This window comes from Channa argus, chromosome 6 (genome assembly GCF_033026475.1).
Source record: "Channa argus isolate prfri chromosome 6, Channa argus male v1.0, whole genome shotgun sequence".
NCBI lineage: Eukaryota > Metazoa > Chordata > Actinopteri > Anabantiformes > Channidae > Channa > Channa argus.
In genome coordinates, this window is record NC_090202.1 from 11,565,783 (window position 1) to 11,679,038 (window position 113,256).

The 113,256-nt window shown below is 38.3% G+C and overlaps 2 protein-coding genes across 14 annotated transcripts; both read left to right on the top strand.

Annotated features, from left to right (window-relative positions):
• The first annotated feature begins 2,990 nt into the window (after positions 1-2,990).
• Positions 2,991-51,207, top strand: elna (elastin a). 10 transcript variants are annotated; one of them, XM_067506486.1, is made up of 45 exons: positions 2,991-3,297; positions 14,043-14,096; positions 15,045-15,092; positions 16,273-16,350; positions 16,670-16,696; positions 29,633-29,665; positions 29,831-29,902; positions 31,749-31,790; positions 32,209-32,283; positions 32,619-32,666; positions 32,762-32,824; positions 32,967-33,002; positions 33,103-33,174; positions 35,345-35,386; positions 35,486-35,572; positions 35,666-35,710; positions 35,826-35,879; positions 36,264-36,296; positions 36,441-36,557; positions 36,704-36,841; positions 36,969-37,103; positions 37,534-37,641; positions 37,727-37,798; positions 37,890-37,922; positions 38,124-38,219; positions 38,320-38,346; positions 38,570-38,662; positions 38,886-38,957; positions 39,069-39,101; positions 39,583-39,672; positions 39,743-39,772; positions 41,081-41,107; positions 41,200-41,214; positions 41,314-41,343; positions 41,493-41,510; positions 42,036-42,062; positions 42,201-42,248; positions 43,371-43,418; positions 43,526-43,582; positions 44,131-44,196; positions 44,667-44,702; positions 45,196-45,252; positions 46,473-46,508; positions 49,380-49,442; positions 49,591-51,207. In XM_067506486.1, the coding sequence occupies exons 1-45, from the start codon at positions 3,222-3,224 to the stop codon at positions 49,635-49,637; spliced, it is 2,604 nt and encodes an 867-aa protein (XP_067362587.1). In that variant the 5' UTR covers positions 2,991-3,221; the 3' UTR covers positions 49,638-51,207. The 10 variants fall into 10 exon arrangements, with proteins under 10 accessions (XP_067362587.1, XP_067362590.1, XP_067362586.1 ...); XM_067506489.1 differs by having other exon boundaries at positions 39,583-39,645; XM_067506485.1 differs by having other exon boundaries at positions 31,749-31,784; positions 41,493-41,519.
• Positions 51,208-52,063: 856 nt separating this feature from the next.
• Positions 52,064-97,935, top strand: limk1a (LIM domain kinase 1a). Of its 4 annotated transcripts, XM_067506493.1 has the most exons (16): positions 52,068-52,738; positions 55,658-55,757; positions 75,064-75,202; positions 87,193-87,302; positions 88,314-88,529; positions 88,918-89,023; positions 89,320-89,531; positions 89,798-89,984; positions 90,273-90,359; positions 92,078-92,209; positions 92,343-92,402; positions 92,781-92,846; positions 93,245-93,413; positions 93,527-93,582; positions 94,222-94,379; positions 94,765-97,935. In XM_067506493.1, the coding sequence occupies exons 1-16, from the start codon at positions 52,681-52,683 to the stop codon at positions 94,931-94,933; spliced, it is 2,025 nt and encodes a 674-aa protein (XP_067362594.1). In that variant the 5' UTR covers positions 52,068-52,680; the 3' UTR covers positions 94,934-97,935. The 4 variants fall into 4 exon arrangements, with proteins under 4 accessions (XP_067362597.1, XP_067362594.1, XP_067362596.1 ...); XM_067506496.1 differs by lacking the exon at positions 92,078-92,209 and having other exon boundaries at positions 52,064-52,738; XM_067506495.1 differs by lacking the exons at positions 52,068-52,738; positions 55,658-55,757 and adding an exon at positions 63,364-63,555.
• Positions 97,936-113,256: the final 15,321 nt, after the last annotated feature.

The following is a 113,256-nucleotide window of genomic DNA, read 5'->3' on the forward strand; positions in this document are numbered from 1 at the left end:
TTCGCTGCTTTGAAATTTAGTGCACTTCCACCTCAGTGACTCAATATGGTTTCTAATAGTGACCTGGAAAACCGTTGTTGCAGATTTAATTTCCCTTCTACCAAAGCCAAAAGTACTTGGAAGGTTGAAGTGAATTAAACTGTGATGTTCTGCCAACTTTGCCTGCAGATCCAAAGCCATTAGAGCAAGGGGCTTTTGTAATCCTTGGTTGTCTACAAGAGAGTTGCTTCCAGTGTGAAAGACTGCATGTAGCAACATGTTGGGCAATGACAAGACAAAGAAGGTCCAGACTCTTACAGAGATTCACGTGTTTGAAAAAAAAAACATCCTCTTGGGCTCACGGTTATCAGGCTTATAATCAGTAGATATAACTGGCCAGCAACCTGTAGAAAGAGTCACCTTGATTTCATAAATGCTTCTTTAGCAGCCTCTGTCCACACATGTGCACAGCTGCAGGAAGGATCCGTAGTACAAGATACTAAACACATCCACCACCACTGCCATAAAATGTGATTTTTTTCTTAATTTTTAAACAAAAGATTCACTCACTGAAGATTCATTTGCTGTGTATATGTAAACTGATTGGATTTGTTAACTGAACAAATGCAACCGTTGACTCCGACAAACAATACGTTTCAAATCAAATTTTAATATCGAAAAAGTAAAAAAAAAAAAAAGTGTCAAACTAGCAAAATAAATGTTTAAAGAACTTACAGTTCAAGGTTTAACTAAAAACAATTCTGTGTGACCTCTCCTCAGCCTCCAATAAAGGCTATGCTCAATCTCAGCTTTGTTGGCAAAAAGACCAGCCCCAAGGAGTACCAGACATGAGCTAAAATAGACGTTTAGACTTGCAAATAAATGTAGAAAAACAGTGCTCCCATCCAGAATACACTTTTGCTTCCCAAACTAGACTAGTCAGCTGGGGTTTTTGGTCATAAATCAAACACTAAAAGAATAGTACCATGCAGGAGACAGCATTAGCCCAGTGTCCTCCTGGTGTTTAGATTGTAACTAATGATTTACTGTAATCAGAGAGCAGTTCAAATGTTTCCTCATTATTGACTATAATAGATTTTTTGGACTTGTTCACATGTTTTTTTCATGCTGATGACTTCACTGAGAAAAACAGATGTTTCACCTACTATTAAAATGATCATTACTACATGTATGGCACAGGAACATTGTCAACAGTAAAAGTTACCATTTGCTATGAGTGTTCCGTCATGTTGGTGCAACGGTATCTAAGGTGTGCCCTCAGAAATGCAAAGCAAAATGAAACTGTTTAAATTTAAACAATTTAGTGAGATTATAAACAAACCTTTTCCACATAGATAATAACCATCTCTGGCAGCTCAATGTATTTCCTGAATCTCATTTCATTTGTTTACATGCAGTTATGTGCAGTCTCACCTGTGTACGATACCTGATTACACTATAATTAATAATGCATGCTGGTATTTGTCACCTACACCACATACCGTAGTTTAGTTAGTTAGACGCTGTGTTCTTTATGCAACTTTTACCATGTGGTTTAAACTTGTTTGGGTAATAATGGTTGTATGTAACTAATACGCTTTACCTCCAGTCTGAACAAACTGGATGTTGTTATAGTTAGTGACCTAACGTTGAGGAAACCAGCATGAGGGAATAAGAACACTAATAGTAGATGTCACTACTATGAAGGATCCTGTGTGTCTTGGAAAGCAGAACCCATTAGCATGCGTGCAACAGCCCAGTCTGTCAGGTTTGTGTCTGAAAGAGTAATGAGTTTGGCTGCAGCCCTTGCCAGTAAAAAGTACCTCTGCTTAACCTCTTCTACTTGAAATCCCAAAAATGTATTCAAAGGCAGAACAAAAAGACGGATGACAGCCTTGTCAGGTGTGAGGTGTTTCCTAAGTAATGGCTTGACATGTTGAGCCAAGATGAATCAGTAAACAGGTGTCTGGAGAGGATGTGTCCTGTTAGCTCCAATGCAAATCTTTTATTTTTTTTTAAATCGACACAACATCTGAGTTTACTGGGTTGTAATACGGTGATTTTTTTATTAATATAACTGGTCAGTGAAGAAGGTTTACTTTCATTGAGACTTTTCGTACCATTTTTTTTCCTCACCAGTCTCAAACACTTCAGAAAGCACATTATAACACCAGGTTCTTGGCAAATATGCCAATTAAGATTAAATGCACAATAGGAAATTATTAAGTAAGTAATAGTTCATAATGAAGGTTGGTCCAGAGGTGAAGTCCACCAGCACCTTTTTACTCAACTCCAGTCACTAAATCCCTCTAAAACTGAGATTAGACTGAGGTTGCTTCTTGCTATATCTCTGATCTCTGTTACATGACCGACAATCCCAATTATGTTGATGAGAGGCTTTTCAGACTAGCAGGCTGCTGTTTCTTGTGTTCTCTGCTCAATGTTACCATGATGCCAACAGTTATCTCATTTCTTTACACTGTGACTGCTTTCCTCACATGGATTGTCGGGCACGGTGCCCTGCTATTTCAAGTGAAAGAAGTTCAGTAACTCCCATGGGGGAATTACAGGTGTTATTCCAGCTTATTCCTGCAGCAAGTTCCTTCTACATGTTTTTATTCTGATGTTTTGGGGACCCATGTCTGAGTTCTTTTCCTTTTACCTCAGTCTTTCTGGATCACTTGTCTACGAGAAACAGTGAAAAACTAATGTTTAAGCTTGTTTTAAAAAGCAACCTGAACATTAGAGCCAGAGAGAACAGGTAATTATCTGGGTTTATGATTTGCTATTCCTCAGTCTCTTGACTCTTACAGATAACTACGTTCTCATGCAAATGCTTGGCAGACAGTTCAATTCCCTCTGGATTGTGTGTGTATGTATGTGTGTGTGTGTGTATGTGTGTGTGTGTGTGTGTGTGTGTGTGTGTGTGTTGTGGGTTGTGTCTCACTCTCTTTCTGTCTCTGTATGTCTCTTTCCCCCTCTCTCCCTTTTTCCTTGCTGGCAGTAGCGCCTGTACTATTGGCAGAAGTGACCAGAATAAAAACAGCAACACCAGACACAGAGCAGGAAAACGCAAAGTGATCCATTGAACCAGGGTCTCTGCCCTATCGTAATTACCCAGTCTCATATCTTTTGCTTTTTTTACCTTTCCCCCCACCCTTTAAGGCTTTGGGTTAGTGGTAATTAGCTAGAAGAGAATAAAACCAGCTGATCCAGAGAGGGGTGGTGCATTTTGGAGCGAGATGGCTAACAGAAACATTCTGTTGCTCTTCTGTGGACTCTTCCTCTTAGCACTGATTCAGCCCTCTCTTCAAGGAGGTAAGTGTGTGCTACAGGGAAACTCAGCCATGATCATTGCTGCAGCAATCTCAGATTTAGAACAGGTGCAGTTTTTTGATCTGTGCTTCTTTGACCCTTTGAAGCATAAACTAATCATCTTAAGAAATTAAACATTTTGCTGATACTTAGCAGAGAGACATCAATATTAATTAAAATTTGTTCAATGGAAATATTTTGTCTAAATAACATATAAGCTATATATTATTCATGTGTTTCAGAGTAAATTTATAGGAAATAAAACTGTTATTTATATATATATATATATATATATATATATATATATATATATATATATATATATATATATATATATATATATATATATATATATATATATATATATATATATATATAATGTTTTTAGTCCATCCTTTTTTAATCCAAGCATTTGTCGCTTCTTTTTTCTTGATCACAGCTAAAACTTGAACACATATTTTGGTTTTGGTGAAGTAAATGAACTGATAATATAAAGACCTTATGCTGCAGATATGAAAATTAAACATTACTTAGTCTGAGCTTCTAAACACTGAATTCCTGAATCATCATGCTGCTGTTGATGAAAACATTAAAATAAACAGAAATGTAGTTGACTTTGCGTGACATTTGCTTTTTTACCACTGTTTACATTTATGTGTCCCACTGCTTTAAACCATAAGAGATTACCCAGGAACACAGCTTTATAATAATGTTACTTGATATACAGTACATTTCATTAATACTATCACATCATCTCAGTGTACAATCCGGGGAAAAAAACATAAATTATTGTGTTTCTCTGTACTAGGGTCTCATGGATATGTAATTTAAATAGGTGCTGGACACGCAGCTAAGTATATAGTGTATGTGTGAATGCTTGTTCTTTAACATGTCAAGAAGATAAGATTCTAGCCAGTCCCGCTTTCCCACTTAGCAAAATGCCATAGTTTAAATTCATTCCTGATGGACTTCCAGCTGGACAGACTGTATCTGAGTCTCTTCTTGACAGCTTTGACCGATTCTTCTCATGAAGCCTTAAAGTCTTAAACTTTTCTGCCCAGAATCTATTGAAGCAGAAACATGTAGTTTCAGTGGGTCTGTTTAAAGTGCACTTTAAAGTTGGAGCTTATCTGTTTCAGACAGTTGGAGAGAGGGAGTTTGTGAGCATGTCTTTCCTCCCACTCTCATTCAGCCTGTGAGTTTACTTTTTCTCCCTTTTCTCACTGCTTTGATTTAATTCTTTGTCTGTGTTTTGGCTGATTTTCTCTGAATTATTGAGCCCCCAACTGGAAAACATATTTAGCATCTGGGGCTGGGTATACTGGAGTCCAGTCCATTTATTTGATTATTTGCATAAAGTCACAGATGTTTACGCATGTCCCCCATCTTCATTTATGCACGTGTCTTGTCAGTTTTACTATGGTTACGTTGTGACATTCATATAAAAATATTTTGTCCATGTAAAGCTGGACATGTTTTGTTGGCTTCTACTCATTCGATCATGTTGACAAAGCCTATTAAGTCAGACCAAGTCATAGATTGAATCGCTCAAAAATGTCTTTGCCCTTTTGTAGTCTATTGATCCTTTTCTTCTCTGTGCCAGCCATATTCCAGTTGAGATTTCAAGATGCATTCAAGCAAAATATATAGCAGGTAAAGGAGCCAGCAAACATCAAGACTGGCTTAGCAGCATTACTTTGATCTCAAGTGAGTGTTGAATTCATCAGTATCAAACTATTCTGTGGCAGTCAAACTAGTTCCATCTGTGCACTGTAACATGAAAAAAGCACCTTTAACTTGGTCGGATGGTCTGTAACATAAACTTATTAACACCCAGTGCACAAATTTAATGCCTTTGCTAGAACACATCTTGAATGCTTGTAGAAGTCACTCTTGTACTATAAGTTCCATGCCTGTATGAATGTTTTCCATTGACACGTTCAAATGAATTATGGTCCTAGAGGAAACATCTGGGAAGGAATTTGTTAATAAATATGCTCCATCATGTTACCCCATGACCATGTGAAAGTATTGTATGTTTGTTGTTTCTCCCTCATAGGTTGAAGGAAGCAGACTTGCTTTACATCCTACAAACAAACAACATCTGTTACATGGATACAGAGGGTTGAATGTTATTCTTATACAAAAAAATTTGTGTTGAGGCAGCTTGGGCCCAGTGGCCTCTATTTTCTATAGCTGCATTTTATAACTGAATCAAACCCAGGCCTGGATTCGTTGATAAGATTCTTTGAAGTAACCCCTCAACTTGGGAATTTAAACAGGCTCATTCTTCATTGACCTAATTAAAATAAGTGAAAAGCTCATATAGTCTGTGCACATTTCTTCGACTCTACAGAGTATCCCATCTATCAGTTGACATTTGTTGTATTCTTTTATAAACTTTTAACAACCAACTAAAGCACTACGGCCAAAGTCATTAGCTTTTTATGATAGACACTGCAAAGGGTGTGTTTCTGATGTTCAGAGTTTAGTTGCTTTGTTCCCTCAGATGATAAAAACGTAAAGAGGTCGTGTGATGTTTTCTTTAATATTGCTGGAAGTTGGTTTGCCTGATTTGGCATTTGCCATGTTCAGCTAGAAGACTGCAGAGGAACTTAATACTAAGTGACACTCATTTGGCTGAAGATGAAGTGAAACGAAAGCCATGCAGTCTGGATGCAGCCATGCAGCCTTGACTGTCGTAACACAACAGTGATTAATTGCAGCACTATCCAGCATTGTCGGTAGACACCAGAACTGATTGTCTCGTCTCCCCGAGAAAGTGGTGCTTCAGGCTTAATTTGTAGTGCTTGTCGTAGACACTTCTTGTGGCAAGGGTGATTGGAAACCACAGCATAACGTGATTCAGTCATTTCATTGCTCACTAAACACTTTGCAATCAAACAACTAGATTATTTCAAGAACTGTCTGAGCAAGAAACAGTTTTTCTTCAGAAAGGTTTTTCTTTAGTTTCAGCAGCTACTTCAACACTGGAACCACAGAGGCATTTCGATTTGTTGATGTTGAATGGCTTGGTATAATTTGGAGTGAGGTGACCTCACTCTGTACTCGTTTGGGTAGGAGCCTTTTGGTTACAAGCACCAAAGTTTGCTATTGTGAAAGGATTGTTATTCCATTTATTCATCTCTTGCTCTGGCACACATCATGGGAAAGTGTTAGAAGATTGGACAATGCCAGCAATTCACAGTTTTACATCATAACTTTGCTGTAAAGTCAGTCTTTGTTGTGAGAATGCGATAACCAATAATATTGGCCAACAGGTCTACCTATCACCATCTACATAGTAATTAATGTGAAGAGTGCTGTTTCCCTCAGCATTGTGTGTATCATTCTTGTCTAAAAATCTTACCCTTGTAACTTACTCTTTGGTTGTAGATACAGTAAACAGCCGTTAGATCCTTGGTCTGCACTCAACCACTGTTAAGTGTTCAACAAAGAAGCACATTAACTCATATGATTCATTCCAGCCTCTCTGCACGCAGCCTTCCCCAGGCTGTGATCTGCCAGGAGCAGCAATCTGAAATGGCTCCTGTTAGGAATGTTTTCATCTCGACCTGTCACTAATGCAGTGGTGGAGCCAGGCAATTTTTATAGGGGTGGCCAGTCTGAGTACTGACTTTGGGGTGGTCAGAGTACCACATGGCCCCCTTCCAATGTACTTGATAAGTATGAGCACACACTATCTGCTGTAAACTGTACCACTCCGGTAAGGAAAAACACTACATTTATCCAAAAGCCCCTGTAGCTAAGAAATGAAATGGCAAGTCAACTCTAAAGTTGCTTTACAATCTCATGGCAATCCTAAAGATTTAATATTAAATGCAACACTATGTAAAATAGCTTTTAGTTAATTCATTTTCCACATTTTTCTTGCTAAAGTAATTAACTTGTAGCAGGGATCAAGAATTAGTAAATGTAAATGTAAAAGTAAATGTAATGGAGTGTTTCCATTACAACACACTGATTACCAGCTCAAAAAATATTTGACTGCATTATTAAAAGTTTTATCAGATACACTGAGCTTTTCACTAATGGAAAAACAACAAATCAAAACTACCAACTTACAGACACATCTGTCCACAATTGCTGCTGCGCCATGTATCAGACTTATTCATGATTGACAACTACAGTACCCAGCACCACAGTGACAACATCCGTTACAGGACCTGATATTTTTTTAACAAGTCAACAGAAATTTTCTGACAACCACAACAGCAACACAGCTGTAAACATAAAGACTGGGCTTTCATACCTTATACCAGGCAATCTCACCTTCCCATTCTACAGTAATACATTCAATGCTGAGCTTCCACTGTGGGTGTACAAACAACATGAGCAGATCAGTAGGAAAAATATGTTTTAAATAAATCTTATAGTTGATGAAGCAAGATGTAATACAATTAAATTGTGATCAAACACATTGTCAATTTAATCAAAAACGTCTGGCAGGAAAACATTGTGTCCTGTGTTCTATTAGTTTCAGTGCCCCTTTTTAAGCATTGCACCTTTAGGCCTTTTGCATCAATAAGCTTATCCAAACCAAACTGCATTTTTGTAAGTGTTTTGTTAGATTTAGCAACACAACTAATTGAGAACATGTCCAGTTCCCACATAAAATTTATAAAATTCCTGCAGCCTAGGCTGGACTCATGAAGATTTTGTTCTCCTTCCAAGTATTTAAACTACTTTTGGCCTTGCAAGGATTACAGTAAAGTGAAAATTCATAAATAGCATAATGTCAATAGAGAGCCAAAGCAAAAAAACTACATTTATGTCCTATACTAAATATGTCAGATGTCATTTTGCTGCCACTTTCAGATGTCATATCAGTTAATTTCAGTTATACTTTAGTGAAATAGAACCAATAGTATATTGCATTTGGCATGATTTTCACATGCAATGCAAATTAAATTGCAGTGACATGCACACTGCAGTTCAATTCCTTTTTGTTCCTTTTTGACATTGTACTCATAACTGTCAACTCTGCTATGTGATATTATCACATACTTAGCTTTTTTGAATAGAGTCATTGTATGAAGTATTTGTTCCACTACCTAGTTGTGGTTTCTCTTAGTTGATGGTTATCTTTAACCCCTGTTTATAATTTTGTCATGTTTAGCCAAATATACTGTACTGGGTCCACAGATGTTCCAAGCCCCTTTTTTCTTTCCAAGTTGTCTTTTCACTTCCCTTTGAGTTTCCATTGATAAAATTGCACCCAAGGTAGAAAAACACACAAAGTTTAGAATCAGGTCTTCTTCACTGTTAAGACATTGGCGTCTGTGGGCTATAGTGCACAGTTTACACAGCTTCAAAGAAGGGTCACTGAGACGTGTAGAAAGAGATGGTAAAGTGTAGTTGAGGTGGGTGCAAGACTGAGATGGATGTTTCTCGTTTAAATTTTTATTTTCTTCCCTTACCCTCCAACATGCTGAGGAAAATAGGTGACGGATAGCCGGCCAGCTGTCACATGTCTGATAATGGGAGATGTAAGGGCGCCAGGAACCACAGTGTTTGCTTCACTGCACTGCTACTCTGAGTTGCAGTATGGGAGCGTTCCTTAAAGACCAGACCAACCCTCCTCTTCTGTGACATTGGTTTTGGATATATGTTAATACAGCAAACTGATTTTATTTTAATAGATACTGTGGTGCAGAAGACTGTAAATGTCAACTGTTGATAGAGAGAGTTTCTCTTAGGATTTCCTGATGTATTTGCTGTGCTGCACTCAGATCCAGAATGTTCACGGTCTGTGAACATACCAAGCCGACGGTTGGCTGTCTTGCCGTAGGTGTCTGTCTGTTGGCCTTCTTTTTGCAGCGTGTCCCGTACCATGTGCACTAGTCGGGCTCCCGGCTGGTGATATCTGGCATGCGATTAACATGTATCGTAAACTGTTAGATGAAATCCTATGCATTTAATTATTTAGTCAAAGACCAGTTATTAAACAACCACAGAGCAAATTGTAGAAATGTCACATTACTCACCGGCTCGTTGTAAATGAAGTAAAAACATGAACTGTTTCAAATCACAAAAAGTATTGTAACAAATGTCATTAACATGGGAGGCACTAGGGAAAAATCTGTCACTGCTTTGATTTGATCCAATAACAAAACAAGTTCTCACTCAAACTTTCCTAACATCCCTGCTATTCAGCCATTATTTGTGAGCCCAGTAACCCAGATACACTATAAAATTAACAGTTTCAAGCCAGTTTACATTTTCCACTGTAGACTGTAATTTGTAGATAAATGCATGAATGACATTTTTTTTCTATATTGCAGGTATTGCTAGTATTAACCCTCAGGCAAAGTATCAAATAAATGATCTCCAGCTAAACTGTTGATAAACATTTCCACTTCCTCTTTCCACACAACATGATGCTAAAGTAAACAAGCAAGGAGCACAGTCCTTTCCACCTGTGTCTTGTGTCAGCTTGTGTCTGGTGAAATACGTCATTTAATCAAAATTAAAAACACGGGAATCTGGGAAACCATAACACTCCCATACACATATGTTGTGTTGAAAATGATTTTTAATCTAAACGTCTGAGCTTTTCACACATTGTTCTTCATTTTTGTTGCATAAACACAAATTTGAAAACTCTGGAACCTGAATTGTCATTATGAAATTTCTCAATAATTGAGTTGCTTTGGATGATTTGGGAGTTATTAGGGATGTCGATGTGCCAAGTAAAACAGTAAGAAATCGGGCTTGTAAAAACCATTTTGTTGATATACTGTAATTAGTATTCTTCAAATTCAGATATGCACTTTTTGAAACGTAGACGATGTGATATTCTCCATATACTGTAGATGACTTCCCGAACTTTAAAAGACGACACTGGATTGCAGCCATGAGGGAGGGGGAATTGTAAGGAAGTGGTGTGACTTGAAGTAAAACTGTCTTACCGAGCAAGAGTTATTACTGTTGCTATTTATCTATAACCCTCAATTATTACCCTGCCTCCTTCCAACTGAAGGAAAGGAAAGTTATCTAGTCTTTGTACAGTAATTACTGTACCTCAGTAAGTTGGTATGTGTGGCAGATAGAAGCGGCCACATGCCAACGTATTTGTAACACAAACGGGACCCAAATTTCCGCCCATCAATAACCCATGTGAGACCTATAGATTTTGGCAGGGAAATAATTTATATCATAATCTCAACGATTCTAGATTCCAGGTACAAGTTGCGACTGACAGGAGGTGTCAGCATATCACTCCTGGACCAAGTACCTCACATATCCGTATTTCCGTTCTGCTAATGACTGGCTGCATTCCTGGCTTACTGTGAGTGAGTCTTACAGTTGAACCGCACTCAAGTCGAAAGTGAAGTGGTGATAAATTCAGATCACTGTCAGGATTCCTGTGAGTGCATGTACGTTATCACCCTGTTAATGTACTCAGAGCCATTTTGCTGAAACCACAGCTGCAGAAAATTCAGCACACTGTATTTATCTGGAGTCAAGCTTATTATTTGCTTGAGTGAGTAGCAGACAGTGGTTTATTGATGCTTTATTTTCACTTCTTCAACACATTGAAAGCGTCTTTCACTTTTCTTTCTTTGTACCAGTTGTTCTGGACAACATGACCAAAATTTTGTATCATAGTAATACATAAGGTTCTATTTGTTTCAAAGTATATTGCAGTATTACAGTAAGCTTGTGATTTGTTCTTCGGTGAGGAGTACCTAAAATATAGAAGTATAGAATTATTAAGAAATGTATTCTTTTCCCAACTCTAATACTTTGTACTTACAATATGTACTGCACAATATGTTATCCTTTAAGCCAAATAGCTGTTAATGTATCACAGTTCTCTTGGTTCTCAATTTAACAATATAACGGTCCAAATTTTAATGTGCATTAATGTTTCCCTTCAAGATACAGAAAAGTTTGGCCAAAGTGTTTTCTTTCCTTCAGGACATACTGTATATGTAATCCAGTGTTGCAAGCATTGACCTGAACCGATCTTTCTCAACTGTTTGTAGCAAGACCGTGTCCTTGGATAGATTAACCGTACTCTATCTGTAATGTTGCTCCATCGCTTGTCATTTCATTTACTTTTTTGACACACGGGGCCTCAAGAATATACCTCTTAAAGTGATGTCTGAATCACTTGTTTTCACTGTTTCACTGACGCTTGCATCCACTGTCCAGCAGCATAATTTTGCACACAAACAGTTATTGGTGTCACAAATTGTTGTGTGCTATGGCTTTTCTTTTTCCCTTTTAAAGAGAAGAAGTTGTGGATAATTATCTGTTGTGTTATAAAATTAGAATCAAAGTAAAAAATGTAGCCACAATAGAAGGAGTTCTCTACTGTATCTCTACAGCTCTTGACTGAGTTGTATATTGGTAAGGTATGTAAACAATTGCTAATTCATACAATGCCATAAATTACAACCACTATACTGCCCAGCAACAGAGGAATCTACCCTACACTGGATATTACAGTTTAAACTTGTCATCCTCTAGTTTGCTAGGTTTGCACACATAAGGCTGTATTTAACATTCTTACTTTCTTATCTTTTGAAAGATCATAGAATCATTGTTTTGGCAAGATCAGGTCCCTAATAAAAGTCAGTACTTGGAAATAAATGTACAAAATCTTCTTTCCCGAGGTTTTCATCCCACAATATTAATCATATCACAAACAGTCAGGTCAAACTCTTGACTGTAGTCAACTGTGAAATAAATTTTGCCTCATTTAATCCCGTGTGCTCTACAAGTCAATCCTGTCATTCACACACATTCCAGCACATTCTAATGCCTGGCTGAGTTCCCAAGGAATGCAGCGCAGGACGATGATGAAGTTAATTAAGACAATCATGAACAAATCTTCAAATTTGTTGAGGTAGGTGAGGTCACTTGGCAGAGGTCGCTCTGTTACCTATTTGCATGCATGAACTTAATGCACTCTGTAAGAATGGCACAGTAGCATGTTGGGATTCTAGGAAAAAGGGAAACTGGGGCAGACACATTTTGCTTGGCTCAGTTGCAATACCGAGACAGGAAATCCTTCTTTTGATTGTGAAATGAAGGAGCACAGTTGAGAACATGCACTCCACCCCTGTTGTGTGGTGCCTTAACCTAAGCCTGCCATGAAGCCGATGGCATGGGCAAACTACCAGACACAGACACATGCATTGGCTAATCAAATACAGTACCTTCAACAATAATATTGATTCTTCATTTTTCTGCAGGGTTTTGGGTTTTCCTGAGTCAGTTCTCAGTATTACAAGGCTGAATCCACTTTACACCTTCGTCATGAAGCTCCCCATCCTTCTAGTCAGGGCGAGTTGAAAGGCATTACATAGGTGTCACACAGAACCTTAAATGTTCTCATTTCCACTTCTCCGTAATAAAAAACAAATTTAAAATCTCAGCAAATTCTTCTACACTGCTGTCAACCACTGTCTGCGCTCTACTTACTGCTCTAGAAAGGGAATATTCCTTAACAAAAAAACCAAAAAAACTGTCCTTGCTAGCCTTGACATAAACCATTCACTTTTGTATTGGAGACTTTCTAATTGTCTTCAATTTAAGTCAGAAGTTCCGAATGATTTAGTTTACAAACCGGTCATTGCACACTTGCAACAACTTATTTCAACAGTGGATCATCACAGTATGTGCCTGTATTGTCCACTTCACATATTTTTGCCATTGATTGGGTCTGACTGCTCATTTTCCTCTGTTTGGTAGTACAATAGAAATAATGCTGATAACACTGTGGCAAAAACCTATTATACATGTCACAACTTATTAGTGAAAAGGTCAGATAATTCTTCAGTGCAAAGTTGTACTTTTTGGAATTGTTCAGTGGTATGTGTCATGAATTTTCATTCAACTAGATCGGACAGTAATACCTTGTAATGTTCTTCCCCTAATGGACACACTCAGTGGACTGAGCTCAAAGCAATGATCACATAGAATTTGCTAATAAACACATGAACGCCTTTGACATGTGGTTTAAATTAATTGGCCTCCCAGCATATGTAAGAACCATTAAACATAATCACTGTGGTCCTGAAGCCCATTCTCTCCATTGCAATGTGTTTTTAGTGATATAAACCAGGTTTTCCCCTCAAAAATATAACGATGTAATTTTGGCCTTGGCTCACCAGTCCCGTTGGATTTAGATGTTAGTTGTCCCAGAACAACTGGAGTCATTTTTTCATCCTCCCTTTCTTTTATTTCTGTCGTCGTTTTCGCACACATGAGGCCGCCATGTCTGGGATCCAGAACGAGCATCTCAGGAATTACTCTGAGTTGCAGCCAAAAATCAGGCAAGAAATGAGGCTGGGGGTGTAGGTGGGGGTTGAGGGTGTCCACAGTGCTGCAGCACCTTTCTGAATGGTTTCCAAGTGCAATACCTCATCAAAATGAAAACAATTGGAATTTTCTCCTCATCAAGCCTATAAAGGTTTTTTCTTTCTTTTCGTTTCCTTCTGGATCTGGCTGGAGCCACCGTGTTCATACTTGATTGGGTGCCCCATCATCACCATGACTTGGGGGCAAGGACAGATTTCAGTTTTGCTGTCTGGGTCACAGATGATAAATGTATTGAGAATGTTTGTCTGACAAATAGACTCATTGTTTTGAGATGCCGTTAAAACCATTGCAGTAAAAAAAATATATGGATGTCTGAAAACTCTTTGGCTGCATTTTTAGAGTGTCACATGGATGATAGAGGATAACCTTTTGAATTTTCTGTTGTCTTCCAGGTGTGTATGTACCACCTGGTGCTGCAGTTGGACAAGGAACTGGATTATTTCCAGGTACTAAACTGATCTACACTTATTGTATCTATCTTTTATTTTGACACAGCACTTGATTAAGTTTCAAGGAAAATTGCAGTCTGAATTAAGTCGCAAAAAGACTTTGGAGAAAAAGCCAAACCAAAACTATTTATATTTCCGTTATCTTACCCAAAGTAATTTTGTTGTCCTAATAAGACACTTGGCCTCATTCACAAGCAGAACACACAAACAAATCTGTGCTAAAGTGTGTTTAATTTATGCACAAAATATTTGAAAATTTTGTTACCTTGATTATTTGTTACTCTGGAAACAAATTTGAAAAGGCCTTTTACCATGCATAAGCACACACAATAAAGGCCTGGCCAAGTTGTTAACACACAACTTCTAACTAAGAGCACTGCACATAAAAACCATATTCATTTAAAATATTTAAAACCATGACGTTCTGGATTCATTGGCCAAATGCATTAAATTACCATGAAACACCCTTTCATTCTCAACACTTGTTTTCGTAGTTAAAATGTGTCCCTAATATAAACATTTGATAAATTGTACTTATACCGAGAGGTAATTTACCTTCACCTTGCTGTGTGTCATCACTTTCAGCCTCATTTCTTGTTACTGTAACCCACTTATGGATGTTTGTCGAATAACTGCATTGAGTTTTTCATAGTCTGACAGATCAGGCTTGTCTGCCACCTGCATATGTACATAGAATACCAAATGCTATTTACAGTATGGTCACATTTAAAAAACAGAACCACATATTTTAAACCACTCGAATGTTTGTATGAACCGTTGTGTGTCACAATATAAATACAACTATAAAAAGTGCTACAAAGAGAGTAGTGTAAGATAAAACTCATCTGGTGTAATGATTAATTGCCAGGCCAAAAAACTGTCCATTACATTGCTTACATGCAGCATACTATAACTCAATGCGTTGTATGATTGTTATTTTACCAGGGTCTGCTGGAGGAGTCCCTGTGGGCTATAAGCCAGCTAAGGCTGCAGGTGAGTAGCAGAAACATTAGATTTATGATTTTTCCTTCATACATCTTGTAAAATATGTTTTGATCACATCTGGCTTATCATGGTGCGAGCACTACTGTTTCAGTAATTTGGGATATAGGAAACACAAACTAGTTTATAGCCTCCTCATTACCTGATAAATTAATTGTGGTTGGACCCAGAAAGGTTTCTTAAGATGAATCCAGTGTCTGGTTTAATTCATTGATTTATTGTTAAGCATTAATCCATTAATATCACACATGAACCTGAAAACTTTCATTTCACATATTAAACATGCACAGGGGATAATTTACAATGTGTCAACACATTGTAAAATGTATCTCTTCCATAAAGTAATGTCTCACTCATGACAGCAGTGTTGCTTTTTTAAGGGGTTCTGATTGTTTATCCAAGTGCCCATGGCCTCCATTGGATTTAATACAGATATTCGGTCTGCCATTCGTCATTTCACACATCCCTACCAGATACACCCAGCTCTGCATGCACATTTCACTACTTTAACAAAGGTTTGCCAAGTGTAGGCAGTGTGTTGGCCCATCTGCAGCACCCACCTCCTGAACGCTTTGAACTGTGTGCACTTTTTTTTTTCATGAAATGCTTAAAAGTCATGACAGCATAAAGAATTAATGTGATGAGACTTGAATTATGATATTTTTATACAGGGAGCTGAAAGTTGTTGGATGTTTGTAAGCTGTATTTGAGTTCTACAGTACATGCAAACTAAAGCAACACCAAACCACGTATTTGAATAAAAATTAGAAGAAACAGATTAGTGTTCTGAAGACAAACTTGTCTGTTAACACTCAGCTTTAGTTTGGCCAGATCTAGAGGAAACACATGGTGAGACTTCCTTGTCACACCACCGCAAGCTAAGAATAATTAAATCCTAGGGATATTGCTTTGGCAATAAACAGTGTGCATGGGGCCACCCACTTTTGTTAGGCCAGTTTATTGGAAGACATTACAAGATCTGGAAATTTGAGGTTGATTACGCAGTTCTCTCATACAAGCTTAGTGGTCAGTAATAATGAATATTGTGTGCTAAACAATGAACCCAACATAATGATGATAAGGACATGACAACTTGCTCTAAACATTGTTAGCAAAAATTTATGACAACATTCTGATCGCAATCATACTTGTCTCTGTTTAACTCTGACAGCAGGAGGTTATGGAGGGGGTGTGGGTCCAGGGGGTTTGGTGCCAGGGGCTGCTGGTCCTGGAGGCTTGGGCATTGCAGGTATGAAGTTAATAATAAGTTTGAAAAAACTTTTTGTTCAGGTAAATTTAGTCTCAGTTACCTTGAGGACCTGTTGTTTTATTTTCAGCATTTTACTTCTCATACTCACTGTGTCTCCTTAATTGGTTTCTTAGCTTCACTACCAACTGTCCGATAAAGGGGGACATCCTTTCAATTTTTAGCCATTTCACAATGATTGAATGAAATGAAACTATGTTAGGTAGAGTCAGTAACATATCTACAGTATATTTTGATTTCACAAGGTAAATGTTTAGCCTCACTTATATTTTATTTAATTTTACTTGTTTTTATTCAACAGGACAAGGTGGAAAACCCCCTAAACCTGGTAAGCTGATACATTTACACTGTTGTGTTCTGTCAAAATAGAAAGTAGATCATAGACCATAATATACATAATACATAATATAGCATACAGCATAGTATAGGCACTATTTGAAGTCCATTCCAAGAAAGGAAATAGAATATGTTGTTACTGTATGGGGTGATTAAAGGTGGTTTTTGTGATTGCTGCTGCCTAAAATGCCTGATCTCAGTAGAGCTTTTCTAAAATAAATGCAATGCACAGATGCATGTTGCAATTAGATTATGGTGTTATAAATTTAAGGTCGCCAGAATTTACAGGTATTGTTCAAAATAATAATTGTTGCAGTCACAACATTGCAAATTCCTGCAGGGACGGACTTTATCAAGTTCACACACTAACAGAACAGGGCCCTGCACAGGACACAGGGCAATGTCTACAGAAAAACAGGCTTTTGAATGGTCGTCACCAAGTTTTGCTTATTGTTCGGGCGTTTTTGTCAGAGTTGGTTTACACTGGCTTGGCAGCTGCTTGGAACATCATGTCTGGGTGGGAATATACATTGATTCTACAGCTGTATTAAAGAATGATGATTGGCAGAGAGCAAACAGCCACCACCTGCTGCCAAACAAAGGTGCCAAAGCACTGATTAATGTTATTGTAATGTTAGACCTTTACAATATATGGAAACCTCTGTGTTGAAATCTACCACAGCCCGTCTCTCTGATACTGTACACTAAATATTTACTTTGCTGTGTTTCAGTTTGCACTGCATTGGTGCTTTAGCAACGTTTAGCCATCATTTAATTTCCGTAAGCGCTGCTGATACAATCTCAGTCTAACTCTATGTGTTTAGAAAGATAAGGGACCAAGAAATCGTCTTACATTCCTGATAACACATGGAGTGGGTTACAGAAGGGTCCCTCAGGACTGCCACGCCCCCAACCTCTAACAAGAGTTGCGGCAGAGCCATATTGTGTAAATGATGTAATATCCAGTATTTGGTGGAAGTTTATTTTGGCTGGTGATAGCAAAGCATTGCTTGGGAAAAATTACTCTGGCTTTTGTATCGATTGGATTTCTACTTCCATCTCACCGGGTGTACATGGCAGAAGGGAAGCAAACCATGATAGAACCTGCTCCATATGTTTTTTTTTAATTAAGGCAATTTGTTTCTGTGTTCCCCCTCCCACTCTCTGTACTAATCAAATAAAAACTTTGAATACAGAGAGAACAGCTGGAGTTCAGCTAAGGTTTTGCATATTTTTTAAATGAAAGCAGAAACCTAAATTCACTAAAGGTTTGTAATATGTTTTTGGGATATGTTTTTTTTATGTGTGTGATTGTAATCAGTAATCCATGAATGTTGGTTTCCATTAGTTGTGTCTTTTCATATCAGCAATTTCATTTCCATGAAATGAAAATGAGAACTTTTTCCATACCTTTCATTCCTGTTTTCAAAACCAACTACACTGCTGATTACCCGGATCAGGTGCGTTCAGTCAACCAGAAGCTAAAAGAGAGCAGGACAGCAGCTCTTGAGTATTCCCCTTCTTTTAAGTACAAGGTGTCCATTTCTGTACAAATGTACATTTACATTGTACCAGACGGTTAGCATCATACAATGGCAGGTTAGAACAATCTGCATCGGTTAGTCAGTATTTGGCTTGTGCCACAGAAAGCGTGCCAGAAGAATTGATATGCTACCAGCATATGAAAATTCTTTGACCTTTTTAAATGAACTTTTAGTATATAAAGCAGGATTCTGTTGTTGAAGAGACACACATGTGTCACGTGAGCTGCCGTTCAAAGCCAAGTACTGATATTGCATTCCACAGATATGCACTTTGCTTGGGCTGTGATGGAGAACAGCAGCTGGTTATGTGAGTAGCGTGACTGCAGTGAATTGCAGCGTAGCTCATGCAAGACCTTGTAAATGTTACACTAATTGTGAAGGCTATCAGCATCCAGCTTTGACAATACACTGAAAGCTGGAAAGAGGAACTTTCTCTTTATGAGCAGCTGTTGGACACTGTCTGCTTTCCTGTGGTCCCTCAAACAAAGGTGGATTCAATCCTCATGATGTGATTGCTAAAACTTGGCTTTCGTAGACTAGCCTCATGTCGTTTTCAGGCTTTGTGAAGAGAGTCGAAAGAAACACAGAGGTTACTGTTTTTGCTGTTAGTCTAATTTTATTGTATTATTACAACAGTTTGCTTTAGGTTGAGGAGGCCTATGTCTGGCTGAGATAACTACAGTGTGTGTAGATGCTTACAGTAGCAAGCCTGTTGACTCTCAATGTGGTACAAATGGAAGATGATAGAAAGACACCATGCTCACCTTTTCCTCCCTGGCTGACATATGATAGCTATGTCAAACATAATTTTAATGTTACTGCAGTGAAATGATATGAACAGTCAAAATCTGTAAGCAATTTTATATATTTGCTCAGATATCACACAGTATAACGATGAAATAGTAAAATCACAAAAATGTTTCTAATATTTTGTGCAATCCAATTATGAGTGAGTCCACACAACAACCTGATAGAAACATCTATTCACATGCCAGTGAATGGCAGTGTTCAGGAGGAGCATGTGAAAAGAATTAATGACTGGTGGGAGGCTGACTGGCTGAGGGAGGTTCAGAGCATCCCTCAGGTTGGCATCAGTGACTCACTCAAGCAGAGGCTTACAGTACTAGTTTTGTAATGTTGGTTGCTCCAAAAGGGAACAAATCTGAAGGTAGATGATAAAACAGTTTTAAGCAAAAGAAGCTGGCAAACAGGAGTGGGCTTTCATCAGCAATAATCTAGGTTGACTCAACATTGCATGATCCCCTAATGTGCTTGGTCGGTTAAGCAGCAAAGAATGTAAATGAATTATGTCCACCTGATAATATAACTCTACTACAGCATCTATTATTATAATGTCATACAACTCTAAAAGACAATTGGAGGTATTACAGGTTTTTTTAGGGCTATCGTACAGTATTACATTACATTACATTGGACTGAATTAGTTTTAGATCAGTACACCAATTGTAGACTATACAGCCCTCATTTCTTACCTCACTTTTATTTTTTGTATCTTTTGTGTCATATTATTAATATCTTTCCAGAAATTCTTAAACAACAAATTTTTAATCTTTTTAAATATTAGGTGTATCTTTCATTGATTTAAAAGACACAGTCCATCAACACTCCAGATTTTTTTTTGGTTTATCTTCAAACCCTCTGGTTCAAATAAGGGTCATTGTTTAAAGAAGCTCTAAGTGTACTTCACAACAGGAAGATTGGAGGAAAAGCAGAGAAGTGGAAAGATAGATATGGGGAGGACGAAGTAAAGACAGGATGACGGAAGGACGGAAAGAACCAATAACTCTTGTGAACATACCGTATATATGTCACTCACATACACCTCTGCTCACAAACACATATTGTACAAGATGCACATTGATTCACACAGCACACATGCTTAGAGAGCTTGCTGAAGAAAAGGAGACTGATAAATTCAGGTGTGGATGAAAGTGTTTAGCCAAAAGAAGATGAGTTTGGAAGAAGTTTAGTCTCCTGGAGCACATGTGTTTTTCATTACTGGAGCTTAGACTTGTCATCTGAACTGTCAGAGACTTGAAGTGTCAGCATTTGCGTGACCATGGGTGTCTGTGAATGAGTTTATGGCCTTCAGAGTGTATGTGTGTAATTACCTATTCAAAGGATATAAAAAGAGAGACACATAAATATAGAACATGTATCCTGACATTGGTTTGAGGACATGCAGCATTCCTCCCAGCACACAGGCACTGTCTTATAAGGAAAAGCTTCTATATTAAATCCCTGTCACCCACACCCAAAACAGCTCACATAGTTTGTCTGTTCACATTGGAAAAGCCGATTAACAGTTTTTCTTGGATGATTTCACTGTATGTTGTTGTTATCCCCTTCAATAATCCCACTTGTTCATCTCAAGAATTAAAGTCCTATCAGAGTAAAGCAACATAAGATAAGGTTTTTATTAGTTTTTACTAATCAGTCACACATGCCACACTTTACACTTTTCCCCCACATTGAACCATTACAATCACTATGACTCAGTAACAGCAACCCGGCCTTTCCAACCGGCTGTGACTAATTTCACACTTGTTCTCTAGTTTGGTGCGTGCTGCACATGCTACCACCAATGCCATTCTTTTCCTATTGTTTGTTTGTTTAGGGTGTTAGTTGGTGAGCCATCCCTTAGCATGCTCTCAATAACCTTTCCCTTCCGCAGATTGCCAGCAGGTCTGGAGCAAAGACCACCATCCTTGTCCATCTGGCAGGACAGCGTCAGTGTTGTTTATAAAGTCATGGAGAAATTTGCTCTTATTTCCCTGAGATGACCTTGAGGACATTGTTAGATGTAGACTAACGTCTGATAGATTTGAAGGCCAGTTCTATGTGTTTGGGATTCCAAATTACAATGCTGTTTTGTGAATTAGGATAAGAGATCAGAGTTCTGTGCAGTAGATGATTAGTTTTGCAGGTTGAGTGTGTTCCAAGTTTGGTGAAGATACTGCAAAGAGCGTCTTAATAAGCAATGCATTCATTTTTAAAAGTTAATCTTGTTTTACCAGTGTTGTTTTCCTCGTGTTTAAAATGCTTATATTTTGAAATGATGTCAGTCACATCAATGACTTCATCAGCATGAAATGTCCAGGATTTCTAAGTAATTACCAAGACACAGTGCTGGACTAAATGACATGAAGATTTTAATGACTTCAGCATGACCCTTTAGGCCCTATAGTTATGTTGATTTATTAGCCAATGTAGCTGTGTCTCTACATACATGTAATGTACAAATAACTAAACAGCTTTTCCTCTGTCAGTGACACAATTTGCCTCTTGTAGATCACAGCTTTTATAATGAGAGATGAACTTGGAAGATGTCTATAAGGCCGACTGTATGAATCTAACATCACTGTTTTAATTTGCATGTTTTGAGCAGAGCCAACCTGTCGAACATTAGGCTCTTTCCTCAACCCTGGGTTGTCAGAAAAATATTTAGTGGAACTTCAGGCAGTTGCACATGTGGACCATCTGGGAGAGGAAACAAAGTAGGCCAACTTTACATACCATGGCCACAAGCTGCGTATGTCAAGTGGTTTTCTCGCCTTGTGCACAATTTGCACAATTGAACTTCTCTAGATATGAAACATATTGATCAGAAATGAACAGTTTTCCAATACTGAACTCTCAAAGTGCACATGTGCTCAGTGTACTACAGTATATGGTCTGTCTTGTCTACATACCTTTATAATACATGCTCTCAGTGTGCTTAAAGGGCGATGGTATGAGCTCTAGGTTTAGGGTCCTCTTCTGACATATTCACAGGCTCTCTGTTGGGTCAATGTGACATCCTTTCACAAGTGAGTAAAAAAGTAGCTTAGCTGGCATTCTTTGCGCTCACAGAAATGAGCTAAAGTAGGAATTGTTTGGTCAACTTGAAAGCTTATACAGTAGGATAGTGTTCTGCTGTGTATGACTTGTAGCATAAATAATGACATCACAAAGTCGCTGCATATGGTGTAATGCATGGTGCACAAATGAGCACAGTTTGAATTGAAAGGCAGTATTAATGCTTGTCACACAGATTTGTTTGAAATAAGGCATGAGTTTTAGGAGATGAGAGACTCACCAGAACTCAGGAGAGGTCAAACAGCCACAGACGTCACTGGGAAAAGCAGCCTGGTTTGGCATGGTGGCAGAGCTTGTAACCCACACACCATGTAATGTTGACATTTATTGTTGCTTTCATTTCAGAGCCATTTGTAAGAATTGCGAAATGGCTTAGAGATGAGGTGTGTGTTCTGATGTCCAAGTGCATTTGTCATCGAGACCAAGCTTGCCAAAATTGCTACGTGTTTACCACTGATTGATATAGAGCACATGATCTTGTTTAGCCTGATGCAAATGTCACCTATAAAAACAGTGACTGACTGCACTAACATACAGCGAGTGAAAACGTTTGCATCCCCTTAAGTTGTTATAATAAAATAACAAAAATTATACTAGTGGAAAAGCTTGCATCACCCCTGACAAACCCTCTAAGTAATTAATTTAATGTGTAAATTCAGATCTTAAAAAAAAAAAAAATACTGTAATTCGTGATGGGTGGCACCAGGAGTTTTAAACTAGGCTGGCACTTTCAATTTGTACTGTAAGTGTGGAGATTTCCTGGGGCAGTTTCAAGCAGTTTGCTCAGGGCAACAAAAACAACGGAATGAGGAAAACAGCTTTCAGAGGACCTCAAAAGGAAATTAGTAAATCTTCATAAAGCTGGAGAGAGATATAAAATATTTCAAAGCGTTTATGAAGACCATAGTCCAGAAATGGAATAAACATGGAGACACTACAACTCTTTTAAGAAGTGGAAAACCAAGAAAAACAACTGGAAAAGACAGTAGGAAATAAGAGCGATATAAGGATCCAAAACAAACAGCCGGGGACCTGACAACGTCTTTAGAAGTAATTGGAATGCAAGTCATCTCCACAGTTAAGCGTAGTCTGCACAAGTCTGGATTGTCTGGGAGAAAAGCACACAGGAAGTCATTGTTTACATCTAGACATAAGGCAGCAGGCTTGGAGTAAACTAAGGAGCATGTGAACAAAGCAAATAACTTTAGGAACAAGATTATGTGGTCTGATGAGTCCAAAGTTGAATCATTTGCTCATTTTTTGTAGGGAGTTGGAGATAAAAACTGTCTATATAGAGAAAAACATCATTCTCACAATCAAACAAGGTGGAGGCTCCCTGATGTTTTCAGTGATGCCTGTACCAAGAAGTGGAGCTCTGTGTAAAGTTGAGTCCTATGAAGGCCAAAATTTTAACAAAAGGCCTCCTGTCAGTCAACAATCAGTGGATCCTTCAACAAGACGATGATTCAAATAAAGGCCTTCCCAGTCTCCAGACCTAATATCATTAAAAACCTATGGGTTATATACGCTATGTGGCAATCTGGTAGAAATGGAACAATTATGACAAAATTACACCTAAAAGTACAAACACTGCTCAGAGGGTTTTAAAAAAGCTGGGAGGAGGCAATAAAGGCAAAGGGGGAGAAACAATGTATTAGAAAACCCTAAAGGGGAACAGAAACATTTGCAATGATACAATTTACATTATTTTACTAAAACTGTTTTGCGTGGAAAGAGTTGTGTTTTACTCTTTCTGCTATTTCAAAATAAGGGAATGTAAAGTTTTGCAATCAGCTGTAGTGCTTCAAATTTATGACACTGATGTTTCCTTTTCCACAAACATTGCAGAATGTAGCAACCTTAGACCCTTCCCCTGTTTGTCTGTAGGAGCTCTGACACTTGTGCTATTGGGGTTATCTGGCAAAGAGGGAGGCTGCGGCTTTGGGACCGCTCATTGATAGTGTCAATGACTCTATGGAAAAGGAAATGAAAACAATAAGAGGCTTGCCGCCAGAGTCGACTGGCTCGCACCAGCCGACAAGGGAGAGGGTTTCTGTGTAGTGGTGTGACTTTGTGAAAACTTAATCACTCCAATATGTGGCTAGTCCTCCTCCTCACAACTTAGTGCCCTTGAGTGACAGCACAGTGGACCTGGAAGTGACAACGAAGAGTGGGGGTCGAAGGAGAGGGAGGGCGAGCTTCAGTGTGTCCACTTGTCTCACGCGATCTGGAATCACTGCATCAGCTCTCATCCTCCTGGTTGCATCCAGCTTGTCATGCATCACCTCATAAGAATGCAGTCTATCCACCAGCTTGGAAGAGGAACAGTGTGATAATTTGATACTGATAAAAATCTGGTTTCATGACAGTGGAGGACATAATGACGGGCTTAGCTTTCAAAGTGAAAATTTTATACGGGACCACAGCCGAAGCACAAAATCTGTCTGTCAAATTTTGTAAAATGCTGTATCTCTAGGGTCTTCTACAGAGCCTTTGAAGATTAGGTTATTATTAAGATTTTCCATCTCATTAAAGACAATTGTGGCATATGTTTTGCCATAGCCCAATCCTGCTCTTCTTGCAATTCAGTACTCTTCACCCTCTGTACAGTACAGTGTGTGTGTGTGGTTTGATGGTTTGTGTAGTAGACCCAGTGTTTAGCTGAACAATCACAATTTGTCATCTCTCTGTGACCCTCCTGTTATGTTTGCAGCTGGCTTTCCAGAAAACAAACATTTGTTTTTAGACCGGTTGCCTAATCAAATATGACCTAAAACAAAGAATACAATGAGAACAAGTCCCCAAAATTTCCTGGACATTCCAGAGCTCCAGCTTCGAAGACAGCTTTTACGCGCGTCTGCCGTCAGTTAAAATGGATCCCTGCCATGGAATTCTTTGCTCTCTTAAATTAAACCCTTCACCAGCCCCAGCTGGTTCACAAAGCAGAGAGAAGGGAAGATGAGGAGGAAAAAGAAGGAGATGGAAAGGAGCGAGCAAATCCCTCTTTGACCTCTTATGTTGGCGTCCTTTGCTTGCTGCTATTAACACTTTAAGTCTGATCGACACAATGCCTTAGACATCATTTGGAGAGGAAAGAGCGAGAGAAAAGAGAAAAGGATGGAGAAATAGGGAGAACAAGAGTGAAAGAAAGAGGCAGAGAGCTGCAGACAATGTTTTGATTAATGCCTCTTGTATTACCTTGCCTAACCCCAGTGGAGAATGAGCAAGATGTTTCAGTGGTGAGATTGAAACCAGATCTTTCTCTTCACACTGGCTCATATCCATCACTTGTACTGGACCTGAGTTTTAGAACATGACTGGTAACTGAAAGAACTAGCCATGCTGTCTGGCCAGCTTTATTCCAGTGTCAATCTTCATTTTAAATTCCAGTGAGCACGACACGGTGCAGTAAGAGGCAACAAATATGGCAGCATGTCCTTCATCATATTTGATTTCCTCTGAAAATAAGACTCACTCGTTGTCCGCGAAGGTGTAGAGTTGTATTTGCTGTGCTTGTGTATTTTCACTGACATCATCGTAAAACAAGCCATCACAAATGACTCATGTGTGATGCTCATGGTTGCCTGCTACACCATCCCACATTTCACCTCAACAACCTGCTCGTGCACTTGTCACTGCATAGCTGTGAAAGCCAGTGAAAGCCTGAATGGAAACTGGCCCGTAAACCATGTTTCACATTTTTTTAAAGAAATTTAAGTAGAGGAAACTGTGATGTATTGCAGTACTGCATCACTTACTTCCAATTGCATTGGCTCCCAGTCGTCCCTCCTGTGTACTATTGAGTTTCTGACCCCTCCATCTTGAATTCAGAATATGGACTTTTTTAGAGTTCTTTTGTCCAAGGTCTAAAGGTAGTTGCAGTATCAAGTAGTCTCTCATGTTTCCCACATGCCTTCAGGGTCACAGAGACAATTAGCCACTACATTACTTTACAGATATCTGTTAGCTTGTCAGCAATCTCCTAAACACTGGGATCAGCACCAAAAAAAAGCGATGATTTGATATCAAGATCATGGTCCAGAATTTCTTTGTGTGTGGCTCATGACAACAAACAACACTGGTGTAGACATCCCGTAATGTATGAGCTAAGACAGGTCTATTTGTGTGAACTGACGTGCTGTAGTGGTGTTAGTCCAACAAAAGCAGGCTTGTTTGAGCTGACAAGATGGTTTAAATATGGCTAAACAGAGTACTTTTGTACAAAACCTCTATCCTCCATCTCCCAAAAATACAATTAGTGGATGGATGTCAAACCATTAAATCTCCACAATTTGTTAGCATGTCTTCAATACATTTTATCGTCTCACTGACTGGTGATGTTAAAATTACAGAAAGTTGCTTTTCCTCTCTTCCCTGTCTTAACCCAATGCCATCACTCACGGTCACACACCCAAATGCGCACCCCTTTTCATACTGACTTCTGCTCAACTGCATCTTGTCTACAGAGGGCTAATAGGTCTGGTTCTGTTCTGGGGGAGAAGCTGGACCCTCTGCATGTTGTGGCTAAGAGGAGAATGTTGTTCAAACTCCTCTCGACCCTGCACAATCCCTCCCACCCTCTCCACTGTGTGCTGGCTGCACAGAGGAGCAATTTCAGCCAGTGAATGATCACAGTCAAGTGCTCCACAGAACACCACAGGAGATCCTTTCTCCCAGTGGCCATTAAACTGTCCAACTCATCCCTCTTCTGTGAAAAAAGAGGGGGACTAAATGGTCAAAATTGATAAATAGTATTGTTTTTATTTCACTTATGTTTCTCCTCAAGCTGGATTTTTTTCTTACTTATTGATCAGTAGTTTGTACTTGTACTTATTATCTTAGTTTGGTGGAAGTTTTTTCTTTTCTTTTCTACTCTTCACATGGAGAGCAGCTGTAACAAGGTAACACAATTTCCCTATGAGCTCAATAAAGTGGTTTGAATCTTAATCTTGAATTTTCTGATCTCAAAGAGGTGGAGCTCAGCTTCACATTGCAGGTGCTTCTCGACCTGAGCTTGACTGCCAGAGCCAGGTTGGGTCAGCCACATGTGAGCACAGGTGGGCCAGATGATGGATGAAAAAGCTCAAAGTCTCCACAGCCTTATCTGTCTTCATTCTGCCTTCATCTTTCTCTTCCACTGCCATGCATGAACTCTCTGTCGTGCCGACTGTGCTGTAAATTTCCACCAGTCACATTGACAAACACATATAACCCTCACACTGACCAACGAGACATTCTGCAATCTGGAGGCTAAACTAGACAGTATGATTGAAAGAAAGACTTTAGGCCGGACTTAGTTATTTTAAAGGTATTATGCATTAGCAATGATCCACTTACTATATCTCGTAAGTGTCTAGTTCCGTGTCAGTTTCCCATAGATTCCTTAACATTTTTATGGTATGTTGAGCTCACTGAGAAAAATTAGACAAACAATAAAGATTCCTTGTGTCAGCCCAAGAGACACTGGAAGAGGGAAAGCCCCAGATAATTCAGATTTATATAAGAATTGATTACTGTTGTTATTACTTCGAGGTGTGTCTCTGGGATGGTTGAACAATCGTAGAGAATCAAGCTGACAGCTATGAAGGAGATGGATTATCACAAGGACGCTTAGCTTAGTGTCTGGGATCGCATTGCATGCTCAGTTTCTTTGCCAAGCTCTTGGCGAGGTCAGTGCCCACATTTGTTTTGACTAGCTCATGAAACTCCACACTTCCATCTTTCTTACTCTCTCCCCCAGCACATTTCTACTCCTCATCAGGATCATTACCTGCACCCAGCAGATTGCTGGACAGACTCCAAGCTCTCACCCTCCAGTCTGATTGCTCTCTTCCCCCAATGTGCAGCTTGTTTCCCATGCTTAGTTGTTCTCACCCCAGATTTTTTGGCTCACAAGTATTGATGAAAACAAGGTCCTTGGTGGACTAGCTTGTTGGCAGCATTAAAATTTCTTATTTCAAATACAGTCATTACTCCAACAGATTGGGGAACCTTTTCAAGTCACAGCCTACTTTAATACAAGGCTAGAAAATTCAAATCTGAGAATCACGTGTCTGACATATTATATAAAAAGGTTTGTCATATGTTGGCTCTAGAGATGTATATACTCTGTCTCTTGGGTAGTTCCTGGAGATCTTTCATACTTGAATATTTGAATAAGATCCTACTTTTACTTACTTTTTTCTGCATTTGAACATTTTTGCCAGCTCATTTCTAAAGAATGATGGCATTACTTTTTCGGTGCTTATTTGCTTTTCTAGTTAAAATTCTCTAAACTACAGCAATACAAGACTCAAAGACACAGTCTGTTGAACTTACAGGTTCTTATTAGCAGAAATGGAATATAGTTTTCATAATTATGTTTTCATTGGTGTGTAATCACCTGAAAATACAAACCAATGTATTTTCTTAAGCTTGCAATAAGCCTTTTACAGTATATCAACATGAGGTTGGGTCCCCCACTGACCAAGGATACCTTGTTGAACTGCCATGTTTCTACAGTAACCCAGAGGAACAAACTAAACACTGACTCTAGAGGGAATTTAGCATTTTCACATTATAGCATTAATAGCTCTGATTTAAAATTTAAAACACACAGGTCATGTTTTAGTGAGAGTCTGTGTTAAAAACGCCAGCATAATGTACAACTATTTAGACAAAACAATGACAATGACCTCAAACAAGTTTGAACATCAAATGACATCAAATTTAGCATAAAGAAAAGGGAACAGCAATGTGGAAAAGAGCACAAATAAGGCATTCCCTTTACATAGTGAGTCCACCATGAACGAGGCTTGTATTTTGGTCCTTTTTTGCCTGCTCTACATGTTTTCTTTTAAATGCTAAAATTGTGTGTAGGAAAAATTAGGCTTAATATAGCTCATATTTAAAATAAACCACACACGTGCCACACTGCAATGCTAATGTTTCTTCTTAATGCATATGGTTTGGTCTTGTCACCAAGCAAAGACTGAAGCTGAGATATGATTTTATTCATCAAGACAATCTAGCCAAAAGCTTTTTACCCCGATTAATTAGTTTAGAATTTTTAGGTCCCAGAAACAATAGTGCAGTGTTTAAAATACAGCTTAACCAGATGGACAAGCATTGTTCATGTTTTTGCTATCATATTTCTTAGTCAGTAGGGATCTGCTTTTTCTCCTGTGCCTCAGGTGCAGCGCATGTTGTCTCCAGAAACATAAATGGGTTTTTAATCACCACAATCAATGTTTTAAAACTTAATTAAACACACACAATATTGTCATATTTAATTTAATACATTTTTTTTCAATGTACACTATGCCGTTGCCGGTCGTACAAAACATTTTGATGAAAGATTATTATTACAGAAGAATAATCACTGCTGAATAAATCACTGGTAACTTACAGTAGTATAGCGGCAGAAAACTGGTTTTCTTTTCTGCTTCATTACTTTTGTTTCTGGTTTGTAGCATAGCAATTTTCATTATATTTCTTCCCCTGTCTATGTTTTATTTCTCATCCAGGATATGGCAATCTAGGAGTCGGTGCTCTTGGAGGTAAGTACTCAAACTAAAACTGGAATTGGTGGCAGCAAAAACTTAATATTATCCTAATATTAATAATATTAATATTAACTAAAACCTAATATTCTCTGTTTAAAGTTTTACATCAGAGGCTTAAATGGGTTTTGAAAGTTTACACACTCTCTTTTTTTCATTTAGGTGGTTATGGTGGATATGGTGGAGGCACTGGGGGCTTTTTCCCTGGAGCTGGACAGAAAGCTGCAAAAATAGGTAGAGCAGATAATGTCAGTATAGAAATGTCATACTGGTTTCCTGTAAAGGATTTGCATATTATATTATATATTTTATTAATTTGTTGTTATTCTATATTTAAATATTATATGTCACCTCTTTCTTTAAACAGAGAACAATAAATAAATGTTTGAAAAGAACAAAGAGAAAATATGAACAGACCAGAGTGAGAAACCCCAGATCCAAGCCCACCTGACAGCTCCACAGCTTCTTTCCCATGCAGACAATTACCTACTTCAACAAAGTCACAGATAACTAGCTCTGACCAGCTTCTATTAACACTGTCCATGCACACCAATATTTATCTACATGCTGCTTTTTGCACACATACACTCTCATGATTTCACTCTACTCACAGCCCAGTCCCAACGATACAGAATCGAATTAATGCAATACTTATTGCTTACTGTTTTGCTTATATTTTCATTGTTATTATTCTTAAATATGTTACTGTATGTTGCTAATGTTCATATGGCAAATCTGATTTTGATGCTGATAGTTTCACCCTTTCAGTAAAATGTCTTAAAATCAGTAGGAACCCCAAGTTTGGTTCTCAAGTTTTTAACAAAGGCTTGTGGTGAATTATCTCTGTATACATAGGTGGAATAGCTGTGTTGTGCCTTCTAGTTTTGGAAACAGAAAGATTATTTATGTTACATGAGCTGTTGTGCAATTTATTGAAAATTTCAGATCTAAAATAGATTAGTTCAAATTTGAAGCTTAAGTTCTCAGTACAGGTGCTTTGTTATACAATACTGCGCTGCCATAACCCCCTATGGTCGCCTGACGCCAGACTACCGTACAGACCTGACCTCTGCTGAGCACTGACACAAAGCATTTTGGAACTTTAAAAGATCTGCATACTTGCCTTTTATGAGAAAGCCAAATTGAATGTTTCTCATTAATGGTAACTCAGCATGAAAAACACTGTTTGGCAAACACATATAATTTTTTTATCATGTACCTGCAGTACAGTTTGAAGTTCAGCAGGGACCAGCATGGCCTTAAAGCCTGTGCATGTGCACATGATTTGCTTTAAATTAGGCAGGCTGATTAAGCACAGACTCAGGAGGATCCAATCATGGCCAGGACTATACTGCACTATGGCATAGAGCCTACTCTCAAGTGTTGGTTGGCAATGGCAAAACTTCAGTCCCTTGACTCAGTCTGTACTCTTTTCATGACACACAAAATAACATCTCATTTCGCTGAAAAAGGACAGATAAAACAAAACATTGCGTTGCCAAACTTTTGCTCACCGAATCTTCCAGGCCACATTCTTACGGGCAGTGCGCAACGTCTGTCCGTCTAAGTATGGGGAATTTAAGATTAAAAATGAAAAAAGTTTTAATAAATAAACAAATGTGTTTTATTCTGGGGCCAAGTTCCCTTGCAAGTGAAGCTGACAGCTCATTTCCTCCACGAGGAGATAGTCAAATAAATTAGGCATTTTATGAGGCAAGGCAAATGCCATGCATTCTGGCTGCCTCTGCTGATTAGATTGAATGTCAGCCATGTTGCTTTTGATCATGGGGTGATGACAGACAAGTAGGGCCAGATTAGCTACTCTCAGTACCAATGATATATTAAGGATCCAGCTTTCTGCTGACGAGGTCTAGTCTGCCACAAGCCATTGACCTTTCCAGTCTCACAGAGACCTCTAGTGGTCTAGGAATGTACAACTATTGAATCACCTTAGTGATTTTTTTTTTCCATTGCATGTTAATGACTCCAGTTAGCTCATTGTGAGTTTAAGAGTGAAACACCACCTTGTATATTTTTATTATTTAATGTTTATGTCTGGGCACTATTTTTATTTTAACAGGGGCTGGGGGAACTGTGCCTGGGACAGGTGCTGGAGGTACAGGTACTAGGAAGGCATTGCCTACTGGAGGCAAAGCACACACACACAAACATACACACACACAGCACATATCATTTTTCAAATTTTCTCATTTTTTATTTTATCTTGGACTTGTGTTTGTCATACTGGGATTTACTACCTCCCAAGTACAACATTTCGAAGCCACACTGGCTCTTTGTCAGGTATATTAGAATTGATTTATTTGACAAAGAGCCTATCTGGGCTCCAAACACAACACTTTTCCTAATGTGAAATAGTAAGAGTAACAGTTTTAAATACAAAATATTAGCATTATCCTTAGGAGGCAGGAATTACTGGTATAGTTGTTTTGATGTGAAGATGTGCACAAGGTTTTCAAACTATACTATATATTTTTCAAACTTTTTCTATGAGTCAAGTAACATTTCACTTGTGTTTTCAGTGCCTGTTATTCCTCAGTTAGGCCTTCCAGGAGGAGCTGGTGTTGGTGCAGGAAAGAAGGCTGCCAAAGTGCCAGGTTTTGTAGACTCAACAAAATATTCATAAAGCTGAAGGTGGAAGCGATGCAGTTCACTTCACATCCGAATCACATTAAATACATTTTTTACATAATTTTCTAAAACTTTTATAATGAATCTAAATGCATGTGATGCATCAGGTGGCAAAAGCACAGTTTTGTGATTGTGTTTTGTCATAATGATTGACGTGCATGGAACTTCTCTGGTCAGTGTTGCTAGGATGAATTCAAATATAAAACACATTTTTGCTGCATGCTACAGTAGATGCCTTTCACATACGCTATTTGAATGTGGATACAGAAATGCACAACTGTCTTCTCATTGGATGTGGCAGGTGTGGGTGTGCCTGGATTATACCAAGGTGGACTGGTGCCTGGAGCGGGTTAGTCTCACTCATAGATTAACCTCAGGAATTGTTTGTGGAGTGTTGTATCATATACAGTCAGTTTAATGTTGGGTTTCTTTTGGCCTATTCAGGGTTTGGTGGACGTGGGGTTTTGCCTGGAGTTGCCACAGGCACTGACTTAAATCAAAAATCAAGTAGGGTTTAGTGTTTCTCCTATGTCTTGATTAGTCTGCTGTGTTTGTTTTTATTGCTTCAGCTGTGTCTAATATTTGCATACCAACAAATTTATTTGGTTTCGTTCGAGTGTCTGACTGGATGTTGTAAATTTTTTTACAGTTGGAGGGGGAGGACAAGTAGGAGGTCTAGGAACAGGTGACTTTATATTCTATTGTTGTATTATAAGCAAAAATATATTTGTCTTTTTACTGGTATCACCTGATTAGAAATTAAATATATTTTCTGCATCCCGGAGGCCGTGGGTATGGTGGACCCCTGCAGCCTGGAATGTTCCATGGATACCCCCTAAAATCACCCAAAGTACAAGGTATGACATTAAATGTTATTCAGAACTTACTTCATTTCATTTGAATTAATGCTGTCTGTTTATTGGCACATAGTTTCTTTTTCTCCAGCATAAAGACTCACTTTATGGCCTAATAATCATCCGTATCTCCATTGATTCTTGGGGAAAAAATCCCATCTTTGGTTCCACAAATTTTCTTTTCATTTTGTTTGACTTTTTAACTTTCTGGCTGTGCCAAATCGAGAGCATTACCATCATTACCTGCTTTGTAAAGATTTCCACTGCAGTGCTTCTGTGCTCCTATTTCCAAGAGGGATGACACAATCCCAACTGCTGCTACTAAACTTTGCTGCTTTTCTAATTTACCCATGTCCCTCAGGATGCTGCAAAATGACCATTAATTCATAATTTACAGCTTTAAAAACGTAATTTATTTTAAGGGTTCTTCACACCTAGGGGTTTTGTGTATTGAACTTAAAATTTATATTTCTTAAGGAATTATTAAAATCCCAATTTGAAAAAAGTTAGGGCAATGTGTAAAAACAGAACACAATGATTTGTAAATCTCATGAAATCAATTTTCTCAAAACTGAGAAAATTTACCATTTCATGAAAAATATTAGCTTATTTTGAATTTAATGGCAGCAACACATCAAAATTTGGAACAGAGGCAACACAAGGCTGTAAAAGTAATTGCTGCAAATAAAAAAAACATTTGACAACTAATTAGGTTAATTGGCAACAGGTCAGTAACTTGAATGGGCATAAAAGGAGCATCTACAATATATAACATCATCAAAAGATTCAGAGAATCAGGAGGAATCTCTGTGCGCAAGGGACAAGGTCAAAGGTCATAACTGGAGACATGTGATCATTTGGCACGATTCTCTACTGAACATCACTGCATGGGTTCATGAACACTTCCAGAAATAACTGCCTGTGAACGTGGTTCACTGTGCAACCCACAAATGTAAGTTTAAGCAGTGTCATGCACAGAAGAAGCCATGTGTGAAGATGATCCAGAAACGGCGTCATGTTCTTTGGTCCAAAGCTCATTTAAAATGGTCTGAGGCAAAATGGAAAACTGTTCTGTGGTCAGATGAATCAAAATTTGAAATTCTTTTTGGAAACATGGACGTCATTGATGGAAAGGCACCATCGATGCTGAAAAAGTACATAAAGGTTTTAGAGCAACATAAGCTCCCATCCAGACAACATCTCTTTCAGGGATGGTCTTACAAATTTCAGCAAGACAATGCTAAACCACATATTGCATCCATCACAACAGCATGGCTTCGCAGGAGAAGAGTCCGGGTGTTGAACTGGCCTGTCTGCAGTCCAGACCTTTCACCAATAAAAAACATTTGGTGCATCATAAAACAAAATCCAGCAACAAAGGCCAAGGACTGTTGAGCAGCTAGAATCCTGCATCAGACAAGATGGTGTATAAGAGGTTGAATTGGGGTTGTAGTAAGTTACTCTATTTTTAATTGTCCTCAAATAAACACAGCTGTATGTTTACTGAAAATGTTTTTTCATTTTTTGGTGACTTTAAAAGCAGTGATTTTTTTTCTGGAATTTTACTTTTGCCCATATTTGATGGTTAAGATGAACATTTGACATCCAGACATATGACTGAAGTCTCCAGCCATACCTAAACCAGGTGCTTTCAGGGTATGTGGAATACATTTTGTTTTTATCTTTAGAGATCTGAAGAGTCTGGATTATTGATGGTAGCTGGTAATTGTCTTAACATGGCATATTTTTGGATAAGGACTACAATAGAGGGGAAATATGCTGAAGAGGTTGCGCACCACTGCAGGCATGAAGCATACTGAGTAGACTTTGATACAGTGCAGGCCAACCATGATTAAGTGAAGAAATTAATGAATGACATTATGAATACATGAAAGAGTTTTTGGAACTGCCAGGTGCTACAAATCAAAAAGTACATAATACATAAAATGCAGTAAACCTTTTTCTGCAATAGCAAAAAACTACTTTGCTTGGTTCATTTTTTCCTGGGAGGAATGGTTTGATATAGTCATAAACATACTTTTTAAATGCAAATTAAGGAATACGGACTGTCTTTGAACTATCAAATCAGATCTATGGCTTCCAAAAAAATACCACTCCATTTTAAGGTATGTATTTTTTAGTATCATTCACTCAAAACGTTTTGTCTTCTCAGGCGGTTATGGCGTGAAACCTGGAGGCGGCAAACTTCCCTTTGGTACAAATACTTATTTTTTGTTGCATATATGTAATATACGTATCTGTGGCATCGGTGGATATCCAGAAGTGCATGATTCGTTAAATTACATTGTTTCAGGTTATGGGGGCTTTGGTAATGGTGGAGTTGGACTTCCAGGAGGACAAGGTGGTTCTGTGTTGAGGCCTGGATATCCTGTTGGAACTGGTGTGTGTTTTATAAATGTAGTGTTAACAAGACCTGAGTGTCGTAGAAAGGACAAGAAAGGGGCTTAAAATAGCTTTCTTTTTTTTTCTGCAGGTGTTGGGGCCATCTCACCTGCTCAGGCTAAAGCAGCTAAATATGGTTGTCTACCACATTCATTACCAAAATAATGCTTTTATGTTGCTTGCTTTTTCCTGTCAAAAATCTGATACAAAATATGTATTTGTATCTGACTAGTCTGCACTTTCTGCTGCAGGTGTGGGTGGTGTGGGTGGAACTGGTGGATTATTTCCAGGGCAATTGCCAGCAGGTATGAAATCAAGAAAAAGACATAAATATAAAAAAAGAAAACAAAACTATAGCTTTGTTGGCATGTGACCAAAACCTTATTATACATCAGAAAATAGATTAGCTTCATGATATGAAATAAAATGTGCTCATCAGTGGTCCTTACTAGGGCTAATCCTTCACATAAATGACTTATTTAGCCCAATAAACTTCTACTGTATCTGTCTGTAAATTACATCTGTTATCTAGATATATCACAAATATAACTAAAGTCAGTGTCACTGCATCAGCTAGCATATCTTCAAAACAAGTTTACTTTCAAATGCAAATTAATCCCATATAGTTTTTTCCCATGCACTTTATGAATAGTATCGGCTGATTAACCAACTATAGTTATTTTCTACAGGATATGGAACAGGGTCCAAGGCTGCTAAATATGGTAAGAAAATTCAGGTGTACATAAAATCCTATTCTAACGTATTTTTGCATGCATGATGTATCCACACAAGCTTTAAATAGAATGTTCATATTATCTGGGATAATTCTATTACTCTGGTTTGGTTTCGTGTTCTTTTAACTATAGCACCAGGTGGAGTACCAGGAGGAGTCCCTGGGGGTGTACCAGGCGGAGTGCCAGGAGGAGTCCCAAGCTTACCAGTGCTTGGTGGATATTTAGCAGCAGCTAAAGCAGCTAAATATGGTATGGTGTTTAAATAATGGTCTAAAAATATTTATTTTATGTGTGTGGTTGTGTTATGAGGTCTAAAACATACACCATACAAAAGTACAAAATACTTACTGAATGTAAAGCATTATTGCTAACTGTGTTTTCTTCATTCCTACCAGGCATTGGAGGACAACTTGGGACAGGAGGACAAATAGGGACAGGAGGACAAATAGGGACCGGTGGACAATTAGGCACAGGTGGACAAGTTGGGATAGGAGGTGGGGGATATTCTCCTGCTGCTAAAGCTGCTAAATATGGTACAGTTTTTCAAAGCAAGTTCAAATAATTTTAGACACACAACTAAGTCCTTCTTAATTATATCAAATTACATAAACCTTTAATTCAAATGATGAATGGTAAAACAAGTAAATTTGCTTTCGACAGGCATAGGGGGGCTAGGAGGTACAGGATTAGGAGGAACAGGAGGACTTGGAGGTACAGGATTAGGAGGAACTGGAGGACTTGGAGGTGCAGGAGTTGGAGGATACCCTGCTGCTGCCGCCAAAGCTGCTAAATATGGTAATATTCAATCATTTTTATTACACCACAGTGTGGTTGGGATCTGTGTGTGTGTGTGTGTGTGTGTGTGTGTGTGTGTGTGTGTGTGTGTGTGTGTGTGTGTGTGTGTGTGTGTGTGTGTGTTTGGGGGGGGGTGGGGGCTTCAACCTGACCCCTGGTACCTACCATTACTCACAACTAGTCAGCTGGTTAAATGGTATTGTTGACATTTATGTATCATTATGGACAAAAAACAAAAAGCATCACTTTGGCTGCGCTGTTTAATAGTACAAAGAAGCGGTTTCAAGGTTTGTGTAGGTGAAATTATAGTATTAAATTAAAAAAATTGTTTTTCAATATTACTTAATTTTTTTACAGAAAAATAACTACATATTTATTACATTAAACAATAATGCCAGCTTTACATGAAAATAAATTTGTCTATCCACAGGAGTAGGAGGACTAGGAGGCACAGGGGGACTGGCAGGAGTAGGGGGGTTTGGAGGTGGACCAGGCAACATCGCTGCTGCCGCTGCTGCTGCTAAGGCTGCTAAATATGGTATCTTAAATTCAATCTTTGAAAAAATGTAGGTAGTATTTGAAATGAATGTACCCGATTGCGTGAATATGTTTTTACATCAAAGGTCTAGGTGGTGCAGGGGTAGTTCCAAGTGGGGGAGCAGGGGGAGGAGTACCATTCTTGCCAGGATATGGATGTAAGCATGACCCACCTAGGCTAAATGAGTAATAAAAGAATTATTTTTTTCAGTTTTTGATCTAAGCTTTTGAGGTGTCTTTGTGTTACAGCTCTGACTGCTGGTGGCAAACCTCCAAAATACGGTGAGCCTGGGATTCACCATTTTACAAATTTTAGTGGACTTTCCCTAAGTGCACATACTGTGCTGTTACATAAATAAACTGTTTACAATGTTGAAAATTGCAATACTCGGATACTGATAATGGGAGTGGTATAAGTGACAATAGGAATAGTAGACTCATTTAAAATGGTGTAAAAGAACTTCTTTCTTCACTCCCCAACAGGAGTCCCAGGAGCAGGACAAGGAGCAGGACTAGGAGCAGGACAAGGAGCAGGACTAGGTGGTGCAGGACAGGTACTACCAGGTGCTGGCTTGGGTGGTAAGTTTTTTGATTAATATATGAGTGCAGACACAAAGGACTTTTTTTTCAGTATTTCTGCTATTAGGGGTAATACATTGTATAATACTTCTCCGCACAGGAGCTGGTGTCAAACCCCCAAAGTACGGTAAGATGTTTTTTGGAATTGAGTTTAAATCTTTATTAAATTGAAATTTATTCAAGTAATTTTTACTCTTCCAATTTTGTGGAGATTATGATTAGATTTGATTTGATTAGATTAGAATTAGATAAGAATATGTGTGCAGAAAATGTTGAGCAGCACTGCTTAGCCTGCATTTGTACAGTAAATGTAGTACTAATGATGCACCCTGATCATTTTCTTTAAACAGGAGCTGGAGCAGGGTTAGGAACAGGACTACCAGGGGGAGCAGGACTAATACCAGGGGGACAATACCTTGCTGCTGCAAAAGCAGCTAAATATGGTAAACTAAAAAAAAGCACCTAAAAGTCACAGATGAGATTTTTCTTGCAAATATAGTTCACGCTTAGTTTATCTTATTCTACTCTACTCTATTACATTGGATTTGTGCAAATACATACTGATACTTGTCCTATGTATACAATAATCTTAACACAATACAATTTCATTGTGCAATTGAAAAAAGTAACTATATCTTATATAATTTGCTCAATTTTCTTATTTAGGCATTCCAGGAGGAGCAGGGTTAGGAGGAACTGGAGTTCCTGGGGGCGTACCTGGAGGAGTTGGGGGTGAAGGTACTGCATGTATATGAAAAGACAATGTCACAGTCATTCATTTTAATTTTAATTTCATTTTATTTTAATGTATATGCTAGGATACCAAGTCACTTTTTGTAATTGATGCAGGATATCCTGGAGGTGTGAAACCACCAAAATATGGTAAAGAAACCCTTTACTTATTTTCTACCAGTGGGAAATATTGAGCATCTTGTGAGACTCGGCTCAGTAGTGTTTCACCAGTGGCTCACAGGGCAGCAACAATAAACAAATAAATACAAAAGGCACATAGCAATGGAGCACATAAACCCCTCCACTGTGTTAATGTAATGACTCCCATCTGAAAAGTTATTCCATCCAATTATTTAGTTTACTTCTTCCATTTACAGACATTTACTTTAACTACTCACTGTGTAATGTGTGTTAAACACAAATATACATGTCATGTACACATAGTTAATTATGAGATCAGTCCCAGATATTTAAAGAGCATCAGCTCTCACCTGGACATAGTATTTTGCTATGACATTCAGCCATAATGAAAATCAGATATGTTTTATTTATTTTTGTTAGTATTGTTATAGGCAACAAACTTTTCCAAAAGCTGTTGCGCAGTTTGCTGACCTCATGTTTGCCTTTGCAGGAGGCGGCACTGGAATTGGGCTGCCAATAGCCACTACGGATACAACTGTCAATGGTGTTCCAGGTGAAACAGGTGTTCCTGTAAAACCAGGTATATATATATTTTCTTAATTTCTGAGATCATCCTTTTTATACATTTCATGCTTTTATTGCTTTTACAGCAAAGGAACTTGCTGGAACTCCTCGACCAGGTAAAACCTCAGTGGAGAAGTGGGTTCTGTATAACCTTTTACGATGTAATGACAAACAAGTGGAGCTTTTATTTAATTTATTTTTGCAACTTAATAATCCTTAGGGGACAATGTTGGTCTTAAATTAGGATTTATGCTGAATGATAACTAGAAAGACTACTAGCATTCCTAAAGTTCAATCAACTATACTACTTCTTCTATATTTTTCACATTGAATTTAGTATTTTAATGGTTACAGATTCAAATTTTATAAGCAGTCTGCGATTTAAAATATTAACAATTGTGTTTCAGTAATTCAATTAATTAGATTGTCTTCGCAGATTCTGCTTCATTTCCTCTTTCGTTTTTCTTACTTCAGTTGTACTTCAGACTCAGTCTATAAATGACAGGCTTGCTATCATGCTGAAGAGAAGCTGAAGCGTGCTTGACCCCTGCCATTCCCCCATTATTATGTTAGATGTAGCGGCAGGTTTTGTCTTTTTCTCATAATTTCCTTTTTTTGTCTTTTTTTAAACAACTCACTTATATATCATAGCTCTCATTTACAAAAGGATTCAGGCACTTTGCAGTTACACTAATTTTGGACAGGTGCATCCTGTTTGCTTGGGTGTTTTTCTTTTGCAGTACATTCAGAACTTGGAGTGCTGGAGTGCAGATGCCTAATAAAGAGTTTGGAAAAAGTCTAGAAAGATCCCACAGTTCACACTAACACATAACCAAACCACCATGGAACTTTCTGTAGACCACTTCAATAAAATTATGGCAAAGCATAGATTAAGGCAAGGGTATAAAGCCATTTTTAAAGGGCTGAGTGTTCCCAGGAGTGCTGTAGTCTGAATAATTGGGAAATGGGAGACGTTTGAAACCACCAGGACTCTGCCAAGAGTTGGCTGTATGGCCAAACTGAGTAACCAGGCAAGAATTTATTGTTTTATGTTATTTGGAAGGAGAATATCTTGCATTAAGGTTTGGTGTTCAACTCCTTTAATCATCCTAAATGTAGAATTACATGTACAGTTTCATCATTAAAAGCAACTATATTTTGCAGTATTAAGGTAAAAAAAAAAAGAAAAAGTAAAACAATTTACATTTTAAATTTAAAATCACTCTTCTAAAGCAAATTTTAAAAGGTATTTTACTTACTTTGCTTCTTTATTTCTTCTTTCCTGTCCTTCATACTCTTATGGTGGATGTGTGAAAAAAGGCGGTGGGTACCAACTAAGTGTATATTTTTGCATTTTCCTCAATTAAACCTGTACTAGGATTCGACCTGTCCTAATGTAATCTTATTTACACATGTTTTAACAGTTGCTGGTGGACTTATTCATCCTAGTGGTGAGTAGTTTGCACAGAGTATTTATCCTAATACATGACAATCACTGAATACACCTATCTATAAGCTTAACTTATTGGTGCTTTTTTCACAGCTGGAACAAGTGTTGGTAAATATGCAAAAATATTCTTATTTTAAAATGTACCAGAGAAAAAGTTTAAAAGATTGTATTGGAACCCTGGATAAAGTGTGTCTTTAACTATCCCAGGTGGAACTGGTGTTGGAGCGCCCCCTAGTGGTCAGTATTTTTTTCCTTGTCGATAATGAATATACACTGTCCCTCCTGATTTCTACCAAATGTAATGAATTTTTACTATCTAACCTTCACTTGTTCTCTGTATTGTGCTTTACACTAATGGTTATCTGGTGCCACTTTTGTGTTTTTAGTTGGTGCAACAGGCCAAGGTAAACCTAGTAAGTGGAAACAAGTTCTTTTTATATTTCTTGTCATACAAATTCTCTCAGTGCTGTGTTTCAAAACCTGACTTTTGCCAAAGGTGTAAACCATTTAAAATAAGAACTGTTAAACTGCATATCTAGTAGAAGATGGTACTGATGACGTAACACAAATTAGAGTTAGGTTGGGAGAGAAGTATTCCGTTTTTCCTTCTTGTTTCTTCACAGTATTGGTTTGCTATGGATCATTTTAGAATCCAGTTTTTTGAGTCCAGCTAGAGACCTTTGTAACTTGTTATACTTGCTTTCTCTGTCTCTATCTCTATCTCTGGCTCTCTCCTTCTCCCCCATGTTTCCTGTCTGCCTCTTCACTCTCAAATATTTAACTAAATGCCAAAAAATTGGTGTTGTGTTTGCAAGTTATTTAGATTTGGTGCATGGTTTGCCTTGTGTCATTCAAAGTGTTTTTATCATTGTAAAGCCCATCTACATTACATGCTATATTTTATATTAACACATACTTCTGTCATTTAGTTGCAACCGGAGTACAACAGCCTGGAAGTAAGCTAGTATTTATAGTATTTATTATACTAGTTGTTTTAAGCCTTTGAGCCATGTTATTTTGTTATTTAGACCAATAAAACCGTACATACAATATGTTTGGCCACATGATGGTTTCTTGTCCTTTGCCGTTTGTAGGTGTTGGTGTTGGTACTGGCGTCAAATCACCCAAACCATTTGTACCGGGTAAAAATTTCCATCTTTTTAAAGATAATAACACCATATAATAAACCTTATTGCCATGTAATGCAAAAAACTGTAAAATTTAATATATGCCAACATTAACTCTTTATCCCTGATGTTATCCTCTGTGGATTAGAGGCTCCTGTCTGTTAGGCTCTTTCTAAAACATCATAGTTAACACAGTATCTTGGCTCTGTCAAGTCTTGCCAATACAGAATCAAAACATCCTATTGTTTTTATCAATACACTTTTATGATCTTAGTCAATGTATCTGTCACTTAGATTGCATATAACTTACCACCCTCATTTACCCAGGAAGTTAGCAGTTGGACTTGAATCAATAAAACCAGCAGTCATGACTTCTGACTGCATATTTGTAATTAGGTTATTTTTGCTGTTCTGCACTAATTTACCTGTGATGGACATATGTCCAAGTTGTTTTTTTTGTTTGTTCGGTTTTTTTTTTGCATTTCATTTAGTGCAACTCAGTTAACAATAAATCTTATTGTTTTTGCAGGGACAATTGGTTTCCCACAGAAGCAGTTATGGCAACCCCGATTTAAGATAATCCAAAACACAAATAACAGTAATGTTAGAGAGTTTCCAAATAAAATACCACAATTTTTTCTCAGTTTTTTTTAAGTTAAAGCTGTTGAAAGAGTTATACTTCTACGATGTGTTTATTATTTAGGTCAAAGTAGTTAGTGGAGTCATACTGGAGTACATTATAAGAAGTGGTGGTTCTAAAATTTTACCCACCATATTTAAATAAATGTAACAGAAAAAACAAAACAAACTATTACTATGATACTAGTACCTAAAAACTTAAAAAATGTTTGCAAGCATGATCCAATGAATTGAGAGCTCCAGTTAGTATTAAAATAAGAAAAATATCACTGGACTGGTTATTAAAATCAATAACTTTTACAGTTTTAATATAGCCAGCATGGAGACACATTTATTCCTCTTTGAAATGGGAAATTCTCTGCTTAAATATCTGTATTTACACCATCAGTATACTAATACTTTTATCAAGTATTAAGGATACAGTGGAGCTATTTTCTATGTAACTTTTATAGCCTTGGTTTATATTGCTGCATTACTTGTGTCCTTGCTGTGCTTTAGGTCCTGGAGGTGTAACTCTGCCTGGAGCGAAACCTTTAAAGCCTCCAGGTATTTCTGCTTTAAACAAACTAGTCAATTTGAAATTTATCTAAAGGGTAATTTGTTCTTGCAATATTATTACTGTACTACCTTCATACATTGCTCCTGTACTTTAGCTGCAGGTGGAACAGTAGGTGGAGCCGGACTTCCACTGGCAGCAGGAGGTTATCCAGGTCAGACCTCACCTACTGTATATGTTACACATGATTGTGATGATGATGAAAGCATAAGCAAATAATTTGATAACAATAATTAAATCCATTAACAACTTATTAAACTACTACTACTAGACATAGTAGTATTAATATTATTGTACTGGAAAAGAGGAACAAAATAGGATGCAGTCATTATAGTTGTGGACGTTGTAAAGGAGAAGAGGCTGAAAGCATTAATGCAAGTACTAACATTTGCTGACTTAAAAAAAAAACGTTCTGCCCTGTGCTCAAAGTGACGGTTGGTTATAAGATTACACTGCTTTGCATTTCCTGTGCAGCAAACAGGCCAGGATGCTGATATGTATCTGTGTGGGACACTGCACTCCAGGAATGAGGAAACAGCTGGATAATTTAATGAGCAAATCAAATGTTGCTAGTTTATTAACTTTTAAGTCTATGTCCTGCTGGCTTAAAATCCACAGTTCAGCCATAGGTTCATGACAGTATTTGAGGGTTCTTATCATAACACTTAAGACAATCATTTTTTCTTTTGTCTGTTCTGACAGGCGGATTGACGTATCCCTCTGGAGTTGGACTGGGAACTGGTGGTGGAGCTAAACCACCTAAACCTGGTAATGTACCAAGCCTGGTAATCTTAAGTAGTCAAACCATTTAATCATTTTTCATTTGTTAATTCATCCTGTTAGTTTAACAGTACCTGTAGATACCAGTTAAAATCCCCCCCCCCCAAAAAAAATATAGCTCTGCCAATGATCCCTGCAGTGATACAGCAATGTTAGCACTGTTATCACCATAGCACTTCTCGTTGGATGCTGATTACTGTCAATAATACTTGTGAACAACATCAAAGTGTGACTGTTTGAAGATAACACAGACTCTTGGAGAGGCCCAGAAAAGCAAAACTCTGCAAAGCTCATTTGTGCCACTGGCTACTTGTAACCTCAGGGGCTGGAGTGACAATCCTGTGATATAAATACAATATAAAACAGAAAAACCTGCAAATAAATGATGTTTACTGAATGGGACATTACAGGAATATACACATTCTCATTGCTGAGATTTTGGCCTTGTTTTTGAATAGGCTACGGCAATCTTGGAGGTGTTGGATATCAGCCAGGTGAGGATCACCACGTTTGTTCATGCTTTCTGCTCTCCCCGTGTTTTATCTTTTGAATTTCCCAATCCATATTGGAAAAAATAATCTTCAGTGGACTCGTACGGCAGACATATCACTTTCACAGTCCACCACATTTGACATTTTGTTGTGGATTAGCTTCTGGTCCTGCCTCTTCCCCACTTCTTCTTTCCATCAGTGGGGGATGAGTGTAACCATACAGCAGCAGCCTCCTCTCGCTCCTACTGTAAAGGCCTGACATAAAAACTCATGATCCTAATCCTCATCCTAATCCTTCTGAGTGTAATGCAACTACAGATGGTTTAATAATTTTCATTTACCAGCACAGTTTTTCCAGAGAAAAGGTTTGCCAAAAAGGAAATTCTGTAATTATGAAAATTAAGTCAAGTTGTCTATTTCTCTGCTTACACAGTTATGCAATTTTCTGTCATTGGGTGCACTGAGTTCCCATGGTAACTGCTATTTAATTTTACAGGCCTTGCTCCTGTTGCCCCTGGTTATGGTGGAGGTTACCCCCAACAGTACTACCCAGGTACTATACTGCTTCATGTGATTTTCTGGCTTTGTACAAAGTAAATGGCAACTGAATCATTTGCTGACAAGGATTTTGTCACATTTTTACTGCTGATAAATCTGTGACAGATATAGGAACATAATGCAGAGACCATTGAGGAGTTTCTCTGGTGTCATAAATCAGTGGAAAGAAACCAACAGAATAAAGTAATGTATCTTAAGGAGGAGCAGGTGAAAAAGTAGACAGTAATAGAGGTGTGGTGGTGGTTTGTGCTTGCATGTGTCTGTAAGCTACTCTATAGAGGAGATATGCCATTTATTGCAAACAATACAGGAAACCACAGGACAGGGATTCATAAGTCTTCTGTGTTCGTGCTAGTGTAGTTTACAAAAAGGTTTTTAAACTCTTTCATTGTCATAGTTTGTTTTTCTGCTACTGCAATATATAGTAAAGCAGAAACCTCATTGTAAATGAAAATATCAGTAAACAGCTCATTGACCCCCTCTCCCCTTCCCTTTACACAGGACTTTTCACTTAAACAGCTTGCACATCTGTTTACTATTTTGGTTTCCTCTTAAACTTACAGGCAAAATACTGTATGTGATATTCATTCTTTTAGTTTGGTGACATGTAGTAGAAAACATTCCACCACAGATTATAAAAGTTTTAAAGTCAAAAAGTTTCGTAATTATTTTTAGAAATGTCACCATGAATACTCATAAAATTCCAATTACACACATAAAGAAGCTTGATTTATTTATGCAAAATGCACCTGGAAGCTTTTTATATTGAGTTTCTCACAAATACAATGCAAATACACATGAAAGGGAGGCTCATTTTGCTTGAGGGAATATATCATGACTGATCCTGACCTACATTTATCATCTCTGTGAACTTAATTATTGAGTAATAATTGCTTTTACTGAATGCCAGGCTATTAAAGAGATAATTTTATTTGGTGTTATTGGTAATAAACAAAATTACCATGTTCCAAATAAGAATATATATTTTTATGTCTTATTTGCTGACAGCAAAATATTACTTACTTGACTCACTTACTTACTCAGCACCACATCTAAGAGCCCTCCCATGTGATTTACTTTAATGTCAACAGGATTATTCTTACCAAATCCTGGCCTGGGGAAATATATCAGGCATTTTGACAGGTCCTAAGTGGTTTTATCTCACCATTATCATTTGGCACCAATTCATTTGTCTTGTCTTGTTTTCTACTATAGGTGGATATGTACCAGCCCCACTGACTCCTCAACAAGGTACCAAATTCTCATGTCCTTAATACTTTCCATGCACCCAAATACACCTTATCATAGGAGAACACTTACAGTACACTTGCTGACCATGTTTATTAGATGCATCATGCCGGTAATGGGTTGGAAGCCCCTTTGCCTTGGGACCTGCCTTAATTCTTCGTGGCCTAGATTCAACAAGGTGCTAAAAACAATTCTTAGAGATTTTGGGTGCATATTGACATGATAGTATCGCAAGGTTCTTTCAAATTTGGCAGCTGTTCTTGAAGTGGGAACTGGTGATCGTGGAGGTCACATCAGTACAGTGAACTCACTGTTATGTTCATGGAATCGATTTGAGATGATTTTAGCTTTTTGAGGGTTGTTATCCTGATGTAAGGAGCCTTCAGAAGATGGGTACACTGTGGTCATAAAGGGATGCACATGGTTAGCATGTCCATGTCCAGTTGATACTAATGGGTCCAAAGCGTGCCCAGAGAGTATCACCACATCATAAAGCCACAACCACTACCAGCCTAAAAGGTTGATACAAGGCAGAATGGATCCATGCTTGTATGTTGTTTACGCCACATTCTGACCTGATCATTCAAATGTAGCAACAGAAACTGAGACCAGGCAGTGTTTTTTCCAATCTTCTGTTGTCCAATTTTGGTGAGCCACTTTCAAGCGTAGCTTCAGTTTTCTGTTCTTAGCTGACAGGAGTGGCCCTCATTGTGGTCGTCTGCTTTAAAGATCGATGTGTGGTGCATTCAGAGACGCTCTTCTGCATACCTCACTTGTAGTGAGTGCTAATTTGAGTAACTTTTGTCTGTCTTTTAGTTTAAACCAAAGATTAACAGCTTTTGGCTTGTCCCTTTAGCTGAACATGTTCCACACGTGGATTTGGCACGTGTCCTTCATGCTGCAACACTACTATTTATATCCAGGTTTGGGACTGGCACCAGGGTGGCCCTTGGTGGCTGGGCGGGCCACACCTGGTTGGGTGGGATTCGAGCAAGTGGTCTTCTACATCCCAACCCAGTGGTCTACCACTGAACCACTCGGCCCCCCTTTTCTTTTAGCTTAAACCAATGTGGCCAAATTCTTCTGACATCAGCCACAGATAGATATAGAAATAGATATGAGATTTTCACCAAGAGAACTGGATGTTTTCTCTTTTTCAGACCATTCTCTGTAAAGTTTAGAGATGGTTGTGCATGAAAATCCCAACAACTATGCCAAGTTAAAAATAATATAATAAATCATCTTTGTCCCCAGATCTAATGCTGGGTTTGAACATCTTGACCCTGTCCAACTGCACTGAGTTGCTGCCATGTGATTGGCTGATATTAGCATTACAAGCACAGATGTACCTAATGAAGTGGCTTGGGAGTCTAAGCACATTCACTGATGCGGATTCCCCCTGCACCTCAACTCGTTTTCCAATCGCTCTCTCATAAATTCTGCTCTTTGGCAAACAATAGCAACGTGTCAGATTATGTGGATGAGATTGGAAAAGGGTGCAGTGCAGATCGGTACTGTGCGTGCCTGTCAGTGCAGATGGCATGGAACAAGCTGTATAGGAAACACATGACAATCGAAATTTTCTTGAACATAGGAGATTACTACAAGTTGGATTATTTCAAGAAAACCACACCTGGTTTTTTAGATAACTAAGTTTTACTGTGCCAAGGTAGTGTGAGCGATTGAATTGTAAAGATTGTTGAATTCTGACAAAAATTAATTTTCAAAATGTAGCTGAATGAATGAAGAGGAAAGAGCTTAACTATTATGTATATTCATAATAAACGTGGTCTATCCCAGAATCCATATAAACTTGAATTATTTGACTAAAACATAAGAATGAATTGCTTTTATTATAAGTTTTGTTGCTTTTTGGAGATATCGGTCCCACCAAAAGCTAAATGTCCTGGAAACTTTTCAAACCCTATCTACTGAAACAGATTAAAAGATGACAAATAGACCTCTAAAATACAGTTTCCAAGGTTCAACATAAACTTAGATTTATAGAGCAGACACTGGATAAGTTTGTATTACTTCTAGGCATCATCTGGAGGCCAGGGGGAACCATCAACTTACAGATATCAGCACAGTTACAGCTCATTTTTCATTTACTAGATTTAGACAGAAAACACATAAGTTTCTAAGTCTACAGGATGTGATTATATGTATCCAATTTTATTTAATTCTTCCCCCTTTCCCTTTTGAAGTTGCAGAGTTAAGACTTAAGCGAACAGAATTGGTACAAGAACAATACTGGTAGTGTTCCTCTGGAGCAAGCATTTTGCTATATATTTTTTTATTTTAGTTTTTTTTTTACTTGAAGTAAAACTGGAAAATCTACAAAAGGTATGAGAAAGTATGTATCACTTTAACTGAGGCTTTTCTTGGAATCAAATTTTAGGTGCAGAATTTCTGACACTTACCCATTTAAACATTTTTAGAAAGGTCCGAATAGATGAGCATGGTTCACTGAAAGTGATACACACTCCCTCTTGTATGGTACTGAGACTGACTGAATTTTTATTTCTGCTTTCGGGCAGTAAGGAAAAAAACTATCTATTATGATATTCAAGATAACTTTTTTGTCCTACATCAATAGTGGTCTCTTTTCAAACATTACTGGCAGTATTAACAAAATTAAATTGAGTTGGCTTGTAAACTGCCACCTTCATCAATAACTCTGTTAATTGTTTTCTTCTGTAGTACAGTAGTGAGCATGAGGTATGCTGTCTTTACTTGTACTGCAAATGTGCACTTTCATAAAATTCACTCAGCCAGGCAGGGAAGACACCACAAGATGTTTAACATTCATTCACCTGAAGAGGATTTTATGTTAAACTGTTCTCATTATCTTTTCCTTTTGTTGTTTTCCAGCCAAAGCAGCCAAGTACGGTCCACTGCAGGGCTTTCTTGGTGGTGCAGGAGGAGTCTACAGAGGTAAACAACTTCAAGTATAGGAAGTGTCTAACTGGTTGTTGAGTAAAGATGCCATAATCTTAATGATAACAAGCACTGTTTGGCATGTGTGTGAACTAGTTAATGCTGAGGAAATACTAAAGTGTAATTTTGATGATCTCTGTTGCAGGTGGAGTTGCAGGATGCCAGGGCAAATACTGCGGGAGGAGGAAGTAGAGGATCTCTACAGGTCCTATTGAGATCCAGCGTGACCTCAAGAAACCATGGTGCTACTGCATGATCTAGAATGTACATTTTATATGCAAACCAACCCCCATTAGAAAACATGTAAAGATGTTTTATTTACTTGACTTCAAGGTCTGTTTTTTATACAAACCCACCGACCCAGAGTTTTGTACACGTTGTCATGTGACATATGTTACTGATTGTGCCGTTAATCATGAAATGTGGTCAAGTTAATCAGCTTTATGTCCCCGCACTGCATCAGCCTACTTAAAACACCAAAAGTATGTTTGTGTTGTCATGTGTGTGTGTGTGTATGTGTCTGTGTGTGTGTGGGGGTGTGTGTTGTTTGGACATATGGTTGTACTATTGTGAGAAAGACTGTGCTATGAATGTGACCTACGAAAGATTTTCTTTTGCCTTTAATCCTGAAGTGAGGATGATTGTACTTAGTGTTACGGTCCACCGTGCGACACCTCACTGTACGGAGCCCATCACCTCTTTGTCTTGCCAGAGGGGGTGGGTTGACCGGGGGCTAATCCAAAAACCAATGAAATCTGGCTAATCCCAACATCGTTTTAGCTCCCCGTCTCTTCTGCTGCTATTTTTAGGCCTGCTGGGTATAAAGCAGCGGGACTCGGGGCTCCGGCCAACCCATCTGCTCCCAGTAACTTTGCTGATTCTAGTTGCTATGCAGTTCAGTTTTCTCAGCATTTAATGTTGCCAAATTGTGATGTATGAAGAGCAGTGTTTGCTCTGAGATATGCTGAAGACAATCAAATAAAGCATTTAAATCATTGCAGATGTTTGAAAACTGTGAGAAACAGTGTCACCTTTTTAGCTCCAAGTAGATTAAAAAAACCCTGCAGATACTACTCTGGCATGAGCATTATGTATGTATGAATGTTTAACTATGTGTCACTGTACTAAAGTCTGGGATCGAGTGCTTCAGTCTGCTTCAAATGTTTAGTCTGATTGCAGCAGTTATTGACATTTATGTAACTTGTCATTACATGATTATTCAAGTTTTGTTGCACCATGTTTTGGCTCATAGCTTTATTGTTACGAGGAATGTGTGAACATAAAACAAGAACAATACTTTGCTTTTTCATTTACTCCCTGTTATGAATTGTAATACATAATAAGCCTTTGTTTGATGGGGGAGCCTACAGTATGGGTTTATATGAGGCATCAGCTCCCATTGTTCTTCATTTACTTGAGCTGCTTTTAAAAAGGCTTCACTGACCAAAGGTTCATGAACGCAGTTGCCAAGTGACCCCATCTCCTTCTGTAATTGTGTACTGTATTTTGTACTAATTAAATGTTAGCTGGCTTCAGTTCCTTCACTCAGCCCTGTGTAAGGACTGTCTTTGAGCCTCCCTGAGTCAGACCTTGTCTTATGTGCCGTGGGATACTCTTCATCTTTATTTAAAACTGTTTTTGCAAGGAGGAACAGTGTGGTTTTGCACTTTTTATATTTCCACGACACACGTGTGACTTGTTCCCGGATATCCCGGCATTTTATTTGCTTTATTAAGTAACAAAATAAAATCTGTGTAAAGAACCTGTGTCTTCCTATTTGCTACGTCTTTGCTGTAGTGGAATACAAAGCAGAAGCAGCTTGTCCTGAGAGAGATGATCAAAACCACTTTGACTGTCATCTCTGGGTGGGTCACATACCACATAGCGATTGCATCCTGGGTTCAAGTCCTGCTTCCTTTGCGGCATCTCACTTCTGCCACCCCCCCCCCCCCCCCCCCCCCCCCAAATTAATCAGGGACCATTGTATTTACTGTATTTTAAAGCCAAATATGTGTATAATGGAACAGTTCTTCCCTGTAATGAAACAGACCACATATTAAGGCCAGTACCTCAGTGTGGAGACTATAAACTCTGTTCTTCTTGTGCCAGCTGGAAATAATGAACTTGTACTGCTGTGCACAAGCAGCACATATCCTGGGAAAGCTGCTGACCCGTGATCTATATGCTGTGAAAGTAGCTTAGACTATTGTTCCATCAGCAGATGCCTTAGCCTTAGATTGTCCCACTTCAGAAATACCCGGTGTCACTATGGAGCTGCAGTATATTAATACATCTATTTACATTTATCACACCAACATTGCAGAAATCAATAAAGAAGATGGTCTGCCATGCTAAATGGAAACAGTTTGGGGACTTTTTGTCCTCTTGCTGTGTTGTGTTTAAATGGTGTTGTTGATTTCAAGGACAAGTTTTAACAAATAAAACCTTGTAGACTCGACCTGCTCTGGAATGAAAATTAAACCAGTTTTTCTGTTCTTTCGTTCATGCTCAGTGCAGCACTTCTGAAGTTGAATACTTATATTCTTTATACCACAGCCCTTATATACAGTAGCAAAAAAATGCAGAGTCGTTCATTTTAGGTCTGTGTGGACCCCCGCTCCATTCACCCATTGTAATAACTAAGCCTACATACTTCATCAACTGAATTCATTTAACAGGTTTCAGCTATTTGCCACTTACTCATCAACAGATGATTTTTGCTGCTTTCACTGTTTACAGTTTCACATCAACTGACTATTTATTTAACTCTGACATAATGTATTTAAAACCCATTCACTACTTAATACTTCAGCTCCTTATGGGCTTCAGCTGTTTCAAAGTTTTTTCCTTAGATAACAGCTGTAATGTAAACGTGGCTATACTTCGATTAAGATTTCATGTGATCACTAGACCCACAGTGGTGTTTACTGTCCTGCAACGTGCTCCTCCTCCTTCTCCTCCACCCCCTGAACATGCATTAATTACCCAGGGAGTGTTCCTGGTTGGCAGACTCGTTTCTTCCTCTCGCCGGCTCAAGGTCTTTATTGGTCACCAGCCCCCTTGAATGAAGCGCCGCTGCAACGTGCAGGCAGGAGGAAGCAGTGTGGACCCCGCAGGGAGCGAACCGACGCACAGCAACACGAGTGGCTGGCGGGCTGCGGCGCTGGACCGGCACCGGTTATCTGTGGAACCAGAGACTGCTGGCTCTCTCCCGGTGCTCGGGGTCGGAGAGTGAATGAGGTTGATGCTGCTTTGTTGCACCTGGAAGGACGAACGCATGGGAGAGGAGGAAGGTAAGGAGATGAGGGGTGTTTGTTGTAACTGCATGCGGCGGCGGGGCGGGAGATGCGGAGACAGCGGCGCATCCTCTGCCGCTCCAAACACAGAGAATGCTCCACCAACAGTGGCAGGAAACACAATGCTTCGCTCTTTTTTTCCTCACGTTGGGAATGTACTGTCAGTCATAAAGCGATGAGGGTCTAGCACTGATGTATCTGCAGGGAGCGTCAGGGTTGATGTCCATATTGAGCCGCAACTGAAGCCATGTTTTCTCTCGAAGCTAATGCGCCCATCCTGTTTGTATGCAGTGTTTCACCCTTAGGCCGTGCATGCTCTTCATCTGCAGGCAAAATCTAAAATAGCCAAACATATACAGCTTATAAACAGATTGCGACTTTATTTAAATTACATAATGAGCAGTTATGAAAGTCTTACAAACTCGAATCCAAATTATCATATTAGGACATTTTCGTGATGTGGAGCTGCTGCATGTAATTGTTTACATATTAAAATCCCCCCAAACTCCCCCTGTAAACTTTTACAGACACAAAATTCAAATTGAAGCATGATAAGTGTTTAATCTTATTTTAATATGTCACAACATACCAATAAATGCAGAAATTACTTTAAAGACAATGATTCCCATCTAGGGATCAGGACTCTGACGGACATGAAGATAAATATGAAGGCCTCAAGACAATTTACAGAAAAGGAAAAAGAAAAGCAAACATATTGAAGTCACACAGTCTTTTCTGACTTACCTCTAATCCTTACTGTTGTATTGTTACTGGTTTTGCCTAATTTTCTAACATTACTGCTTTTAGTTGAACCAAAACTCCTGCTTTAGAAAAAGCTTTGGTCTTTCACACCTTCTTTCACCAATATTTTTTTGGTTAATTTCTTCAAAGATATGATATACACAGTGCACACTGACAGTCAGTCTGGTTTACTGAAGTTAACAATAGTCCTTTCATGCGATGACTCACTTTGCATATTGACTTTAGCTTATGTGGAGGACCTAATGACAGGAGTGCTGAAAGGTGGGGCACAAGTTTCTCTACCTGCACAAGTTTTACAGTGTGTCTAAGAATGCACTTGTTGGTCTTTACTGAGGTGTTTGTGTTTTCTCTGAGACCCCTGAACACAGCACAGGTCAAGAGGACACACTTATAAGGAAGAGAATTGCTCCATAATAAAGTTGTTGAGATGCAAAATTATTAATTCATTAGGAGCCGAAGTGAAAGGAGAGAATAAGAGAGGCATTAAAGCAAACAAGACCTCTTAGCCAGTCCAGTTAAAGTACTACAGTAGGACTGGTTACTCAGACTTTGCAGAAACGAGTTCACAAAACCTCTACCAACACCTTTCTCATAGCGAGGGACTGAGGAATGATTGAAGCTGCAACAATGCATGCTGGTGAGATATATGATGGATACACTGGCATCAGTATTCAGATGGTGAGATGTATCTGCTCATGTTTACAGCAATTTAAAGATTAGAAACACTGTTATTATTCACTGTACTGCTGTTATTTTAGTTATTGCACTGTCACAGTAACAAAATCTATAATTCCCACACTTTTTAATACCACGTTTTATGTGTATCAGCAATCACTGTAGGTTGAAAAGTGACAACATAGACCTACTGTAATTACGTAACCAGCAGAGATGTTTATTCTCGTTTTTACCTTGCATCACCTCCTGTTCAGCACGCAACGGTATGTGCGATGTTGCTTAGGATAACTAAGCAAATATAATATCAGCAACAGTGATATCTAATGTACTGTAATGTTCACTTTTTACTGCTGACACCACCTCGTCCTGTCCTGTGACACTCACTGCTGCTTTTTCCTGAATGCGTTGCAGAATAAATTGTTCCATCTCTGCCAAATGGCTTTTTCCTCAAACTCTAATCATAATGAACATTTTCCTCATTAGCAGATGGAATGAGTGATTTGTGGTTTGTAGCTAATTGTCTTATAGAGAATTTTCTTATCAGAATGTGAATTCTGAAGTCAAAGCAGAATTTTATCTGTTTAAAACAACGTTAATGGTTTCTTCAGAAAGGAGAACACATTTTTTCTTTCGCTTTCTCCAATGGTTGTTTTGATTGCATTTTTGAACATAAATGTTAGCTAAGTTTATAGAGGAGAATCTACTACTGTATGGCTATATATTTACAAATGTAGAGGCCAACTGTAATGTAGAGGCGAACTGTAGCAGACCTTGAGTGCATTAGTTTGTGATGTGGCTTAAATGGTTAAAGTGTTGTTGTTAACTTTTGAAAACCGAAAAACATCAGCATGGTCTTTTGTGGCTAGTGTTTTACCTTATTTATAAGTGGACAAAATGCTCAAGTAGGGCTAAATGTGAAAATATAAAGTTTTTTGAAATGATTGATAGGGTCTTGAATCAATGAATTAAAATGTATTCAGCAGAAAAAATATGTCTTAAAATGTCCTTGTCTAATGACAACATCTAAAATTGGAGGCAATAGTTATATTTCCCTAATTTCAATAAGTATCATTTGATACCAAGCATCAAAACTTTTTATTAAGTTGTTTGGTGCCACACATCAGTTGTTACACTCTGGCTGAGTAATACTTATTAAAATTGCCTGTTTGCCATCTTTGGACACAATCACACAAGGCCAACGTTAGTGTTTCTTAAGTTTGTGTAGATTTTCTGGTGTATCAGTAATAGTAAAGGATTTTAGTGACACTGTGGGTTGTGTGAATTATTAACCAGTGCTGGTGATTTACACTGATGGCTGGATAGCGATAACACACACATGCAAACACACAGCAATTATTTCATTTCCTCAAAAGAACTGTAAAAAATATGTGTTTTACGAGCCGTGAAGCCTGGACATTAGTAATTGTGTACATACTGCATATTATGACCCTTTGACCAATGCTGTTACTGTTGTTACAGCTGGAGGAAGTTTGCCCGTCTGTGCGGGATGCAAGCAGCGGATCTATGACGAGCAGTACCTCCAGGCACTCAACAATGACTGGCACACCGTCTGCTTTAGGTACTGTACATGAAAAAAAGTACTGTGAATAAAAACAGTTTTTAGTCTAATGAAAAAGCGAGCTGCAATTTTAGATTCAGGTGATAATTTCCAGTAGGTTCAGCTCTTTTCTCATTTAGTTTTCCATGTTGGCATCGTCACCTGTTCAACTATGTTACTAATTTTGTCCTTCTAAATAACGCTAAAATGGTTTTAAGGTAAAGTGAAATTTACTGTGAAACTATCTGATCATATATTGTTCACAATTATTTTACCAAGCAAAAAGGCCTTTAATTGTTCCTGCTTTTCAAATGTGGTGATTCCACTATTTTCTGACATGGTTTGGGGAAAACAATTAACTGAATAAACAAGAAAATAATATGAAGGATTATCAACAAAAAAATGTTTCTGTGTAGCCTGTAGATGAGTGACGTTGTTGTCATCTTATTTTACCCGTTATAGCCAAGCCTGTTTTCCTGCCTGATATCAGGCATGTTTGTACCTGCCCATGCTTTTGTTAAAGTTTCAGTGAGTTGACATACTGTACCTGTAAATGGACACGTGTACCTGTTCATACCTTCTTTATTTCTCTCATCTTACCTGTTGTTGCAAAGGTTAGATGAATATGCAACATTCCCTTATTTGGTAAATTTTCTGTGGGGTTTACCGTTCTGGTTTGGACAGCGTTAACAAATATCCACAGTTGATGATTGCATTACATTGTGACTTTTGTCCACAAAATATTTTAAATGATGCATTCAGTTTAGTGTTCAAACGTGTTCCAGTTAAACCACACTGAAATCACTCAGGCAAGAGTCTTGTTTCAGTGCAATTTGTAAATATGACACATTACACAACAGCTGTGTTAATGACCTACAAACATTACAAACACCATCTTCAGGTTGATAGAAACTGGCACAGGTACAGATGCCGAACAAGAAGAAGCAGAAACACACCAGTGGTTTAGGAACAGCTCTCGACTGTTTCGAAGTGAACTTTAGGCGTACACATTCCCATAGTCACCACACTAAGGTTTCACACTTAGAAGTGTAAAATGCTTTGCTTCAGTAATAGATGTAACTGGGATGAGGCTTGTGTTGACCTACAGCTGTCACCATGATTTCTTTACTGGTCAGTGTTTTTGGTTTTTACTTTCCAAAGGTTTTGTTTGAAGAGAAGAAAAGGGAGGTTTGTGTTTTAATCTGAGGGAGGCGACGTGCTACACAGGGTGCCGATGCATATCTGACACAATTCAGAAGAAGAGTGTGTGTAGACTGAGATGGTTGAAAAGCTGATTTCTGGAGTGTGAATATGGAGACAGAATGTTGTCTGTCTCTTCTCAGTTAAATTTATTAAATTCAGTGTGCGTACATGTGTTTGTGTGTGTTGGGGGGAGATTGAGACTGCAAATGTGTCAGCGTGAAAGAAATCACATTTTTGAATTTTTGAATGATATGTATCATAACACTAGTCTTCTGCACAGAACAGATCTGATCTCAGTAGACAAACATAGAAACTCTATAAAAACAGATGGAGGTTGACCTGTTGTCGAGTGAGAGATAATCTGTCTGTAAACATCCTTTTTTAAAAACCGTACAGAACTTCAGGCATCACTAGATCTGTGCAGTCACTGAATATAACCCAGTGTATCTGAGAACATGAATAAAACGAGATCCATTGATGGTTAAAAAGCACTAATGGCCATTGATCTTTTCAGCAGAGCAAAATGAAATCGGAGACTTCCTCCAGCTCCTCTTCATCTGAGGAGGATCATGGAAGTTCTCTACATATTTGTTTATTCTTTTAAAGCTTTGGAATAGTATTTAGAGGAACTCTTTTATTAAATTGAAACAAACTGTATTTAAGCAGTAAATTATTGTTGAAATAAATTGATCAAGTGTTTAGTTTTTGGTTTGATACATTATCTCTCATGCGCTGACACCTCCTGTCCCCTTCCAACATCACATCAGTGTGGTTGTTTTTAGATGATACTATGACCCTGCAGCAGAAACACTGCCAAGACATGTGTCTCATTAGAAAATCTCTTTAGGATGAGCAAAGAGTTACTTTGAAGGTGAGGCAGGGCTGCTCTATATTATTATTAACAGGAGACACTTGTTGACGTTGGTAGCCTTCATTACTGATAATGTTACGTAATGACTCCCCTCTGGAATTAACCTTGTTTCTGACAAGCAGGAGATCAAACAAGCTCTGGAGGATTACTGCTGAAACATGGAGTTGTTCTGCACTACAAAAGCTAACTTTCCTTGCTAGGTGTAGCATGTGAGCTGTGGTTTCATCTCTGCGGTTTAATTCAGGTGTACAGAGCTTATATAATTGTCCTTATATAATTAACAGGTAGTAAACTTGAGCTGTTGTTTTGAGCTGCCATTAGACGTTCACTGATAGCATATTTAACATTTTATGTGACTAGTGTGGGATGTGACTATTTTATACGTGGCAGGTTCCTCCTCCCGCTCTTCTTTAGGTGGCGGATGTCCAGCTCCTTTCACTTTGTTATTGTGAGCTGGTCAGCAGGTTGGCTGTTGCTGTGTGGAAAACACACCGCTCAGTGTGTCATTGATTTCCCCCAGCCGGATGTCTGAATAGGAAATCTGAGGAGGGTATCTGGGCAGATCCACAATGGCTTTGTGGTGTGTGTGTGTGTATGTGTGTGTGTGTGTGTGTGTGTGTGTGTGTGTGTGTGTGTCTTTGTGTGTGTGTGTGTGAGTGAGTGATGGGAGAGGACAGATAGGAGCTGGCTGCTTCTGCGTGGCTAAGGATCATTGTAGGACTCAGTGGGTTGTCTTCTTAATGCATTTTTGCATTTCCCTCTTTTGAGTGTTACGTGTGTGAACCCATTTTACACTTCGGCTTGTTTGCATATTTCTGTTCATGCACTCTGCACTGAATCAGAGAATTAAGGAACTACTTTGCATTTCGTTCTAGCTGTACACTCATAGGTGTGATGGCAGTCGACAGTCCTGTGTATCTGATTCAAACCCGAGGTTTTTCCCAGCTTCCTCACACTCCTTTGTGATGGCAGCCCTTCTGCCCATGTAATGACATAACTCATACAAGAACTGTTAAAAACGTGAGTAACTGAGTCTGTTGCATCCTCCATCCTACACCATGTCTAAAAAAAATAGAGGGAATCTTTTTTTCTGACCCAGTTCCAAATCCTCAGGGAGGGAAGGATTGTTATGGAAAAAGAGGATTTACGAAGGGTTCCCTAGTCAGACAAGACTTCCATGGAAAATTGACTATAATGGGAATGAGGAATGGAGCTTTAATCCAAATAAAAAATGTCCAACAGTAGAACCAGTCTTTGCCCTAGTAAAGAGGAAGTGGAGATGAAAGAGGAAGAGGGGGGCAAGCAAAAAAAAAAGTGCCTGAGTGTTTTTTGATGTTATTTGGAGGCTTCCGGGGGTCCCATTGGTAGATTAAAGAAACACTGCTCCTTGGAAAATAGCAGCGGCTCACTGTACTGTAGGTTTCATGGGAAAATACAGGGCTGTTATACTGCAAACGATTTACATCTGCTTTTTCATCTGTTTTTTCCCAAAGCTAAACTAAAAAGACCACCGAGCCTGTGCTGTCTCTTTTGGAAATACAGTACTATCGTGAATTCACAGGCGAACTAAAAACTGAGCTACCAACCTTTTTTTTTTTTTTATTGATCTGATGCATCACTTAATGACTTTTAAACAGAATGCTGGCATTTGGTTTTGATGTTGTGACATTCTCCACAAGTGAATGCCAGCGTTAGAAGTTTTATGCCTTTTTCAGATAACACCCGTCGTACAATGACAGGAAATAAAGGAGAGGGAGAGAATTTTATGTTCTCAATCCCAAAGCAGGTATCCCAACTATCCCCAGTTATTACCATCCAAACATGGGAGAGCACATAGTTTGACGTTCATGGTAAATACAGTATTTACCAACGATGAATTGCATTTTAAAGAAAACCCTGATTAGCCACATTTATTTGAATAATATAAATATTATGTGCAATAACTTGTCTATTTAGACAATTATATTTATAACCCAGTCTATTTTAAAAATCTTGGATCATAGTCATACAGACGTCCTGCTTCAACTGGATATGTATCATTTCTTTCTGGCATTCATTCTTTATCTGTCTAACCTAAATATATTTTAAATTTACACTTACATTAACTTCTGCTAAATTATTGCATTTCAGTTTGCTAACATATTTTAAAACCTCATGATTAAACTGATGATGTTCTCGTGTTGCACAAATGATGAGATGGGCAGCTGAACTTACTCCCCTGTTTTTGTGATGGTTCTAAATTCATATCCTGGTCACTTCTGCTGTGTGATTGAATACTTGCTTTTCTGTCAAATTACACAGTGTTTCATTATATTAAATTATTTACTCATTTGTTATTGTTACTCCTGAAAAGGCCACAAGGACCCAGACTAAAGACTCTTTAGATGCTTTTCAATGAGAGCTCTCATCAAGGAGCCCTTGTGTGGGTTTTATTGTTGTCACAGTGAATGTAAGGGGAATGGGTTAAATTACACCTTGTTAGTGAGAATGGTTCTGATGGGATTCTGGGTCTCTCCCAACCTTTTTCCGCCTCTAGCTAATAAGGATTGAGAAGATTTCTAGTATTATGCTTATTAGCTTTCTGTCTGGTCCTTTTTTATGGTATTATGCTTATTATACAGTGCATGAAATTATCATTTTATATTCTTCTTCTCTTATCTTTGGTCATTGTAATCTTTCTTCTTTTTTTCTTCTTCATCTGATTTTCGTGTTCTGTCTGTTTTTCGGCACTTAACTACTTTAGCCTACTTCCAGCTAGAAACACAGTTCAAACTTCAAAATGTTCAGCTTATTAAGAACATTTGTGCAGTTTTTAAATATCTTTTATACTTTCTAAAATATTCAGCTTTTTTGGCAATTTTGTTCTCATTCAAATGAACTAAGCTACTCTTCATCTTTGTTTTGTTTCAGCTTTAACTAGTCAGGCATATTTAGCCTAGAGAGACCATGCAAACTTTCAGCTATCAGCTATTCCGCTTTATAATATCTTTTACGGTTTTTGAATAATCACAGTTTTAGTTTGAGGTGCTTTTTGTTAAATTTTAAACTATTACATTAGTGCGTATTGCAGACTGTTGGCGCAGTGAATCAGGTCATGTGATCAGCCTCAAAGCTTAGTCCAAAAATTTTTTTCTCCCAAAGGATACACAGTGGAGATACACACACACACACACACACACACACACACACACACACACACACACACACACACACACACAGGAAACACTTTAAAAATAAACACCAAACTTTTGATACTTTTTTCAACATTTCATTTACACCCATCTACTGACCAGTAGAAAAAAATTATTATCGGATTCAGATTATTGTTTTACATAATCTGATTATTGTAATCCGATTATCGTTTTACCTAATCTTGTTATTGTTTTACCTATTATTATGATTAGCTATGATTATTGTCCTAAGTAAACTGGTTACTGTCTTACATATTCTGATTGTCTTAATCCAATTATCGTTTTACCTAATCTAGTTATTGTTTTACCTAATATGAGTATTGTTTTACATAATCTTAATCTGATTATTATTTTATTTAATCTGATTATTGTCCTACGTATTCTGATTATTGTCCTTCGTAATCGGATCATCATAATCTGTCTATTGTTTTAGTTAGTCTTATTATTGTAATTTTGAATATTGTCTTACCTAATCTGATTATTGTAATTGGATTATTGTCTAACATAATCTAATTGTTGTCTTAAGTAGTAGTCTGAGTATGTTTGACAATAATCATAATTATAAAGATCTAATTCCTTTATTGGAACATATCACCCACACCAAACTTTAGCTCCTGAAATGTTGCTCAGTAACAGATAACAAGGGGCTGCAGTGACTCAGCTGTTTCTGCCTGTGGCTGAACTCTGCCTAGAAACAGAAGCAGACTAAGATGATTCAAGGAGCCTGGGTCAGATTGTTGAAGCTGAGGTAGAAAATAAGTCGGAAAGCAGAACCTCGATGCTGATACAGAAGCCTTTATGGTTTAGTAATGTTAATGAAGTATGACTGTGAAGAGACTGTCAAGATTCCCATAGGAAAACAAGTTATTATGAATGCTAATTAATTCTGAGGTCCACTTAATAATCACAACAAAGGGCCTTTTATGTAAATTGCAAAGGTAATTGACAAAAAACAATTGGCAGCTATTTTTTGTTATTTTTAAGTGTATCAAATCCTAACATTGGAGAAGCAGGAGCAGGATTTTCAGCTTCTCCAATGTAAGGATTTGATAGTTGTTGTTTTTTTAGCTAAACTTTTCTGACATTAAATAAAATATTTTGAAGTGGTCTTCATACATCAACTTTCAAGATAATCAGTAGAATTATTTGCAGAACTAAAGTTTGCATTTATGAGATATGACTCTGTGAACCACAGAGCTAAAACAATTTCAATTCAAACCGATTCACGCTCTTCAAAATAACACGCCGAGGTTATAATAACCTATAGACTTGTTGCTATAGTGACAAGCGACTGAGAGACGTACAGTGTGTAAGACAATAACTCTATATCATCAGTGGTGGAAGAAATACTTAAAAATAACAATACATTAATCAAAACTAATGTAATATCCAATTACCTAAAAAATAAATGTATGGAGGAAATAATACAAAATTAACTTGTATTACAAGTATCCGTAGTTCTACCTCACCATCCACTCAATGACAGCAGGGATCAGCTTCAGCTCCTCCAAAGCACTAACAGGAACTAACCCGTGAAAATGTTCCTTCTGACTGATACAGTAAAAATATATGACTGTACATTATTACATTAATACTGATGCATCATTGGGTAATTAAGATTTGCTCTCTTTCTGCATTTCTGTAATGAGGGGATGATGTACTCAATCGTATCCAGAGCGCTCTCACGATCTCACTGTTCTTCTTTTGTTTTTTTTATCTTTTACATGATGGCACCAGTCACACATATCTAACCAAAACATTTTGATATGTGCCCTTTAATTTGGGATATTATGAATATTGTTACTAAGAACTACTTTGAGCACTTTTTAAACTTTTTACAATACAAATATTTGACACCTGGAATTTTTTTCTATTTCACAGATTATACGTTTATATCAGCATCTGACCACTGTATCAGCTCTGCTGTGTTTCGGTGTCAAGGGTTTGAATCGGTCCCAGCTGTTTACTGATGACATATGATATCTGATTCTTCTGATTTGTCTGAGGCTGAGATTTCTCATCTACCTCTGAGTGAGGTTATCATGTGATAAAAGAGGAGATGTTGACTCACTTGAATGTCTTTATTCTATAGATGAGGAGGTTGGTAGATCATTTAAGAGGAGCTGAGTTTGTGGTGATTATTAAGCAGACTTGAAACTTTGTATTAAAGAGGAAATGGCCAGGTTCACATTACGAGGGCAGTGTCTTGATGAGGTTAAAAAAGAAGAAGAAATATACTGCCATGATGTGGGTGGGGCTGCCACGTGATGTCACAGGGTCACATCTGCTCCCAAGGGAGTGGCAGACGACAGGAAATAGTTGATATAGAAGCGTGACCTCTGTCTGCAGCTGCACTGAGAGAGGAAGCAGAGGAAGGGAGAGTCAGAGAACACTGAGAGTGTGTCGCTGATGGTTTTGACAGTGAGGCTGTGAGGCTGGTCGAGCTGTGAAACATCAGAGTCGCTGACATGAGTCTGTCTTCTGGCCGTCAAAACACAACCCTCTCTCCCATGGGTCACATGTCAGCAAGACGCAAGAGACTGCAGCATAGACAGTAAGTGGACCAGTCAATTCATGTCAGAGCGGGAAACTTTAGAGAAACCCCAACCCAAGGTTTGGTTGTTTCTGGGCTTTTAATAGTGTCGGCATTTTGTTTGTTTGTTCATTTTGGGTTCTTGTTTTGTCTGAGCAACTGTCAAAAATAGAAAAATGTTCTATCTACTACAACATATACAGTATGACGTGTTTGTGTTTTATAACATGATTTACTGTGATGTGTAAGACAAAGAAGTTGCGGCTTGCGATTGTCGCTCTGAAACGTTTCAGTCTGCTATGTTATCATTGGTTTAAATATGATTTTTGCTTATTAGATTGTAAGTATATGTGATTATATGTGAGCTTAGTTTTTTGTTTTCTCTTCCTCATTACATTAGATCAAGACCTGTGGCATATGCCTGGTTACTTGGATTTATGCTGCTATATTGTACTGTTCATTAATTACATTCACAAAATAATAAACACCAGAAAATCTAAGAATATTCACACAATTTCCAAACAGCACACTTAGCTTACTATCATGTAGCGAAATTCTCGCAGTTGTGAAACTACAAAGATGTTATTTTTATGTGTTTTTTTTCTTCAGCGCCTTGTTTCATCTTTTTAACAAACTCTAAATCATAAATGCTGGTGGTGTGGCTCACTTCCCCCAGTTTTTCTTCCAAAAGGCTTTGTCATCCAGCACATAAAATATATAGTCATTGTCTTTATTCAAAGGTAGTACCAATAAACAGATGTTGTCAGAGAGACATCATTACTGATGTGGTTTGCTCATTTCTCTTTAGTTTGTCTCTCACTTCCCCAAATAAGCAACGTACTCCAGTCCACTGTGTCTGTTGCACTTCTGTCTCTCTGGGTCCCAAATCATATAAATTGGCTGGGGACTTCTGTCTTTTCTCAGCTAGACAATGAATCAAACCCTGTTTTCCGACATGAAACCAACATCATCTGTATATTGTATTAACTGTGCACTGTTTTAATCTGTCATCTGATTGAATTAGTCAGCTTTACCCATGTGTGTATGTGTATGTGTGTTACCATCATTAAAAACACTTACACTAAACACTAAACACTAAAAAAAAGTTATGTGTTGCAGGTTCGCACACCAAAGCAGATAAGCACAACTATCTATTATCATATATTATTAAATTCATTTGCTCAACTCATAGGATGTCTAGTTTGGCTTCTGTTATTCCAAATAAATCAACAGTACCATTATGCCAGTTCATACTTTATGAGTAAATATGCCCATATGAAAGAAATGTGCAAGTGCACTAGTTTTAAAGAGCTTATAAGCTGTAATTATTGACACCTTTAGTGAAACATTTACTAATAATGTGTAGGTCAATTAGACAGGTCGAGTTGGAATGTTTGACGACCACCAGGGGTCTCTAATGAAATAGGCCCGGTGACATCTTGTCCTGGAGTATTTGCCACAACCTGGAGGTTTTTGCTATTAATGGCTTATAACAGAGCAATCAAGCATTACAAATAAGGTATTAACCATTAGTAAAGCCATAAATTGTTGCCTAGAAACCCTTATGAATGGTCATATGTGCAGTCATGTCTGCAGTGGAAATTTGTGGAAATGTTTTTTTTTTTTTTTGTCCATTTAGCTTATCCGGGGAGTTCAGGTGATACAAAGGTTTGCAATGTATGCAGAGCAAAATTAAACTTTTGTATCACTTTTTCAAGTCAGTTTAGAGTAAAGTAAAAGAGATAAGGTACACACAAGCTTCCAGCTGTGTGCTGTTAAATTTCCATCCTGTAATGCTCTCATTTAGCCTGCATGAAACACCTCAGGCTGATAACACTTGCAAAGGAGAAAGAAGTCATCCTCTATGTCGATGCATTTTTATTTATCACCTGTTCCCAAGCTTAACCTTTGGCTTTTACTATATTAATTTAATCACATTTTGAAAATTGTTTTTTGTCACCTTTGGAACAGAGAGTCCAGAACCCTGAATGTGATTAAAGGGAGGAAGATTAACGTCCTCCTTATTCCTCTGTCCTGACCTGCTCAAATTTGACCTTGATCCTTATTATAAAAATATACAGTACATTCTTAGCCAGAATGATACTTTTTGTATGTACAACAAATTCAAGTGCCCCGCCCCCTTATTACACAACAGGATTATTTGACAATTAGTTGTCAATCAAACTTCTGTGCTGCTGTCAAGCTTGATGACTTGAAGACTTTTCGAGACTCTGACATGAAAGCCTGTATCGTTCTCACTATTTTCAGTGAGTAGTGGGTGGTGCCGTGAGCTCCTTCCACATCCCAATGCACTCACGGGTGGCCCAGTCATCGCGCACCTCCCAGCTGCAGTCAGAGCAGGAGATGTTCACCCATCTGCCACATCCAGACTGCAAATGAAATGAATCACGTATGCACAAAGCTGCCGCTGGTGCCCATATAACTAAGATTATACACTAGAAAGAAATGCACACAGACATACCAAATGCAAAAATATTAAATATTAAAATATTTTAAAATAATGAACAGTACTACAGGAGAGAATACATTATTCTTAAAGTAGACAGTTTAAATTTACAAAGCAGGAAAAGCAGAGATGTAAAAAAGAAAAATCATGATGGTTCAATAAAGTTATTATCTCAGTGAGTGAGCATGCACACACTAACAGCAGGGCTGTGGAACTGGCTCACCTGAATAGAAAACCACGAGTTTTACTTCCTGCATTAGTGTCTCCCTGTTTGTGTTAAAGCCTGGACTAGGGGCAGCAGACTGTTCTGTGAAATAGGCCTTACAAGGACGGTCTCATTCCCGATTACTGCTGAACAACATGGTTTCCAGAGCTCAGTAAAACCTTTTATCATTTCCCCTCAGTGAAACAAGTGAGAAGGCCCCAGACTCAGTGCGGTGACAGTCAGAGTGGCTTAAAAGTCACAAAGGAAACTGCTGACGTGCACATAATTTACTCACAGTCTGCCACTGCTCCTGTTTAGCAGCTGAATAGGCCGCTGGACCTCAAATAAAAAGACTGTCTACCATAGTTTGAAACATTTAGAGGAAACAATTATTTCCACTGTTTAAAATGCAGGAGCTGTTTCCCTCTACTTCATGTCAGTTCTTTAAGAATAGCAAAAACTGAGTGATGGAGGAGTTAATGCTGATGCAAATGAGGATGGAGGAACCTAGATTGTTACACACTGCCCTGGGACTAGATGTTTCCACAGAGTGCTGCACATTATAAACAGGATTATAACTTCATATATTAAAAAACTCTGCCTTTTAAGAAAAGTGCAATAACAAATGCTCCAAGGAAGAATGATTGAAAATATTGGCTTAGACTTCTCGGCTATGAATGCAACATTTGAAATTAAATTGTTTTAATATAATTATGAAAGTCTCAAAATGGACAAGCAAGGACTTAAATGAACAAATAAATCTATATATTCAAATCTATTTCTGCTGATGAATTGAGTTCAGACATTCATAGTTAAAAAAGTAAAAGAAACTCAAGTAGCCTATATAAATATTGTTGTTTATAGTGTTTTGGAGTCTCTTTAGATTAGTTTAGCATGAGCTTTGTGACTTTAAAACAAGAAACATTAAGGCTTTATTGTTTTTATTTTTGAGTTCTTTGACATATTTAATATATATTCCTTTTGAACTGATGTGACTGTGGTATTGAATAGCATCCTATGTGATATAAAAGGCTTACGTTTAGCTTAAATTTTCTGCTGTTTGCGTGTGAAATAAACCTCTCAAGCATCACAGCAAACGTTTTGACTTCTTTCTATGTATTTCTACGGTCATTTCTGCTTTATCAGTAAAAGCAAAATGTCACTGGGAACAGACTATCCTGATCTACTGAGAGATCTCCCATGTAGTTTGAACCCTCCAACACAGAGCGAGTAGAAAGCAATGATATAATGCCCCTTTTTTGTGTGCGAGAGGGTGACATCATCACTGTGGCATTCTTTGTTGCCATGGAGAAAACGTGGAGGGGGTTTCTTAAAGCGGTGGGGGGCACCAAGGGGCATGTAGCAATGGGATGAATGTGTCTGTGCTGTATAAACTAGCCAGAGCTGAACAAATTACACTATTGAATTTAAACTAATTCTTATTTTTGTTCTGCTTCTAACAAATCATAGGAACTTCTGTTGGCTGTTTGTTCTTTACATTATCCAACCTGAAGTGTGATTTTCTGGACATTTGTGTTTCATCATTCTTTAGGGAATATATTCTTACTGAAAAAAAAAACTAACTAAACAGATTTTCCAAACAAACTTACGTCATCAATTAAGAAAAGAATTATAAGAAAAATTATTCTATTAGATAAACTTGGTTATGAGGATGCTGCTCCCTTTCGCAGGTTCATTTGCATTGGTCTGACATTTCTGCTTTAGTTTCCTGTAACATATCTGCAGTGGAAATGTTTGGCTCTGGACCAGGAATCCCGGTCTATCAATGTCTTTTGAGGGGGAGGAGAGGGGTCTCCCCCAGACAGTCTGCCATTTCCTCAGCTTGACTTTCACCCGTCTGCCTGTGTGTGTCTGTGAATGTGTGTGTGTGTCCCTTTATTTTCCTCGTCTCCTTCCCAGAGGTTGGATTTTTCCTTTGTCTGTGAGCTCAGCCTGCAAGTACAGTGATAATAGCTGAGCCCTCTGACAGAGACACATTTGTTTCTGTCACCATCAGACTCTATATAGACTCGACGTTTATTGTCTAACTTTTCCTGGTTTTACTGGAAGCCCGGGTTGACCAGCGTATTGCTTTATTGATTACAAGTACTCAAAAGCATTTCTGCTGACTGTGCAGGAAGATGGATTTCCTGAGCTTGACGCAGATGATGGAAGATTCAATAATTAATTAGGACATGTGTGTCTCAGTGTGTGTGTGTTTAAGAGGTGTGGCTCCTTGTAAATCTTTCAGCTTTGCACTTGTTAATGAACATCCTCTACACCTCTATTAGAGCAAACACACCATTTCCTATTGAAAACTCCTGTTTCACTCAGCAGTGTCAGTCTGCACATCACACACACGCACGTGCATACACACGCACTTGTCATAAAACACCAACCAGAACTGGATGGTCAGCAGGTTCAATTTGAAGTCAGATTAGATTTGTGGTTTTATGCTATTAGTAACTGTTAGAAATAAATCAGTCATAAACATGACAAATATGCTTTAGCTTAAAGATTTTCTTGAAATTAAGCATCTTTAAATTTTGAATATTAAGATGTCATCTTGGACTCTGAGCTGTAGAGTTGGCTATTACTTTATATTTTCAACATTCAAAATATCAAATTGATGAATGAAAGAATGAAATTTAACATTGGTGGCAGTTTAAGTTCAAGTGTTGGCTGTAGTTATAGATGATTAAAAATTTAAAAATTACATCATTTTGGTGTAGTTTTAGGTAAGCAGCTGATTCCCTTTTAAGACACATCTGACACATCAAAGCTCTACATGTGAGTTCAGCTTCACCCAGAGACAGCAGAAATAATAGATAAATTTAGCCCTAATAAATATTTAATTTTCTATTTGCATGTCTGCAATTTCTCTGGAGTTCTGTAAGCTTTTTTATTTGGACAAACGGGTATCTGCTGACAACTATTGATTAGCTTTGTTGTTCAGTAATCCGCTGATTATTTTGTATTTTTAAGAAAAACTTTAAATCATCAGGGTTTATAACCAAAAAAGACATTTTTGCTTGAAAAATTACAAAAACTTGACCAACATATTTGTAACTGTGATATCAGCTATTGTTTTAACTTTAGTTTAAACTCACATAAAAGTATTCTGACATTACACAAAATTACGGTATACTCTCCATGTTGATTATACAGTCGGGCAAAAGAGACATTCCTTAAATTTGTTTAGCACATGTACATCACTTTGTCTCCTACAATATATTTCCATTTTCGTCTTCCCCAGCACTTAAGTTCTTCGGGGGTTTAGCGCCATTCATTTACTAACACCTGATGGTTTTTCATTCTACTAGAGGTCGTTGATATCAGCGTGGACAAATTAATGATGTCATGAGCTGTGACCCATGTCAGGACGTCAGTTTGATTAATAGGATGCCGAATTGTTCAAAAACATATTACATCATGAAAGCGGGTTCTTTTCTTCTCAGTGGGAACAATAAATATTAAGAATAGCAGACGAAAAAAAAGCTTCACATGTTGACTTTCACAACAAGCATTTTTTTAACATAGAGAATATTTATTTGTTTTTTCGTTTCAAACATATAAATTGTATAAGTCTTCTTCTTTTCCATTTATGTATAGCCTAATTTAGCAGTGTGGGTCTGTGGACTGCATTGTTGTCCAGCTAAATGAACTGCTGTAAAATATTTTATAGGCATCGTCCCCACTGATGTGTTCCCTTGACCTGGAGAGCATTATAAACATCAGCATTTTAACACTGACACTGTGAGAATGTAGTATTTGTTTTAAATGCCACTGATGTAGAGTTCTAACAGTGATGATGACAAGAGAGTGAAAAAACAGTTCAGCCCCCGATTTGTTGTTCTGAGTCAGAGATATAAGAAATTCATCACCTCTGGCAGTTACATTTAAATAAAATCCAATATTAACACTGATCCACCAATGAAGGTTTAGGTTTGTAGTCAGTAACACAAAAAGTAAATCCAGCTGTTGGTGTGTGCATTCAACCAAGACATATTTTGGGGGAAAGTGGGAACCTGAGTAAAAGGTTGCCCTCTTTTGACCTGGAAAGAAATTTATTGCTCTCTCAGACACTTTTAGCTAATTCCATCAGGGATTTGAGCAGGAGGGTGGACAGTTGCAGATTTACTAACTCTCCTCCCTCGTTCTAATCTTCTCTGTCATTGGTTGTTTCCTGACCCTCAGGGAATCTGGCTGTGTGAAATCTGCTCTTCTCCCTCTCACTTGTTCATTCTCTGTTATTTATTTCTGAGCAGCTTGGGATGGTTTTCCTTCGTCCCAGGTTATTGTATATTAGATCAGTTTTTCTCTCTCTCTTACAGGTTATGTTAAACTTCCTTCTTTCTCTGACCTTGATCAACAGTATAAATTGTATTTCAAAAGGTCCCTGAATTTTTTTTTCTTTTTTCTTTTGTACATTAAGTGAACTTAGCTTAATTTGAGAAACTAATTTTTGGAGCATCGTAGCACAATAAACAAAGACTCTGTCTTTTACCCGGATAATCCTCTTACCCCTCCATGCCAATACACAGCCCCAAAAAATGTGAGCAATCAAACCCGCTTTTTGTATATATCATGTCTATAAATGCACTTTTTGTATGTTTTTGTGCTTTTTTGGTCCTTCTTTTTAATCTCCTCTACCATTAGGAAAAGATATTGCTGTGCTTATCACTGTAAATGGTCTGCACTGATAAAGTGCTTTTCTACCTATTGGCAATCAAAGTGCTTTACACGGCTTCTTATTCACCCATTCACACTCACCTGCACACCGGGGATTAAACCAACAAGTGTGAGATTGGTGGACAAACATACCTTCCTGCGCCACAGTCACCCGGTTGTGCTGTTGTGCAATCATTTCTGGGAGTCACTAATGTATTCACATATCTCTTAAATACTCTACTGCCACTCCCAGCTCTGCTCAAAGAGAGATTTCTCTGCATTCCAACCATGAGTGGGAATTTTGCTGTATTCTTCTCAGGTATGACTTTGCCTCAGCAGGGGTTTGCAGGACACACGTGTGTGCATTGAAACGCATATATTAAGCAGCCAAGAGTGAAGACGGATGAGTTGCTTCTGGCCTGCGCTGCAGAAATCTTCTAAAAGCCTTGACCCATTTCCAAGTCTCCACCTCCCCCTCCCCCCTGCTCATCCAAACAAGCTGCATACTGAAGCAGCTCATGCACAATCTGCTGAGCTGCAGTGAAGCTCTGCATGCCAACACTGGGGAGAGTAGGGTGTGTCTGTGCGTGGGTCTGTCTAATAAATGTGTGTCTGTGCTGCAAGGTTATGTGTGTGTGTGGGGGTGGTTGCATGCACACAAACGTACAGTAAGTGCAGTACCGTAGGCAAAGTCACAGAGAGATGCTGCTTCAGTCGATTATATTAATGGTCGATTATATTAAGTTGAACAGCAGAGAATGGGGTGTGTAGAGCTGCAACAAAAGATTTCATTATCAACTGACCTGCAGTTTGTGTTCTCCAATATTAGTTGAAAGGTTTGGTCCAATAAATGTAAAGAATTGTGAAAAACCAATCAGATTTCCTAAACAATACAGTGATAACATTGCCATATTACTGTTTAATTTTAATGGTTAATGTTTTATTATGATATGTACCTAGATTTAAAGTCTGACCCTGGCCTGAAGATGTCAGTATGTTTCTGCTTTTGAGCTGCAGACTCACAACATTTAAGACTTCATTTAAGAAATACATCTCTCTTTTATCCCCAGTTAGTGCAGGCTTAGAGTTGTTAAGGGCAAAATCTATGTATAGACTTTAAGTGGTTTGCTGCATTAAACTTTAAGCATTAAGCTTTTGGGAAACTCAATCAGAAAGTCAGTCCAGCAAAGACCCACTGATCAGATCATACATCCATTCATTATCTGTAACCGCTGATGCTGATTAGGGTCAAGGGGGGGGGGTGGGGCTGGAGCCTATCCCTGTCATATGGTAAAAGGTGGAGTACACCCTGGACAGGTCATCAGTCTATCTCATGGCTAACACATAGAGACATACACAGACATTCACACTCATATCTACAGGCAACAATTAATCTAACATGCATTTGTCTTTGAAGTGAAGTACCAGGAGGAAACTCACGCAAGTATGGGGAAAACATGAAAACTCTCCACACAAAAGGCCATGGTCGGGCAGGGATGCAAACCCGCAACCTTCTAGCTGTGGGGCAGCAGCACTAACCACTCCCTGATCAGATCAGAAAAGTGAATTTTGTATATACTGTCTGTAACCGGACTAGTTTCTTCAGCAACCCCACAGTCCAACATAATCATTTTATCCACATAATATTGTAGGTAAACACTCACTGGCCACTTTGATAGGTACACCTTTACAATCTAATGCAGTCCAAAAGGAATTATTCAGCTCCAGCCTTTGAAGCCATGCAAACTCTCATAATTTCAGAACAAAGTGACCTTGTTTTAAGCTGCCCTGAGCAGAGACCGGGCCAGACGGCTGGCTGATGGGAGGGAAGCTCAACTGGAAAGGACCGGAGAGATGCTTACTGAGTCACAGCTTTTAGACAGATTTACACAGAGTACAAACAGGCACACACAAGCCTGCAAGTACGTAGGCAATGCTCTAACTGACTAATGCATTAGTGAACGGTTATTGCATATAAGAAAGGAGATTAGAAAATATACAGTATTTTGATTTATGGACACATGCAGACCAAATGTGCCTGCTCACATGGAGACACTGTCTTTAGATACAGGTTACAACTGGATTTGGGCAGATAGAGCCACTCTCTTTAATCTGTGGGAACAGCAGTAAGGTACTTGTTTTTTTTGTGTTCAGAAAAACCTCATGAGTAATATGGAATTGTTAACATCCTCTTTCCTCTGAAGCTGATCTTTTCATCTGCCATCACGTACGCGGAAATAGCCTCTTATTCACCTGCCTCTTTTCATCACTGTTTTGAATGTTAAACCTTGATGTCTTCTTTGCATTGTAATTTAGCCATGAAGGTGCATGTGTGTTTGTGAGATACATCCGCTACACATGCTCATTGTCTGTATTATCATGCTCTGTCAGTTTAGAACAGACAGATATTGAACTCTGGTGACAGACGGACAGACTACACTGACCTCTGCTAATGAATAGTCCGGTGGCTTTCAGTATCCGACTGTCTGTACAACAAACAGGAATAATGTAGGATTAATGCAGGTTAATATCATGGGTGTATTAGGAGAGCAGAATACAGCACCATGCCGAGCCTTAAAAAATCCCTCTGCAGTACATTAGCCATTTACCCCATAGGGCACCATTATAAAAGAGATGTCTTTTATAAAACTGTTGACTTGATATAATTATGTTTGATTCACGTAGGTTTTATATATGTAAAAGTGTATCAGAGCATGGAAATCAGTTACTGTATATTTAAAATTACAATCAGTACACAATAAGTGTAAGCATTAGGTGCAACCTTTGACATGCGTCCAGGGTGAACTAGGGGTCGAACCGTGAAGTGAAATGCAAAGTAACCAAATAGTGCTAACAAAATTTCATTGTGAACAGACTTTTTCTTTCAGACTTTTTCTTTCATTTGCATTGAGTTGCACAGTGCAAAAGCAAACATGGAATCTAGAAACTTTTTTGGCCCGTGAGTCAGAAGGCAGGAGTTTTGACTTGTGGGTTAGAGAGAGATGGAAGGACATGCGGGCCCTCAGCTGGAGAAAAACCATGGTTGTTGCAGTAATTAAAGTACCAGGGCCCTCTGAGGTGCCTCTTTGAGCTCTTTAAAAGAGCACATCATGCTGCTGCCTATTATTGAGAACTAAAGATATTTTAAAATTCTGTAATTCTTTAACTTCTCTTTTCTTTTGAAATGTATTTACATAATATAGAAACTATGTTTCTCTAATATAGAGTTCAAAATGTCTATTTTAAGACGTCTGACCTTTTACAACAATTTGAAAGTTGGTTGGACTTTTTTGCTTATACGTGTGTATTTTAGACTGAAGGAAAAAAGCAAACAGGCTAGTTAGCTTCACACCTCAGTTTAAAGCAGATTGTCATACTGCACTTACACAGATGATTTCAAGATATTTTTCAGGTACAGCAGATTTTTGCAAGCAAGTTGCATATGTTAATTTGTTTGCAAAAAAAGTAAAGTGTTGACATAGTGCACCTGGACTCCAGCGACGTTGGACATCCAGTGATGTTGGTTAATATAATGTTCAACTTTTAAATATGACCTGTGGTTTTGTTCCTTCTCAGTGACTGAGGATCCTTTTCAGTGATGCACAGTCTGTACTGGAAGGCATGTTCTTTTAGTATATTTCAGTGATGTTTTTGTGTCTTTATGTTCTTCACTTTTGCTTTCATTCTCGGTCACAGTTGTGTGTTTTGATGTGATCTCATCCAGAAAGGGACTTATCATCATTATGAAAACTATAATTTTGGTCCCTGCAGGGTGTCATTATGAGCGTTAAAGTACAGTTTACAGAGTGCAGTACATAATGTGTCATCACAATAACAGCTTAACTTGCACTTCATCCTGATTTACACACATTCTGAGGATTTTGTGACTGTGCTTTCCGCTTTTTCTTCCTACCCACGTGTAGTGTGTGGTTAAATCTCTGTTATTATAAATTAAACATCTTTATGTTTTAAGCTATGGTAGTTTATGTTAGGTCTATTTGGCATTTTTGACAATGAAGAGAATAAACAATCACTGCATAGTCAAAATAACTCGCTGTAAATCCTCTGAAGTTATGATCTAACATATAGATCATGCTGTGTCTTGTTTCTTCTAACATGTCTGACTTTAATACCGCAATTTCATCTTCAAACAACCATTTAATTGCAACACTGTGTCTTCTGTTAGGTGCTGTGAGTGTAGCGCCTCGCTGTCCCACTGGTATTATGAAAAAGATGGACGACTCTTCTGCAAGAAGGACTACTGGGCCAAATTTGGGGAGTTGTGTCACGGCTGTAATGACCCAATCACTACCGGACTCATCATGGTAAGTGAATCCATCCACTGACTCTCACCTCTCATCACATCCCTGGCTTTTTGTTTGCTCATAAACCTCGAATTACATCTTGGAGCGTCGACATTCACTGCACACACAACACTCACACACCTAAGTCTATAAATTTACAGCATCACTGTTTGCTGCGCCAGACGTGTAAGTGACCCTGGTACCTCTGGCTGCTTTGTAGAATAGATGTGGTGGCCTCACTTGAAACCAGATGAACAAAAGGCTCAGGATCTGCTGACAAGTGCTGCTGCATTATAGAAAAGACAAGATAACAGCATCAAAAGACATTTCTATTTGTTGATTAGTGATGGACTCACACATATGCACAGCTTGACGTAATGGATTAATACTGTATGTGAACATTAATTGAATTACAACTTTAGTACAACTACTTTATAAAGCAAATAATCTCAATTGTAAGGATTTGTGTCTTTTCTTTGTGTTGTATGATAACAACAGGTTTTCTTTGGGGTGCTGACTGTTACAAAGATAAAATAAGTCATTTCAACACAATAATACTGTAGCTATCGAGAGCCCTGGGTGTTCGAGCAGCTGAACCCCACTGCAAATGTAATGTAATATATAGTGCTTCCTAGTAGCATAAACTAATGGGGTTTTAAATATTGTGGTCAGTGTGTGGATCACTGTTCAACAAAACCCGGTTTTTATTTATCTTATTTATCACAGTTAAACTATTTTTTAGGGAATCCTTGTGATAAAGTTAAACTTGACTTATCAGCAATGGCAGCAGATATTGTGTAGAAATATTTGAAGCTCATTTTCTGACTACTTTGAATGAAGCCGATATGAATATGAAATGATCTACAGAACATCTTAGCTTATTATTTGTATTTTAGAAGTGGTTATTATTAGCTGACAGCCAAGTACTTTTTGAAGTGGAATTCAACATTGTCAGTTTTAATTTCAAAACAGTTAAAACCGAATTAAACTGCTTCTAATACCACCCAAAACACAGACTGTTGACCCAATCAATAATTCAGTGGCTTTTGGTGCTCATTTGGTAAAAGAAGTTGGTCAAAATAAAAAACTGGGTCTGTTCATGTTCTCTGACACATTTGCCTCTAGGCAACGTACAACAGCCAGCAGCTTCTGGCAGGTCATGTGTCATGGTCACGATGAGCAGAAATTATTGATGGCTCTGGCTATCACTGCAGTGTGTGTGTGTGTGTGTGTGTGTGTGTGTGTGTGTGTGTGTGTGTGCGCACGCTTGGGTAGGGGTTTACACTGGCTTCAGATAGCCTGCCCTTTGCATTGCAATCTGAGTAATGAAATGTGAATAAATTAAAAGGAGTGATTTCTGCATCGCTTTTCCTCTTCTTTCTCTTCTGGTCTGTTGCTCTTCTCACAGTGCAAAGACACAGATTGACCATCTCTGCAGTTACACTTAAGTACATTTGAGACAGACAGCCAGTCAGGCGTAATTGCCAAAATGGCCAGACCAATTGTATTACTGAGTATTCACGCAGACCAAGGTCAGCTCCCTCCCATGTCTTTGCCACACCCAGAAGGAAGGAGAAGGAGCACACTGCTGAAATCCTGCACAGTCACTCTGACATCTTTGCAGATTAGAGTGGAAGCACAATCCTATTTTTAAAATTCACAAAAGCCACTGCGCCAAAAAAAGCTGCTGTCAGAGTCAATGAAAACACTGCAAGCTCCATAATGCAGTGATGAGTCAGAGTATACAGACAGAAACGTAGAACTGGTGGTTAGCCAGAGAGGGATGAGTTAATACAATAAGGATGCACTTTATTTCCTGTGTTTATGATGCTTTTGTTCATTCTACACACATCAACTTCAAAAAAGTTCCGATGCAGATTTGCACATTGTTTTCTACAGGAATACTGACTTACTGACTCAGTTGTCATGTTACTGCAGACTGCAGATGCAATACATTATTGTGGGCACTTGTACTGTAGGACTTCTTATGAATGTTGATTAAATCGTTGTGGGGTTAAGAGCTCCAGAGTTAGGAAATAAGTGGGCCTGGAGTGATTATCTTGTCAGTGGCTGCTTCCAAGGTCAAGACTGTAAATTGTCAACAGCAAACCAAAAAAATTATTTTAAAGTGTGATTATGAATTTTTTTTTAAATGTGTTTTACCTTGTTGATGGCTCTAAATGAATAGGGTCTCTTTGACTAAAATATCTATGATGAAGAGACCATGTGTGTTTTTTTCAATATGCTGTGTGTCTGCACTTTCATCTGCTCCTGTCAGCACCTCCAGCCTTGAGTAGTATTAGCAGTTCAGAGAGGAGATTACTCAATTATTTACTACCTTTACTGAGACTAATTTATTAACCCAAAACCTTCTTCACTGATGTAAATAATTTTTCTCCCCTATCAACCTTCCTTCACTCTAACCATCCTTCAGTCCTACTACAGATAAATCTGCAGTTGTCCCAGCCATCTCCCCATTCAGTTTAGAGCCAGTCAGCTTTTCTGCAAACAGGGCTGAGAGCCAGCTAATTGAAGTGCGGCCAAACATTGATTGGGCTTGTTGGATATCCAGAGCTTGGGAGAAGTTTCAGGTTTCACAGTTTCTCAGCCTGACTGGGTTGTCTTTGGCAGAATGTTGTGTCATGAACCTGCTCTTGAATCACGTTAGAATGGACGTCATCATACTGTTGACCAGCAAAACAAGAAGGATTAATGACTGTAGATGTCAGAGTGTCACGATTGAGTGACGATTGAGCTCCTCATGATGGACTTCATGAGGAGCATGTTGTGGCTTTAGTGAGCTCTGATTAGTTTGTAAAGTGGCCTAATGAGAAAAAGAAACACATTAGTTCAGTGCTTCTGTAGTCACTATAGAAAGAAAGAGTTTTATTTTATTTAGTTTTAGTTTTATTATATTTCATCTTTGGCTACTGATACAAAAAAATCAGCCCTGGCACGATGTCAGTATTTATTATGTCATATTTATTTATTTATTTATTTACCTACTAACTTGTTTATTTATTGTCCTTTCGGCTTGTACCGTAAGTTCACCACAGCAGATCATTTGTCCGCATGTTGATTTAGCACAGTTTTTAAAACCTGATGCCCCTCCTGAAGCAACCCTCGCCAATTTCTAACAGGCATGGGGACAGCACTATGCAGCTGGGGATGGAGATGGGCTGCTGGGGGTTCAATGTCTTGCCCAGGGACATTTTGGCATTTGGTCGGTGGCCAGCCACTCTACCAAGTGAGCCACGCCATCCCATAAATCAGGCTGAATTAGATTTTTACTTCTGATTGGACATAAAGGTGCCAATAACCAATAATGATGTGGCAGTTTTTGCTTAGGAAATACTCAGTTAGGTCAAAGCAACAACCATCTGACATTTTATTAAATCACAGGGACTTTCTTTCTTTCTGTTTTGTATTTCTTTGTTTGTGAGATTGCATGAAGTGCAGAAACAGAATGTGAAATCCAAGACACTTCCCTGAAATGAGAATTAATCATAACTCTTTGGAATTTTTTTGCATCACATTGGCCCCTATGCAAATATATTTGACAAGTCCTAATGTTACATGTGTTGTACCTTTCCCCCCACTCTGTCTACATACAGTACTTACATGATTAAAGTTTCATTTTAAATGTGCTGAACTGTGAATTTACTCAATATGTGGTGTTTCCAGTGGCTAAATGTCATTATGATTTAATTGTTTTAGCATCTGAAACCTGAATAGTTGAGGGAGTATAGACAGATTTGGGTTTTAGTACTTTCTACTAGTGATTCTATTCTGACTTTATGAGTGGTACAAACATACATATGTGGTCAATAATCAAAAAGCAATGGAAAGTCCCAGATATACAGAGAACCTTTTGTAACTCCCACTGGTGTGAAGTAACGCTGTGCTATGTGTGATGGGAAAACTGCAAGTTGTTTTTGTAAATGCCTGAAGATTTTGTTTTGCCCCTAAGTGAAGACAAAGCGTATGTAATTTGTGTGTTGGGAAATAGTATTTCTTAAGATTCTGTTTTTGTTCAGGTTGTGATATTGTTCACTACAGGATCTGCTGTTGATGATCTCATGATTGAAGCTGGACCCAGGGGTTGGTCTGATCTGAAGGCAGTGATCTGTTACAGCATATGAACATTGCACAATATTGTGGAGAGAGAGTTTTATTTCATTAAAACCCACTGAGGAGGTTGGAGGTCAGGCTCACAAACACAGGGATGCAGTTGATGGGCCCTCACTTGTCAGTACGAGTTTTTGCTCCAGTTGCAGGTTCAAACAACAGGTTTTGTGTTATGATTTCTTTAATTTTATTATTGCAGACAATATTTATATTTTTAGATATAGACTGATAACCTGACCAGTGATCTTTAGCTCAGTATATTTAGAAACTTGTGTAACATTTCCTCTTTCCACTATGGTAACAATGACGAAAGCAGTGGCCTCTGTAGACTGACATCCACCACCTCTCCACCCCCCTTGCTTGGGCTCTGGGCTGCTGCAGTCACACAAGTAGGAAATATTCAGCAAAGCTCATTTCACAGCGACATCTAACTAACCTTGCCTGCTTGTGTTCATTTATAGCTGTAGAGTTTGTTTCATATCTCATGAATTTGAAGTTGAAGTATGCAACTTATTAAAAATATGGATTTTTTTGGAGGAATGTGTTTCATGCTAATCTTATTGTAGGAAGATTCTACTGACAAAGAGTGGGTTGATTTCAAGTCTCATGCTAACACTGAGAACAGTTACAATCTAAACTTTCCATGAATATGTAAAAACAAGTAGTACATTTTTGATAATTCAGGGAGTTGAAAATCACATACAATGATTAGTACTGAATGTGTATAAAATTATCTCTTTTTTTTATGTTTTAAAGGCATCACCTCAAATATTCTACTTAATGATTTTGTGTCTGATTATTAAGCTGGAACATTCTAAATTAATAATGCCCTAATACCTGCTGTAGCTGGTTTTACAAAAATCTAGTTAATTGAAATATTTCCACCATGTTTGAAAACATTTAAAACTACAGTAACATCTGTAATGAAGCTGATCACTTAGACTGCACATATGTTAAATCCACCTGTATAATCTGCTTCTTATCCTTTAGGCTGGACTTTGGCTGCTGTGTAGATGTGTCTGTCTTGTTAAATTACTGATACATTTTTGACATCTTACAGGTAAATAATTATGTCCTCCCCTGACCACTTTTCTTTCTATTCTGCTACAGCATAGAAACCAACAGGGAGAGGATTTGACTGTCTATTAATATCCGCACCCTCGGATGGCCCTCCAGCACTGGATTGTGCAGAGATGGTTGAGGGGTGGGCACTTCTGGTCATGCAGGGGAATTGTTAGGTGACATACAGTGAGACAAGTGACACATCGAGAAAGTGGAGGTGGGAAGAAGTAGACCTAGCAGCAATATTACGTTTAGTAAGTGAGAACGGAGGAGGCAGGAGAGAATTAAAAAATAGAGGAAACATACACTTTGTCATACAGTGTGTATTCTGAGTACTGCCCGCTCTGTACACGTATTGACAAGGGAGTTTTTGGCTTTTTCAAAGTTTCACTTTCATGTGGTAAAAACCCACAACTGATCATCTGAATGTCTGTCACATGTTAATTTATTGACTGTTCATTTAAATCTAAAACTAAGCATGGCAAGTCAAATTTAATATTTTTATAGGGCCCAAAATGATATAAATGATGTATGTTGTCTCCAATTTATGATCATCACTGTTTTATATTAATTTCTTGTAACAGTTTTACATACATCACCAACATAATTAAGTAATGAAAATATTCTTATTATATCTATATATGAAGAGCACAGACCCCTGTCGCTGTTGCTTTGAAAGTTCTCAGTGGTTTGGAAATGCCATTGCTACATTGGAGAAAATTAAAACACCAAAGTGGTAAATATAGTGGTGGAGGGGTGTGTGTGGCTTTAGCAGCCGGTTGGTGTGCATGCAAGAGTAGGCAGGGCCAAACAGGAAGCGATGAGGTCATAGCAAAAGGGGGGGGGGTGAGAGTGAGGAGGAGTGACATTGATTCAGAGATGAGCTCAGCTGCAGAGGCGTGGGCAGCTTTCTCTCCTCCCTACCGACGGCTGCTCTGTGTCTCTACACCGGTTTGGCTGCTGCCAGTGTTGTTGATGTTGTTGTGATGAGGGAGTCACCCGCCTCACTAGAATGAACTAGATCAGCCAGGAGAGACGCTGGCTCTGCTGATATGGTGGGAGACTTGTTTTTCTGGAGCTTTTGCTGTCTCAGGCTGTGGAAAAGGGATAAGAAGGTAAGGCTGTTAGCTGCTTCTACAGGGGGTCTAATGGGTGACACAGTCAAACATGCGCCGGCAAAGAGGCAGGAAATCCACCAGCCTCCAGTGGCTGGGAAAGATGGTTTTCCAGATGCTTCTGCAGAGCATGTTTCCATATTTATCTTTTTCATTCAAAAACTATAGCTAAAGCCTGATTCTCTTTGCTTCTGTGTTTTGTGTCTCCTGTTAAACTGGGTCAGTGTATTGCTTTTAAATGTATTCCTCTATTTCTGTACGGTGCTCTAGTTTTTTTTCATGAAAAACTGATGAGCCATGGCACATCACATGGGCTATTTTTACAGTATTATTTCTCAGAAAAGAGAAGGACGTGTGTTTATCTAGAGATTGACAGCAGTGGTAATTTCTAATAACTCACTGTATCAGTTTATCAAGCTGTATGCAGTTTTACTTATTTTACCACAGAGGCAGTGAGATGTACAGAGCAGAAGGAAGAGGCTGAATATATTAGCAACATTTCTAAAGCAGGGGCCTGTGTATGGTGCGCTACTGTACTGTTTGTAGCAGAGGGGATTTCCTTTCAGACACCATCAATGTGGCCTTGTATCTTCCTTTTCAGGGTTTCAGTCTAATTGTATTTGGCTAAATGAGGTCTATGGTACCTAGAAAGTCTGTGCGGGGTTCTTGGTGATCAGGATTGATTCTTTTGTTGACTTGCCTGTTCAAACAGCCCAAATTGCAGCTGTGCGCTACATCATGCTATCCATTGTGTATGTCAGCTTTAGGAATCTCCTTTGACATGTGAATTAGATCCAGTTGTTTCTCACTAATTGAAAGCAATTAAGAGGAAAATAAGAAATCGTGTTCCTCCTGGACAGGTTAGCCCTGTTTTTACAGCCAGATGAAATTTTATTGTCTCATACTTATGTAATGTAAAGTCTTCTTGTCTCAATGATTCTTTTCAGACTTCTTAAGATGTGTAAGATTTTTAGTTTAGGATTAATATTCACAGTAACATATACATGTTACACTACATTCTGTTAATTTGTATTTTGCAATGTGACTCAAATAAAAATTAGAATGTTTTAACAAACTTGAGGTAGAAGCCAAACACAAGATCCACTCTAGCAGCTCCCAGCAAATTTAAATAGCCAGTACACTGACGAGCAACAATATCAATACCACCAACTTAATGTTGGAGAGACATAAACACTGTGACCAGTCTGCAGTCACACAGGCCCACACACAGCAAGCTGTGATGCACCGTTTGTTCTGACACCTGTCAATCATGACCACATAAATGTATCCAATGTTGACCCTGTTCACCACAATTCTAACACCACCATATGGTATTAATGTTGTGGCTGCTACGTGTGAAGGCATTCATCACGTAGATGGTTGCGATCTGCATCACTTGAGACATATAAAATATTCTATACAAAAACTTTTATATTTAAAATCATCAGCATATAATGTTTTGATTTTTTAATCAAATCATCAACTTTCTGCAGCTACAATACTTGCTGACTGTACAAGCTCATACCTAAGACAAAAAAGGAGGCTTTGGAGTAAAGCTTATTACATCAGTCATGAAGATAAGCAGTGCCAGATCTCCTATGATGTAGTGTGCCCATTCAGAAGCTCCTTCAACAGTGTTGGTATGAGCTCATTTGTTCCACAGAGCCAATTGAAGTTTGATGTTTGAAGGCAGCTTGTAGAGTTTTATAAATACACATGGAACACACATGTATGGAATATCTAGACTCATACCCCATCGACAACCCAATCGCTTCTAACCTGTCTGTGTTCAACGTGATTGTGTGCTTGACTAAAACCTTTAGATGTAATTTAATGTAAACAGAAAAGCTAAGGGTAATTGGCATAACGAAGCATAATATCTTTTAATTACCTCACTTCAGGCCAGCAAAACAATAGATTAAACACTTAATCATTCAGTCTATAAAATATCAAAAAATTATTCTCCAGAGGTGAAGGTGTTCTTAAATCATTAGACCAGAAGAAATCCACAAAGGTGACTTGCCAAGAAACTCTAACTTACTTCCAAGATGTCCCTTAGCTATTTAGTGTTGCTGAGAGCCTTGGTCCATCATAAATTCCTCCAAACCACTTAAAACTCTCTTCACATTCCACAGCCATCTTAAGGTCACACATAAATCTTTAAAATCTAAATAAAGCTGACTGTCTCTGTAGCTGACCGTCGCTTGCATTTTATTGCGTGTGTGTGTTGTCTGTGTATGCGCAGCGCCACTTTTTTTTATCCTTTCCTTAAGAATTGAGCATTTTAAATGTAAGATTTTTAACCATTTTAAAAGCTGCAGTTGCACTAGTGCTTTATGAGCTTAATGTTAACCAAGTTATTACTTTTTAATAAGTTTTTACAAATTGGGGATTTGCAGTACTCATCACAGTAATAAACTGATTTGTTAATATCACCTATGAAGAAATAAAAAAGGTAACATTAACATGTCTGACCAGACAATTAGCAAAAGTATAGTAAACTGGGAGGATTTTAAATACGTTTCACAAAAATAATACACCATATCTCAAGTTAGGAAATGCTATTTTAGGCTAATAACATTACACCACACTTGCTCACATTTCCAAAGTATTGACACTCAAGTTTGCCCTGTAAAATTATTAAGAAACTGGCCAGTAGTAACTCTTTGAAACACTTCACATGTGGGGCACAACACATTTGGGCCTCTAACCGACTAAATTCAACAATCTGAGGATGAACAATTACTCTTCAAATGAGTCAGAAATAGTAATAGAAGTAGTAGAATAGCAGACTATCATATAATGCATAGTGTTTCTTGCAATTAGACTTTGTGTCAGTTATCCCATAAACTTTGTCAGAAGTCTAGGTAAGTCTTCAGAATTCCTACCACCCATTTCAGCTGAAGTCTGTAATGCAACTTGGCTCCTGGACCCTAGTGACCTGCTCACCCTTCCCCCAGAGAGACATGTGCAAATGGTTTAGGCTGCGTGACCGCTGGCTAACACACAGTCACACACTCATGAGCATGATGAGCTAATACAGAAATAATGAAGTACACTCTCTGAGGCTTTAAGGCAAAACAGATCTTACTTGTTGTGTGAAAAGTGAACGTTAATACATGTGATTGTCGTATTTATCTTTCAAAGACGAGCAGTCATATGGTTTGACATCACACCGAGTGACAATTTATTTTGCTATACTCAAACAGTTTTTTTTCTCCCTGTCTGTTTTTATATCTACACTCCAAGACAGGAGACAGGAAGTGTGTAAGGGCACCAGCTGCTGCCTCTCAAATGTAGTTTTAAAGAGGGTGTGGGTGATGTGTGTGTGTGTGTGTGTAGGGGGGGTGTATCTTATTTGGCAAGCAAATGGCATTCTCAGTAGTGTCAGGTTGAGCAGAGCCACACACCCTTTTCATGTGTGTCCAGCTGTCCTGTCTTCCTCTCTTCCCTATTTGTAGATCTGCACCTACACACACACTGCCAAAAATCTCAGCTACCCACATCTATCCTTGCCTCTCATACTTTCAACTTTCGGATGCTTTGTGTTTACACTCACTGGCGATGTCTGGCATAATTGTTTATGGCCCTTTTTATGAGGCTGCTTGGAGCAACAATAAAGAAATTAGGTTGGTCAATAAGCCCAACAGACCTTGTCTATTACACAGCCATTACATCTGTTTCTCCTCCTGCTTCTTCTGCTATGATACTATGCTATAGCACGAGCCCTAAATGTCAAAAGGAGACCTCTTAATGTTAAAGTTGACTGTTCTGTGTCTGTTATTAGTAGCACTCAAACATTTTCATTTTCACTTCAACAAAGAAAAGATGGTATCTTACTCTACGCTTCAAAGCCAAGTAGTGGCATCTCTTCCTAGCATTTAGCTGGAAGGAGCAGTTCAAATCAGTCATTTAAAAAGCTGTTAATTAATACGTTTGTACAGTATCTTCCTCCCTGAAGCCTGAGGGGTCCTCACCATGTGTTTATCTGTTTGTGTGCATTCGTGCTTTCACTGCTGCTCTCCCAGGAAGGTGGGGCAGCAGACATATGGCTTTACACATTGATTTTATTGTTTCTTTGATCTTCTTGTCACAGTTTACTCTGTGTGTCTCAGTTTATTGACCACTTAAAAAAAAACAAAATTTCTCTCTTTCAGCATTTGTTATTTCTACTTTCATTTACTTTATAGCATTTGCTTACAGACACGGAGTCTGCTTCATGTCTCCACCCATACGTACATATTTATTTATGTCTTCATCACTCATGCTGGTGCAATGTAAGCAATATGTTTTTTTAACAAATACAAGTCAGTTACTTGTCTTCAAATTTCCTATTAGGGCAACAAGAGCAAATATTTTCACCATGTAATAATCTATGAACTGTTTTCTGGATTCATTGCTTTTTAAACTTAAATCTGCAACAAATTGTAAAAAAAAAAAAACTTAAAAAAAACCTAATATCTAATAGTCCAAAACTGCCACTTTTTTCCATCAACATTCTAGACTTTGATTATATTTAGTTTATTATCACAAATGACAAACAGATGTCAAATACTGAGCTGAAATCCTTCAAGCTTATTTGAAGGATTTTACCTGAAAATGTACCTGAAGCATTTTACCTGAAAATTAACTAAACCATTATTGAAATTTTAAGAATAATGTTTTATTACCTTATATACTAAATGAGTCGTAGCCCTACAGTATTGTTTTGACTAAATGTGCTATTTTATTGCAATATTGTGCATGTATCTTTGTTTTTTTTAAATAATGACAATACAAAATAGGAAACCCTTAATTCTTTATGCCATTTGCTTTAGTTTATTATTCTTTGTGAGGTAGTGCTCCATACGATGCCCCTCCTAAATCCTGGTTTACTGAATTAGCATTGCAGATGATGGCAGTTGAGAAGTGTTGTCAAAGGCCCACACCCTACAAGATTTTCTGCCGTTCTCACAAAATGAAACCACATGCACAGCCTCCGGGGAGCAAACACACGGTTGGATTCGACCTTTGGTGCTTAACATCATCAGCTAATGTTTATTCATAGGTGCTATTAGATTTCTGAGTGAGTGGGTCATTTGCATTGACGGGCACAAAATCACCTAAAGGTGTGGGCCTCTTAATCAATTTCTCAACCACAGTCACAACAAGCAAGGATGCACATATTTAACGAGCAGCAGTAAATATGTAAAACTCAGAGCAGCATAGATATTTTTATTTTTATGACTTGTTTAATCATCTTAACAGTGTTTGGTTGTTTCTTGTTGGTCTGAAGATCACCCAGACCAGATACCTCTAGCAGGAGCATCATCCTCAGATCTGCCAGTGTGATTAATCTCCTCTTTGCCTCCTTTGTTTTTGCCCATAATTGAATTCGCTCTCTTGTTTGCAGAACTGCCCTAAGCTCTGGAGAGGATATGGCAACAACACAACTCAATCTCTCAGCTTGTATCTCGCTATTACCCTGAGTGACCTGGCCTCACCCTGTTTCTCCCATTAGTTATTAAAGCCTCGTGTTGCTTGTAGCTCTGGTCACATCAAAATCACTATGCAAATTTCCTCCCTCCAGTGTTTTCTCTCTAGGCCAAAGAACAATCTCTTTGACGACATTAGTTTTTCACTTTGTGCATTGTTGTTAAAATTTAATATTTTTGGAAAGCAAATACATACGTTTAATTAAGTGTGCATGTGGGTCTTCTCTAACAGGTTGCAGGGGAACAGAAATATCATCCAGAATGCTTCACCTGTCTGAACTGCAGGGCGTTCATCGGTGATGGAGACACATATGCTCTGGTGGAGAGATCCAAACTCTACTGGTGAGGCTTATTAATATATACCAAAAGTTCACACTAAATTGTCAGTTATCAAACCAGTCTGTAACATGTCTGCAATGACTTTCAACAGTGGGTCGACACCTCTTTGAAATATTTAGATTCATATAGTTTTAACAACCAATAGATAAGGTTTTTACTTCTTTTTGTATTTTTTTTCTCCCTTAACATAATTACAATGGCTACTGTATTACTTGCTACAGTTAGTTTTCTTAATTCCATCTCTGTCATAAGCTTACCAACATGAAGACCTCTTCAAATACAGAAAAGCTGGCGCAGATGAAATCTTACAGTCAGGTTCAGGAGACTCTTTGTCAACTGTGTGACAAACTGTGGTGGAAACTGAAACAATGCATGGTGGAAATTCATTTCAGCCACACGTCATTGCAACCATTTAGTACTCAGCCAGATACAATGGAACAAGAAGCTGCTCAAAGTACAGTTGGCAGATATGTTCAGTACTGTAATAAACAGCTAATTCAATGAATGTAATTATTAGTTGTTTTTATTTGTAAACAATAAACAATATCAGATTGTTAGCTATATATAGATGTTTTTGGTTCAGATTGTATTTGACTCGTGTATTTTCAGAGTTGTGTTAGTTTGGCTCAGGCATGACAAAAAAAAACAGAGGTGACAACAGTAAAGAAAATCAGCTATTATGTAAGTCGCTTGTTTCTAACAGAGGTGAGGTTGTGTCCATTTTGAAAGAATTCATTGTTGTTTCATGATTCATTCTCAAATTCTCAGCATTCTTCATGTTTTGGGGAGAAATAGTCTTGTTTGTTAACAGGACTCATCGAACAGATTTTGATGGCTGAATTCTTTCCAAACTGAGATTAAGCAATGTCTTGTGAACAACCTGTGATGCTATAAAAACAGTGTGGACTTCACGTTCCTCTTACGGTTAAATAGACATTTGTGGAACAAGAAGCCTCCCAAGGATTTCCATTTGATGTACTTTACTGAGTTTCTTTCTTTTCCATCCCCCCTCAGTGGCCACTGTTACTACCAGACCATCGTTACACCGGTTTCCTTGCCAGACTCACCGTGCTCACGTATCCCTCACACCGTTACGCTTGTGTCCATCCCAGCCTCCACTGAGGGCAACAATGGGCGCAGAGGACGAGGTTTCTCAGTGGCCATTGATCAGCCGCTCAGCCCGACCAATGGGTACAGCCCTGAAAATGGACGCACTGTCAGAGTCTCCCAGTAAGTCTGTCTGTCCGTGGTTTTGTTTGTGTTCGCAAATATTATGAAAATAATTGTATGTTTGTGGAAGAGAAGAATAACACAATTTAGAGATTAAGAGAAAAGGGACAAGTTAAGAGAGGTAAGTGTGGTAGAAGACGAATGGTTAAAGGTTAAAAATGGAGGACAGGGTGATATATGAGTTTCATTTAAATTGTATGAGTGGAAAGGAAAGGAAATGAGCAGGAATATAACTCACTGTTATTCAAATGAGCTGAGACTTAATCAGATCTTAATCAGAAGCTCTGTGCTCTAATGAAAAGGATTCAGTGTGTGCACAAAGGTGTTTGAAGATTTTTTTTTTTTACTTAATTACTACTTTTTCTGCTTATTCTTCATCTTTTTTCAGGGTGGACGCAGACTGCATCAGTCCAGATGTAAAAAATTCCATTCATGTTGGAGATAGGATCCTGGAAATTAATGGGACGCCCATTCACAATGTTCCTCTGGATGAGGTATCCACCACCTGCCCCTATTTTTCCGCTGAAATATCATACTTCATTTAAAATATGCAAATAAAACTGAATGTATTACCTTTTCCTGATTTGAAGGAGGAAAAGGGGATAGTATGTCATACAGCTGCTTTAAAAAATGCTTTCTACATTTTTCCTCATAAAACTAGTTGGTGAATGACACAGGAACTTATTTCTTAAAAGGGGAAAGTAATTTAGTTTTGTTAAATGAATTATAACATAGAGTACAGTAATAGCTTCGGACCGACCATCTCTGAACGCTCCCTCTTCCTCTCTAGATCGACTTGTTGATCCAGGAGACAAGCCGGCTGCTGCAGCTCACCATTGAACACGACCCTCACAGTCAAGAGCAAGAGGGAGGCTCCTCAGGAGCTGACGAGAAGGTGGATGGCCCCCTGTCCACACCTCTGTCAGAGGGCCCCAGCCCCATCCTGCCCATCACCCAGCCCCCTAACCCTGACATTAGTAACCTGAGATCTCGCATTATCACGTAAGAAGATGACAAATTTTAGCACAGTAGCCAACTTTACTGTGGGCTTTACTTTTATTGCTATGTACTGAATGTGCAAGAGGGTAAATGAATATGATTAGGGTGAAAAAACATTTTTGCACCACTTAGAATTGCATCATCAGCATTTGCATCCTTTGTCCTGTATTTGCTCACATTATTTAAGTGATGAGAGTAACATTGCATTTTTTATTGCCAATGAGATGATTGCAGGAGCAAGTATTAATTATCAATCTCCCACCCTCCAGACGAAGCTACAGCATTGATAAGTCACCAGGCTCCAGTAATGCAGCGTCCCCCATCTCCCAAAGAAAAGACATGAACCGATCAGAGTCACTCCGCATTGTGACCAATCGTACTCACCGCATCTTCCGCCCATCAGATCTCATCCACGGAGAGGTTTTGGGAAAAGGCTGCTTTGGACAGGCCATCAAGGTAGATTTGACGATTAAGGAGACACTACCATCATATCTTAATACCCACCTGTATGTTGTATGTGAGGCACAGGTGCAGCATTTTATGTAGTCATGCATAGAACATCCAGAAGATGGCAGCATTGAGATTAAAAAGGAGGAGAGGCGTAAACTTACTACATCTTGGACTTTTCATAATTCCCATAGTGACACAAGATAGATGGAATGAAACTGTCACAATCAAATGTTAATGTTGCAACAGATTAATGTGTCCTAGTTTATGCTGATTCATTGACATAATTGTTTACAGGTGACCCACAGGGAGACAGGGGAGGTTATGGTGATGAAGGAGTTAATTCGCTTTGATGACGAAACACAGAAAACATTCCTAAAAGAGGTGAGTGGGGAAGGATAATCCCGGATGACAACATTAGTGACTGCATTTACCCAGTTCTAACCAAAACAAACTGGAATTAATAAGTATTGATCTCAGATCCTAACATGATAAATATGTTTAGAATCTGTGTTTCAGTGAAAGCAGGCAGTACCCTAAAGTTATGTTTGTTAGTTCAAGCTGGCAGCTTTGATTTTCTGGACCAGCTGGAAAAATGCTGAAAGACAGTAAAATACAGTTTGTTTTTGTGCATGACCAGAAGCTGAAGATTAGGTTAGAATTAGCAGGCCCTCTGTGTGAATGTAGGACATGAGCGAATAAAAAAAGAGTTATGTTGCCCGAATTAATGAAAGTGAAATGCATAAAAATTCATTCTGGAATAGCATAAGAGCAAGTATTAACACAGTCCTCCCTCCCAAAAATGATGGATGATCCCAAACTTTGTTAAGTCCCAAAGAAGCATTTCTGTCCTCTCTTTCCACTAATTTGCAAAGATAAGAGAGAATGGCTCATATTTATTTAGTTATTGTTACCCTTGAAAAAAAACATATTGTGCCTGATGTGGGGTGGGGTGTTCAGTATCATAGACTCAATCTTTCTGTGCACAGCCTACTAATCTAGATGTTTAAAGTTAACGTAAATGTATATGTATACGTGGGGTTTTACTTTGTTCTATTATTAGGTTGAGGTAATTCTTTACTTTGTAATTCATGTGGATGATGGCTGAGTGCAAAGATTGGCTATAAAACAAACCCCAGCCACAATTAAGCATGATTATTACTCCCACTGGATCTTTGTTTGGAGGTGGACCACGTCGCACAGTACTGAGTCTCTGAGTGATCCCATTTGTTGCTCCGCAGCCTCTCTGGTGAAACACAGTTTAGACAAACACATTATGAGACTTAAAGGAAATTATTCCATGATGTGCGTGGCCTTCCTACTGCTCACTTCTTCACAGCCCGACTCCCAGAGAGGGAAATTTTTTATGAAGTGTCAAAGTATTGCTCTGAGCAGTAACCTCTTAAAACATTCCTGTGCAGGTTTCTCTGCTACATTTTAAATACAAATCAGTAGAAATTATATTAGTAGAAACAAGTAAATTAAACTTGAACATGGCTTGGAGTTCAGTTATGTGGGTATGGTAAACATGAAGCTTGAGTTAGCTTAGCCTAGCATCAAGACTCCACCTAGACAAGATATAATCAAGCACCAAACTTGATTTAAAACCGCAGCTTGTTTTTACATTTGGCTTTTTTTAACGAGTAATCTAACTATAGAACAGGATAGCATGAGAGTTTTAAAGTTGCTGGAAGTTTAATTTTTTACCTTTGAGCAGAGCGTGCTATAATGTCTCCCCCTGTTAGCAGTCTTAATGCTAAGCAGTAGCTGCTGCCTGTAGCTTCGCATGGTTTCTCTTAAGCCTACTAGCTTAGCCTACATTAAAGCTTTAAGATTTTCTTTGCCCAATATTAACAGATTTTGTAGTATAATCATTGATTTAAAGTAAACAGATTTTTTTTTAAGTCTTTGAAAGCAGTAGTCGTACCAATTTGAGCATTAACATTCAGTAGCCCAGGTAAAGCTACAACCGTCTCAACAAATTAACAAGACAGCCAAGATCCTAAAATGATCCTCTTCTGCTGACTAATTGCAGATAACATTTCTTGGATGAGGATGATACATCTGACAGCAAGTAAATCTACTTATCTGTGTTTCATCAGGTGAAGGTCATGCGTTGCCTGGATCACCCCAACGTGCTCAAATTCATTGGAGTGCTGTACAAAGACAAGAGGCTCAACTTCATTGCAGAGTACATAAAGGGCGGCACGTTGAGGGAAATCATCAAGAAAATGGTAAGAGTGGGTCTGCGCCATAGGTTAACCTATACTGTATGGCATTTTGACTTGCAATGCATTGTGTTTATAGTTGGATGCTTCAGCGTCCTTGTAGACAAAGACATTTAATTGTGTGTTTTTTTTCTCATAGGAAAGCAACTATCCCTGGAACCAACGGGTCAGTTTTGCCAAGGACATTGCTGCTGGGATGGTGAGTTCAAAGGCATAAAAATGAATTTAACTGTGGTAGTTCGTGTTATATTTCAGCTGTAAATGTAACAAATGCTGTATCCGGTTAAAGCAGTGAAACCTTTGATGTATTCACCAGTAAGCATAGGCAATGCAGTTCCAGTTATTTGTGCTGTTGTCTCCATTTAGTGGTCATATTTTTGAATTGCAAAAATCTTTTTCCATCCCTGGGTGGAAATTGCAATATGAATTCTTGCAGGATTAGATAATTGGTTTTTCATTTGTATTTATTGATGCACAATCAGTGAATACAAGGCAGCATATTTTTTATATTAACACAAATTTATTTGTTTTTTTTTTCTGTTTTGTTTTTACCCCTCCCCACCTGTATGTCATTCAGTCATATCTGCATTCCATGAACATAATCCACCGAGACCTGAACTCTTACAACTGTCTCGTCCGAGAGGTAAGAACTTGTGCTATTCTGTGTGTGTGTGTGTGTGTGTGTGTGTGTGTGTGTGTGTGTGTGTGTGTGTGTGTGTGTGTGTGTGTGTGTGTGTGTGTGTGTGTGTGTGTGTGCGTGTACTGGCGATATAAATACAGTATATTTTTCCATACATATTCTTAAATGATATCATACAAATAACTAACTCCAACAGAGTGTTGTGCATGTGTCACTTAAACACACCCAGCTTGTATGGCAATGGTCATACCTGCAATTCAGGTTTTCCTACCGAATAAGTTCTAAAGCTTGGAGTTGAATTTCAGGATCCTAAAATGTTTTTTTTACTGTCACCTTAAAGCTTTTAATAGCTCTCTTTGTGTAACAGGCAGTACATATGTACACTTTTTTTTTAAAAATAGAACAACACAGTAGTGGTGGCAGACTTTGGGCTGGCTCGGCTTATGGTCGATGACAAGCACGAAGAGAAATTGACGGAGGGTAAACTGTCAGGTCTGAAGAAACCAGACCGCAGGAAGAGGTACACAGTGGTGGGAAACCCTTACTGGATGGCTCCTGAAATGATCCACGGTAGGATATACACAAACACTTATGAGCTTGCTTGCTTTGTTTGTCACTGATATAACACAGTTTTCTTGAAACCCTATGCCTAAGCCTATATGTTGTCATGTTTTCCTTTCCAGGGAAGAGCTACGACGAGAGAGTAGACATCTTTTCCTTTGGTATCATGCTCTGCGAGGTAAGTGACCTTCCACTCCTCATAGTAAAAAAAAAAGAAGAAAGGACCTGAACAATTTTTCTAAATGTTTTTTTTGTTTTGTCAGATGTGCCAGAATTATAAATATGCATTTTTCTTAGCAGCTTAGCTTAACTGTGTAACTCAAAACCTGGTCTACAATGTCTGTCACCTTCACAATTTTGTTTGCAAAGTAAATTCTGTGAAACTATAAATTCTCCTTATGTGCAGTATTCATGTCATTTTATGAGGGGAACAGTTGTTCTTTTCTAAATTTCCATATTTCTGGAAGGACTTTTAAGAACACCAAAACACTTTTCATATGAACATCCAGCCTCAAAGTGCGGTAGGCATTTGGGCCCAGCCACACATCCTCCATATATTTTGGGCTCAACAGTTTGATTCAGTCACTCAGAAACTCTAGAAGTATGAGTTCTCCAGATGGACACCATTAGCCTGCAAATCGTACAAGGATTAGAGGGTGCAGAAACAAGTTCACTTCATGTGGCTTCTGACGAGCAGTTTGGATGGTTTACTGGGTTACAGCAGATCGGCACAGGAGGTTTCCTTTGGCTCTTACAAGGGCTTCTGACACTTCCATTTTTAACTCTTTCTTCTGTTTGTATTTTATGCTGTCCCCAGATAATTGGCAGGGTGAACGCGGACCCAGACTACCTCCCCAGGGCGACAGACTTTGGACTGAATGTGTCTGGTTTTCTGGAGCATTATTGCCCCCCAGATTGTCCGCCCGCCTTCTTCCCCATGGCTGCTGTGTGCTGTGACCTAGATGCAGACAGACGGTCAGACATCTACTATATATTCACTCTGAATTTTTTAGCAGCTGGCTTTAGTTCACCTCATAATGTTTTAAAACATTTCAGTCAGAAAAAGTTCCATAGATTTTCTTTTGGCACTTTGACATATTTTAAGTTTATAATTTGAATGTTTTCGTAGTGTATTTTAAATCCTTTGAACAGCTTAAATGCATCGGCTTATGCAGTATTGAGTAAATTGCATCTGTCAGCTTTAAACCAATGTAAATTATCCTGGACTTGTCTGGATAGAAATTTTAAACAGCAACAAGTTTAAAACATATGATTTGAGTTGAACTCTTCTTTTAATTATGTAAAAAAGCTAGAAATTGCATATTGATCGCAAATCCCTTTATGCTTTCATGATTTTTAGCCCTGCTTTCTCCAAGTTGGAGGAGTGGTTGGAGAACCTGAAGATGCACTTGGACATTGGTCTGCCCCTTGTGTCTGAATTAGATGAGCTGCACAAGGCCTTCTGGGAAATGAACAGCATCACACGGCCTGAAAATGGCTTGCACACACATCCCGAACAGCCGGAGTAGGACTAAACGTGACAGGAGGAGTGGGAAAGGACTCCCACAAAGGCAGAAGCCACCTGCCTCGGGGGGGTGCAGTGGCTGGAGGAGTCGTGTAAATACCCTGCCATGTTTGAAGCAGATGCAGTGAAATGAGGCTGGCTCAGGCTTAAGGAACAGACTCAGGGGGGAAATGTGGATCTCAAAAAGCCACCTTGCAAGATGCGCACACAAGACAAATTAACTACATTAGCTTGATTCAACTGCACCTGAATTGGAACATGTTATATGCAATCAGATCCAACTTTCAAATCATGACTCAACATTCAAAATCATGTAGATTTAATATTTCCAATTCAAGAATACTTAGTGTACTTACTGTAGTGTGTATATTCATGTGGATAATTTAGTCCAAAAACAAGGCGTGAAGCAAATCTTCAGTATCCTAACTTTGGGCCTCTACAAAGGTACATTGTGCTGTAGGTGTTTGCAGGTGTTTCTGTGTGAGTTTGGTTAGATTAAGATTTTTGGTTTGGATCTCAAAACTGAACTTTATGAAAATTGCAGTGGAGAGGGGTCTCTATGTCACTAATTATACAGAGGGTTAGATCAACTTGCTGTCCACTCGTGCAACACAAAACCTTTCAAGCTTTAAGTATCTTATTGAAGAGTGCATGACTGTACTTAATGCTGCCAGGTCCTATCCTGGTTTTTTGTGTCCCTCTGACTTAAGAACCACATGTCTGTGACGCAGCCCCTCTCCATCATTTGTTGTGTAGCACTGACTTAACATTGAGGTACACATCTTTGACATAAATTGGGTACATTGTGTCCAAATGTTAGGAGCTTTTAGCATATCTCATTCATTAATCTGCCAATAACGTGGCATTTTACACATTCAAACACTTACCCGTGTACATAGCTGGCGACATTGTAAATGTTTTAAATAGTGTAAATGTACAGACATATTTTATATACGTATGCTACATTGCCATATTTTTATTGGCCGACTAGTTGAAATTAAGGAGAGCAAAAGTATGACTGCAGTTAAAAGGGCACACCTGAAAGTTTTATTGTTATTTTTTCTACATTGTCACCACTGTGGGTGGTCAGGGGCCTTTAGCATTGGAGAAAGTAGGAGTCTTGTCACCAAAAAACATCTCCAACCCTCAAATTGAATTCAGTAAATGTTGCATTCCCATCAAAAGTAAACATCTAAGTGTGTTTTCATGTATATGTTTGATGATGCAAAGTACTGGAATATTTAGGCAAATCAGATTTCGTTAAAGGGTTAATCGCCCTTTTAAACGTGCTGATCTAAACCTGATTCATCAAGTCTAATCATATGTGACAAGAGAATTTTGAGAGCAGTTATTGTGTCCTTATTCATTCTCATCTCTTATACTGTACCATAGTCCAGGTGTGGGGAATATATCACCAGGTACTGCCTCATCATGTCAGCTGTCTGTCTCTCCTCCTGTGGATTACCCACTATTGGTTTACATGTAATTTTTAGTGTAAATATAATTCTTTATACGTGTCTGTCCTCACATCTGTTTGCGTGCTTTGCATACAAACAATCAATTCCACAGTTGAAACTCTCCTTCCCCTTCACCTTCTCTCATAGGATTTCTGACTCTTTCTTTGTTTCCTGCTCTTGCTCTCACAAGCTGCATGATGCACTAGCTAGGTCTGTTCAGCTTTTAAGCCAAGCTATTTCTGTCTTTAAATCTTGTGATTTATAATAAGAAAACAAAGAATGAAAGAAAAAAACGGCCAACAGAGAAAGCCTGGCTCAAATGGAAAGAAGAAGAAAAAAACACTGCATCCATTTTCACTGAAATTTTTTGTCTATAAATTTGAGTCCTTTAATTTGCACTATATTAGCAAATGGCTGTTTTGAAGCCTTGCTTGTTAATTTCCACTTTGGGGCTACTTGTGATAAAGAAATCCTATCAGTTCAGGTTGATACATGAATGCAAGACACTGATAGAGCCTTTCAACTGTAAAAATGGGTTCTGCAATATTCATCCTCTTGATAGCGAAGTTAATCAAATGCATTTTTGTGCATGGTTCAACTTTTAGATACAGATTTGTCAGGGGTCTAGTTTATTGGAAGAGAAGTCATCCCTTAAACTGTTGACTATATCTTTGCTACCAAGAGAATGTGAAGTCCCAACTCTGCCTGCTGCCTATAGAATGGTCCTTTGTGAAAGAGGTTTTGTGTTCTTTTTGACTGCTTGAATTCATATGCGATGCCCCCTGAGGCTGCACTGTTGGTCCTTCTGATAATAGAGCACTTAAATTTGCTTGTCTCACCTCTCACTTTCTCATCATACTCTTTTGGCTCAGGGCTGTAATTTTCTGGAGCTTACTTCCCAATTCAGTTACTTCAGCAGCTTAATAAGAAATCACGACTTCTCATCTGTAACAGTGACACTCAAAGAGCATGTAACTTTTGTCATTTTATAAGCTGATGACACAAAAATACGCTTCTGTAAAACAAGCCTCTCCTGGTTGATGTATTAATCCGTGTTCATGTACTGTACATGAGTGGCTATGTCGTGTTTTTGTCCTTATTCCAGTCTGAGCCATGTTGAGCATGTTAGATGCGTCTGTGATGACGTGTTGACAATGATGTATGAGAATGTTTCCGCAGCACTTCTTTGCAAAGGATCGTTACCTCTGAACAATGCTGTGCCTTTGTTGTAAGCTAGCCTTGCCAACGACTAGAAAAACATGAACTGATTTCCTGTTTTATGTATCATAAAAGCAAGCCTGATTCAAGTGGATTGAATATCATTGCTGATACTATGTTGTATAAGATTTCATCTTGTTCTGTATCATATTTATATCTCCATTGTCTGTTTTGATATTTTAATATTATACATTTTGTCTTATTTAATTTTTTACACAAGCTGTGAAGACAAATCTGCACTTTAACCCTGAAAGTGAACATTTAAACTCTGAGGAGGCGACTGTTTTTTTCCCCTTTTGTCACAGCTAAAAATAAAACTGTTGCTCCTGAATCAGAGGGGTGTGATTCATTTAAAATGGCAAGAATCCCAAAAGGTTACAGTTAAGCTACCATATTTACTCCATCACTGACCATTATCCATATTTGTACTGTTAAACCACACAAAGCAGGACGTACCACAATGCCAGTATGTTGTGCTTCACTCACTGAGTACACATTGAAAGACAACTGCATTGTCCAGGCAGAGAAAACGTGGGAGCTTTGGTAAAGATGAAAAATAATAGTTTGCTAAAAATGTGTTTACATTTCAACCACCAGATGTCACTATCTGCCTCTGCTCCTTATGGTGAAAGAAATAGGGTCTGCTTCTTCAAAGTAATAATAATAAAATAAAATTACAGAAAATATATGAAACGCTTACTATAGCTGTGCATCAATTTTTTGTTTTTAAATTAAATTAAAATAAATACAAAATCTCAAGATAATTTTGCAATTGATTACAAATAAATGTAAGTATTATTATAATAAAGAATGTTATAATTTGCTAATCTCGTCAACTCATATTTTAGAATAGAACATAAACAACATATCAGATGTTGAAACAGACATTTTACTGTTTCATGGAAAAAATATAGCACATATTGATTTGATGGCAGCAACACATCTCAAAAAAGCAGAGACCATAGGCACTGATGCACCCTCTTACCATCAGTGATGCAGGCTTTTGAACTGTCAGCTGATAACAAGGTGGATGGTCCCTCTCCTCTGTAGTCCACGGGACACGGCGTCTATGGTTCCCAAAGAGAATTAAATTTTTCATTCATCTGACCACAGAACAGTTTTCCATTTTGCCTTTCAGGATCATGTTTACGTATAGCTTCTTCTTTGAATGACGGCCTTGTCCCTTGCGCACAGAGATTCCTCCTGATTCTCTCAATCGTTTGATGATATTATATATTGTAGATGGGATCTTCAAAGTCAAAACTATTTTACATTGAGGAACATTTTTCTGAAATTGTTCCACAATTTTTAGAGGCAGTTTGTCACAGATTGGTGACCCTCTGCCATCTTTACATTCCAGAGGCTATGCCTCTCTGAAATGCTCCATTTATACCCAGTTATGTTACTGACCTGTTGCAAATTAAAGTAATTAGTTGTCAAATGCTCCATTTGTTTTTTGATTTGTGGCAATTACTTTTCCAGGGTTTTGTTGCCCCTGCTCCAACTTTTTTCAGATGTGTTGCTGCCATCAAATTGAAAATAAGCTAATATTTTCCATGAAATGATAAAATGTCTAGATTTTAACACTTTCATATGTTGTTTAGACGGTATATGCGTTAAAAAAAGTGATTGGCGGTGGAGGTCATTTAAACTACATTAAGCACTGATGGATGCTTTATCTACATAACACATCATGACTTTTTAGCTTGTAACATTTTTTTGGATAATTTACATCTGTAAAAGATAACAAAGATGTAAAATAGTTTTTATGGAGTTAACCGTGCAATCTTTTTATCTTAATTGTAGGTGAATAAAAGTATAAGTAATAGAAAATGGAGTAACTCCAGTAAAACACAAGAACCTAAAAAAGTACAGATCTCAAGTATAATACCTACAGTTGAAACACAGTACCACTACTACAGCGCAATAAATTACCTGACTGTTATGTGTTTTGATGCAGATGCACGTGACCCTCCTCCTATCTCTTCCACGTGCGATTGTTTTCATTCCGACGCTGCCACTTCAGCTGCTGGGTCGTGACGTCAGCGGCCTGGCAGCAGGAGGCGGACTCGCTGCCGGGACCACAGCAAGCACACATACACACACACACACCACAGACACAGGCTGGGGGGACGGGTTTGTCCAGTCAAACACAACACACCGACTGTCATCTCAACACAGGTGTGTTCACACTTAAGGAGGAAATTAGGAAATATCGCAGGGGAAGACGAGGAAGACAGAGGAGGTTGCAGCAGCCGTTGGCGCTAACTGAAACTTTAAGATATGGATTATTCGACAAGCAACAACCAGTTTCGGTCCGCAGTTTTCAACCACGGTGAGTACTGTCCCATTATCACAGCTGGCTTAGGATGTGGGATGTTTAATTACTCAGGTGATGCTTCTCTACTCTCCTAAATCACCTCCCGCCGAACCGACCCGCAGTTAAAGCTCGACGAGCGCTTTAAATCGTGTTATTCATTAAGGACATAACGTCACCGTAGCAACGTTAAAAGACAGATATCGGACCTGTTTGGCTGCAAGTCACATTTTTTTCTGGATTGATAACCGAATACGATTTAGTGGGTTTTATTAGACATCCAGAGAAGTGTCACTGTAACGGGAAAGACGGCACATCTCGTTCTGCTAAACGAAAATCCCCGAAAATCCTGATACTTTGAGCTCCCCTCGGGACACGGCAGCAGCACACTGTAATTCTGCAGTTATGCAAGTGGTGCCGAGACTCGCCACACTAAACTATTTCTGGACCATGAAGATATAGCTGGACTGCAGCGATAGACCGAGGGCTGCAGTTCGGATGGAGAGCATGCAGAGGACTGCTTGCAGCAGTCATAAAACAAGCAGCTCTGGTTCACAGTGTTGTGCCAAGACGTTTGAGCCTATCAGAGATCTCTGCTGACTTTATGTTACTTCTGGGAGATGGGAGAAAACCTGGAACCATTTAACCTAACAATTTCTGCTTTAAAAATATAGGCCACAGGTTTGGGCCTAACTGTTGGCAGCTTTACTTTGCCTATTAGTTAGAAAGCTTGTTACTGACGCATCTCATAGCTTAATCCATACATTCTTATTTAAAATCAGACAATGTGCAATAATGGATCATTACTCGTTTAAAAATAAATTAATAGGCAATTATCTATTGGTTGATAACACTGTTTAAAACGCACAACATAAAAAGAGATTCCTTCAGTTCTTTACCGTACAGTCATTTGACTGAATAATAGCTGTAAATTTGCACTGAGGGGGACATTACAGTTGAAATATAAACTTGTCATAACATTTTTTGGGGACATATAATATAACTGACAAACTGTTGTAGAGCTGAATGATTAGTCAATTAATAAGTTTATTAACTGACAAAACAATATGTAGCCATGTTTACAATGGAAAAAAAAATGTTGGCCAGCAATAATCTGTTCCTTGTTCTATTTTGTGCCCAGTTTCACCCTTTTACGGTGTACTGTGTTCATATATTTAACTTGAATTGATGTAAAAATATATATCTGCATTGCTTTGTCCAAGATCCATAAAAGATTCCACTAATGCATAATGAGAAAGATTTAATTTAAATCCATGTTGGAGTCTTGTAACCTTTTTCTATCTTCAAAATGAAATTGCATGCCCAAAGACTCCTCTCTAACACGGCTTGTTATTCAGTTTCTATAGAACCCCCTCAAATTTAACATCTAGGTGATAAACTTGAATGGTAGTTTTTCTATGTCTGACTTTCATGTGCTACTTGTGGCAGTTTCATGTTACTGGAAAATCTTTTCTAAATGTCTTTAGTGAGAAAGAACTGTTAACATTACTGTATCAGTGAAAAGATTTACATTTAAAATGTTTCAGTTCATTTAGGCAAACTGACTTTTAATTGTAGGTGGAACTAGCCCAGCTTTATTAGGTCCACATAACCCATTTAGAAAATAAAGTAACCCATTCCTCTCCCACACAAGGCGGCAATCAGGTCAGACTCACTTAAAAACAAAGTCTAGATTTGAAAGACGCCCAGTAGGAAAGTGAGTGGTGTGGATGGGTGGCACAGTCAGCAGTGTCTAACATTCCTTAGAGAAAGCTTTGAGGAGCGATACTACCATCCCTGAAGCCATTTGTGTCTGTACACTTACAGTTCTCTGGTACATACAGGTTAAAAGTGGGACCACAAGAAAAACTACCAAGTCAACCTATCATAGCAATTTAACAATGATCACATGTTCAGCATCTTTGTAATAAAATGTTTTCAGCTCTACGTTTATCTGTTCATTTGTTTGCTGTGTCAACAGTGTACAAGATTGTTTGTGTGTCATCCTACTTCAGTAATTTAAATCATATAAGTGCATTTGCAGTGATTCATACAGTAATAATCCCTGTTTGGTTTTAAAGAGCAGCTTAAGCAGTGGTGTTTACCTCTTCCTTATATATTATCCATATGCAGTACTACCTGCATATGGATAAAAGCATTGCACCATTACACCAAAACATTGCCTGTCAGTTTTATTATTTCTGTGGTTTTAGTGGTTGTAAATGGTGGCAGAGGCTATAGTGATATTTCAGTCCTCCGACCTGCGATTCAGCTCAGTCTGCTCTGTGATCTTATAGGCAGTAATGTTCTGGAGTTTAAAGTAGCCCAATCAATGAATATTTGTAACACAGCCAGTAAGTTTCACAGGACAGGCAGCTTGGATTTGCTTTGCCTCTTAAGCTCTAAAGCAATCAGTAGATGGCAAAGATCATGAATAATTCGGACCAGCATCTGCTCTTGACTAATTACTGTTGATGCCTAAAGATCTGAAAGTGCCAGACTGAGTTACTGTAAGTGCCAGTGTCATTACTAAGCATGCCTCACTCCTGTGTTGTTTCCATTTGAATATTACCACCAAATGTTGTTTAAAATAGTTTGTTTCTGCTTTTACACATTAGCCTCAATGTTTGTTAGATAAAAAAACAAATATAAATAATAAATATAATGTAAAAATATCAGAAAAAGTACAGTAATTATATGTCAATTAGTCTGTGAGTACCATAAATGTCTGTATGATGCTTTATACACCGCTGTTATTTTCATATATTAGTTTAACATGTTGATAATGTGCTTCTGTGCTTCTCCTATGTGTTTGACCGTGGTTGGATGTGGATTTTTGAAAATCATTTCTATTCTTCTGACCAGATGATGAGGTAAGAAACTTTTTTATTCAGTCTTGCTGTTTAAGACAAATTAGGTCATTGGTGAAGAGAGATTTGGTCTTGATTATCACACCAAAATGAGGACATTGTGGTTTGTTTTAACCCCAATACCCTCTACTATTTGTGCTGGGATTTTTTTGTAAATTTTGCGTTTAATTAAAAAGATTTTTGCACTATTTTAAATTAGAATAAAAGTATTTTGGTCCTGAAATTGAAGCATTTTAAAGTCCTGAAAGCACAGGCCTGCTGAATGTGAAATATTTATTCTTATCCATCTCACCAATGTTTCCTGATCACAAACTGTTCAAACTGATCTTGTGATTTCTCTGACCTTGTGTGGCTTCTGTGTTCGTTTGTGCTTTGGAATTTTACTTGACACCAAAGAAAAATTACTGCATTAGGAGAGGTGTGTCAAGATTTTCTGGTTCCTTGTGTTATAAAATGACAGCTGACAGTTCTACAGTGTGTGTCAGTTTTGTTTGTGTGTCTGCTGCTTTTGTCTGTGCTTCATTCTTTACATTTGAGTGGTTAAAAAGTTGCCTTTTCCCCTGAACCATGCTTCAGCAGAGTCAGTAGGTCACCTAAAGCATATTGTTGTTTCAGAGTAATGGTGGTCATCTTTTATCACCTTTCCAATAGCCAGCCCACTGTCATCTCTGTGTCAAAATTGACCGTCTCCTCCTCCTCCCTCCTTTGCTCTATTTCCCTGCATCTTAAAGTCCTGCAGCTGTGTTTTGCCTGACAAATTAGGGATGAAAGTGTGTTTGCTTTAGAGCTGAAACAGTTCACAAACAAGTGGTGAGGTGTCATTCTGAATGGGTGTGACAAACACTGGTTCCTTCCTCAGCAACATTCCAAACATATGTAACAAAGCTACAGAGTATACTTACAGAGGGCACACCTTGTGAGGAAACCGTCAACATCTGTCCCCAGACCCAGACGCTGCTACTGGCACTGGGTCGATTGACAGCTTTTGCTTGTTACTCATAATGGTTTGGCACATATTTCACTCAGGATATGATGGAATAAGCAGATGTCTACATAAATGTACTTGGGTGTTTTTCAAACCACGCCATTTATGTGATTCCCATTAAACATAAAGTATCCCTTTATTGAAAGCTAACATTCAGTCCAGGTTGTCATAACTGAAGTGCCTTTCCCCTGAGCGCCACACCCTATGGTCGCAAACCACGCAGGACTCTGGGGGTGTGGTAGAGCAAGAGGGTGAGTGTGGCTTCCTTTTGTTAGCCTAAAAATGCCACTTAACCTCAAATACATGTACTTACTCACTCATTCACTCTCTCTCAAATAAACATACACATTTGCATACAGAGGATTACATCACTGCACATGGGCAATGTCAGCTGTGGACAGCGAAGCATAGATTAGGGGACAGTTGTTCTACTTTAAACGGGTACATCTACACACATGCAATCAGAATGGTGCATTCCTCTGTGGTTTTTACTGAACTAGCCACTTGTTTCCCTGCCCTCACATGTTTCTGCCGACGCAGTCAAATGTTTGCTGTCTTTACTTTATTTGCCCCATTAGCTAACTAGGTGCTGCAGTGAATTGTGGTTGTCCGCTTTCCTCTGTTTCCACTGTAGCTGTGTCTGTTTTACTCATTTGCTGACTTTGCCAGTGAGTGCATTTGTTTGCAGACTACAATGGCAGAATGTGCAGATATGCTCGCCACACCCATCTGTCCACTAAGTGACATTTCATTGTCATTCACACATAGAGTACATATTATTGTGGATAAAACATTGCAAGTAATTAAGCCAATACAATGCCAAATGATGGGTGTGAGACATGATGACATATAAGTGCAGTCAGTTCATAGTTCAACACATTATGTGTTAAATTAGGAGGAATCCACAGACTCAAGAAGTCCTGATCAAGTTCTTGCTTTTCCTTTATATAGATCTTATTTAGAGTGAGAGTGTGTTTGTCAACCATCTGTAAAATCAGACCATTCATTTTCTATAAATCTGCTCAGAGTGAAGTGTGTAGACTTTAATCTATTTTATGTAGTCATATCCACTGTGTAATGGCATAGTAGTGATGCAGACATGGAGGGTTGTAGAGGGTTTTGGCCTGTGGGTTTAGCTTTGACAGACAACCCTCTGGGATTTTTCAGTTTGATTCGAGGGCTTACAATCGGGTTAGGGGCCAGGCACGCAACACTTCACTGAATACAAGGCGAATGTAAGACAAAAGTAAACGAAAATGTGAAAGCTTAGGGCTTCAAGAGGGATTTCTCGTAAACATTCAATACCAACATGTGTACAGTATTATTTCTTAGTATTCTCCAGATTTTCCATAGACAGAAAAGTTGTGTTGACCTTCTTTATTAGACACTCCATAATCCAATTCAATAAATGCAAGCCCTTTTTACTTAACTTTTTGTTTTCATGTGACAAAGAGGAAAAAATACATTTAAATAATAACATTTTGGATCAATGAATTCAGTTAAGCTGCCTAAGCTAACCTGGTGTTGTCCGTGTTGGCTTACTGTCAGGTACTTTGATGCTTTTAACAGAATAGATTAATTGTTAATGATATTAGTAGTATTGACCATAAAAGTATATCTGCTTTAAGACTGCAGCTGAATGTAATAGGAAATTGCTAGCTTCAAAATGGCTTTCTGAATTCCCTATTTGGTCCTCCTCTCACATCCTAACTTCCTCAGCTCACCACTTCCTTCCTGTCCCTGCTGGGCCTGTTCACCAGACCCTCAAGGTAATTGGCTGTCTACAGATGTCCCACATCAGCCCATGCTAGCCTCCAAATCTCCATCCTTTGCATGCTGCAGAGGTTTTGGTCAGAAGGCGACCTTAGACATTCCTCTAGCCTCATATAAGTGGCCCCTGCCAAGCCCCCCATAGCTATAAATAATCTCAGCCCAGTTCCCATGGTCCCCACCAAGGTCCTAGAATTCAGTTAGCAATGCACAGTATTCTACATCTAAACAAGAAAGAGAGCAGCATGGTTCCATCAGGGATTATTAGCTTTCTGGAAGGAAGGTGGGCAGGTGTTGAGGCCATTGCAGTACTTATCCAAACGGTATGGCCATCATGGTTAGGGGGAGTAAAGTAAACTTCTTTTCATGAGCATTAAATGTAGTTTCCTCCTGCTGTTCTTTGAAAGACTTGGAAGTGTCCATCTGACGGTTGTCTTGACAAAATCTCATTTAAAGTGCTCAGTGATACAGCCATAGAGTTCACCACATGATTTGCCAACACACTTAATTGCCACACACTTTTGTGGCATGTGTAGATCATGTGTTCACATTGCCCAATTATGTATTTGAAGGATTCATTCCTAACCTCTAACTCCTATGGGACAGCACTCAAATTCCTTCAGTATTACAGTATGTCATTCCTAATCCTAATGGAATCAGCCTATTCTAGGTATATTTACATGCTGGTATGTGCTCACTTTATATCTCACGATTTAGTTCCCTACTAATATTAAGCCAGAGCTAAATTACCTTTTTAAAGAAAATGGCATTGTCAAATGCCAGTTCTTAGTCATGATGTTCAAATTCAGTATTGCTTACATGTAAATGTAAAACTTTAATGAAGCTAATATTTATTTTTCAACAATGTAAAAAGGTTTACTAAAACTATACCTAACTATACGTGGTGGTGGTTTCTCTCATTGCAGCTTTTTCTATTGTAAATTAAATGGGCACTTACATAGCGCTTTTATCCAAAGCCCTTTACGATGTTGATTCCCATTCACCCATTATCTCACACACCAATGGCGGTGGCTGGCATGCAAGGTGCTCACCTGAGCCATTGGGTTACTGCCCAGGGACACTGTAGCCGAGAAGGGGAATCGAACCACTGATCCTGTGGTCCATGGACAATTGCTATAGCCGCCCCCTATTGTGTGGGTCACTAATGCCTTCATTTAAGTCCCATACAGTACAGGCAGTGTATATCAACCACACTGATGCTTGTCGGAGTAAGTGCCCTGGGCCAAGTTGCCTTGATCTGATCTTTCTGGTCCTGGGGGAGAGGTCAAAGAGTGTACTCTAGATGTGAGGATTTGTAAGACAGTTACACATAGAGGAGACAACAAATTAAGACAGTCAGTAAAATGTTGGTATAAAACAGTAACATATTTTCATCTGAAAGCAACTAATGTTGCCAAAAACAAAAGTTGCGACAAATTTTATATTAGTTTAATTTAGATGCTGTCAAATGCCCACTAATATAATAATTTGTAGTCTTATCCAGACTTTCTTAACCTATCAGCAGCAGTTTATTACTGTCATATAGTTTAGCCTTAGTTATATTTGGTGCTTAAGCATACAATTTCCATAAGTGTGGTATTCATATGTGTGCTAATGCATAGAAATAGGAAATGATAGTTTAGTGTGGTCCGTGGTCCTCATCTGCAGGACTTTCCACTCCCATTAAGAAAACACTTCCCATGCTGCTCCCACAATGCTGCAGGACAGTGAGAGGAAATGCCACGAAAGCTAAAGGAAAGAGCAGGAGAGATGCTGGAGATCTTCTTGAGGTCAGGGGATGTAGAAAAGGATAGTTAATGTCCCTGGAGAACATAAAGCTTGTATCTTGATATAGTCCACTAGAGAGCTTTAGCAAAAAAATTACCATGGCATCGATTTTGTATAATTGGATATAATAGTGAGGGAAGGGAAAAGGAAAAATTGCATGGTGTTGAAAAGAACATGAATATCAAAAAAAAAAACAAAAAAACAGGATTTTGTGACTAATAAGGAAAAGCATGAAGCCTGGCTGCTAGGCTTCTAAAAAAAGTACGGATGAAGATAGATAAGAGAGCTCACATAGATGCACACACTGGCATCCGGTCTGCCTAAACACCAGCAAAGCCCTAAAGTGTTGTATTTTTTCATTTGTACCATCGACATCGGCAGAACCAGCAGGCACACACAGACAAAACACACACAGATGGTGGTATCAGATTTAAGCACTTGGGTGTAAGTAAAGCATGGAATGTGTCAGCATGCTGTGACACGAGGATGCATAGAAGAGAGACTGGGAGTTTTGGACACAACCACAATATTTAGGGAATGTTGCTGTACTTAGGATTTAGGAAGTAGTTTAGTGAGAAAGAAAATGATGACATTGATGTGAGTAAATTATTCAGTCTGTTATTTTAAACTGTTGCATCTTTGTCTTAGTGGGGCCTTTTGAATCTGTTATTCCCTCAGATTCACAGACCTCCAGTCCTTATCGCCCACCTAGGCAGGAAAACTAATGTGTGACTTTGTTTGTGTTGCTCTGTGGGCTGCCTTTTTGAAAGCAGACACTAAATCCTACAATTCTGTAAATATTTACTACTATTTAAGTAGTTTTACAGGAATAGCTTTAGGTGTAATATAATACTATATAATATACAGCTGAATTGCTCAGTGTTTAATACCACTGACTTTGTACAGTAGGTTGCACGTTTGATTCCCAGTTGGGGCTTGGTCAATTGGGCAAGGCCCTTAAAGCCTGCCTACCTTGTTACTAAAGAGAGTTAGAAATACAAGTCACACCGGCTTGGACATCGCCCAGGTCAACAAGTTCCCCTTCAGGTGTTGGGAACAAGGGCAACCTGATGAGCTACTAGAACAAGAACAACAAGACTTTCATGGACAAGAGATGAGAATGAGGGATTATTGGAATGCCACTATACAGAAGTAACTCTAGTGAGAGGGATTACATGCAGAGGACGTGGAACCTATGGATACTTTAAAACCCGACATCTAGACTAATACTGAAACAACTAGCAGCTCAGTGTTCTAATATTCGTAAGAATATCTGCTTTCACAACTACAGATTGACGAGGTACAACAAAAATGCTATGTGAAGAGGGAGCCAGGAAGACAGGTCAGGGGGGAGACATCATCATCATCATCATCCCCAATAACAACAGATGAGTTTAATGCAAGATCAGCTGACCTGAGACTGAATATCAGGGCTCAGATGGACACCTGGAACCTTTTGTGGCCGGTTACCAAGAATAAGTGAAGTACTAAAGGTCTATTAAAGGATGTGAACGCAGCACTACTAACAATCCCAACTACGACCATCGCTGAGACCAACAAGCTGATATACACCACAATAATCATGATCCTTGAGATGCTTGGCTATAAGATCAACATAAGCCATAAGGTGCAGTATCCTCTATCGAAACGGAGGTTGGAAGCTAAGATCAAGGCAACACGGAGAGATGTTAGCCAACTATCAGAATTGCAGAAAGGCATGATGATAAAGAAGTACAATCTACCTAAGAATTACGCAACAAACTGTCCATACATGAGGCCTCGGAGACTGCCAAGCAAAGGCTCACAGCCCTGGCTACCCAGCTGAAGAGGGAAACCTGGAGAATAAACTGAATAATAATAAATAATAAATGCAGAAGGATATAGGAGATTTCCTGTGAATTGTGCATTGTGTACAAATATTTTTCAATATATGTTATGATCTGGTCTGCTCTTTCCAGATAGTTGTGTTACCTCATGTGATAGTCTCTCTTTCATTTTACTGTGCACAGCATTCCATTGTCTTTTATGCCAAATCTACTCTCTTTTATTATTATTGTTAATATGTGTCTAACAAACAAGGTTTTAACTACTAAATACACTCTCTTGTGCTAATTGGTTTTATGTGGTTCTTTGACATTACAATTCTAATCATAAGTTTGTTTTGAATATTGAGACTGCAAGACATTTTGAATCTGTAGTGATGTAAATGCTTTGAAAGATAAATGGTTTTTGAATCAGCAGTTGAAAATGGTAGTGTTGCATGCGTTGGGATTTGGGCTAAAGGTTTCTGAAATTAGCTTCTATGAGAACTTGGACCACACAAATTGGGTAAACACTGCACACTACATGTGTGTCTCATTGAAGGATCACAGAAGAGACACGTGGATCCTGTGAGCCTGTTCCCCCTTTTCCACTTAACCTGTCTTCTCCCAGTTGTGTTACCTTCTTTTCAAATATTTTTTTTTTCTGCTTAGTCCTAAAGTGTAAAAGAGGCTATGGTGTCTATCTAATATGCGGTGACTGTGGCTCAGGAAGATGAGTGAGTTGTCCCCTGCATGGTTGGTGGTTCAGTCCCTACCTCCTTCAGTTCACATGTTGGAGTGCTCTTAGTCAAGACACAGAATCCCAGGTTGCTTCTGGTGTTCACTTGTAAGTCGCTCAGATAAAAATATCCAAAATGACAGAATGTAAATTTAAAATAGTCCATGTTTTTAACATGGGTCACTTCCTCGGGCTTCAGGCTTTCTGCCCTTAACCTTTACATAAACATACATCCATACCTGTGGCGTTAACCTCCCTGGTTTCCAGCTTAAACAATGCCATGATTCCTCTTTATTCCCACCTCGGTCCATATGTCTCCTAGGTTTCTGAGCCCAAAATTAACAGAAAATATGTTTTTAACTTTTTTTATTTTATCAGCAAAACCCTTTTTGTCCATTATAAATCACATGCGTTTTGATAGAGGCAAAATTTTGCAAACTATTGCTACAATATATTTACAAGGTATTGTTATATTTATCAGAGTGATATTATTTTGACTTCGTCATGAACCTTTCACACCTTTGAACCTTTAAAGTTTTGTAAATAATACTAGAGCTGCAACACTTTACTGGAAAGTTGAAGTCATCTGAGTATTTTGCCATGTCTCTCTATCTCTGCCAATCATTGTCAGGTCTACATTAAATGTTATAAGTATAGAATAAAATCTGCTAAAACACAACAACCCATACATATACATTTTTTTCCTTTAACTTCAGATATAAAGATCACTTAATAATAAATGCAGATTATTTTCATTAAAATAAAACCTAAAATATTTTTTCATAACTCTTCTAAAGTACCTGTGCCTCTACTCATATTTTGTCATTTAAGGATATTTAAAATGATTCTACAGACCATTCAAAAATCTCTAATTTGCAGTGCAGCCCAGCAAGAAAATACATACTTATATACTGTTGCTTTAGGTGGGGTTGTTTAATAAGATGTGTTCAACTGTGTGTCGGTGTGTGTGTGTGTGCGATCTTGAAAGGTTAGCAGAACACACAACATGGTTGCCTTTTACTGAGTTGTTTATGGAGCTGTCCTTAGTTTTTAGGCACCACAACCAGCTAACGACTTCCTTTTTTGTTGTGTATGAAAACATCTAGTCTCTTATTAGACTCCTTGTCAAGGAAAGAAACAATTCTAGCAGATTATCAGGTTTGCCACAGACAACCCTTAATGGAGTGATACACACTTTGCTCTAATGAAATATGTTCTTTTTGTTTTCCTTAAAATTCACACGAAGAACAGGGTTTGGCTCACGTCTAGGGATTTCTCAGAATTGTTTATGGTAAAAAAGAAATTGCAGAAGAGACAGCCAAAACCTTTTTATTTCTCTGAAAATAACTATTGTGTAATAATATCTGCTAAATTAAATCAAAATCTTACATAGTTGGAGCCTTCTATGGTCAAAAATAATGTTAAACTGTAAACTGTATGTTCCATGCTACAAATCCGCTCCCATACTGTTTACTACTGTTCACCTGCTGTACTTGAAAAATGTTTGACTTCGTCCTGTTGTAAACAAGTTATTGTCAATGTCATTTGTGTGTAGCTAATTTCTGTGTAAATTCGCAGAGAGAACCTGTTGCTGTGATCTTATTATCACTGGTTGTGTGCACAGGGATAACTTTGAAATGTGCTTGTGTCATCATTTGTAGTTCAGTTGTACAGTAATTATTTTATTTGGGCAAATTTGTAATATGGCATTCTTACTATTTAGTTGTCATTGCCTCTAACTTTAGTTAATCAATATAATGTTTTGATGTTGCCTAGCAAGGCATCTAAGATGATATTATTATAACACACCTCTTTGTATTTGTGTATATGTATTTCTTTAGAAGTTCAACTAGAAGGTGAGTTGACCTTGAACTGTCTTGTCTTTGAAATGCCAAGGGAAAAGCAGAAAGGACACTTTTTGTGGCTGACAGAAAAGCCTGTGGAAAATAAGCACCAAATGTGTTTTAACCCATTTTTAGAAGTAGCCCCCCCAAAAAAGCATTATTTGGTTATGTACCCAGTGTTTACAGTGTTTGTGAACATTGGTCTTATGTTAAATTTAACCCATACTCTGGAGCCTATTGTCCACCATGACAGTAACAGCACCATATGGCGTTAATGTTGTCTTATATTTGTGAGGCTTTTTTTTTTTTTTTCATATTTATATCTTCACTAGCAACCAATAGGCCTGGAGCTGAGAGGCAAATACAGGGAAGTTTGAAAATTCTAAGATTTATTGATATTGGCCATTTTTCTTTTTTTTGTTTTTGTCAAGATATGCAACACCGATATCACAACATCCACCTTATCTTTCAAAGTAAAGTGAGTGCTTTCTTGACCAGGATTAAAAGAGTTTGAAAGGCCACTTTTGGCTCCTGTAGTCTCCCGCTACACAGCTGACCACTGGGCAGTAAATAATTGCGCTCACTGTCCTTGCCCTTCTACTTGACCCGGTAACCACTACCACAGCAGACTGCCTGTTGTTCTCTTCTGCAGCCTGTCTGTTATATTTATGTTTGTGAGGAATGTAACTAATAGTAAGAGCACCCTGACAAGCTGGAATGTGTTTTGTGACTATGTATTGTATCAAATTACAAAACAACATCAAAGTAAACAAATCACACATTCAGGCACTAATCACTAATAATTTACCACTTTCACAACATTGTAACTGTTTTTGAGTTATGAAGAAGACAAGAGTGTGTATTTCAGACATATCCAAAGTTAATTCAGTATGTGTTTTATGAACGTTTGGTTCCAAGACAATAGGGAGAGACTTTAAGACGTAGCTATGAGACAATGTTTGTTTACATAAAATGAGTTGTGGCCTTTTCCACTCAGCCACTTCAGTTATGAAATTGTTTTCAGTGGAAAAAATATAACGTGAGTGGGTTGGGGAAAAGATATTCTAGAATTCCATAACATCTATAAACAATGCGTACCAATCCCCTGGTGCTTTTAAAGAAAGCAAACCTCACAGAAGTAGGAATTCCTCAGTGACATGATGAAGCTTGAAAGTAAAATTCTGTCACCGTAGTGACAGTCATAGTTTATAGAATTGCAGAAGTTTGGTGTGTTTAAAAGAATATCCCAGAATTCTGTCAGAACTAATCTTTTGCTGAATTTAGGCATGCAGACCATTATTTATTACCATTTTGTTTTTCACAGTATGTGAAAACTGAGGCCCAGTTTCCTCATTCTGAATGCGTAGTCTGGTTATGACATAGCAGTTTCTCTCTAGCTTTGAAGCCTAGTTTCCATGAAAGTTGTGCCACTGGGGTGCCCCTTTCTCTGCAGCATTACATTAGAAAGGAATGTTGAAGGCTTTTGCATCTTAATGGTAAAAAAACAACCATTCTGCTTGAAAACCAAATTTTTCAT

Excerpts from the sequence above, each read along its gene's own strand:
- elna (XM_067506483.1), top strand. The coding sequence starts at position 3,222 with ATGGCTAACAGAAACATTCTGTTGCTCTTCTGTGGACTCTTCCTCTTA. Across the intron at positions 35,387-35,485 it reads AGGCGGCAAACTTCCCTTTG|GTTATGGGGGCTTTGGTAAT; the intron begins GTACAAATACTT and ends ACATTGTTTCAG. Across the intron at positions 38,347-38,569 it reads TGTCAAACCCCCAAAGTACG|GAGCTGGAGCAGGGTTAGGA; the intron begins GTAAGATGTTTT and ends TTCTTTAAACAG.
- limk1a (XM_067506493.1), top strand. The coding sequence starts at position 52,681 with ATGAGGTTGATGCTGCTTTGTTGCACCTGGAAGGACGAACGCATGGGA. Across the intron at positions 75,203-87,192 it reads TCACTACCGGACTCATCATG|GTTGCAGGGGAACAGAAATA; the intron begins GTAAGTGAATCC and ends CTTCTCTAACAG. Across the intron at positions 92,847-93,244 it reads ACAACTGTCTCGTCCGAGAG|AACAACACAGTAGTGGTGGC; the intron begins GTAAGAACTTGT and ends TTTTAAAAATAG.